At 44.8% G+C, this 144,179-nt stretch overlaps 3 protein-coding genes across 5 annotated transcripts; 2 read left to right on the forward strand and 1 right to left on the reverse strand.

Moving 5' to 3' along the window:
• The first annotated feature begins 39,297 nt into the window (after positions 1-39,297).
• On the forward strand, positions 39,298-66,789 carry TAC3 (tachykinin precursor 3). Of its 2 annotated transcripts, none has more exons than XM_081845443.1 (7): positions 39,298-39,462; positions 48,904-49,041; positions 57,769-57,877; positions 59,428-59,457; positions 61,161-61,214; positions 62,114-62,188; positions 66,379-66,789. In XM_081845443.1, exons 1-6 carry the CDS (start codon positions 39,313-39,315, stop codon positions 62,185-62,187), a joined length of 555 nt encoding a protein of 184 aa, XP_081701569.1. In that variant the 5' UTR covers positions 39,298-39,312; the 3' UTR covers position 62,188; positions 66,379-66,789. The 2 variants fall into 2 exon arrangements, with proteins under 2 accessions (XP_081701569.1, XP_081701570.1); XM_081845444.1 differs by lacking the exon at positions 39,298-39,462 and adding an exon at positions 39,782-39,873.
• Positions 66,790-75,558: 8,769 nt separating this feature from the next.
• Positions 75,559-83,604, forward strand: ZBTB39 (zinc finger and BTB domain containing 39). 2 transcript variants are annotated; one of them, XM_081844482.1, is made up of 3 exons: positions 75,559-75,694; positions 77,230-79,478; positions 81,857-83,604. In XM_081844482.1, exon 2 carries the CDS (start codon positions 77,344-77,346, stop codon positions 79,441-79,443), a length of 2,100 nt encoding a protein of 699 aa, XP_081700608.1. In that variant the 5' UTR covers positions 75,559-75,694; positions 77,230-77,343; the 3' UTR covers positions 79,444-79,478; positions 81,857-83,604. The 2 variants fall into 2 exon arrangements, with proteins under 2 accessions (XP_081700608.1, XP_081700607.1); XM_081844481.1 differs by having other exon boundaries at positions 77,230-83,604.
• A 2,186-nt stretch (positions 83,605-85,790) lies between these two features.
• ACKR5 (atypical chemokine receptor 5) lies at positions 85,791-93,861 on the reverse strand. Its single transcript, XM_081844974.1, has 2 exons — positions 93,714-93,861; positions 85,791-87,153 (listed from the first exon to the last, which is right to left on the reverse strand). The coding sequence occupies exon 2, from the start codon at positions 87,133-87,135 to the stop codon at positions 86,053-86,055; it is 1,083 nt and encodes a 360-aa protein (XP_081701100.1). The 5' UTR covers positions 87,136-87,153; positions 93,714-93,861; the 3' UTR covers positions 85,791-86,052.
• Between the last annotated feature and the right edge of the window lie 50,318 nt (positions 93,862-144,179).

Consider the following 144,179-nt stretch of genomic DNA (forward strand, 5'->3'; position numbering starts at 1 on the left):
CTAAAGATGGTTTTTTAAAGAAGCGGTTTAATAACCGCCTCTTTCAGCGGGTCTGGGAAGGCTCCCTCACGGAGGGAAGCATTCACCACCCCACAAAGCCCATCGCCCAGCCCTTCCCGGCTAGCTTTTATAAGCCAGGATGGGCAAGGATCCAGGAGACAGGTGGTTGGCTTCACTCGTCCAAGCAGCCTGTCCACATCCTTGGAGGTAACAGATTGGAATGAGAGAGTGACTGTGCCGTGACTTTTTATGAGAACTGCCCTGAGACCTCCGGGTATAGGGCGGTATATAAATTCAATTGATGATGATGATGATGATGATGATGATGATGATGATAATGATAATAATAATAATGCATTGTCTTTAAAAGCTTTGTGGGAGGGGCAGGAAAACTTGTTGGAACATCTTCAGCACTTCCAACTAATTTTGAACTTGTCCTGTTCCCGAATTCCTGGCTCATGACTTATGAGCACTCTGTCTGTTGCTGTGCCTATAACATTACTTGTGTGAATAAGGTCTGCTCCCTTTCTTATAAGTAAGAGCCTCTGTGTGTCTGTGTGTGTTGGGTGGGAGCCAGGACGCCATCTTATAATCAAACTTGGTTGACCAGGGTAGGGGTGCCGAAAAGGTTCTCCACCCCAGACCTATTGGAAGCACCTTTAACTTCCCAAACTATACAAAAATATCTATGCAGATGTTCACTTTGCCAAACAGAGTTAGCACTCCCATAACACTATGCCTGTTTGGAAGTCTGTAGTTAAGAAAATGCCCCTTCTTTTCACCTTCGCCTGTTACCTTTTTCTCTCCACCTCCACCCTCTCCAGTTCTATATATCTTGGGACCACCTATTTAAAGACTTGAAGATCAAAGCTGCTTACCTGGTTTGGATGAATCATTTTCTGTAATACTGAATGCTGAATGCTTGTTTTAGAATGCTTTAAATAGAAGCCATCCATCAACGTCCTTGCTTGCGACAGAAAGCTACTTCCACTGCAAATTTTCCTGTATGGTTGTCCTTCTGTGTATCTCCTTGAGGTTTAACTCATGACCTTTGGTGCATACTTTGAAAGTTAATATTTTTGGGGTTCCCTCTGCTCATCTTTTCAGAGGCTCTCAACAAATGGTCACAATCTCCAGTAGTGCTCTGTTTTATTGCCTCTCCAGCTACCTGACTAGCCTCACAGCCAAATGAGGTTGTGTAGAGACATCCATCTTTGAGGAACTGTGAGGGCAATGTGCGGGTTATAGGGGCTCTAGCTCAGGGGTCACCAATGTGATGCAGATGAATGACAGCATGCTTTCCAGTACTTCCTATGGTGCTCACGAAAGCTCTCGGTAAATATCCCCTCAAGCATACTCAGCTCCTGTTTGCACTGGCTCAGCTTCTCCTACACTGAACACATCACCTTAAGCTTGTCTACAATTCATTGCATGCCAAGATTGGACACCCTCCCTGCCTTTTGTCCTGAACAGAGGGGAGACACAAGTGCTGCTTTCTGTGAGTGAGCGTAGCGATGGCAGTGTAAAGATGCCTTTTTCTTGCCTGAACCGTTTTGTGACCTGCCTCTTTCTGCTCTTTAAGAAACGGCAGTCATTTTGTGTTGCTTCAATATGTCAAATAGCCATTAAAAAGCAATGAAGAAGAGGGGCAGCCTTCCTTTGTCTGAGGAGCGGTCATCTCAAAGTGAAAGGAAGGAAACATCTTTGACCCATTAAACATGTTTATTAAAGCTAAGAGATGTTGTTGCTACCATGTGAGAAAGAGAGAAAGGAGAGGAGAGAATCGGTAGTAGCTGGGAAGACTTTGGTCTTTCAAATTTCAGCTGCACACTGTGCGAGGCCAGAATTCGGCATCCCCCCCCCCCCCGCTTGTCTTCCATTCTTCTCAATTTACTACGTCACACTTGCAACGCCCTGCAGCACCCCCTAGGCTCGGCGCCCAGGGTGACAGAATTTTGAATTTTATTTATTTACGGCTATTAGCCCATAAAATATGTACAAACATAAAAACACAGAAGCATAAAAACCAATACATCTAACAACAGAAGGGGAACACCACGATGCAAGGGTGGGTCATTGAGCAGTGACAAATAACAGCTTGGGGCCCGGAAAGATCCAAGGGACGGTTCACAGAAAAGGGAGAACTGGAGACGAGATCCGTCATGCACTCTCATCATAACTGTCCGATTAGTTTTTTGTTGTTGTTGTTTTTTGGTGGTTTTTGTGTGTGAGATAACCGCATTCAGGAATCTCGCCACCTGCAGAGTTACAGAAGGATCTGTATCCTGCAAAAGCAGTGCAGCATGTGACTCAACAGGCCTGCCAACCAAGCGCAGTAAAGCAGGACCCAGGAATTTAGTCCTGGCTATGCTATGTAAGGGACAGTTGAACATTATATGTGGAAGAGGGTGACAGAACTGTTCACACTCAGGAAAGAGTTGTGGTGGCCCTGAGGCATAGTGGAAATCAAGAAGAAGTTGGTAAACTGTACAAAAGTCAAGACATGTCATGTAACACACTGCTTTGTCTCCAAGCGATCAGAGAGATCAGGGGTCAGTGGAGGGGTCAGTGAAATGTGCTTCCTAACGGGCAGGGTCTCGTGGAGAGTGGAGCAGAAAATTCAGTTTGTCCTCTCCAGAAACCCTTCTGCTCCAGCCAGTATCCAAACGCTGGGATGAAATGCAGCCTGCTGATCAGATTCCAGGCACATTCCTGCTATTTCTGGTTCTCACCAGTTGGCTTCCAGTTTCTATCTTTATTGGGGCTTCTAGCCTACACTGTCCCCAGAGGCTTGGGATAGGTAGTAGCATTTAGTAGCAAAGAAACAGAACATTTTAATTAAGTAAAATTAAGTGTAATTATGGTTTGTGCGTGACAGGAAATGCAACAAGTGCTGCCGTTAGTAAACCTGTTTGTATGAACCGACGAAAAGGAAAGCTTTTCGGGGATCTGATTGTAGACCAATCTGGATGTTACCTCTTTTCAAAAACAGCAACAAGGTACAGGCACCTCTGTTTTAAAAAAATAACTACAATTTTAAGTCAGTCAATGTAAACAATACAAAACTAGAGGGACCAAGAGTCTGACTCAGTAAAAGGTTGTTTTCTATGTTTCGAGGGACACGGGTGGCACTGTGGGTTAAACCACAGAGCCTAGGGCTTGCCAATCCGAAGGTCAGTGGTTCGAATCCCCGCGACAGGGTGAGCTCCCGTTGCTCGGTCCCTGCTCCTGCCAACCTAGCAGTCTGAAAGCACGTCAAAGTGCAAGTAGATAAATAGATACCGCTCCAGCGGGAAGGTAAACAGCATTTCTGTGCGCTGCTCTGGTTTGCCAAAAGTGGCTTAGTCATGCTGGCCACATGACCTGGAAGCTTTACGCCGGCTCCCTCAGCCAGTAAAGCGAGATGAGCGCTGCAACTCCAGAGTCAGCCACGCCTGGACCGAATGGTCAGGGGTCCCTTTACTTTTTAATGTGCAACAAACAGGTCATCTAGACAAGGGAGGGTCCTAGTGTTAAAGATGTGATTTGGATATGTATAAAATTATTTGGTTTGCATGCACTGTTTTTAAAATGCTATGCAGAGAGATTTGCATTAGCCAGGTCAGAATTGTCTCTAGTACAGGGTTTTTCAAACTTGGGTCTCCAGCTGTTTTTGGACTATAATTCTCATCATCCCTGACCACTGGTCCCAGTGGCGTAGCGTGGGTTGTCAGCACCCGGGGCAAGGCAAGTAATTTGCACCCCCTAACCCTGGATTTGCGCCCCCTAACCCTATCCCTAACCCTAACCCCCAGATGTTGCGCCCGGTGCGGCCGGCCCCCCTGCACCCCCCACGCTACGCCACTGACTGGTCCTGCTAGCTATGGATGATGGGAGCTGTAGTCCAAAAGCCGCTGAAGTCTCAATTTTGTGAACTGCCCAGAGACCTTTGGGTATAGGGTCGTATATAAATTAAATAAGTAAGAAATAAGAAGAGACTGGAGTTTTTCTGTTGGCGTGTTCAGGTTAATTGATGACGCATCAAGAGAAACCCGAGATGATATCTCTCTTCAGAAAGGTGATTATTAACAAGCAAGTTGCTTAGGATCTCCTTCTCTGGGACAAGAGAGAGGAATGTTTATTGAATTGCATTAAGGACTTAAAAAAAGAGAGACTAGGCCACATTGCTTGCTTGTTTAAGAGCAATGTGTTGTTTTGTATTTTGTCAAGTTTATTTGTAACTGTTTTAAGATTGTTTTCAGTAAAGCTTTGAAACTCTTGTGGTGGAGAGCAAATTCATTTCTACTGTGCACAAGGTCCAGACCAGGCATTCCGCTTGCAGCAACTCTTAACACCTAGGTGTAAGGCTAAGAAACTCCCAAATTAGCTGGACAGACTAGGTTGTGGCCAAAGATTCACCCTACCTAGTTTTTGCAGATCACTGTTTTTTAAATTGTTGTTGCTGTTAGAAAAAGTTTTATACAAAGAAGAAGTTGGTCAATAGGGAACCATCCACCAGTTCTGTCACACGAGGTCTTCCAGATTGACCTAGGCAGTTTAGGAAACATTCAGATTCCTTTTAAGCATCTGATAAAGTTGGACAGCTTTCTGAAGTCCATGAATGATTTAAAGACTCACTAAACTCAATTCTGAAGCCAGTGCAGATCCTAATCAATTTCACATCGAATAAGCTTGGAGTGTATATAGTCTTTCCTTCTTCACTTATGTAATGTGTGACAAAGCTTTCTAATCCAATCCAGATCTGACACATGTTCAGTGCTTTCCCATTTCCTACCAATTTCAAGCCCGCCAGGATTTGTCACAAGCTCACGGGCTCCTCTTTTCCCCAGTCCCTTAGTTGGACTTAATGACAATTCATAATCCGGAAATGTGACTGAACTTTTTCTTTAGGCAAAGCAAGGCCAAATGAAACATGACAGCAGCAAACCCTTCTCCTTAAACAATGAGTTTGCTTCAGGAGAAATGGAGGCTGGGGTTGGGTTAATCAGTCCGATTTTAAGATCAAAAGGAATGCATAGATGAGTGGCGCTGAACCCTCTCCCTGCCTGCAGCTTACTTCCCTCCAACCTCTTTCCCCAAATACTTTCCTCACCTCCCTACTGTAGCCCATTACTAGAAATGAACTCTAGTTGGAGCAAAGCGCTTGGAGAGGAGAGACTGCAGGGAGGTAAGTTACAGGAAAGAGGAGGGGTCAGCATCTCTTGACCCTTCAGCGTGATCCACACAACGGTCACCTCCAGACTGGATTATTGTAACTCGCTCTACGTGGGGCTGCCCTTGAGACTGACCCAGAAACTCCAGCGGGTGCAGAATGCCGCGGCGAGACTCCTTACGGGGTCTTCGCTACGAGATCACATTCACCCGGTGCTATACCAGCTGCACTGGCTCCCGGTGGAGTACAGGATCAGGTTTAAGATGCTGGTTTTAACCTTTAAAGCCCTTTACGGCTTAGGACCCTCGTACCTACTGGACCGCCTCTCCTGGTATGTCCCAAAGAGGAACTTATGGTCTTCAAATAAAAACATCTTGAAGGTCCCAGGCCACAGAGAGGTTAGGCTGGCCTCAACTAGAGCCAGGGCTTTTTTGGCTGTGGCTCCAATCTGGTGGAACGCTCTGTCACAAGAGACTAGGGCCCTGCGGGATTTGACATCTTTCCGCAGGGCCTGCAAGACAGAGCTGTTCCGCCAGGCCTTTGGTCAGGGCGCAGCCTGACTCCCTCCTTTGGCAATCTTTACAGAACTTAAGCTTAATGGTTACCATCAATTGGATTTTAATTAATTTTTATAATGAAATGTTTTTAGAATGTTGCACTATTTTATTGTTGTTAGCTGCCCTGAGCCCGGCTTCGGCTGGGGAGGGCAGGATATAAATAAAATTTATTATTATTATTATTATTATTATTATTATTATTAAAACACAATCTGGGAGAAGACCCACATTTAAAGAGATGGGTCTCTGCTGCTGTGATGCCTTGAACAATAGTTGCCCAGCAAGCTGAGCTCATTTCCCCATGAGCCAGTTCACCTATTGCTGTCCCCCTTTGAGATGGGGTGATATGTAGTTTATTTCCAGTTCATGCGCTGCTGTTTTGACAAGTAGGAGAAGAGTCTGTTTAAAAATAAGCTTATTTTCATTGCAGGTGATGATCAGGAAAGTGAACTCTATAAATAAAACTGTGTATTTGCTCCCTGTTGCCTGCTTATTTGGCTGCCTGGCAAATCAGTGACGCCTATCTTAACCCCTTTGACATCAGTACAGCAGCAGCAAATCCAGAGCCCTCATTTCTCAGACTCCATGCTCTTTTGTAGGTGGAAATTTACAAGCAAAGAAGCAAACACTGTTGAGATGGATGATCTTATGTTCTGTAGTAAACAAAAATTGCCTTTTTCCCTTATGGGGAATCCAAGAGCCCATATAGAGTCCTTACATAGGTTCCCTATCGGTAGGAGAAGATAACAGAGGCCAACCAGAGACTATTGAGAAGCAAAGCAGCTAGTAAGCCTGATCTTTATTGATCTGTTGCAACAGGGTGCTCCCCTCACCCGCAGGAGAGGAGGAGGACCCAGAAAAATGGCGTGCAAGGCCTTATAAAGATTTTTGAAATTGCCACCCTGTAGATCAAGACCTCCCCCAGAAACATCATACATACATCACAGAAGGGGTGTAACCTAAGACCACCCCTTAGATACATCATACCTACATCACAGAAAAGGTGGTCTAAAACAGAAATTTTAATGTTGTTTTTCTCCTGCCACTGTTTATCTCCCGTCTGGCAGGTTACTTGACTGGATTGCCTGGGGAACCTGGCTAGTCTTTTGTTATGATAAATACTTAGTTCCTGGGCCAGGTTGCAGGCTCACACCCTATTCATATCTTAAATGTGCCCTTAAGACAGGATTTGTGAGGAAAGAGACAATGGGAGGTTTCCCACTTTGACCTTGCAGAGAAAACATTTGCTCAGTTTAGGAATCAAAATGGTTCCAGGTTGATCTATGTACGTGCTTGGTTGGTACACTTATGAACATTACCATATATCTAAGACCTATCACAGTACCATATAAAAAGATTAGGGGTACAGTGGTACCTCGGGTTACAAACGCTTCAGGTTACAGACTCCGCTAACCTAGAAATAGTACCTCCGATTAAGAACTTTGCTTCAGGATGAGAACAGAAATTGCGCGGCGGCAGTGGGAGGCCCCATTAGCTAAAGTGCTACCTCGGGTTAAGAACAGTTTCAGGTTAAGAACAGACCTCCAGAATGAATTACGTTCTTAACCCGAGGTACCACTGTACTCTCTAGGTCCCTACCAAGGCCTGGGCAGTTGGTCTGGAAGGAGCCCTACCTACTGTACATAAGGAATCCAGATTCATTTGCTTCAGAGAAAATTCATACATGAGTGGCTTCCCTACCAAAGTGGAGTCTCTTGGGATTCCCACATATTCCCCACAGAACATTAAGCAGGCAGCCCAGCCAAGGACTGGTATTCCACCTGCACAAAAAGAGAGTCTGGTGGCCTCCTCAAGAAACAGGATTAAGAGCAGCCAGCAGATTTGGGAAATGGATATTTAAGGCATCTTATTGGCCTTCTGCTGTCATGTGATTCCTTGGGGCAGGAGAAGTGTAGGCTGTTGGTTAAATGTCTTAGCTACAACTGCCTGCAGTTCTTTCCTTCAACCAATAGCCCCAGGGAGCACAGAGCTGCTGCCAATTTCTCAGTCTGAACTTTGTGTTGCCTGACAAAAAAAATCCTGACATTTACCACATCAGCTTGGCACTTACTTGTATTTGAGATTTTACTGGTGGATGCCAACATTTTCTGTCATTGCCCACCAGTTTTCTATAAACCTTAAGAATGACTGGTAAAAATCAGCATTTACTGAATTTGTGGCATCTTCCATATTAAAAGGACAAAACTGGCCTACTCCTTAGATAAAAGAGAAACTCTTTCTCTGTCAGTTTTGAGCACTGTTGAAGTGGTGTGCTTGCGAGTTGAATGTATCTGTGTGCTTTTTGTGCCCTGTGTGCTGATGAACAAGATTATAATTGGAACAAAAGCAACTGAGGGGAAGCATCTCATCTGCCTGAATATTTGTAATGTTTTTATGTTTCATATTTCTTCTCTCTTTTGTCTGTTCTAAGGAACACCCTTGAGAGGGGAGTAATCTTTACTAAGTAGGCTTTTGTTAATAGATTCTCAGACATGCACACTTGGAACAAAAAGAATAAATAGAAGTGAAGAAGTGTTGGAATGAATGCACAGAGAGATAGAAAAAGAAAGAAAGAAAGAAAAGAAGGAAGGAAGGAAGGAAGGAAGGAAGGAAGGAAGGAAGGAAGGAAAGAAGGAAAAGAAAGAAAGGGTTTGCATGTAACCATAATACTAAATTATAGTTTATTAAAATATGGTTTATTAAACCATGACTTAGCATGATGTATGAACCCAATCCAGGAGCTCAACTATAGTTTGGTTACTGCCAGCAAGCCACAATCTGTATCCATGATTTGCTGCTGTTTTACTAACCTTGGTTTGATAATAGGAAGCTACTGCATCAGACCATAAAGAAGAACCATAAAGAAGAAGAATTGATGCTTTTGAATTATAGTGCTGGAGGAGACTCTTGAGAGTCCCATGGGCTGCAAGAAGATCAAACCTATCCATTCTGAAGGAAATCAGCCCTGAGTGCTCATTGGAAGGACAGATCCTGAAGCTGAGGCTCAAGACTTTGGCCACCTCATGAGAAGAGAAGACTCCCTGGAAAAGACCCTGATGTTGGGAAAGATGGAGGGCACAAGGAGAAGGGGACAACAGAGGACGAGATGGCTGGATGGTGTTCTCGAAGCTACCTGCATGAGTTTGACCAAACTGCGGGAGGCAGTGGAGGACAGAAGAGCCTGGCATGCTCTGGTCCAGGGGGTCACGAAGAGTCGGACACGTCTAAACGACTAAACAACAACAACAACAACAACTGCATCAGACCACTGGTCCATCCAGCTCAGTATTATCTAGAATGGTGTGAATGTGATAAGGAGACGCCGGAGTCGCTCCAGCACATCATGTTCACTTGCCCCCTGTTCAATGTGCCACGGGCAAATTTGTTGGGATCAATCATACAGAAACTAGAGGGTACCCCACCAAAATTCCACCTTGCTCAAATCTTGCAGGATAAGGATACTCATACGATCCTGAATGTGGCTAGGTTCCTGGTCGCTGTCCTTACCCAAAAGCGATGCCAAGGAGCACTACAAGCTAACTAAGGCGTAGTATGCCATTCTATTTTATAGTATTTTATTGTTATAGTGGTGATTTAGCGGCTGTTTTTTTCCCACGTGCACAAGCTGTTATTTATGTGTTGTTTTTACCTGTATGGGCCTATGGCCGTAATAAATATTGTTATTGTTATTGTTATTATCTAGAATGACTGGCAGCAGTTCTCCAGGAGTTCAGACAGAGGCCAATCTCAGGCTTACCTGGAGATGCTGAGAAATTAACCTGGGACCTTCTGCATGCAAAGCAGATGCTGTGCTACTGAGCTGTGGCCCTTCCCCAACTGTTTAAACTATGACTTGACTTTACATGTGAGTCCAGCACTCTTCCTTCACTATAGTTTGTTTGACCACCCCACTCCAGTGACACTCACCCAACTACAAAGGGACAAGGCAAAAGCAGCTGGAAAACAAACGAGGCTTTGGTGAATCAAGCCATGGTTTGTTTGATCACCTGTGGTACAACTTGTAGTTAACCCGCGGATTGTTAAACAAGCCATGGCTTTGCTTTATGTGCAAACCAGGCCAATGAGAGACAAAATCCGCATGGCATCAAGTGTTGTGTTCCTTAAACATTTAGTAAAAAGATGGACAAAAATACTTTGGTAAATAAAGCCCCAGGAGAAACAGTATCTTTCCCTAAAAGACAATGATTCAAAGACACCCTTTTATTTTATTTTATTTTATTTTATTTTAACCCTCACTCTTCTTCAAACAAGAACCAGAGTGGTTTACAGTGGTACCTTGGGTTAAATACGCTTCAGGTTACATACGCTTCAGGTTACAGACACCGCTAACCCAGAAATAGTACCTCAGGTTAAGAACTTTGCTTCAGGATCAGAACAGAAATTGTGCTCCAGTGGTGCAGTGGCAGCAGGAGGCCCCATTAGCTAAAGTGGTGCTTCAGGTTAAGAACAGTTTCAGGTTAAGAACAGACCTCCAGAACGAATTAAGTACTTAACCTGAGGTACCACTGTACAGCAATAGCATTGAATATGCAACAATACCAACAGTAAATTTAAAATAACAACAAAAGAACAGCAACCCAGTAAAACAATGCAATGGTTTTGTGATTCAACATGTGGTGTTGGCCACAGACGAAAGATAACTTTGAAAGGAGATTATATTCCTTCACAGAGGCTGTAGAACTAGCCATGGCTCACTGATGCGTATTTAGAAGTTCCAGCTTCAGAGAGGCAGAATGCCTCTCTCAATACCAGATGTGGGCAGAATTACAGCAGGAGAAGCCTATTGCCTTCAAGCTCTGCTTCCCAGAAGCATCTGATTGGTCACTTTGGAAAACAAGTTGCTGGACTAGATGGGAATTTGGTCTGTCCCTGCAGGGCTGTTCTTATGTCCTTATGCTGGAATCCAGGACTGGATGGGAAAGGTCTTGTTTGAGTCTTACAGAATCCTGCAAACGGCCTTTCTGTTCATTAGCCTTTCTGTTTGTGGGTCATGCAGTCTCTTTCTCCCCCTATTACTGTACTATGAGCTTGTTATGGCGCTTCACAGCCACCAGATTCAATTCCCTATAATGACAGAGGGGGAACACAATGGCTGGCTGGATTCGAAATATATCAGTAATGTTTCTCTCCCTTCTGCTCATCACCTCCTTCTTGTGTCTTGATCTCCTTTTCATTCTCTTGCTTCCAATATTGTTAGTGTCAGGGGTTCAGGAGCAGAGACACAGGAGAAGGAGCAAACGGAGAGTGAGGAGGAGGAATCCGAGGGGGGTGTAGGCAGTGACAGTGGTCAGAGAGATTCCACGAGTCTCTCCAGCGAATCGGAAGATTCACAGAGAGGAGCCCCGATGGCCAGGGCAAGGGGGGTGCCAAGGGGGAAACCCCAGAAGGAAGGGGCCAGCGGGGACTCCCTGAGCAGCAGTTGGAAATCAGGACCAGCGTCCCCACCAGAGCGTAGTGGGGGGGAGGAGTCCCAGGCATCGGGACCAGTCTTCTCACCACCAGAGGGAGGAGATGAGTCAGGATTGGCCACGCCTCCATCGGAGAGCGGGGAAACGGTCAAGAGGAAAGTCACCGGCTGGGCGCGCGCACCAAGTTCAAATGTACAGGCGAGAGGCACAGCAGGTAGCCCGGATAGGGAGCCAGGTCCTAAAGCCCACCGGAAGGAAAGGCAAGACTCAGGGGGGTCAGCGTCAGAAGAGTCCAGGAGGGAGGAAACCCCAGGGGGCAGAAGGACCCAGAGGAGGAAGGAACAGCGCAGGAGGTGGAGCCGGGCTAGGATCTTAAACTTGTGCGGAAGGGGTAGTGACTCAGAGGGGACTTCGCCGGTCTAGGGACAAGACGTAGGGCTGCACGCTCTGGGGTTTGAAATGGAAACTAAACTTCAATAAAGACTCTTGTACATTACATCAACCGGGCGTTGGGACCTAGCTGGGACCTAGAGGCAGCTCTGACAGTTAGCTTCCACTGGCCTTTTGACACTAGGGTCTGGAGAGCAGGCTGCCGTCTTCTGACAACCCAGATGTGGGGTTTACTGTTATACTTTGGGAAGGAAGATGGCATCAAATTTAGATCACTGCTTTCTCTCTCCATTCTGTCCCTTTGCAATCACTCAGTGGGGATTGTTTAGCCTGGCAAGCTGAAGAGCTTGCACTGATGAAACAATTGTCATACTGCTATGTGGAATTCCTCTCTGCCTTTCTCTGTCAAACCACATTCCTTCGTCTATTCTTCTGATCCACCCCCCCCCCCCGTAACAACTTCTTCCCTGTTTTTATTTTTTTCACAATACATTTTGGATTTCTTTTTTTCCTTTTTGCAGTTGCTTATTGCCCAACAGCCGTGCTGTCTCACCTATGCAGACCTGAGGATTTAAAGTGGTGCAGCATGGCCCAGGGAACCCTGAGAACTATAAAACTGTGAATGGGTGCTAGGGATTTCTAACAGAATAGCCAGCAGTGTCCTCAAACTACAATTCCCAAGACTCTTTTGGAGGAAGATGTGACACTTAAACTGGTATAAAACAGATATCACTGGGTGGTACAGACCTTCCTTTCAGACTCTTTTGAAAGAAGATAATAAGCCTTATTTAGGCCTTCGTCTGCCATGCAGTTTTTATCATGTGGGAGAGTGGGGCTGTGGCCTGTTGGCCCTGCCTCCACATCGACTCTTTGCCATCCACATGTTGAAGGCAGCAGCATCTCTAGAAGGGAGGCCGCTGTATGCATTCAGTCTCCATCTGTGCAATCGTGGTTCCTAGTCATAGAAGGAGCATGCACCTATAACAAATGTCTTCCCACCCAAAAAATCCACATGTTGACAGCAGGTGTGTGTGTGGGGGGGGGGTACTGTCATGGGCTGATTGGCTGCCGATGGGTGGTGGGGGAACCCACAAGGCTCAGAGCCTGGGGATTAGTGGTGGAACGGCGATGAGTGGTCCAAGCGAGAAGAGGGAGCAGACTGGGAGGAGGAGGTGTTGGGTGTTGATGAGGCAACAGGGTTTAGTGAGCAGGAAGACGCTGGGCAGAGAGCAGTCTAGGATCAGCGGCAGACGTGGAGGCTGGAGAGGAGGCGGCGCGAGAGGCAGAGATGAATCAGGCTGGTCTCCCCCTCCAGCTGAATAATCTGATACCCTCCATCCTGGTCTCCCAGAACCAGAAGAGATATGAAGAGGGAGCAGCAGAGGCAGGCATGGTGACACAATCTCAGATCACATGGGAAGGACCCAGGGCAGGGAACTTAGACAACAGTGGGAAGGTGGGGACCTTCAGTCCTCAAAGCTGCTTCATTTGGGTGAGTTGCTATGCTCAGTAGGCCTGGTCTCCTGAGTTGACCTTGTTTCCTTTAAGAGTGAGTTAACTTCACTGAAGCCATGTGATTTATTACCATCCTGCTCCTGACCCACTCCTGGCAGGTAGGAGCACACCCCCTTTCCCCCTATACATGATTACAATAGGAATCCTTTTGTGACATTTTTCTCTTCCACCCTTCCTCATATTTAAGTTCAATGCCTCATCGCCTGTTTTCAATTCTGTTTCTTCTTAGCAGTCCTCGTGTGTCACCTTTTTTAAAAAAAATCTGTCAAAGCTTGAGGGCTGTGGATGTCTAATTCTTTATTGTGATGCCTTCTTACTTGAAAACAAGCCCTGTTATCACTCCACAACTGTGCAGTGATAGCAGAGCTGCACCCTTTCCTTGATGATCAGCACCTTGCCTCTGTCATCTATGCTTTCATAATTTCTAGACTGGGCTACTATAATGCCTTCCAGGGGCGCTGACTATGTGGGGTCCTGGGTGCCCAAGCACCCACAAATTTTAAATGAATGGGCGGTTGCCCTTAGATTCCACTCATGCACATCACTGTGATGTCAGCACTCGACAGGCACCTGCCGTTGTGAGGTCAAGTCAGCACTCCTGGTACCTTCTAAAGACAGCTCCACAATTTCAACAGTACAAAATACAGATGTGAAAAAGTTTAACACATCACTCTGCAACCATTTCCTGCTTCTGGTTTTCACCTGTAAAGCTTGAACTGCATAGGTCTTGCCTAGGATTAGTGCAGTGTACATTTCACATAGCGACCTACAATCTCGGTCTCATGCAATTTGTGGCTCGGTAGCAGCAGGAATCCAATAATGGGTACGACTTTCAGACACCCTCATATCTTAGGAACCTGTCTGTACCAACCTATCGGCGCTTATTTACCAAAGCCAGACTAAATGTGTTTCCATCGGAAGTGCTAAATGGTAGACTGAGAGGCATCCCTTATCAGAACAGACTTTGTTTATGTTCTCAGGACGTCGATTGCACGAAGCATATTTTAATGCAATGTGGGCAGTACGAGAAAGCAAGGGACCAACTGATCAAACCCCTGCCGGAAAAATCTAAAGCCTCCCATATTAAATATCTTTTGGATGACAGGCCTAATGATATTACACTGGCCGTGGCAAAGTTTCTCTTGGAAGTTAAAAGAAACAAGGATCATCATGCTTGAGACAAAACAAAATGACCGCCTCGGTCCCTCTCTCTTTTGTGGTTGGCTGTCTTAACTGTATTTTGTTCTGAAATTGTTCGATGGGTCTTTGGAAAAGATTTTATTATAATATATGTTGGGCTGCTTTTGAAAATGGCATGGAAACATCAGCTGGCCTATAACCAAATAGCAAAGCTATTGCGTGTCGAGGTCCCCAAGACACCCCACAAAGAAAAACACAATTGACACTTAATTTCTGTTTAAGGTTTTTGGCATAATTTTGGCCACAACTTTATTCAAATTACAGCAATGTGAGTGGTTGCTTAGGCATTGGTAGCACTAACTGACCCCGCACGGGGACAGCTCTGACATTCGCACCCCCCGCGAAGTCAGAAAGGGTAGGTCACCTGGGGAGAGAGACGGGACTGGGAACCATGCCTCATCTCTCCCCAGAATGCTCCCAGGGGCTTGTGTGGCCCTAGCTCTTTGCCAGGGGGTTTCAGACAAAAGCATGGGGAGCCCCTGGGTTCCTTTAATGGAAAACCCTTGCAGCAGCAGCATTTTGGAGGGGCAGGCACAGCCAAATCCATACCCCTCCACCAACCAATTCCCAGACCAATGCCTAACCTTACAAGTTGTGATGATTTGCTACGCAGTAGGCAAAAACCAAATGGCACACACTAATCAGCCAAATGGACAAAATTCCTACTGGGCCCCTGCCCCAAAGCAGACGGCCCCATGACAGGCATAGCAAGGTCAAGCAAACAGCCTAAAATTAGGGAAGGGAGGGCGGGTGATCCGAAGCACGCAGCAAAAAGAGGAAGTTCGTTGCTGCGTGCATTGTATTTAACAAATAGGGCTGTCAATCAATAAATGGCAGCATATTAATCTCCCCAGTAACAGCTCACCCCTGCTTAAAGATGGCCAAACTCTTTTGCCCAGCAACAGTGAGGTGTCTTGTTATCCCCAACCACAACCCGTGTTCTCCATGAGGGAGAACACGCTTTATGGCCAAATTACACCCACTTGCCTCCATCTGCACTGCCTGCCTGTCCATTTCCAGGCCCTTTTCAGAGTGTTGGTATCCACCTTTAAAGCTCAAAATGGCTTGGGGCCAGGTTACCTGAAAGGTTGCCTCCCTGCATATAAATGGACCCTCAAATCATCTTCAGGACTCTTCTCCCAATAGTTCTAAAGCATGGGTGGGGTAAATGTGACCTTCCTGATGTCATTGGGCTCCAACTCCCACCAGCCCCAGTTGCATGATCAACAGTCAGGGATGATGGGAGTTGTAGTTCAGCACCATATGGTGGGGTACAGCTTCTCCATCCCTGCTGTAGGCCATCCTGATACTGTTATTCCTCTGCTACCATCACGGGGGCTTTGCAACAAATACGTTGATATTGGATGAGTGCCCAAGTACTACTGCAATGAGAAGCCTGATTTGTCTGTTGTTTACAGGTCTTTGATTGGAGTGATTTTCCAGAGTGCCATGAAATCAGTTGAAAATTGCATCTTCCTGGTGCATTTGCCCCATTCAGTTCCAACTCTGTAACTGATTAAAATCAATAGATTAAGCCTGAAGCTTTCAAGTCTCTCTCCATATATAATATTTCACGAAGGATTGTAGGAGCAACCAGAGTCGTAAATGTTGAGGCCGTTGCAGGGAAATCACTGTCACTAAAGCTTTTCAGCTCCCTATTTCTATGCAGTTCTCTCCCCCCCCCCGCCCCAGTTTACTACATCTTTCAGTTAACAACTCAAGCTCTCTGAGATTAACTCAAATGTATTCATTATCTAGTGATAGATGGATAATACCAGAGATTGGTAGGTACCATAGATGATAAGGTACATGCTAAAGCTGGGGATGTGGGAGGCGCTGTGATCTAAACAACTGAGCCTAGGGCTTGCCGATCGGAAGGTTGGTGGTCTGAATCCCTGCGACAGGGTGAGCTCCCATTGTTCGGTCCCAGTTCCTGCCCACCTAGCAGTTCAAAAGCACGTCAAAGTGCAAATAGATAAATAGGGACCGCTCCGGTGGGAAGGTAAACGGTGTTTCCGTGCGCTGCTCTGGTTCACCTGAAGCAGCTTAGTCATGCTGGCCACATGACCTGGAAGCTGTCTGCGGACAAACGCCGGCTTCCTCGGCCTATAGAGCGAGATGAACGCTGCAACCCCAGAGTCGTCCGCGGCTGGACCTTTACCTTTTAAAAAGTGGGGATGTTCCAATCCATTGGCATTCCCTTTTCCAAATACCATGTCCAGCTGCTAGCCAATGTCAAGTTTTAGCTTCTGGTGCTAAACTCTTCAAGTAAGATTATGATTATGATTTATTAATTCTCTATACCACCGTTCATCCAGGGATCACAAGGTGGTTTACAATATTGTTTGCATCCATCTGTCTCAAGAATGGCATGTGTCTCTGGGAGCGAAGTCAAACCATTGTGTCAGCAGCACTGAAGTGATCTCCCTGGGGCACAAGCCTGGGCAGTGTGTATAATAATAATAATAATAATAATAATAATAATAATTGTTGTTGTTGTTGTTGTTGTTGTTGTTACACTCCACCCATCTGGCTGGGTTTTCCCAGCCGCTCTGGGTGGCTAGTTTCTCCTATTAATACAGATCTGCAAGCTGTTTCCCCATACACAATGCATCTTATATGTTATTTTCACCAATAAATGCAATTTTATGGACACTGTCTCATAATACTCACATTATTTGAATGGCTGGAGAACTGCATCAGAACATTTGGGGGAGCAGGAATTTCAAAGGATAGCTGTATAGGAAAACCCAGCCAGATGGGCAGAGTATGAATAATAAATTAACAACAACAACAACAACAACAACAACAACAACATTTTCAGTTTACATATTGTTTCAGAAAGTGTGAACTAGAAACTGAATTTATACCCCCATCCTTGTGTGAGTTATAACATGTGTTTTCTTCATACCTGGGGTAGATTGCCATGTTTTTTCCATTCACGAGTGAAAGATTTGAAACGTTAGACAAAAGCTACAGCGCATTTGCATCTGACTCACAAGGGAGAAGTGTGCTGTTGCACTTGGGTGCTGCCTGTCAGCTTCCTATAGGCACCTGTTTGGTCACTGTGAGAATAGTATGTGGGACTAGATGGGGCATTGGCCTGTTCCAGCAGAACTGCTCTTCTTACATAGCTCAGCTGGTTGCAGCGTGGTGCTGATAACACCAAGTTTGCAGGTTTCGGACAGTTGCATATTCCTGCATTGCAGGGGGTTGGACTAGATGACCCTACTGGGTCCCTTCCAACTCTACAATTCTATAATTCTTATGGTCTTAATAGTCATTTTCCTTAGGGGGAGGGTACAGGGTCCAGTTCACTGTCAAAACGCTTTTCAGCTTTTCTGATAACTCAGCCAATCCTGACATTGTCTTTTGGCTGAACGTTCAGTTGCGGCTTCAGCATCACAGAAATGTGCATTCCTTCATTAATGAGGATTCTCCTTTCCAGCGTTACTTCCTCCCTGCCCCAGTAATGCGCACACATTATACTTTAAGAGGCCCAATTAATCTCCTCTTGGGCGGGAACAGCAGGCCGCTTGGCATGGTCATCTAATCAGCTCTCTTTACCCCGCAGCTGTGCCTGCTTCCCTGGGGAGTATGAAACGTTAAATGGCTCTGAGCTGGTGAGTTACAGCAAAGAGCTAAGATCCAGCTGGAGAATGGCATTACACAGGAGGAGCAAAAAGACTGCAAGATCAGAAGGTTAATTAAAAGATCTGAAGGCTCACGAGGCAACAGGTAGCTCTGCTTCTCTCCACAATGCATGCCTTCTCCTGTCCTGGGCCTTCTACCTGCTTCCACCTGGAGAACCTTCATTAGGACTTTGGACATCTGCCTACCTGCCTCAGGATGCAGAAACCAACAGAGGCATTTTTGCTGACTCGTGTGCACTTTCCCGTGATGGCAGGGTGTGATGTAGAGGTGAAGGAAAGTGAGCTTGACCCAGCTGCAGGTCACAAATGGGGAGAACTTGGAGGAAATCTGGTTTTTGCCTGGAGGATAGCTGGTTTTACGCTAGAATGTTATGCAAATACGTACTATTGGTTATTGCCAAGGGCTGAGAGGAATTTGTGTTGCTTAAAGGAATCTTCTATAAAGGCACTGAAAGGCAGAGGAAGCTACAGGTAGAGATGAAAGCTAGAAAAATGCATGTAAATATGTAACAAAGAAGGCTGATCGCCGAAGAATTAATGCTTTTGAATTATGGTGCTGGAGGAGACTCTTGAGAGTCCCATGGACTGCAGGAAGATCAAACCTCTCCATTCTGAAGGAAATCAACCCCGAGTGCTCACTGGAAGGACAGATCCTGAAGCTGAGGCTCCAATACTTTGGCCACCTCATGAGAAGAGAAGACTCCCTGGAAAAGACCCTGATGTTGGGAAAGATGGAGGGCACAAGGAGAAGGGGATGACAGAGGATGAGATGGTTGGACAGTGTTCTGGAAGCTACCAACATGAGTTTGACCAAACTGCGGAGGCAGTGGAAGACAGGAGTGCCTGGCGTGCTCTGGTCCATGGGGTCATGAAGAGTCGGACATGACTAAACAATTAAACAACAACATGGAACAATAGTGACGTAAAGGCAGGGCTGGCCCACCCATGAGGCAAGGTGAGGCCACCACCTCGGGTGGCAGGATTCACAGGGGCAACAGATCTGACCTCTGAGGAATGCATTGCCCACTCCTGCTACTGTGGTCCCAGCAACAGCTGCAAAGAGCTCCTTAGATACCAGATCTGCCCCTGCCCAATGCTGCCTCTACAGCCATTTTGGGGTTTGCCTCAGGTGCCAAAATGTCTTGGGCCGGCCCTGTGTAAAGGACATTTAATATAACCACCCTGTACTGAAATAAGATTATCACCTGCAATTGTGAACTTGGCATTTTAAAATTCTTCCCACTTGTGGGTTTGGAACTGCCACCACAGGCTTGCTCCTTCCTTCTCCCCCTCCCCATTCAATACACTCAGTTGCTTGCATCAACAGGACTGCTGTCTGGTTCAGGGATGGGGCATCTGTGCGCCCCAGATGTTGCTGGACTGCAACTCCCATTATCCCTGAGGCTGATGGAGAAATGGGAGTCCAGCAACATCTGGAGGTCCGCAGCTGCCTCATCACTGGTCTACCTCAGCCATTTCCAAATTGTTTGCCCTGACACACCTACCTACCAGAGTTTGCAACATGAATCTAGCAAGAGAAGGAGACACAGACTTGAGGGTTATTCCTACATGAGGCTGAAAGGCTTTTTTGCTTCAGGTGGCTGTGAAATGATAACATAAAGCCTTCATTGACTAAAGTGCTCAGTCACATTACATAAGCACCTCTCTTCCACAGTATGAATCATTATATATATTACACACACTCACCTATCAGAAGCATTTATGCCTCATTTATGGAAACACTCAGCTGGGAGAGACGCAAGGATGTGTTGTCGGTTTTGCAAAATGGATGAGCTCATGTCTTGCTTGTGGGCTTCCTAAAAGTATCAAGCTGGCCACTGAAAGAGAAGGTTGCTGCACCAGAGAGGCCTTTGGTTTCATTTTTTATGTTTATTTTATCTAACAAAATTTATATACTGCTCAACTGCAAAACAGAAACGGAAACCTCTGAGTGGTTTACAAAAACATAAAATAAAATGATGAATAAAGATCACTTAAAAACAGGTAGTTAAAAACATTTGAAAGGTGATTGAAATCAACAGTATTGGAAAACAAGGTAAAACATATGTCATTTTTACATCTGGATTGTTGTTGTTGTTTAGTCGTTTAGACGTGTCCGCCTCTTCGTGACCCCATGGACCAAAGCATGCCAGGCACTCCTGTCTTCCACTGCCTCCCGCAGTTTGTTCAGACTCATGTTTGTAGCTTCAAGAACACTGTCCCACCATCTCGTCCTCTGTCGTCCCCTTCTCCTTGTGCCCTCCATCTTCCCCAACATCAGGGTCTTTTCCAGGGAGTCTTCTCTTCTCATGAAGCGGCCAAAGTACTGGAGCCTAGCTTCAGGATCTGTCCTTCCAGTGAGCACTCAGGAAGGATTTCCTTCAGAATGGAGAGGTTTGATCTTCTTGCAGTCCACGGGACTCTCAAGAGTCTCCTCCAGCACCAGAATTCAAAAGCATCAATTCTTCAGCGATCAGCCTTCTTTATGGTCCAGCTCTCACTTCCATACATCACTATTGGGAAAACCATAGCTTCTACTATACGGACCTTTGTTGGCAAGGTGATGTCTCTGCTTTTGAAGATGCTGTCTACATCTGGATAGGCTTGCCTAAACAAAAATGTTTTAAGCAGGTGACAACAAGAGCACAGCAAAGGTGCCTGCTTGGTGTCAGTAAGAGGGAGTTCCAAAGTGTAAGTGCTGCCACACTAAAATATCAAGTTCATGAAAGTACGGAACAAGTCACCAATGCCTGAGTCACTGTGGTCAAGCTATTATGTTCTTATGCTGTTGGGGGTGGGAGCTGATGATACAAGACTCGCACTGTCTGTCTACTCACACCTCCACAATTTTGGGCCCAATTAGAATTGATGTGGGGGATCTTGATCATGCAGACTCCAATATGTTATGGCTTATTTGACCTGAAGCTGAACAGGGAAGAGCAAAGAGATAGTTTTCTGAAGGAGCATCACTTCTCCTGAAGCAACAAAATCTTGCCACTGTGCCTCGCCTGTCCCCAGCCATCTTTCCAAGTAAATAACCTTCAGTAGAATTTTGCCTCTGTGATGACTAATGATCAATCACGCCTTAATTGAACATGCAATGTTGGCTTAACAACAAGAGTGTAAGATGTCTCTGGGATGTGCTAATGGAACAGAAGTGCCTGTCCACTGGGATTGCTTTAAGCCTTAACATCCAGTAGCTCTCCACTCTCCACTTGCAAAAGCAATACTTGACCGCAAGGCATCCTTTGAACTAGTTAGCATAGGAGTAAATTGCTTTGCATAGGCAGGCATAGGGTGGGTGTTCTTGATGAGGGAGGGAGCAGGGATTACAATGAGGCAATGCTCACCATTACTTATACACATGCATTCACACAAGTGCGTATGTTCCTGCGTTTAAAAAAGAAAAACCCTCCACGTGGGTGACTTTAACATTGAGGGGAGGGCTGTTCTCCCACTATTATGGAGCAGGATTTGGATTCAAGCCAGTCCACTGAACAATAGATTGAAACATTAACATGATACTTACTTAGATCGTTCAATACCAAGCAACTGATAGAGAGGGTGTTCTTGATTCTAATCTTCTTAGCTGCTGCCAGATATAAAAATGCTTTTGTAAATAACATACCGGTATTTAATCTACATTGGCCAGAAAATAAATAATATTGTCAGGACCCATAATTCCAGAGACATTTCTAAATGGTACCATAAGGGAATTGTCTCTGGGATCCTTGCATAACGAGCAACAAAAAGGTTCAAGCTATTTTCTGTGGAATATGTAGGCACGCCAGAGGAACTGTTTGGAAACATGGAAGTCCTCCCTAGAGGGTTAAAGGAAAATAGCCAATCATCAGGGATGATGGAAGTTATTCAGCAATCTCTGGTGGCGTACAGCACCTGTTGAAATGCAAGGCTTTTTCTACTTCCTGTGTTATCCTTGTTTTGTGCTAAGACAACCTCAGCTGGTCAGGTTTTCAGTCACTGAAGCCACTTGGTTCCATTCTGTTTCCCATTTCATTGGAAAATACATGGCCCAATGTCCAGTGTATCTAGTATCTCTGAAGCAGAGGTAGCCAACATAGAATCATAGAATCATAGAGTTGGAAGAGACCACAAGGGCCATCGAGTCCAACCCCCTGCCAAGCAGGAAACACCATCAGAGCACTCCTGACATATGGTTGTCAAGCCTCTGCTTAAAGACCTCCAAAGAAGGAGACTCCACCACACTCCTTGGCAGCAAATTCCACTGTCGAACAGCTCTTACTGTCAGGAAGTTCTTCCTAATGTTTAGGTGGAATCTTCTTTCTTGTAGTTTGGAACCATTGCTCCGTGTCCGCTTCTCTGGAGCAGCAGAAAACAACCTTTCTCCCTCCTCTATGTGACATCCTTTTATATATTTGAACATGGCTATCATATCACCCTTTAACCTCCTCTTCTCCAGGCTAAACATGCCCAGGTGCGCTCCACATGATCTTTGACTTTGGCTGATGGGACTTGCAGCCCAGCAACATCTGGGGCACACCACATCGACTACCCAAGAATTTGTCTCTACTCACACTTGTCTTGGTGTATGCAGTAGTGAACAGACTTTGAGCAGGGAAAGCTGGGTTGAAACCCCCACTCAGCCATGAAGTCCACCGTGTAACCTTGGGCTAACCAGTCTCACACTTAGCCTAATCTCTTGTGGGGTAGTTGTGAGATTAAAGTGGGTCAACTTCATGTATGCTCAATGAAGGAAGGGTGGAATAAGCATGCATTTCTCCAAAACGACACTTGCAGAGGTACGAATTATGTCAGACTATAGCAGGCTTCCTCAACCTCGGCCCTCCAGATGTTTTGAGACTACAGTTCCCATCATCCCTGACCACTGGTACTGCTAGTTAGGGATCATGGGAATTGTAGGTCAAAAACATCTGGAGGGCCGAGGTTGAGGAAGCCTGGACTATAGTGTTACAAGCACAGAACTTCCTAATTAAAAAATAAATAAGAATATCTGAGGCAGAGGTATTATGCTCACGTTATTACATTGTTTTGGCCTACGTCACTGGCTGTTGCGAGATGTCAAATCCCTGACAAATCCCTGAAATTGCCTTATAAATTACAATAATGAATAAAGCGTCCAACTCACAGACAGCAAATCAGATCACACCTGAAGTTTTACTTAGTCAATTCTGAAGCTAGAAGGGATTCTCTGTTCAAGCAAGTCTGGAAAAAGCCCGTCTTTCCTTTTTTGTTCTTGCTGGTGTCTTGACTCCCATCAATCGGAACTAAACTCTTAAGTATTTTGCTCAGCTGGAGCCGAGTTCTCGTCTTCTTCAGCCTCCATTAGCACCAGTCTCTCTGAATCCATTTTAAGCTGTTGCATTTACCACCACACGGCTCAAAGAACACATTGCCTCCTACACACACTGTCTCTCCCTTCCTCTAACAAAGGAGAAGACAATGGGGGTCTTGTGATTCAGTAGAAGTGCTGTCAAAGCTTGGAGAATTAGTAATCCATCTTCAGGAGAGTTGGATATCCATGGAAGGAAGTGGATTCACCAGATGAATAGCTTGCAAACTAAGTTACCAGGTTATGTTTTTTAAAATTTAAACATTCTAAATTATTCTGTCCATTTCCTTTCAGAATGCCAGAGCTCCACAGAACATAATGGACTCAATATATTTTGGAACATGATGGTTCCATGATATCCTATATATTGGATATTTGGATAAGGCGACCTTCTCTCTGTGTCAAGTGGAACCGAACAAATCTTGAGATTAGTAGATAGACTGAGAGCTCTATTTTTAATCCCCACCCCCAAACTTGGAAAAAAAAGCATTTTGCTGATGAGCAAGGATCTGAAAATTTCTAGGGAAGAAAGTAAACAGAATAAGTTTGCAACTGTATGGCATTGCTTTATTGGGTATATAGGCCATGTAAGGCCATCCCCTGCCTGAAAGATATTCTTGTTTGTAGTTGCAGTAATAATTTTTGGCCTGGGAGGAAGTAAAGAGTAACCTTGAACCTGCAAGGAAGATTATTATTAACCTGAAATTGTCAGCAAGCTAGATTGTATTTGTCTGTAATTTGTTTTGTACTGGTTGAAATTGCTTTCCCTTATAAATTAATAAAAATTATTGAAACAGAAAGAAAAGAACAAGGTCCCCAAGTAAGGTGCAGTCAAATCGGGTCCTCAGCGAGGAAATCTTGCAGTTAATCCTATACACTGTCTACTCCCAAACAAGCCCCATTAAGCTCAATGGCACTTCCAAGCAATTGTATTTAGGCCTGCAGATTTACTTGTTTAATTGTATGATAAATTCTACAACTGATAAATCTTCATACATTTGTATGTGGAAAACATGACTGTTTTAAAGAAGGATTGGCTAACCTGTTTGGCTGAGGGTTGCATTTGTTGTTGGTCAACCCTCTGGGGTCCCCAATGGGGGCTCTTATGCCAGAAGTAAGGTAAAGGTAAAGGGAGCCCTGACCATTAGGTCCAGTCGTGACCGACTCTGCGGTTGCGGCGCTCATCTTGCTTTACTGGCCGAGGGAGCCGGCGTACAGCTTCCGGGTCATGTGGCCAGCATGATGAAGCCGCTTCTGGCGAACCAAAGCAGCGCACGGAAACGCCGTTTACCTTCCCGCCAGAGCAGTACCTATTTATCTACTTGCACTTTGACGTGCTTTCGAACTGCTAGGTTGGCAGGAGCAGGGACCGAGCAACGGGAGCTCACCCCGTTGCGGGGATTTGAACCGCCGACGTTCTGATCGGCAAGCCCTAGGCTCTGTGGTTTAACCCACAGCACCACCCGTGTCCCCCTATGCCAGAAGTAGCTGTGGCCAAAAGTGGATATGTCCATATCTCTGCTCTCACATATACAAACATTAAAACCCTGCTGGATCAGATCAAAGGCCTATCTAGAACAGCATCCTGCTTCCCACAAAGCAAGTGTACAGTGATGCATGTTGGTACGAATTCCCTAACTTAATTTCATATATACACTTGTCGGGTCTGAACTGGTGTTGACTGACCGGAGAAGAGATATAAGGGTCATGCTGAATAGCTTGATGAAAATGTGAAGCTAGGAATCGATGAAAGGGATTTTAAATAAATCTTCCTTTATCATAATGCCACTATACAAATCTACAGTGCAGCTACACTTGGACCGGTACAATTACCCTGTACGGTTCTGGTTGCCACACCTCCCAAAGGATATTGTAGGGCTGGAAAAGGTTCAGAAAAGGGCAACCAAATTCATCATCGGGCTGGGACAACTCCCCTAAGATGAAAGCTTAGAAAATTTAGGGGCATTTTAGTTCAGAAAAAGAATGTGAGTAGTGGGACACCAGCAGGTCTAAAATTTATGCACAGCTTGGAGAAAATGGATAGATATATTTTTTTCTCTCACCCCCCCCCCAACCGTATTTCTTGCTGCTGCTTCTCTTTGTTAAATTTGTTATTCAAGTTTGATTAGAAAGAAAGGGAATTAGACAAATTCATGAAAAAAGGACTGTTAAAATCACAAGTTTGATACGCATAAGATGTAATGCATTGAAGTTAAAACTTATGTAAAGATTTGTATTTGCAAAGCCGAGAAGTTTACATTGAGCAAGAGGTTCCACTCTGGGTGAAAGCAGAAGGCTTGTGTTTTTCCATTTCACAGGGTTAGGCTACCTGATGACTCACTCCAAGCTGCAGATTGCTCGCAGCAGAAGAGGAAGCTTGAGAAGTCAGAGATGGCTAGTAGCAGCAGTAGAAGAGATGTTCGGCCGTGATGAACAAGTTTACTGAGCTGCATAGAATTCTATGATTCTACTATTTCAAAGGTTACTAGTCATGATGGCTAGTATACAATTATATATGACCTTTGAATACCAGTTGCAGGGGTGCACAAGTGGGGAGATTGCTCTGGTTGGGCACAGTGATAGCAGGATGCTGGACTAGGTGGCCATTGGCCTCATCCAGCAGTGGTCTTTTTATGCAATGCTAAAGAAGAAACAAGAACTTACAAAAAGTATACCCTCTCGGGCAAATTATGCCATTTAAAATTCATTCATAATAAAAACGAATATCCTGGAGATGACTGGCCTGACATTTTGGTCACATACCTTTGGGTTTGTGGCCTTCCCAGCCTTTCTTATAGCAAATACTGCATCAGCATAAAGCATGTACTGGGTTGTTAACTGGAGTAATTTCTATTACGCCCTGTCCCTTCCCTGTGCATTTTTTATTCAAAACTCCCAAGAGGCATGACCAGCAAATCAATACAGAAAGATTAATCTCTCCGTTTTTTAACTGCCGAAACTACAACAGCAGTGCAATTAACTGCTTTTATAACTCCTGCTTCTATTTAGGATCTCCTAGAACTGAAATAACCTTATCAATGCAGTCCAGTGCATGGTTATGCAGAAGCAAATCCTTCTGAGTTTCAGAGAACTGATTTCCCTGGTGCATAGGATTATGATCTTAGTCAGGGGTAGGCAACCTAAGGCCTGTGGGCCGGATGCGGCCCAATTCCCTTCTCAATCTGGCCCGTGGACAGTTTGGGAATCAGTGTGTTTTTACATGAGTAGAATGTGTCCTTTTATTTAAATGCATCTCTGGGTTATTTGTGGGGCATAGGAATTCGTTCATCGCCCCTCCCAAATATAGTCTGGCCCACCACATGGTCTGAGGGACGGTGGACTGGCCCACGGCTGAAAAAGGTTGCTGACCCCTGGTCATGGTATATAATGCATTCAAAACAAAACAAAACAAAAAGCTCACAATCCTTGGGTGTAATAAATGCAGGGGGCAGGGATACCAAAAGGTTACCACCTCTGCATCTTAACTGCAGTGCCAACACAATGTCACTGTTGTACTCTTATGTACAATATGGTTTGTTTAAAATTTACCTGTATTATGTCTGTCTCCCCACCCTCACCCACTGCTGCTATTAAGTGAGTGTTAAGTGGGTGAAATAGTGCAGGAGGAAGTGCTAAATCCCCCTCCCCAGCACTGTGACCCTGTTTCATACTGGGTGCCCTAAACCTGCTTTTAACATTGTGTGATCTCATCACAGTGCAACCCCTATGTCATATTTAGTTTAGTCCCTAATAAGGCTACTTCCAGGTGTCAGTCTTTCTAGGTCAAAAGCGTGGGATGTGAAAAACAGAGCAGTCAAATGCAACATTCCTAGAGTGGACATGTTTGGACCAGCCAGTCGGAACTTCCTGTTTCCTCCTAGGCTGGGACAAACTTCCTCTACATGTGACCAGAGGTGGGCATGACCTTACCTGTGCAGGTAACATAAGCACAGGGCTGGCTACCATCTCTCTCTCTTCTCTATCTTGCTTTCGTCGTAGAAGCATCAGCTGCTTAGCCTGAGATGCTCGAGAGGATAAAGGAACTATCTCTTAATGGGATAGATTCCAAGTGTATATATTTTGTAACCTAAGTCTGCCTTCTGGGATCCATCTGTGAACAGAATGTGTGAGTAAACTATTTTATACCTTTTATACAAGACTGTGTCGTGTCTATTCTTTTTAGGAGGGAATAAAGGGGAATTAAGCAAGCCTGGCAACAAGTTATCCGCTGTGTGAGTTTAAAAAGGGAATATTACCATACAAAATTATAGAACTTGCTAACGCAAGTTGCAAAGGATATTATTAAACAATATATCCTCTCCTGTCACCCTGAACATTCCCACAAAAAGAAGGGCGCAGAGTAGTAGTCAGAGTGGCCGTTGCTCCCTGCTGACAGCTGTTGCATGAAATACATCCCCAATATAAGATGCATCAAACACCAGGATGTGAGTATGTTCTTTTGTTACCTGTGACTGCATTTCCTCTGCACCTGTATGCAGGCTGGAGAGTCTGCAGAGAATTCCCTCCCCCCTTCACCCTAAACTTGCACATGCCTTGATGTCTGTTTTCCTTTATTCCTATTGCTTGTGTCAAAATTGTTAAGAAATTTTCTGTCCTCACATGTCACACACTCACACCGACAGCTTATCATCTTGTAGGGGTTGTAGGGGTTTGGAGGTGTGATCAGCTTTTTGCGGTGTGTATCTGTGCACATATATGCACATGTGTGTAAATGCACATCTACAGTGCACCTTGTTCACTCCTTCCCTCTGCTTCTAATATGCACTAGCTTAGACAGTGTGAGATAAATTGGTGGAAGGGAGAGAATAATGAACATGTGAGCGATCCTGTCTTGGGGCAAAGGCAGTAGGACATTAAAAAGGTAAAGGGACCCCTGACCATTAGGTCCAGTCGTGACTGATTCTGGGGTTGCGGCGCTCATCTCGCTTTATTGGCCGAGGGAGCTGGCGCACAGTTTCCGGGTCATGTGGCCAGCATGACTAAGCCGCTTCTGGCGAACCAGAGCAGCGCACGGAAATGCCGTTTACCTTCCCGCCAGAGCGGTACCTATTTATCTACTTGCACTTTGATGTGCTTTTGAACTGCTAGGTTGGCAGGAGCAGGGACCGAGCAATGGGAACTCACCCCGTCGCGGGGATTCGAACCGCCAACCTTCTGATCCGCAAGTCCTAGGCTCTGTGGTTTAACCCACAGCGCCACCCTTGTCATTAGAACTTTATAAATTCTAGTTCTTTCCGACCTTGTGCTTTTATGTATGAGCACAGCCAAGGCAGAGAGAATGTGCTGGGTGACTGCATGCATGTGTTGCACAGATGGATGGATGTGCTGATAATGTTTTGTGATGGGTGCATACCTGTGTCCATGTGACACCACAGGTATATGCATATGTGCTCCTGACACAATGCATATAAATTTGTTTAACATGTGTGGCATACACAGAAGTGAATACTGTACATGCAGTGCTTTTCTACTAAAAAAAGGTGCCAGTACGTACTATTACTCACGTTATAGTAAGTGCCATGATCCTAATAACATTTACAGATGTTGAGGTATTCCAAAGGCATTTGTGTTTCTCTCTTAGTAACACTGTGCTGTATCCATAGAGCTGCATATTTTGTGTGATTATGACTAGGGATGCCAGAGAATTCTGGAAGAAACAGAAGTGGGAATGGAACTTGCCAGGTTTGCTTATTTGTCCTGTATCCAGAATGCAAATCAATCCAGTGAATATTCAATGTGAATATTTGCACATTTGCAAATTATCTCATTTGCACCGAAATGAATGATGTGGAACAACATGATAATATAAATAATTGCATAATTAATTACATAAAACCCTACCACAGCGAACAGCAAGACGAAATAGCACTGCATCTTACCATGACAGATCAGAATGGAAATCAAAGTCTTCTCACAGCCCTAATCATAACATGCAGTGCCTGTATATATCCATAAATGAATATATATCCATATGAAAGGTGTGGCATATAGTGCATTTATCTATCTATGAAGTGTGGGGCTTGTGCAAGCATGTTACAGGCAGTGAATTTTTATATGCATGGTATTTTGGTTAGGAATGACCTCATAGGTGCTACATGGGGTTCTACAGGTTGAAGATGGTAAGCATGAATAGCTGCTTTTAATGTGTCATTTTATTTGTCACATTTATTTGTCTCACCCTTCCAAAGGCTTAAAGTGGCATGAAGCTACCTCATTTTCATCCTTGGTTAGCCCGAGAGAGAGTGACTTGCCCAAACCCATTCACTTTTTATTCTCTTGTCCCCTCTGTTTCATACACAAACTCTCTCCCTCCTAGAAACAGTGTCTGCAGTTTCTTTTGGCCCAGTCCCAGGTTGCTCCTGCATAAGCCTATCCCTTTAATTCCACTTTGTGGGAGAGTTCTTTCAATTCCCTTATACTCAGCACATCAAGGATTCCCACTGTCTTGGCAAATCAGCTTCATCAAGGTCCATAATTCATAACTGTCTCATGTGGTGAGATTTGCAACTGGCTCCCCTTACTGGTACCAGTGAGGGGCTAAGCTGTCAACCGGTGGGAGCAATATTCTTCTGAGTATCCTTGCAGGGAGGTAGAGGAGAGTAATGATTTTGACATCATAGGCACTGGAAATAAATATCTGCATCTAAACTGTTATCTCTCCACTGTGCATAAACAAGTCCATACAAGTAACTTGCTCACTTCTGACGTGGCTCCATTTATTCATGTCTATCTATCTAGTTGGGGGACGCGGGTGGCGCTGTAGGTTAAACCACAGAGCCTAGGACTTGCCGATCAGAAGGTCGGCGGTTCGAATCCCCGCGACAAGGTGAGCTCCCGTTGCTTGGTCCCTGCTCCTGCCAACCTAGCAGTTCGAAAGCACATCAAAGTGCAAGTAGATAAATAGGTACCGCTCCGGCGGGAAGGTAAACGGCATTTCCATGCGCTGCTTTCGTTCGCCAGAAGCAGCTTAGTCATGCTGGCCACATGACCTGGAAGCTGTATGCCGACTCCCTCGGCCAATAAAGCGAGATGAGCGCCGCAACCCCAGAGTCGGCCATGACTGGACTTGATGATCAGGGGTCCCTTTACCTTTTATCTATCTAGTTATCTAGTGGTTTCCTAGAATTCAGGAATCATCGCACCAGCTACCAACCCCACCTATGAAATCTTATTCCTTCCCTAGTCAGGGACAGAACACAGAAGTTCTGGAATGTAAAGCAAAGAAGCCATTAACACACAAGTCAGCCAACCCATACCTTGACAAAGTCACTTGCCCCATAGGTGTACGGTTCGCGGTAGGACCTATAGCAGCAAGAACAACAAAGAACTCATTTTATCACGTTGTTGTTAGGATGAGACCCTAATCTAATGTTCCAAAACTATTTCAGTATTTTTAGATCAGCCTTTCTCCCTGTCTCTTTTAAGTATAGCTCTGTTAGTGACTGCACTGTGTTTGAGGATTAATAGGAAAGTGTCTAAGATGCTCCACTTTAGAAAGATGGCTTTTAAAAAAATAAATGGGGGAAAGATTGGGGATAGAGAAACCAGCAGAAGTGTGGAAATGGGTTTGGGCCAATGTAACAAAAATATTAGTTTAAATTATGCTAAAGCTGTATGTTCACAAAATATGTGGTGGTTTCTTACTCTGCATCTTAAACTAATCTATAATGCAATGAAAGGCTCCCACACTTTTAGCATTGTGAGGAGCTGCATACTGATTTCTTACATAAGTTTTGGAAATATTTTATTAGCCCTTCCTTTTCTGTTTCCCCTGTGTCCATATTAGACTGATAGCCCCTTTGGGCAGGGGCTTGTCAAACCTCAGGCCTTTTGTGTTATTTCTCATGATTCAATGTGGCTCAGTATTTGATATTAACTTCTTAACTTTAGTACCTTATTTCTGATTATATTATTTACTGTACAGAGTGTATTTGAATGACTCAGTTTATTTAATTATGATACACTTATTCTTGCATGTGTGTGTATCATTTTTTAAAATAAGATTCCAATTATGTATGTTTCTTTAAACTGCAGATCTAAACTCCACAGGGCTGGTCTAATCACTGAACTGTACTATCTTCTGATGCAGTAAGTGGCTAAGTATTCTGGAAGAAAGAGCCAATTGTTCCAGAAAGATTTACAGTGAAGTTGATGTGTTATTGATTAGCTAATCAAAGTTGGAGCTTGTTTCTCAAGTGGTTTCCACCTCAAGTTAGATTCACAAGTTAGATTCTCAAGTTAGATTCCACCTAAACATTAGGAAGAACTTCCTGACAGTGAGAGCTGTTCGACAGTGGAATTTGCTGCCAAGGAGTGTGATGGAGTCTCCTTCTTTGGAGGTCTTTAAGCAGAGGCTTGACAACCATATGTCAGGAGTGCTCTGATGGTGTTTCCTGCTTGGCAGGGGGTTGGACTCGATGGCCCTTGTGGTCTCTTCCAACTCTATGATTCTATGATTCTATTCTATGATTCTATGGTATTCTGGAATGTTCAAAACCACACTAGAATTTCAATACCTAAGCATAAGCTAAAACAAATAAAAGAATGGAATCTTGTCAAATTAGAAACATGAGGAAGTAGAGATGCAAAATGTAGAACTTTCTGGCATGGTTGTCAAGAATTAATTAACTGTGGGTGCACATGTGTGTAGTACACAGATTGGATCTGGGACTTGTTAATGTTCTGATGCAGTCTTGTGGGGATTAACAAACCTGTGGTGGGGTTACACTATAGCAGTGGCGTAGCGTGGGGGTTGCAGGGGCGGCCAGCCGCACCGGGCGCAACATTTGGGGGGGGGGCGCTCGCACTCGCAGCTCTCTGCCCCTACCTGGCTCAGTCACTCTCTCTCACTGCAGTGCTGGCTGTGCGAATCCGATCCGAGCTGCCGGGTGGCCGCCCACTGTGGAGGGGGAGGGTGCCAGGCGTGCGTTGCGGTGCGGAGCGGAGAGAGAGCAAGGGAGGGACTATCTGGGGGAGGGACAGTGCAGCGGCCGCCCAGCGCAGCGCTGACCGCGGGAGAGAACCACACCCGACCAGCCCAGGCAGCAGCAAGAAGAAGCTGGCAGCGGCGGCAGGTTAGGGGTTAGAGGCGCAAATTACTTGCCTTGCCCCGGGTGCTGACAACCCACGCTACGCCGCTGCACTATAGCATGAATTTTGGATAACTATGGATTATTTGCTATCTTTTTATAATCAAACAGTTAGTTTTTGTACATTTTAAAGGACTTATGTAACGTTTATTCCTTGAAATGAATTGAAATGAGTATCCATGTAATTAATTGACCAGCAATCTCTTTTAAGGTTGGGGCAATTTCAGAAATCAAGGCATATTTCCTTTCATCCTCTGTGGCTTTTATATTGAAGTGGGTCTGAATCAGCCGGCCCAATTAATGCAATGAGATCAGGTTGTGTCTGGCAGCACCAGCCGGCATGGTAGGGTCCTTGTGCCATGAAAAATGAATGTCACATAACTGCAGCCATTGGATTGGCAAGAGCAACACCCGAGGTGGCTGTTACCCTCGCAGGAAGTTTTCAGGGGGAGAGCCATTGCAGAGCTATTACGACTTTGCAATTAGGTGGGGCAATGCGTTTATTAATTAGGCCTTCTCTTCCCAAGACTCATTTAATTATCATCCCAGCCTTCACAGATGCTCCCCTTTGCTTGGGGCTGAGAGATGGATTGGTACATGACTCACAATGTCCCAGTTGTTGCCACATGTGTGTTCAAGTGACACTTTAGACTGAAGTGGCCATTGTAATGGAGATGATGACAAAGCGGGGGGAGCAGATGTGTGAATCCTGAAGTGGCAAAAAGAAGGGGGAGGCGAAAGAGAGTGGTAAACAGAAGGCTAGGAAGTTGAAAGGGGACTGTGGCCATCCTTGCACCTTGTTGTTTCATATTTATGTGGTATGCATTTTCACTATAGCAGTACAACGGCTTTGGGTAAATTATAAACCTTAAAAGAGCAAGTCACTGTCAGGGACTGGGCAGAGGTGGAATGGTGGAGACCCCCTCCCCATCCTGACCCTTCCAGGGAGGAGGAAGAGGAAGACAGTATAGATTTACAACAGGGAGTTGAGGGAGGTAGCAGCTCAGAGGCAGATGAGGGGGAAAGATGGGAAATCATGGGAGAGGCAGAACAACAAGTGGCTGACACACTCTCATTAGAAAGCATTCCAGACCCTCCATCTCCCAGAACCCGGTGAGCCTTAAAAGTAGGAGAGCAAAGAGCTCAAAGACAGAGGGAACGTAGCAGCACCTGTAGAAGAGGTGATGGGAATGACGAATGAGGAAGTGGGAGAGATGGGGGGTGCGGGGTGTGTGTGCAGATTCACTCAGGACAACGCCATTATCCAAGAGGCTGGGGTCTATAGCCTCTCTCTGTAAAGATTGAAATAAAAAAGGTCTGTAAGAAACTTTTCCTTGTCTTTATAATTTCCTGGGCAACCAGCCGGGAGCAGCTGACAGCATCCTGACTGTCACATAGTTTTCAAGCCCACTTTTTGATTGGAACTTTCTTGACAGGTGATTTTTTAAAAAGTGTTTGCTTGGGGTTCCAAATGCTCCAGCATGCTAATAAATATGAAGGGTAATGGACTCAACAGCTCAGTCCTATGCATGTACATTCACAAGTTCTGCTGGGTTCAATGAGACTTACAGTATTACCAGGTAAGAATTATAGGGATGTAGCTTGAAGTTTATTTTTTTATCAATGGGAGGGGATCTTCAGTCTGTTCTCTGTCATTTCTCAAATTAATTTTCAAAGCACAAAACCACCATCTAGATGAACATGCACTACTGGTTCAGCTGGAGTATTTTAGCAGTGATTTCCATGACAGTGATATGTTAGCTTCTTTACAATATGGTGGCTGTTGCAGAGACTGGCAGGGTCAATGTTATCCTATGCATGTGTTATCTTACACATGCTTACTCAGAAATAAATCCCACTGTATTCAGTGACAGCATAAAGGTAAAGGTAAAGGACCCCTGACCATTAGGTCCAGCCGTGGCCGACTCTGGGTTTGCGGCGCTCATCTCACTTTATTGGCCGAGAGAGCTGGCGTACAGCTTCTGGGTCATGTGGCCAGCATGACTAAGCCGCTTTTGGCGAACCAGAGCAGCATACAGAAACGCTGTTTACCTTCCCGCTGGAGCGGTACCTATTTATCTACTTGCACTTTGACGAACTTTTCGAACTGCACTTTTCAAACTGCTAGGTTGGCAGGAGCAGGGACCGAGTAACAGGAGCTCACCCCGTCGTGGGGATTTGAACTGCCGACCTTCTGATCGGCAAGCCCTTGGCTCTGTGGTTTAACCCACAGCGCCACCCGCGTCACTAATGACAGCATAGTGTGCAACAAAGCAGTATAATTCCAGTCTCATACCATAGCTGTCTTCTGCTGGTCACTTCTACTATATTCTTCAGTTGCATTAGAACATTGATGCCTCATAGATGCTGAGAATCCTTCAAGTATATTGACAATTGCTGAGCCAAGGAGAATGTAGCCTGCATATACAAAACCAGCCTTCGCCAACCTGCTGCCATCCAGACGCTTTGGACTCCAACTCCCATCAGACATCAAAACTTCATCAAAAGTCAGAGATGATGGGAGTTTTAGTCAAAAACATCTGGACAGCACCAGGTTGGGGAAATGCTGGACAAGATAAATAGATGCTTCAAACAGTCATTTTTGTAAAATGGCTTGAAAAATTGTCTCCCTGCAGTAATATAATGTCCCGGGAAGGACATGGTAATATGATGTAACCACATGAGATTGCACTCTGTTTGCATAAACAATTTGATTCCTAGAAAGTGGTCTTGTGAATCAGCTCAGAAAAGAAAATGTGGGTGTGGATGGGGAAACAGAGAGGCTAGTTCATGCACAAACCACTCCTTAATTAGAGACATGAGACTGCATGAGATAGCATGTGGTTCCAGGAACAAAGCTAGTGTTCTGGATCAATTCTCTTTGTTATTCTAGACCTCTCAGCAGCTTTCAACATAATTTGAACACTAAACATTACTGGGTCATCAAATATTGACTCAAAATGTTCTACCCATTTGTCATGCTGGCTGCTTTTCCCTCTGCCCTTTCCATCAGTTGCTTGGGAGATGCCATATATCAGTGGTGGCCAAACTTTTTTTTTCTGTTGAGGGTTGCACTCAGTTGAGGGTGGTCTCTTGAGGGCTGTATACTGGCAGCACAAGAGGTAAGAATCAAATGTGGGCAGGGGCTCAGTTTTTCTGCCACTTATCTCTCTTTCTCTCTGTTTCTGCCACCCTCTTCTCTTCCTTGCTCTTCTTGGCAAGAGGATGGAAGGAAAGCTATAGCCAGATCAACATTTTGTGTCTTGACATGTGTGTTTTAATAAATTACCGGTAAATAAAAATGACATTCATAGAATTGCAGAGCTGGAAGGGACCACAAGGACAATCTAGTCCAACTCCCTGCAATGCAGGAATATTTTGCCCAATGTGGGGCTCAAACCCACAACCCTGAGATTAAGAGTCTTATGTTCTATTGGCTGAGCTGTGCACTAGAGTTAAAATGGATCCCCATTCATTCAGATATTCAACTTTTTAAGACTCAGGGAAGGGACCTGAAACAGAAAGCCCTCCAGTGGACATATGTGCATGCTAACGTTCTTTTAAAAGTTAGACAACAAAACAGGGGAAATGTACCTGAACACAGAAACATTTGGAGCATGAATGATGAGTGAAAGAGTCATTAGGAAGGATTCTATTGTTTACAAGTGTGACAGCCTTATCTCTGTGTGACTGAGTGACATGTGCATGAAAGTGAAAGTGTGAGTGGGTAGCACTGAGTTACAGAATTTTTTATTTTACATAAAAGAGGGGAAGGTATATGAGCAATACACAGTGAGAAACAGCGAGGAGCAATATGTTTGGTTTTGAGATCAGGAATACATGTGTCTGTTGAGGCTGAAATTACAAATGCATTTTCACACACTTTAATCATCATAATACAACAATCTTCCCCTACGTCTGTTAATGTGTGTTACCACCACTATTCACAATGTATGCTTTCCCAGCTTCAAATGTTAGCACACCACCCTCCAGTTAGCAGGTGCAGAAGACTCCCCAGCTTGCCTTCTCCAGATTTGTGGAACATCAGACTCTGATCATGATGTGGCTGGTGACAGTCCTGACAGTGTTGCCATCCCATTTTTTGCATTACCTGCTTGCTGCTCTAGTCTCTCAAATCCCAGAGCTAATGAAATAGTAAGCTGGGAGGATAGTTCTTGTCCATTTCAGTGACGCTGTCTCGGTGTTTCTAACAGTTAAAGTATTGCTATGCTTTAATGAAACTGAAAATGCTTTCTACTGACATTTGCAGTGACTGGATAGCAGAGGGTAGGATGTGCTTCCAGGTGACCCATTTATTGAGCATTCACCCTGATTTGTTTGCAGGGAGGTCTGATGCTGCTGCATCAAACCAAGTGTTATCACACACTTTCCAGTACATTTTGCTATCCCTTTCCTTGTTGCAAAAAGTCTTATATTTGAGGGAAGTGGGCTGGTTGCACATAACCTCCCAATTTGCCAGTACAGTGGTACCTCGGGTTACAGATGCTTCAGGTTACAGACTCCTCTAACTCAGAAATAGTACCTTGGGTTAAGAACTTTGCTTCAGGATGAGAACAGAAATCGTGCTCCGGCAGTGGCACGGCAGCAGCGGGAGGCCCCATTAGCTAAAGTGGTGCTTCAGTTTAAGAACAGTTTCAGGTTAAGAACTGACCTTCGGAATGAATTAAGTTCTTAACCCGAGGTACCACTGTATGTGATTGAATCCCAACCAAAACTAGCAACAGTCCAGAAGTGCCCTAATATAGGGTCATGCTACAGTTGAAGGCCATGGCAGACTTTGGGCTTTCAAATTTCAATGGTGCCCTGTGTGACTCCAAAATTCACCTCCCCTCCCCTCTCACCTTCCGTTCTACATCATTGTTTCAGTGTGCAGTGCAGGTAAACCGGTTTCGCCCCCTTAAATCCACCTCTAATGGAAAATTGAGGGAGCTGGTCTGCTCCTGTGAGTGATCACTGTCAAAGCAGCACTTTTGTAATGTGTGAAATTGTGAGCAGGTGCGGGGGGGGGGGGAGTCACTTCCACATGTATATAAGAACATTATAGCCATGCTGGGTCACATGAGCACAATAACCTTCTCCTGTTTATGTTCCCCAGAAACTGGTATTCCGAAGCATGGGAATTAATATACCCACCATGACTAAGAGCCACCGACAACTTGAAATGGTGTAAAAAACCCCTTTAAAGCAGTCCAGATGGATGGCCATCACTACGTTGAGTGGTGTTGCATCCCACAGAAAGCGATTGTAGCGTGGTCAGAGCATTGGACCAGGGATCAAATGCTCACTCATCCACCAGGTTCACTGAGTGACCTTGGGCCAGTCACAGACTCTCAGCCTAACCTACCTCACAGGGTTGTTGTGAAGACAGAAATGGAGAGGAAAAGCCACCTTGAGCTTTACTTTGGAGGAAAAGTGGGATAGAAATGTCACAAATAAGCAAATAATAGTTCAACCATGTGCTGTGTGAAGAACTGCTTTTTGTTTTCGTGTGCCTTCCAACAGTAATAAAGGTAAAGGGACCCCTGACCATTAGGTCCAGTTGTGACCGACTCTGGGGTTGTGGCGCTCATCTCGCTTTACTGGCTGAGGGAGCCAGCGTACAGCTTCTGGGTCATGTGGCCAGCATGACTAAGCCGCTTCTGGCGAACCAGAGCAGCGCATGGAAACACCATTTACTTTCCCACCGGAGCGGTACCTATTTATCTACTTGCACTTTGACGTGCTTTCGAACTGCTAGGTTGGCAGGAGCAGGGACTGGGCAACGGGAGCTCACCCCGTCACCAGGATTCGAACCGCCGACCTTCTTATCGGCAAGTCCTAGGCTCTGTGGTTTAACTCACAGCGCCACTCGCGTCCCGACATTAGGCTTCCTTTAATGGCCATGGGTCCTGCTAGCTAGTGTTATGGCAGAGGGAGAAATGTTTATCTCTTGCCACTTGGGATTGCTCACTAGGTAGACATGAGACCCTTCATCTCGGGATCCTGGGTTTGAGCCCCATGTTGGGCAAAACGATTCCTGCTTTGCAGGGGGTCGGACCAATTGATCTTTGTGGTCCTTTCCACCTCTACATAGCTGTCAACCTTTCCCTTTTTTAAAAAGGGAAATTCCCTTATTCCGAATAGGATTCCTCGCAAGAAAAGGGAAAAGTTGACAGCTATGCACCTCTACAATTCCTCTGTATGTCATGCGTTATCTTACACACCTCTTGCCAGATCTTCTCCTACGACGAGCCTTCTTCACAGGCGAGTTGTTCCCGGCCCTTGGTCACCTGCCCTTTTCTCCACTTCTACAAGATTGTATGGAAGTGAGAGCTGGACTATAAAGAAAGCTGATCGCGGAAGAATTGATGCTTTTGAATTCTGGTGCTGGAGGAGGCTCTTGAGAGTCCCATGGACTGCAAGAAGATCCAACCTCTCCATTCTGAAGGAAATCAGCCCTGCGTGCTCACTGGAAGGACAAATCCTGAAGCTGAGGCTCCAATACTTTGGCCACCTCATGAGAAGAGAAGACTCTTTGGAAAAGACCCTGATGTTGGGAAAGATGGAGGGCACAAGGAGAAGGGGACGACAGAGGACGTGATGGTTGGATAGTGTTCTCGAAGCTACCAGCATGAGTTTGACCAAACTGGGGGAGGCAGTGGAAGAGAGGAGTGCCTGGTGTGCTCTGGTCCAGGGGGTCACGAAGAGTCGGACACGACTAAACAACAACAATAATAATGGAGCTAGGGAACAGTTTGAGGTGACATCATACTGTAACATCATACTGTAACTGCAAGAAGATCAAACCTCTCCATTCTGAAGGAAATCAGCCCTGAGTGCTCACTGGAAGGACAGATCCTGAAGCTGAGGCTCCAAGAGTTTGGCCACCTCATGAGAAGAGAAGACTCCCTGGAAAAGACCCTGATGTTGGGAAAGATGGAGGGCACAAGGAGAAGGGGACGACAGAGGACGAGATGGTGGGACAGTGTTCTCAAAGCTACCAGCATGAGTTTGACCAAACTGCGGGAGGCAGTGGGAGACAGGAGGGCCTGGCGTGCTCTGGTCCAGGGGGTCACGAAGAGGCGGACACGACTAAACAACGACAACACAAGATCGTTTCAGAGGTGAGTTAACTGCGCAAAGTAGCCCCCCCCCCCCGGGCGCGCGCCTGCCTCCTTTCCGCGCCTGCGGTTTCGTGGGGCGCGCGCGCGGGCGGGGAGGGGGCGCCGCTCCCAGCCCCCTCCCCCGCCCTCCCCGAGAGGCGCTCTCCAATCCCCGCCAGCCAGCCTCTTCTTAAAGTGGCGCTGCTGTCGGGCGGCGAGGCACTCTTCGCCGCGGCTCCTCCGACTTTCCAGCACGCTTGCTTCTCCTCCTCCTCCTCCTCCTCGTCAAGCGAGCCGAGGCGGGGGCCGACAAGGCGCTCGGAGAGCAGCCGCGCCGTCCTTCGCTGCCGCTGCCCTCAGCCGAGGCAGCGCTTGCCGCCCGCACGAGAGCGCGCGCCGCGGACTTCCCGCCAAATCGCCCTCCTCCGCCAGGTGGGTGATTCTCACGGCCCCGTGGCTGGGAGAGAGGGGGGCGGGGAGGGGGCGGGAGACCCCAAAGTGCGGGAAATGGGTGAGGTATATCTATAAAGTGCGGGGCAGGAAGTTTCAGAGCTCACCGAACTTCATGGATGACGATGCCCCATCATTTCAGGGGGGCAGGCAGGATCTTCTAAGACGGGTGGCCAACTCCCAAGAGACTGCGATCTACTCACAGAGTTAAGAACTGGCAGTGATCTACCCCCTTTTGGGGGGTTCAAAGTTGTTGAGCTTTTCTTTAGGGAGGAGGAAAGCCCGTTTTTAGGGGTGCAGGGCAAAGCTTTTTTTTAGGGGAGCCAAAGTTATTGAGCTTTTTTTGGGGGGGGGGAGCCAGTGATCTACCACAAATGTCCAGTGATCTACCGGTAGGTCGCGAACTACCTGTTGGACATTCCTGTTCTAAGAGAACTGCCACTTTTCTCCTCCTGACAAAGTTTTTGGAGCTTTGCAACCAATAATAATAATAATAATAATAATAATAATAATAATAATGATAATAATAATAATATACTGTGTAGAGCAAAGGGCAAAAATTGGACAGATGTTTCCCCATCACTGAGTTTCTGTCATGAGGAAAGCTCCACCTGTTGAATTTCCGCTTTCAAAGAATTTGCTCAAGTCTGGGGGACGTGTGTGTGTGTGTCTTTGTGGCCGGGTTTGTGACAATGCGACTCTTTGATCTCCCTGTCATATTCTCTGGTTCAGCATGCATTTGAGATTGCTGGGTGATGCTTAATAAAGAGAGAAACACAAATTGGTCGCTTCCTAAAATCTGCTAGCCATCCTGTCGTATTCTCCATTAGCTGAGGTTTATGCTTGCTCCAAAGTGTGGGGAAATGGGGGTTCTAATCTGCGTCAGCGGCTCTGACTACACACATTGAGGGCACATTTTCCCTCAAAGAATTCTGGGCACTGTAGTTTGCCCCTCACAGAGTTGCAATTCCCAGGAACCCTTCCCAAACTACAGTGCCCAGAATTCTTTGAGGGAAATAACATGCTTCAAATGTGCCTTAGAGGTATAGTATGGAACCAGTGGGTGGGAATCGGTTGTTTTGAATCAATTGCCACAGAGCACGAAGATGCCATATGCATATGTAACAGAAGGAATGGCATGCCCAGGCAGAGATGTCCTCCTCATACACCTGGAGAAGAGAAGCTTTTTATTATTATTATTATTATTTCCATGCTTATTTCCATGCTTATTACATACCAAAACAACAACAACACCGGAGAAAAGAAGCTTAAGGGGAGACATGATAACAGTCTTCTTCAAATACCTGAAGAACTGCCACACAGAAGACCAAGCAGAATTTCTCTCTCTCTTGGTTTGGGCTAGAATTCATTGGTGGAAATTGTAGGGAAACAGATTTCAGCTAAACTGTAGAAAAAATGACCGTTTGGCTGGGGAGTGGACTGCCTTGGGAGGTGGTAGCCTGTCATTCACTGGAGGTATTTACATAGAGGTAAAAGATGCTGTAGCATCCAGGGTATATGAGGACCCCTTTGCTTTGCCCAAGAGACCCTCAGAACAGGCAATAACCCTGAGTCTTGAAGGAGATCTATGCACAGATATGGAAGATATACACGGCAAAGGTAAACATAGATTTGCTAAAGGGTATATGGTCTAAACCACTGAGCCTAGGGCTTGCCGATCGGAAGGTCGGCGGTTCGAATCCCCGCGATGGGGTGAGCTCCCATTGCTCGGTCCCAGCTCTTGCCCACCTAGCAGTTCAAAAACACGTCAAAGTGCAAGTAGATAAATAGGTATCACTCTGGCGGGAAGGTAAATGTCGTTTCTGTGCGCTGCTCTGGTTTCACCAGAAGCGGCTTTGTCATGCTGGCCACATGACCTGGAAAAACTGTCTGCGGACAAATGTCAGCTCCCTCATCCAGTAAAGTGAGATGAGTGCCGAAACCCCAGAGTTGTTTGCAACTGGACTTACCGTAACCGTCAGGGGTCCTTTACCTTTTTACCTTTATATACTCAGCAGGGAGGTGCAGCTTGTCCTGGCTCCCTGGCAAGTGAATCTGCATGATACGTATGCTTGCCAAACACCTCTTTGTCACATTATTATGTACACATTTCAAACTTTTTAAGTTAGCAGGCAAAACATGTGATGTAATAAAGAAGAGTAGCCAATTCAGTGCAGTGAATTGCTGTACAAAGTACTGAAGAAGATTGATCTCTATTTTGGAGAGATTGCCAAGCTTTTCAGAGCAACCACGAGACAGGGTATAGTTGATAGCATAGGGCCCCTGAAGCAGTTGCCCCTCTTTCTGTGCCAGCCTGGCCATGCTGCCTACGAATGTTTTCTTATCAGGATGAATTGTTTGGTAGGCAGGATCAAGTGTTGCTGAGTGCCCAGTTTACTAACTTGCATCTCTGGCAGGACAGCTGCTGAAACTTTGTGCAAGTTAACTGTTTGCTAACAGACTGGCTGCATTTTAGAGGAGTAGTTTGTCTTTTGGTAGGAACTGCTTTTCAGTGTAAATGGGTGGGGCTGCTATTTTCAGGGTTATAGCAATTTTGCTCTAAGTGTGGGGAGGTGAACTGTTAGTTTACCAAATGATTTTCCTTTACTGGAGAAAACACTTGGCATGAGACCAAGCAAGCAAGTTTTGAATACCGCCTTTAATCTGGTATATTTTGGGGTATTTCTCTATGGATTACAGTATCTCATTTCAGACATAACACACTTCTGCTTCAGGTATTGTCTAAGCAAATGTGTGAGTGGCACTGGATGGCTGACCAAGGCTGAGTTAGCATGAGGGTGAACATCAATATGCTGGAGTATCACTAGGAGCAAGCAGGAATATGGATGCAGGAAGGAGTGTGTCTGAGAGAGAAAACTTTTTATAGCAGTGTGTTTGTTTAGTGTGACATACACAATGGTTACAATAAGCAATCATATGTATGCATCCATGTAATGTGAATATATTGATAAGCATGGATTAAAATGTGTAAGAGCATCTATGTAATTGCACACTGCAGTTATGTAAAGACTGCAATCCTCAAAGTTAGGCTCCTTATGTTCAGAATAACAGGATGGCAGCCAAAGTCATCAGCCCTTGCATGCTCTCTCCTCTCCAAGGTTCTCATGACTATCAACTATTTAGAATTAGGGTTGCATTTTTTAGGGACTGGTAAGAAGCAATTAGGGACGCGGGTGGTGCTGTGGGTTAAACCACAGAGCCTAGGACTTGCCGATCAGAAGGTTGGCGGTTCGAATCCCCCCAAAATGCAGAAAGAGGCAAAGCTACAAGGTAACATTTGAGATAGTGTGAATAAACCCTGTTAAGTGTTCATGTTTGTTTGTTTTTAATGCACACATTTCCTCCCATAATTCAACCACTCCTGTGCAAATGCAATTGTTGTTGTTGTTGTTAGGGATGCAGGTTGCGCTGTGGGTTAAACCACAGAGCCTAGGACTTGCCGATCAGAAGGTCGGCGGTTCGAATCCCCACGACGGGGTGAGCTCCTGTTGTTCGGTCCCTGCTCCTGCCAACCTAGCAGTTCGAAAGCACGTCCAAGTGCAAGTAGATAAATAGATACCACTCCGGCGGGAAGGTAAACGGCGTTTCCGTGCACTCCTCTGGTTCGCCGGAAGCGGCTTAGTCATGCTATACGCCGGCTCCCTCAGCCAATAAAGCGAGATGAGCGCTGCAACCCCAGAGTCGGCCACGACTGGACCTAATGGTCAGGGGTCCCTTTACCTTTAAGAAGCAATTGCTATGCATTATATGTGACACATTCATAACAGCTTTCCTATGATCAAAGACACGTGCACAAGCTCAACACCAGCGAGCAGCCCAGTTGGGCACAGGCTAAGGACTCCAGAGGATCAGAAGGCCTACTACCAGCCTGCCCTGCCACCCACCACCCACCTTACTAGGGCTCTAGAACTGCTTTTGAATGGGAGCAACCTTGGCTGCCCTCTGCAGTCACCACCCACTACGTTTAATAACCAAAAATGCCCTGCCCTGGCCTATAGAGCAACAAAAAAAATCATTCCCAAACACCCTGGGGGCAGGAGGTGGGACTGACAGGGAGGATGGTGAGTGGCAGCCCAGAATAAGGGGAAGTGGTGGTGCTGCTGTCCCTATGTGTGGTGGTTAGGGGCAGGGGCAATGTTGGGAGAATGAGGTGACCTAGTGAGAGAGGGGCATTGCTATCGCTGCATGCAGAAATGGGAAAGAGTCCTGTCCTAGTCTGGAGCGGTGAGGGACTTGTCAGCAGCACTGGGCTGAGAGCCCCCTTTAAGTCTGGCCCTGGCCCTGCTTTTGCATAGAAATGTGGGGGAGGTAAGTTGTTTGCATGCATACGCTTGATTTAAATATATTTTTTCAAGCCTTTTAATAAAAGAATACATATATTTTTTTCCAAAATAATTTAATATTTGGACAAAATAATTTAAGAACATTAGTAAAAGCTGTCATTCCATCTCTCCTGTTATCCTGCTTAAGAAAATGGCCTGGAATTGTAAATGTATGAAATTGTCTTGTGTAAAGTCATAACATTCTGGCTGACATTAGCTCAAAGACTAAGACAGAGGCTTTTTCAGGTTTTGCCAGAGATCCTTTAAATGGAAGCACTAGAGGCTGAACCCCAGACTACAAACTACAATCCTTGTCTTAGCATCATGTCTGAAATAGGGATTGTTTGTGGGTTTTTGGCAAAGTTATCCTTATGTACATTTTGTCCCTTTAATGATGATGACATTTACACATTTCTATGTGCATCTATATCCATTACGTGGTGCTTAAATTAAAACACCAAAGGTGTAAGTAAAGTTGATTGTGTGCAAGGGTGAGTATGTGTGCATGCATATATATTGTAGTTATTGCCTGAAATTTGGTGAATGACAGTAACCCCATGTGAATATTAATAATCTGGCATCATTGTGCATTTAATTTATAATTATTTTATAAATAAATAGCTTATTTTATGCTGACAGTTTATGTGGTTGTTTATAACATCTCTTGATTTTCCATTCTGTATTGCAGAATGTTTTGCAAAAGGGCAGTATATAAATACTTCTATAAATACTTCTATAAATAAATGAATAATTTCCAGTGTGTAATGTTGCATATTCACACTGGTTAGATGTACACAAGAGCAGGAGTCAGCCCACCTGGTACCGTCCAGATGGTATTGGACTACAACACCCATCAACCCTGAAAATTGGCCATCCTGCTGGGGCTGATGGAAGTTGTTGTCCAACATCAGCTGGAGGCCACCACATTGTCTAACCCTGCACTACAGAATGCTGATAATCTGATTTGGGTTACTATGAACCATTGCTACTGTACCTCCAATTTTTTGTAATCCACCTAGAGGTTCTTTTTACAATAAAGCTGTATATACTTATGGTTAAATAGCTAGCTAAAATAAAGATATGGTACCTCACTAGTTTTAACCCTGCATTCTGATTTTCAAAGCATTATTTGTGTGTAAACTCACAGAAAAGTCTGTAATCCTGGTTGAGATGAGTTTAGAAAAGCTTTGAAACTGAAAATGGGACTGGGAAAGTAAGAGTGATGAAAAGGAAACCATGCAGGAGGAAATGTAAAAATGATTAATTTTGTTTACAACTATTTAATTCATATAAAACATTTTTAGCTGTATTCTCTGTCTGCTGCCTCCAAAGTTGCAAACTGTTACAAATAATAAAATACTGAAATAATGTGTAACCATATAAAACCTGGCAGGAAAACAGTAATAGTAGCCAGCAGATTTAAAAGATACTATTTGCAGCTGTTTAAAACAATAGCTTCCAGATTAGTTTTCTTTACAAACCATGTTTTTCCTTTTTTCTGGAAGGCTGGCAGTGGTAGAGCTGAGTAGACTTAAAGTGGGCAACGTATCATGTGGGTGCCATGGAGGAGACCAATGCCCTTGCTGGACATTCTTGTCTAAAAAGATTGGTCCCAGATTGCAAAGGGCTTTAAGGGTTAAATATCAGCACTTTGTAATTAGCCCCAGAAGGAAACAGGCAGCCACAGTGGTTAAACCAAACAGTGTTAGAAACTGAGATATGAAAGCCAGGAGCTAAATGGCACCTTAAACCTAGGTTATGGGGACAACAACGGAATGTCTAGGCATGCTTTTCTATAACAAGAATACAAAGCTGAAAATGAATGAACTGCAGCTAAAATATTATGCTCATTTTTCACATGCTCTAGTCCTTCCCCTGCCCACCTCCCTAATATTCTTAAGAGGGTCTCTTCTCCAGTGTACATAGAGTAGCTAGAAGTGGGGAGCCACTCTGCAGTTTTAATCTGAAATCTTAGGCGCAGCCAGAGCTCAGAAGCTACTTGCACTAATGAAATTCCCTGTCGCAAAATGCGCCTAGAGCAATCGGAGTTTCGAACACTGGAACCAAAATGAGAACACTGTCCTTAAAAAAGGACAGAACTTTGTTTTTGTATGCCACAACAGCAGCAAGGATCCTTATTGCAAAGTATTGGAAGACATCAGATCTACCCACTCTGGAAGAATGGCAGATGAAGATGACAGACTACATGGGACTCGCAGAGATGACGGGCAGAATCCGAGACCAGGAGAAAGAGACAGTGGAAGAAGATTGGAAGAAATTTAAGGACTATTTTAATAAATATTACAAGATTAAAGAATGTTAGATTGACATGGATTTAAAAATATTGGTTTTCAGAGATATTAGAGTAAGAAAAGAAATGGAATTAGTAAAAAATTTTTGGGAAATAAGGGAATGGACTTGCTGATGGAATAATGAAATTAGAATACAAAATGGTGAGGTATGAGGAAGTCGGGGAAATAAGGTTGAGAAAATAAGTTTTGAAATTATACTTGTTATTTTTTGTTTGTGTTTGTTTTCATTGTAGTTGTTTTGTATTTGTATGTTTTTACTGGAAAATCTAATAAATATTATTTAAAAAAACAAAACAAAATGAGAATAATGCATGTGCCCTGGGACATGCCTTTCTCAGGCTGCTGCACTTTGCACCAGTGGCAACTTCAAAAAGGCAGAGCACTTTGCAGTCACCCAAGTGCATTTTAGGCACCCATCTATGTCTTAGAAAAGGGCAAAATGACCCATTTCCCTTCTTGAATTTTTAATTTTTAAATTATTTGTTTATTACTTTCCCCTTGCCATGCACAGGGGTTCCCCCTCCCCCCAATTGTCGTTTGTTCAGGAGCACAATCAGTAAGGCAAAAAGCTTACCATAGCGCATCCAAACTGAAATCATAAACTTCTCTCCTTGCTGGTGCTACAGTCCAGCTTGGGTGTTGTATAGTGGCCTCCAGCCAGTGATACCCTCTCAGCTAGGAACAATGGCGTAAATTTCACCAGCTCATCAGCAAACCTGTATTTGCAAGCTACCGCTAGCTTATCAAGGACTTTATTTTGAAACTTAATTAGGAACACAATATTTTAAATCCACCAGAGAAGAAAACCTACTTCGTATATTTTACATGAGGAACATGCAAGTCACCAGATGAGATTCTTGCAATGCCCCCTGTGTTGGCATACTCATGAGGTGCAGAATCTTGTTGCTTAGCTAGTAACAAATATGAGCCTGTGCTTAAACAACTGAGTTGGTTACTAGTTTGCTTCCAATCCTTCTGTGGGCTGTCCATCCATTTGCCTCTTTAATGCAGTTCCCTAAACAAGTGAAATGAATCTTGTTTCGCTGTCCTGTTGGAAGTTACTCCCTTTCCAATTTTCTGCTGTTGATGTTTTTGTATTGAATCTTGTTTTGCTTTAGTTTAGTTTATTATTTATATTCTAATTGCTTTTATATTATTGCTTGCATGTCACTTCAGAGCATAAGCTGAAAAGAAGCATATGCATCTTTTAAATAATTCCCAAACAATTGTGGCCAGTGTACCAAATGTTTCCTGCTACTGAGGAGACCTTTTTTATCTTACTGTTACAGCTGAGACTGTACTTCTTCATTAAATATCAGGGCAGACAGTGTTCTTGATCCATGGTGGTTTTATAGATTGTGCCCACAATTAACCTAGGCTTGTTAATCCAGTGATGGGTTCCAAATTCTGACACATGGGCTGATTGGCTGGGGAAGTAATGCCCTTGTCTTCAGTAGAGAGGATATGTCTGACTGATAAAGGTTAATGCAAATATTATATTGGGTTGTATCAAAGGCCGTAATCTGTGAGTCCAGATTGCATGCCGCTAGGTAGGTAATTTCAGTTTGATTCATTCTGTTCCTGAGTAGGAGACAGAAAGCAACATTTTGATTGTGTGCAAAGAGAGCAGCAGAGATGGAATTTAAGCCTAAGAATTCAAAGAAGGGAGGTAGCTAAGAAAGCATTGCTTTATTGTCTTCTAAGGCTGTGCAGAGAAATTATTTCTGTGGCGCAACAAGAGTAACTTCACATCACCACGGTCACACTAGCCAGATTCTATTTCGATAGATGATAGATAGATAGATAGATGATAGATAGATAGTTAGATAGATAGATGAAAGAGAATGGGAGCCTTTTTGTAGGTGGGGTTGCCTGATGCATGACATGTTCATTTAAAAGAAATTTAAACACTCACAAACGTCGTCCCCAGTTCATGTGTCTTGCTATAGGAAATAACCAGGTTTGCATATGAAATAAACATGTTTGACAGGTAATGTATGGTGGTGTTCTGTTTCTAGCTTTAGAGAGGATTCAGTATAATCTTTTTAAAAAACAAAGTGCTAGCTTTCCCAGAAATTAATTGGCCAGTCATTAAGTAGTACTTATAAGGGAATAATAGGCAGTGACCTCTTGTTCCTCTTACAAATCTGAAGCGTGAAAATGGCAGTGTGCTAATTAAAGTTCCACATAAAATAGCTTGCTGTTATTTATCTGCTTTCTTTTTCTTCCCATGATGAAGGATATGTATGTTGGTACTCCTGTGCTCCCTCCACACTTTGCAGTTTCCATTTTTCACACTGATATTCTCCCGCTTTCTCTCTCTTTCTGAACCCTCTCCCACTGCTCCCCTTCCCAAGCTGTTGCTCCCTCGGGAAAAGAGAATGAAGAGTCCTCTTGTGCTGACAGTGCTGCTGTCCTTAATAGCTGCAAAACTGTGCCAGGCTTACTGTATTGAGTCCCAGGAGCAGCAGCTGCCCAGCGGAATGCAAACAAAGGTGAGAGTGGCTAGAATTTTGTTGGAAGAGGGGATAGGAGGTTGCTGGTGAGTGGAACGGCTTCTGTGCTGGGTAAGGATCTGCTCCAAATAAGTTCCTGCCATGGTACCAGTGTGGTTTTTAGAGCCTTGCATTTCAGGAGTTGAGACTGAACCCATCATCCACTTCGGAAAACCTGAGGACTCAAAATACTAAAGTTAATGCATAATTTTGTTTTACCCAGATAAGGTAAAGGTAATGGGGGGGAGATCCCTGACCATTAGGTCCAGTCATGGCCGACTCTGGGGTTGCGGCACTCATCTCGCTTTATTGGCCGAAGGAGCCAGCGTAAAGCTTCCGGGTCATGTGGCCAGCATGACTAAGCCGCTTCTGGCAAACCAGAGCAGCGCACAGAAACGCCGTTTACCTTCCCGCCGGAGCGGTACCCATTTATCTACTTGCACTGTGTGCTTTTGAACTGCAAGGTTGGCAGGAGCAGGGACCAAGCAACTGGAGCTCACCCCATCGTGGGGATTCGAGCCGCCGACCTTCTGATCAGCAAGCCCAAGGCTCTGTGGTTTAACTCACAGCGCCACCTGTGTCCCTTGATACCCAGATAGAAGCTAATTAAACAAAGATAATAATCCCCAAACACTCCCCTGTTGTGACTTCTGCAACAGTAAATTGTCCAAGGCTTGGAAAAGTTATTCTGATGTTTCTCTATATTTCATGGGTTTCTTTCCAACATAGTTTTTCTTCTAACGTTTTGCAAACAGGATATATTTCAAGTTTTGACATACAACACAAAATTGGATTCTGCCCCCTGCCCCCTGCCCCCAAATTCATTATTTTTACCTGATTTCCTACAGTGTAAAATGGAAATGAACAAACAAATAATGGAAAATATATTACCAATGTACACTGTTTTAGAGAATCAGGAAATGTGACCATGCCTAGTCACTTTCTCAAGGCTAGAAACCTGAATCAATTAAAAAGAAAGGTGGTACTGTGTAATTTATCTGTTAACTTTCATCTGCAGTTGCTACAGTTTGAAGGAGTATTGAGGTTTATAATACAGAGGAAGATCCTATTTCTTCCCTATAAAAATGTTAATTTGGTCCCCCCATAAACACACCCCATGGCAAGACAGTCATACATCTTTCATCTAAGGCAGTGGTTCTTATCCTTTTTGAGGGTCATAAACGTCTTTGAGAATCTGATAAATGTTGGACCCTGCCCCCCAAAAAGTGCACATACACAAACATAAGTTTGCATATAATTTGGCTTGGTTCAGAAACCCCTGGAAGCCAGAGCAATGTACCTCAGATGACTTCTCCTTTTATCCACACAACAACCCTGTGGAGTAGGTTAGGCTGTGATACAGCAATTGGCCAATGGGACTCGTGGCTCAGTGTTGATTGAATCCATGTATTCTCAGTCTTGAGTCCAAACTTCTAAAATGATAAACTGCCTTCCTGAACTTGTGAATTTCTCAAGAGAGAAAGTTCTGTAATGTTCAGACCACAGCAGAGAACCCAAGCAGCTGCTGAATTAATCTTGTTTGATGATAACATGTTGAGCAGGACCTCCATTACAAACCTGAAAATGAAAACAAATACTGATTCCCCTACTACTCAGTGTTTTCATTGTGACTCCTTTGGAACAGGGATTAACTCTCCTGAGCTTCCTTAGAGAGCCCAGAAGCATCTGCCTGGCCATGGCTGGCTACAGAATACTGTGCTAGATGGACTTTCATTCTGCTCCTGCAGGGCTCTTCATACGTTTCTGGCACAACTAGAACTTTGGGATTGCTTTGGCTCACAAATCTTACCAATCTATTTATTACACAAGAACAACAGGACTTAAAGCAGCAGGAGAGGTTTCCAAATTCCTTGTTAATGAGCCCTGCTTTACATACAGTGATTTTGTACACAGATGTAACTTCTGTGTAGGAAAACCATAAGCATTTTCTGTGCATGCCATCATGTGAAGTGCATGTGAATCATACACACACACTTTCTGCATTGGTGGGACTTGAGTGTACAGGGGTCTTCCTGGTGGTTTCCCATCTAGACACTGAGCAGATCCAGACCAGCTTAGCTTCATGTTACTTAATAACAGGGGTGCCAACTTGAATAAAATATTTGGGTGGGGCAGGTAAGCCCTACCCCACATAACTGATCACAAGACGTGGCACATGCACACCATTTGAATGGCAACGCACATCAACTTGGGGGCGGCCCTCTCAAATATTTTATGGGGGGTGAAGGGACCTCAGCCCCTAGGAATTGGCTCCTATGATCACAGTTATGTAGAAAAAACCTAGCAAATTAGACTAAAATGATTCAAACTATAAAATCAGAGTTCAATTTAAAAAGCCCTGCTGAGACACAAGAAAGAATAAGTCTTCAGTAAGGACTAGGGTGTGGGACTAGGGCTTGCCCATCAGAAGGTCGGCGGTTTGAATCCCTGCAACGGGGTGAGCTCCTGTTGTTCGGTCCCAGCTCCTGCCCACGTAGCAGTTTGAAAGCACATCAAAGTGCAAGTAGATATATAGGTACCACTGCGGTGGGAAGGTAAACAGCATTTCCGTGTGCTGCTTTGGTTCGCCAGAAGCAGCTTAGTCATGCTGGCCACATGACCCGGAAGCTGTCTGTGGACAAATGCTGGCACCCTCGGCCTATAGAGTGAGATGAATGCCATAACCCCAGAGTCGTCTGCGACTGGACCTAATGGTCAGGGGTACCTTTACCTTAGGACTAGAAGTTCAACTGGAAGGGATTTCCAAAAAATTGGGCCCACACTACTGAATGTACGGGTTCCTTGTGGGTACGAGCTGTGCGTCCAAGTCATGGGGGGCCACTAACAGCGACCCCCCAAGACCTCAAGGGTTAAAAGGAGAGATATAAGGGGTCAGGCTCTTGGTCTGTATCCTGCTCTACTTTTGATTCCTTTGAGTTAGTTGTGTATCTCTCAGTGTTAGGCTGTTGGTCCCTCATTGTTTTTTGTGATGGGGCCTTGTACATAATGAAACAACAAGTGGTTCAAAGAAGGCTCTTTGGTGCAATTACAAAAAGTTGCTCTTTCTTTCTTTTCTTTTCTTTTTTCCTCAAAGCTGTTTCAATAACCTAAAAGCCTATACATCCCGTGGAGAATAAAATGTTGGTCTGCGATAATGACCACACAGTAGGGAACATCTCTCCCACTGCAGTCTGAAATGAGAGCTTCTATGAGCCAGTGGTCTCTTGGTAGCCAAGCGATGGCTTGAGAGCCAAGCACTTCAGTGCATCTGCATGTGCGAAGAGGTTGATTTCTAGAGAAATTATTTAAAATAGCTTCACCGTGAAATGAAGCAAGTATAAAACTATCCAAGATCCTGGCTTCAAAGGCTCATACTTTTGGCTTTGTTCGCTTTTTTTTTGCAACTAATTTATATTGTTGAAATGTTTACCCCGCAATTTCCCCTCATTTATAAAGATATCAAAGGATTAAATCATTTGCCCAAGGTCATGAAGACAGCCTTTGGTGGAACTCAAATCTCTCAGTCCTTAAAATACCGTAACCAAACAGCTCCAATCTAGTATAAAATTAGATGTCTGGCTAATGAGAGGTTGAGGGCGATCTGTGAACTTGATCGTTAGCTGTCTTGTTTTCAAAGCTAAAACAGAAAGTTTGGAGAGAACAATTTCTATCGCTGTCTTTCACATGCAGAGATAATGGCAGCTTCAGTATTGTATATCATCTAGGACAAGGCTGGGGAACCTGTGGTTTCCAGATGTTATTAGACTACAGCTTCCACGATCCCTATTAGCCATGTTGGTTGGGGCTGATGGGAGTTGTAGTCCAAAAACATCTGGACAGGTCGGTGAAGGCTGATCTACTTGTGGTGCTCAATGCATGGAGCAGGGCCACACAGTCTCCTGGCATTTGGAAGCAACATTCATGGTGGAACACCTTCTTGGTAGCCAAAACTATAATCATCTTTCCATATTCTAAGTCTGCTGAAGAGGCTTTTGGTGTGTAGATGGTCTCTAATCTGATGTAAAAGGGGCATTCTTTCATAGGTATGAAAAGGGGAAGTTAAAAAGAAGATGAGGTCCCCCCCATCTCTCTTAAAAAGAGCTTTCTGCTCTGCAAATTACTTTTGTAGACAAGACCCAGCTGGAGTCTTAAGTGGCTGTTTTTGTCAAATCCCATCTGAATCAGATCTGCTGAGGATAAAAAAGCTTTGAGAAATCCAATTCAACCCTCTCCCATCACCTTCTCTTCCTGTCACATCCTTACTGTCCAAAAAGAGAAAAGAAAAAGCCTCAAATTACTGTAGCTTTAAGGCTCTCACGAAGCAATTCCACATTTTTGGATGCAGCTGACCTTTGGACCAATTTCACATTTCTCTCTCCTGGAATTACTTCACTCTTAGCATAGGCAGCAGTTTTAACCAGATTAAATTAGAGGACACCCCCGCCCTGCTCCCGCTTTATTCTTCGAGATAGATTTAAATTCTGTAACTAACGGTAGATGTAATTGACAAAGTTTTTCACTTGAAAATTATGCTTTGATTACGGGAAATAAGGATGGAACTTCATATCCATCAAAATCTGCAGGCATTCTAGTGCTACCTGTCCAGGACAGCCTATTGGCTATCAAAGGAGATGTACAAGTGAGAGCCTTGTGCCTAAAGGCTGTGTTTTCTTTACATCAGAACCTTTAAGTTTGATGGCCAATATTTACTCCAAGAACTTGGTTCTCACATGATTTGGATTTTTGTGTGTGGAGGGGGGAAGTCTGGGATGACAGAAGCCATTGCTTAGGAGAAGGGCAAAGAAATCATTTCCCACTGAGAGCAATGCAAGACATTCTTCTTTGGCAATCACTCATAGCCAAGTAAGATTGTCTTCCATAAACACAGTTTTAACAGTGAGTCTGTAAGTGACTGTGGAGGTCAATTCTGGATCCACACGTCCTTCCACAGTGGAGACAGGTTTCCGGACGGGAGTTGATCAGGGTGAGTTGATCAGGCCAAGCGTGCCTTCCTCTTAGGACATTTCTCCTTTTCGTCCTGAGTTCTAGCATCTTCAATGCCCATGGCATCTTTGGTAAAGGCTGTTCTCCAATTGGAGCACTCACAGACCAGTGTTTCCCAGTTGTCAGTATTTATGTCACATTTTTTTTAGATTTGCCTTGAGAGAATCTTTAAACCTCTTTTGTTGACCACCAGCATTACGCTTTCCATTTTTAAGTCTCGAATAGAGTGGTTGCTTTGGAAGACGATAACCAGGCATCCGTACAACATGACCAGTTCAATGAAGCTGATGTTGAAGAATCATTGCTTCAACACTGGTGATCTTTGCTTCTTCCAGTACACTGGCATTAGTTTGCCTGTCTTCCCAAGTGATGTGTAAAATTTTTCGGATACATTGTTGATGGAATCTTTCAGGGAGTTTGAGATGGTGTTTATAGGTGGTTCATGTTTCACGAGTGTACAGTAAGGTTGGTAGTGCAGTAGTTTTGTAAACAAGCATTTTGGTTCCCCTACGAATGTCCCGGTCCTCAAACACTCTGCACTTCAATCAGGAGAAAGCTGCACTCACAGAGCTCAGGCATTATACTCCTGCCTTCTGAACAGTGGATGCCCTGTAGGCCCACTCTACTTTCTGACTCTTCACCTTCAAGTTTCTACATGCTATGAAGGCTGTAGTAAATATGCTGTTGAAATTCTTACACTGCCAAGTTCTGCACTTAGGCTGTCAGTACCACAGACACATCCTTTTTTTGTACAAATATTAATCACAATGTCAAAAGATGCAATGTCTGTCAGATCACAATGTCAGAAATAATAGCGCCTGTGAACAGAAACTAGAAAACAAATTTTAATTAAAAAATACTACTGGGGATGTGCAATATGTGCAAAAACAATGGAAATCAAGGGCAGTTGTTTTAGACAAAGTCTAGATACTATTGCACACAAAACCTGTCTGCTGATTTTTACATTTCAGAAACAAATGTAAGCCTTGCAACACCGACTTTTGCATCCCAAAATGATTCGTGAAGCACCATTCGGTTCCATATTGATAGAGTATTATTTTTATAAGATTGTATTTGGAAATGATGAATTCAAAGGTTGAAGATTTCGCTATGTTTTGAATCTGCTCAAAACTTTTAAAGACTTGTATCTGACCCCACAATAAGCAAAATGTGGAAGTTTGTAAGATGTTTATTCACAGTGGGGGGGGGGGGAGGCAGAGCCCACTTTTACCCTCTATAACAAAATGGGTAGATCTGGCACTGGGGGAGCCTCCCTATCAATCACAGAAACACATAGGGAGCACCTCCCCACCCCCCGGAAGGCTTATATCCCATTGTATCATATTCCCTGTGTCACTATGTACGTACTACATAGCGTTCATATGAGGTTCTTCTCGTTCATATGAAGTTCATAAGCTTTCCTGCTTGGGAGGGGGACACACTTGAATGGTAGCTACACAGGTGCCCTCCTCCTCAGTTGCTCAGTGATGAGGTCAGCAATATAGAAATCGTTTTGAAGAGATCCATTGCGGAATCATATCTCCCCCACTTCGTAGCCCTTGTTTCCTTGTGACATGTGTTGCCTTGCCAGTCTTGCTGCTGGGATCTCAACGCTTCTCTTCCTACTGCGACTCACTCTCTGAAGCAGGAAATGTCTCTTTGCAGTGAAAGCAGCTCAGCGCATGGACTTTCTCAGATTGAGGCAGGTCATCAGGGTCCTGCCTACTGTACAAGTAATGTACAAGTAATGGCAGCAGTGTATCAGAAAGGGGATTCTGTAGCAATCTGGCTTTAACGGGAGCACACGTTCTTTCCCAGGAGTTGATTTCACGGATCGACAGGAATCTGACAAAAATTATTTCTTTTGTCCATTGCTCCACACTGAATGCTGAAGAATAAAATACTGGTTGTAATTTCTGTTATGCTTCTTCAGATAGAGGTTTTCTCTGAATTGCTGTAGGACAGAAGGCGTATGGGCCTCTTTAAATCACTTAGCCTTTTATATGCCCATACTCAACAGCTCAACTGAGGAAGGAAGGAAGGAAGGAAGGAAGGAAGGAAGGAAGGAAGGAAGGAAAGAAAGAAAGAAAGAAAGAAAGAAAGAAAGAAAGAAAGAAAGAAAGAAAGAAAGAAAGACATTGGTATAAAACTCAAAACTTTAGAGTAGGTGTCAGCAACTGGAAGTTCATGGGACAAGTCCAATTTGCCTAGAAGCAGAAACAGGGTGGGGAGCTGAATGGAGACAGTCGTATCTGTGCCAGCAAAGCTTTCTGACTATCCATTTTAGAGGGTGAAAGTTCTGGTACAATACCTCCTTCCTCACCCCCACCCTATTCTTGAATCTGAAAAAATGAGACTCAAAAGTCTTCATATTGATTTGCATACAGTAGTATTCAACAATCTCCAGTGAGAATTTAGAGAATTCCATGCAAAGCAACTGCAAAATCCCAGATAGCTACATTAATAATTTGAGAAGTGATTGGGAGGTGTGCATGTCAAACTTTGCAACATATCTATTTAAAATTTATGTTCTGAATCCCTACCCCCTTTCCCAAGGAATGGGGAGGAATTGCTCTTCCAGCACTAAACATCCTGTTGTTTCACACATGTCTTGCTACATACGGGTACTGATTAGCACGCTGTTCCCACTGGTTTGGGGAAGATCGCCCTGTTCCCTTACCCATCTCTAAGAGAGCCTTCCACCACTGCCTTATGTCTTAGGCATTCTCATATTTTGTACTGGATAGAGTCTGTGAGTTCCCCATTTCCCCTTGTGCAACTAGCCTGGAGGTTGCACGTTTACCTAGCATTAAGCTCCAATGAACAAATTGCTAATTTCTTCCAGGTTAATAATGTGCATAGGAACCAGGCTGCAAGAAAGATTGACAGATGAGGTTTTTATAGCAAGCACTGCTAGGCAGATTCACTGCTGCCCAGCAGGCTGGATAAAGTTTGGCCCTGTCTTCTCTTCTGGGCGTCTGGGGACTCTGCAATAAGGGAGCACCCTCTGGACTATGATGGTTGTGACCAGAGGGAACAGCAGGAATGAGCATGTTGAAGCACAGAGGCAGCACTTGATGTGCCAGGGAGGAAAGGAGAAGGAAGCTTGCTCTTCAAACCTGCCATTTTTTCCTCTCCAGGGAAACCTAGCCACAGGGATAAAATGGGATTGGTGGATACATATCCCAGCACATTATGTGGAATAGCTTTGAACACACAGATTGTGAGGGAAAGTTCCGAAATAACAATGAGCACGCAGTATAGAGGAAGATGGAGAAAAGATTGGGGTTTGAGAGCATTCTGAGGGAACGACTAGAAAAGAAGGCTAACAGAGGACTAAAAACATTTTTATACTGTGTGTGAGCTCAGCTACTAGATTTTGCATTAATGCTTTTCTCCATAAACTATTGTACAGTTAAAGCCATGGAGCAGTTTAGTTCCCCTTAATCGTGAGCTGAATTCTACAGTTATTTCTTTAGCTCTTCCCACAAAAAGCTGGTAGTGGCCATTGCTGAACCAACTCTTTTGCTACATACCTGGTACAGATTGGGGAAAGCAATATTTTTAAAACTGCCTTCTCATTGAAATTTGATATGCCCATGTTAGGGTTATTGAAGGGGACAGTGGGAATTATTTGGGGAAGATTTTAGCCGATTCTGCTATACATTGCCACATGAGCTTTGGTACTTCTTTCTCAGTTGTCTTCTCCTTTCTTTCCAACAGAAGAGCTCAGACTTCTATAAGACTCCTCCATCTTTGCTCCGGCGATTGTATGATGGCCAAGGGATTTCCTATGAGGCACTGCTCAGACTGTCAGGCAAAGAAGAAGTCAGTAAGTCCTGTTCCCCTCACCTTCCGAATAGTTACGGCAGTTTCCCATGAAACAGAAGAATAAATTTGGCATTTAGGCAACTCAAGTCACCTTGGTTACTTGAAAAGCCTTTTTTTTGTAAGCTGCTTTGAGGCTTTTTCTTACAATCAAGAGGTATATAAATTTTATGAAATAAAAATAAAGTATGAAATAAAAAAAACTGAAAATGGGACATTTTTATGTTTCTCGTTTGAAGTACGTTCTATGAAGTCTACTTTACAATAGCAGCAAGCATTCCAGCAGAGAGCCATACAAGCTATGCATGGAATAGAATAGAATAGATTTGGGAGTTGTCTTCACATATACGAACCATCCTCAGATTTCTGTTGTAATTATTAAATTTATATCCTACCTTTCCTCCAAAGAGCTCAAGATTTTTCACCTTCCCACCACTTCAAAATGCTAATGATTTTTTTTAATCTTCACAAGGACTCTGTGTAGTAGGAGAAGAGGAGGTTAAGGAGTGATATGATAGCCATGTTCAAATATATAAAAGGATGTCACATAGAGGAGGGAGAAAGGTTGTTTTCTGCTGCTCCAGAGAAGCGGACACGGAGTTGGTTCCAAACTACAAGAAAGAAGATTCCACCTAAACATTAGGAAGAACTTCCTGACAGTAAGAGCTGTTCGACAGTGGAATTTGCTGCCAAGGAGTGTGGTGGAGTCTCCTTCTTTGGAGGTCTTTAAGCAGAGGCTTGACAACCATATGTCAGGAGTGCTCTGATGGTGTTTCCTGCTTGGCAGGGGGTTGGACTCGATGGCCCTTGTGGTCTCTTCCAACTCTATGATTCTATGATTCTAGTAGGTTAGTCTGAGAGACAGTGACTGCCCCAAGGTGCTTAACAGCTGAGTGAGGAACTGAGCTCTGCTCTCCCTCCCAGGTCCTAATCCAACATTTGGACGAAGGGGAGATTTGCAGGACGAGCCACACCTACAACAAAATGGACATTGTGTGTGAGAGTTTAATCACTCTTGGATTTGGGATAGGGAAATTTCTAGAGAGAGTTGGGAATATTTCTATTAACGCAAAATGCAACCTTAAGATATCAAAAGATGTAGTCAACACCTGAAAGTGTCATTCAGTTACAAAAGTTTTCAGCCCAATTATTTCAGAATATTCTTGATGACACCATTGGTCATCAGCAGTTAAATAGGCTATGCACTGGAATCCTAATGAAAACATGAACACACAAAGGAAAAAAACACGAAATAAAGACTTAAAAGAGGTGTAGAACACCATTGCTTGTGCATTAGCATGATCTCTAAAAGCATCCAGTACATCAACGACCTTGATAAGTAAGCCCCCTGCTGACTATTAGAAAGCACACTGCTCCCTGGAAAGTAAGTTAAGTCCATAGATCTTCATCCAAAGTATTTAAGAGCTTAATCTTAAATTAAAAACTCACTACTTAAGTCCCAGCAGGCATCTGTTCCACCTTACAAACCAGTCATGGCCTGGAGATGTGTATTGTGCTTTGGTAGCCCAGAACCCCTGTTCTTTCTTTTTTCAGATCCTCAGGCACTTGCCTCTTCCCAGAAACGTAAGTCAGCTCTTCTTTTGCTTGCTTTGCACACCAGAAGGTCTCTGGGCTATGGCTTGATCCCTAACGATAGCTTGAAGCAGCTGTTGAAGGGTGAGGCTAAGGGCTCAACCAGATTTGCACTTGCCCTGCCACTTCCCCCGGGAAAACCCAATCTTTACCGCTGAATTGGAGCAAACATCAGGTGTTCTCCAAATTGACGTTTGCTCCAATTTAGCACTAAAGAGTGGATTTTCTGGGGGGAAACAGCGGGGCAAAGGCTTGGACCCATGGCTAGAAAGCACAGGATGAGATGAAAAACGCTCATACTCCTGCTTTCTAGGCACAGAACAAGTGGAAGTTTGGACAAGCCCTAAGGTTGCTTACAGCCACCTAGTGAATTTATGGTGGAGGAAACATTTTCATGAGAGAGTCACAGTCTAATAAGGTTTTTAAACCATGCATAAAAAGCAGAAGAAGCTGAAATGGGGCTCTTTGCCTCATCTCCAGCCACCCATATCTTTCACTCTGGGGGGTTTCTGTCCTCTCTCTTCCCCTATGGTACTTGGCATTTATAGCATGACCAGTCCAGGCCAATGGCTTCACTGAGGCCAGGATTCCCAATAGCACTGCAGTAAGAGTGATGGAAGTAGTTCCTAGGATGACTGGCATAAGAATTAGGTAGAAGTGTGTGCAGGTGAGACTGGGGACAGCATGTAAGAATGATAGAATGAGACAGGAAGAAGAAAAGAGAGCAGTTTTCTGCTCATGATAACAAGTGATGAGAGAGTGAAAAGAAGGCTTCTGACTGTTGATTAAGACTGCAATCCTATACACACTTACCCAGGAGTAAGTCCCATTTTACCCGAATAGATAGGTAAAGGATTGTTCTGTAATGCTGCAGTCCTAAACCTGGTTAGTGAGGAGTAACCTCCAATTAACTCTTTGGGCTTACCCCTGAGTAAACATGCAAAGGATTACAATTGAAAGCAATGCCCCACGGGGGGAAAGAACCTGTTATCTTTGCTGCTGTCAGTTCCAGATGATGATGATGTTGTTGTTGTTGTTGTTGTTGTTGTTGTTGTTGTTGTTGTTGTTATTCCCTACCCATTTGAGGGTGCTGCCACAGAATAGGCGATAGCAGGAGGTATGACAAAGAAAAGATGGCTGGAATCTCTTAAGATGAATGAATGCAGATGGTTATAGGACACAAGTGAGAGATGAATGTCAGGGAACAGATTTTTGTCTCATATATATACATTTACTTGGCTTTCCTGCTTCACCTGCTCGCTGTGCCCACTGCTATCATGATGCAGTTGGCATGGCCATCTATTGTCAGTTACACAAACTGCTCCATGACACTTTTTTTAAACAGAAACATTATATAGTAAGAAATGAATGAAGTGTTCAGCATGATACTGATATTCCATAAGTTCCTCAACTTACAATCAGCAATATCTCCCTTTCTGAGAAGCTGGTTTAAAATGGTGGCGGCAGTGTGTTATTTACAGAAACTTCTTTGTGACCATTGTACTTGTGACCATTGGAGTCATCCCTGATGATCAGAATGCAAGTATCTAATCAGAGTCTACAAGAAAGGTACCCAACCACCACCATAGCAGATTTAGAAGCCATTCATTACAATAGTCCTGTTGTTTCTTTTCTAAAATCTGAAATCCAGCTGATACTTTGACCTGTTGTAACCCTCTTGTTTTTCTCTGTAGGAGACATGCATGATTTCTTTGTTGGACTCATGGGGAAAAGGACCACAGAGCCTGGTAGGTGTGTAAGCCAAGAGATTTCACACTCAAACACACTCCTTGAAAATCTTGATAGGTTTCAACAGATTTCTTAGTTGGAAAGTACAGTAAGGGTTCTTTCTTTCAACTTTCTAATTCTTAGGCAGGGCTCTGGGTGTGATGCAGTTCTGTGGAAACGAAGGAGGAAAAACTCAAAACACGGCATTAGTTTTAGAATGCAGTTTCATGGGAATCTGAGTTTTCATTTTAAAAAGCAATTACCTGGTGGGTTTGGTGGTTAAGGGCCAATATCCAGGGCTTCATCTTTTCAGATTGCATTAAACTACAGCAGTGGAGAAGGTGGAACATGGTAAAGCAGCTACAGTTAAAAGGAAAGCAAAGAACAAGGGTAAGGGAGGAGGAAGGAGAAACTGTCATATTTGTAGTGGGTGATTTCTATTTCTTGTTTGGTCTGCTCTATCCCTGGACAAATGGAACTGCAGAAATAGAATCTGGCTGTAGCTTGTTTCTTCCCTCCCCACCTTCCATAGTTGGTCCTCAGGATAAGCACACTCTTTCCTTCAGCTTTCCTCATAGAACCTTCCATCTTAATGACCACCATTTGAGGTGTAACAACAGGAGTGAGATGTGTCCCATCGTTAATGCATGTCTGAATCAGTATACTCTCAGAAGAAACTCCATGTGCCCATAGTGGTTATTTATGACTGTCTGAAATGAAAATATTATTCACTCATAACTCAAGAGTTGAATGAAGAAATAAATTCTACCGTGTTAACTGATTGTAAAGGTTGGGAAACCGGGCAAGGAATCCTTTGATGCCATTACCTTTGAGTTAGAGGGAAGATGTGGTACCCACCAAAGGGACTGAACAGAAATGCCTCTGGGAAAAACTAACTTGCTTCATTCTCTAATTTCAGATAATCCCACAGATGTCAATAAGGGAACACTCACTGGTTTTGGCGACCTAAAGTATTCATTGAATGCAGAATGAGGTAAGGAAGAAGGGACCCAGAACTTGACTATAAAGGAGAGGGATTCTTTGAAATACTGCTCCCCCCCCCCCACACATTCACCAACACATGCACAAATGCAAACACAAGTGGACTCACACCAGCTCATACATTTTTCTTTTGTGATTAAGTTGAAGTGTAGATTCCTGCCCCTCATCACAGAAGAACAATATGTTGATCTCCAGGCATTCCCAGTGCAAGTCAGAGGCACATTGCAGATGCCACAAACTTGGCACTAATGCCATCTATTCAGTACAATAGATGTACTGTATAGCATCTAGATCAAGGGAAGTAATAGTGCCACTGTATTCTGCTCTGGTCAGACCTCACCTGGAGTACTGTGTCCAGTTCTGGGCACCACAGTTCAAGAAGGACACTGACAAACTGGAACGTGTCCAGAGGAGGGCAACCAAAATGGTCAAAGGCCTGGAAACGATGCCTTATGAGGAACGGCTAAGGGAGCTGGGCATGTTTAGCCTGGAGAAGAGGAGGTTAAGGGGTGATATGATAGCCATGTTCAAATATATAAAAGGATGTCACATAGAGGAGGGAGAAAGGTTGTTTTCTGCTGCTCCAGAGAAGCGGACACGGAGCAATGGTTCCAAACTACAAGAAAGAAGATTCCACCTAGACATTAGGAAGAACTTCCTGACAGTAAGAGCTGTTCGACAGTGGAATTTGCTGCCAAGGAGTGTGGTGGAGTCTCCTTCTTTGGAGGTCTTTAAGCAGAGGCTTGACAACCATATGTCAGGAGTGCTCTGATGGTGTTTCCTGCTTGGCAGGGGCTTGGACTCGATGGCCCTTGTGGTCTCTTCCAACTCTGTGATTCTATGATTCTGTGACAACAGGAGCAGGGGAAAAGGATATTTAAAGAGAAATGCTCATACAAGGAACAAAGCTACTTTGATAGGTTGCTGTATGTAGATATAGAGACCATGACAAGTCCAACTTTGATGGGTTCACAAGATTGCAATTTACAAGTGGGAAAGTTACACCAGAATTGGTTAGCCCAGTCACTTTTCTGGAAGAAAGCACTGGACAAGAAGTGGTCATGAAATTATTTTCAGAAATCTTATGACATGGTATGGCTAGTAAGAGAGAGTAAACTCATAGCTTCCCCCCCCCCCCTTGTGTCTTTAAAATGAGTTTACCCTCTTCTCTTAACTGTATCATTCCATTCATAAAATGGGTGGAATTGATCAAGGGGTGGCTTTCAGGAGGCAATCTTTCCAACTTGGTTAAGAAAATAAAAGAGAAAGTTTCATGTCCTTAAGGTAAAGGTAAAGGGACCCCTGGCCGTTCAGTCCTTATTGCAGCATAAAACTATCCTCCTCCTTCTGTTACATGAGGACTATGTTATATGCCAAAGCTGCTTTTTCAGCCATCTGGGAAAACATTAACCATCTACCGTATTTTTCGCTCTATAAGACGCACCAGACCATAAGACGCACCTAGTTTTTGGAGGAGGAAAACAAGAAAAAAAATATTCTGAATCTCAGAAGCCAGAACAACAAGAGGGATCGCTGAGCAGTGAAAGCAGCAATCCCTCTTGCTGTTCTGGCTTCTGGGATAGCTGCACAGCCTGCATTCACTCCATAAGACGCACACACATTTCCCCTTACTTTTTAGGAGGGAAAAAGTGAGTCTTATAGAGCAAAAAATACGGTACATCAGGCTGTTAACAGCCAACTGCTACTCCTTTTGATGCCATTTCTCCAATGAACATAGTGAATGGGTATGTGACCTCCTTTTTTGTTAACTCTTCAGTTCCAATAATTTGGTGAATGACAGTAGTTATTCCATGATTATGAATTTGTGATGTAATTTCAATGCTGTTGCTGATAAGCCAATGACACTTAGACTGTAGAACAATGCTTTCCCTCAGAGCCACTAACTTCCAAATGTAATTGCTATGCATTTTCAGGATACAGAAAAATCAAGCATTTTGGGAACCTCACACAGATGAATCAATACTATGCCCACTACTTTCTACTAGTTGGCTCCTGTGCTTCTGTGTGTGTCTACAAGAATTCATACTATATGAACACTGTTAGCATGTGGGTGTATGTTGTTGGTATGATGTTTGTGTATACAATACCTAAGTGATGCTGCATGTGTGAAATGGCTATATCATTGGCTTCATACTTCGGACCTTGTTCCCACGTCACTTCAAACACAATTGAAACAGAGTTAACAATGCAGTGGAGTCAGTTCACAAATTCAAATTCAGTTGTGAGTCACTTGGTAATAAGACAGTGACTCAGCGGCACATAATTTGTCAAAACACTTTCTAGTCTGAAATGCAGCTAATTTTTTTTAAATTGTATTTTAATAACCTGTGTCTTGCTTTTCTCTGTCTAAGGCTGAACCCAACGTAGGTAAAAGCCAAAATAATCAAATAAGACAATAAACCACAGCATTCAGTAACTAATAAAATCCATAAAATATGCAAATTTCAATGCCATTCAGAACTAGAAACAAGCATTGATGTATCTAATGATGTAACAGGTGGTGGCCTTTTTCTATGTTCCATCCTGCCAACATTGCAGATGGCAGTGGCAGTGGAAGTAACAAAGGTCAATTCCAGATTGTTGCTCTTTTGTGGGTGGGATTCAATACCATACACACACAAATTCATGTTCTACAAAGTGGATTTCTTGTGTCAGAAACCTGATTCTGAGGAAATTAGGCCTTTTGAAGTAAGGAAGGGCATGTGAAAATGCACTGGGAAGTGTGGGATAACAATTGCTTGATGTCACATTGTATTCAAATAATAATAATCAGTAATGAGATTACCTGGAAGTGACTGTGTACTGTGCAATCCATGAAGCAACAGGAATCTCTCTATAAATATGTAAAAAATGGTTGCTATATTTTAAAGGATTTTAAAAATAATATAGAATAGGCAATAACCAAGTTTTTTTTAATATTTCAGATCCAAGATTAATAAAGAATATAGTTTGTTTTCCCCCTTCCCCCCGTCTCTCTCTGCCTTTAATATTACATAATTAGTACTGAACTCAGATGCAATTGTCTTTTATGCATTTTTTTTTTTACAGAAACCTGTACAAAATAATTAAATGCCCCTCTAGCTCAGATTGAAATCCGAATTTTTAAATTACCCACCTAAAATTCTTGGCTACTATTTTGGACACAATCGTTGAACCAATGCTTTGATAGTTCTCAGCAATAATAACGTTTCCACACTGGGTGTGCAAATTTGGCTTGCCAAGCTGATCTCACAGTTGCACATACTTAAGGGATAAACAAAAGCTGAACAAGGCGGTAGCATGGGCCTGTAGGATACAGATCAGGTGTGCACATTATGTTCCAAAAGCAGCTATCCCCACTGGAACACTGATACAAAACTGCTTAATCTTGAGCAAGTGCCATTGAAATTCTTGCTCCAGAAGAGAAACTGAAGTAATAGTTTTGGTTTAACAAACAAAACATTGGAAATGTGTTGTTCTGAGTGAAACACAAAAGCTCGCTGTGGGTTAAACCACAGAGCCTAGGACTTGCCAATCAGAAGGTCGGCGGTTTGAATCCCCGCAATGGGGTGAGCTCCCGTTGCTCGGTCCCTGCTCCTGCCAACCTAGCAGTTCGAAAGCACATGGAAGTGCAAGTAGATAAATAGGTACTGCTCTGGCGGAAAGGTAAACGGCGTTTTATGCCCTGCTCTGGTTCACCAGAAGCAGCTTAGTCATGCTGGCCACATGACCCGGAAGCTGTACGCCAGCTCCCTCGGCCAATAAAGCAAGATGAGTGCTGCAACCCCAGAGTCGGCCACGACTGGACCTAACTGTCAGGGGTTCCTTTATCTTTTACTTCCTTGTACTCTAAACATTTCTTGCCTGGGCCCAAAGAACCACAAAGCCTTTCCATGAAACTGAGAGAGCTTTAACACCAGCCACTCCCACCCATGTTACATGACGGCTACTTTTGAAACTGATGGACATTTCCCAAGCAGTTGGTAGTATGGGATGGGGATCAGCTGTTGAAGTGGGGGAGTAAAAAAATCACCTGTGCGACTCCCTAATTTAAGCAGCTAAGTGGATTCCAGCCTGCCATTTTCTTCCATGCCCAGACCTGATTCCAAGACAGGGAACTGTGCTGAATGTTGGAACCAATTTAACTTCAGCCTTCTCTACCCCCCTTGATCTCTCATACAGGTATCCATGTAGGCGTGTGGACAATCACAATGTCTGCAGGACCTCGAGAAACCAACACAAAGCTGATTTCATCCACCAAAGCCCAGCACACTCTCAACCAAACCAGAACCCTTCGATGTACCATGGAGACCTCATATTGTCCTGTGCTTCCTTGTTGCCATGTTCTTTTCCTTGATTCTGCCCTTTATTCCAGCCTTTTCCTCACTGTAACTCTCTAGTGTTCACTGTTTGGAAATTTTGAAAGTAACCCTTCCTCATGGTGCTTTGTCCCTCTGTGTACATATTTACCTGATCTGTAGAAAACTCCTATGCCACAAGCAAAATCACCCTCACTGCCCACCCTTTTGTGGCACAGATTAAGAACACCTCAAAATCTTCTATAATTACAGGGTTTTTACTTATGACCTGCCACTGTGTGTCTCTCGTTCTTTGTTTGATATTTAATAAAATTGTGGAGGGGATTCTGCTGTCACAAAACGAACCAACACAGTTTAAAATGGTGCAACTTACTGGCCTACAGTGCAAGTTGTTGATGAGAGTCTGGGCATAGTTCAATCATAAAAAGCTATGATCTGTGCACATAAAGTCCCAGGCTCAATCCCCAGTATTTCTGATTGAAAACTATCTTGGGTGCGGATGGCAGGGAAACGCTTCTGCTTGAAGCACTGAAACACTCAGAGAATATTATAGCATCCTGATTAGCAGGATAGAACCTTCCTTGGTCTCACAGTGTCAGCTAGAAATTTGCCTCTTGAGCTGCTTCTTCATGTGTTTACATTCCCCAACTGTAAGTTCCCCAGCTTCTTCAGCGCCACAGTCTACCCCTTTCTGCCAATAACACAGCACCTCTCCAATTAATTATTTTTTTTTCAAATGAGATGGACCTGGCCTCAGACCTGCTTGGAAGTTGAGCCAGATAGGTGGAATTGCTAAAATGCAGCCTCACTGAAAGTTAATTCACTGGAACTGGGCTCTGAAGTTCGAGTTAACCTCATTCTGTTCCTGGGCCTGGATAGAGGTTTTTTCTTTTCCAAGGACTGAGAACCTGTGGCTCTTCAGATGTTGTCAGACTCCAGCTCCACCTGCCCCAGCCAGTTTAGTCAGGGATGATGGGTGTTGTGATCCAGCAGAGGAGTGGTGCAGGTTCCTCATGCCTTCTTCAGCCATGCATAATATCAGAATCCAACAGCCTTGATGGAGCAAACTAATATTCTATTCTAGTCCTGCATTCGGTTTCCAGCAGTGGCCAGACACATCAGCCTTCAACATTTATCACGGAATTCATTTTAAATTACTCTACACATTTCTTCTCTGCTGTCTGTGGAGGAAATTGTCCTGTGCTAAACACCCGTGGTCAGAATTGTTACCGTACTGAGCTAGATGAACTCAGCATAAGGTGGCTTCATTCATTTGCATTGTAACAGCACAAAAGAGTGATTGAAAGCAACCGTTGCAGATTTACCATAATTGCAAAACAGCCCTTATGTTCAACATTCTACCACTGTTCATTTTACATAAAATTAACGCACACGACAAAATATGCATATTTAGTAGTCCCCAGTATCTTATTTTGCTGAGTGATTCTATCACAATTAATAGTGTGTTCTTTTTGTTCCTCCCATTTATTTTGTTTGGCATTTTATGTAAGGTAATTCAATTAAGTATGATTCACTAATTACAATTTTATTACTGTTATTTCTTTAATGCATATCAGTATATCTCATAATATGCTGTTTTTGATTTGCCTGCCTGGGCTGTGAGGTACATCATGCTATTAGATGTATCTTTTAACTTAATTATTTCTGGAGGAGCCATGTAGGGCAGTCTGTATTTAGTCTGCTCCCACCACTGCTTTGGGAAGCAGTGTACATATGACATTAGCTACAATCCATATCTATTCTGTATTTATCCTGTCACTTCTTATGAAAGTGATGCATTTTGATGCAATTTCCTCCAACCTAGCATCAATCCAAACTGAGAAAAACCTTGCTATGTGCATTCACTAATCTTGTCTGCTTTGGTGTGTCTTGTTCACTTGGCACAAGAAAACAGATCTGTAGTAAGGATTAAAGAGTAAGCTGAGGTGAGCAAGTTATCAAAACATGGAATCTGTGGAAAGGGTTCCTCATACTATATTTGATTCCACAGTACAGAAACCTCTAAAATGTATCCATCAAATTGGGCAGGCAGCAAGCTGGCACCTGCCTCTCTATACAACAAATTCAGCAAGCACAGGACATTAAAATCTTAATTTTTTCACTTGGCTCTAGAGTCCACCCATTAGAGGTCTACATTCTCAGTGATAAGCTTACAGATGGTTTGAGAACCTTGTGTTTGTGAAGTAGTAGTACTGAATGTACTATAGTCCGCTCTTGGATATATTTCCATGGAACTGTTTCTTCTCACTTCAATTTTCCATTTCCATCCCCCTTTAAAAAACATTTAAATTAAACACTTGTAAGTGAAATTGGTTCCAAGTTTCTTCCCCCCCCCCCAACTTTCTGCATTCCCAGTGCAACTCTTCACATCAGTATTTATGCTGAAATCAACTGGCAAGGAAAATATAAAAAGCTTGTGGCTTTGAAATAAGTCCAGACAAATGATAAAATAATCATGGATATCAAAGAACACACTGCTTATTTACAGAGTTGGTTCTTTCGTGCATCAGAAGCATCGGTTCCCATAGAAAATTCTGCATTTGTCTGCCCTGCTGTAGCACAAAAGCCATTCACTTCAGAAAAATTTACTTCAGAAAGAATAAATAATCCTATTTTGGATTAGCAACAAGGGTAATTTAACAGGGGGGAAATGCCCTTAGGCTCTGCCTATCTGCTGTCTCCGCTATCTGAAAAGGTACATTACATCTTAAAATCCAAGAGACCTCCCTGGGAGTGATGGGGGGAAAAAAGGGGGGGGACACCAAAAAACAGTATTTACACAAAACTTTGCAGGAGAAAGAATTTACACAGGCTGCTGCTCCCACACTAGGAAAATAAGGTTCTCTGGATACTGATGGGAGACTGCCATCTTGTGTGTTTAACTTTATATTGCAGCTTTGTAATAACCAGAGCAAATTGTTCGGTTACATAAGAGGGCCCCAGTCAAATTAAGCGACTAGCTGCTTCAGTACAGTATAATGATCAAAGCACCTTCGGGAAGCACTTATCATGCTACCTAAAATGAGGACTTTTACTCATCCGAGCATTTCTGAAGGAGACAAGAGTGCTCATTATGCTAAGAATTTTTAAAGTTCCCCGTTGTCAGGATTGGATGGTGGGTTGAGAGGGCTTTTTACTGCATTTACCGTATTTTTCGCTCTATAAGACGCACCAGACCACAAGACACACCTAGTTTTTGGAAGAGGAAAACAAGAAAAAAAAAAATTCTGAATCTCAGAAGCCAGAACAGCAAGAGGGATCGCTGCGCAGTGAAAGCAGCAATCCCTCTTGCTGTTCTGGCTTCTGTGATAGCTGCACAGCCTGCATTCACTCCATAAGATGCACACACATTTCCCCTTACTTTTTAGGAGGGAAAAAGTGAGTCTTATAGAGCAAAATACGGTATATCCCATCCTTTTCTCCAAAGAACTCAAGGTATCATATATGGTTCTCCCCCTCATTTAATCCCTCCAACAACCCTGTGAGGTAGATTAGTCCTTCATAGCTGAGTTGAGATTTGAACTCTGGTCTCCCAGGTCTAGTCCAACACTAACCACTACACCACACTGGATTTTCCAAGGCAAGTTTCTCATGCACTGGCTACTTCCCTACCTTATCCGAATCAGGGGAAATGTTTCTTTTGAATCTATAGGACTATCCTACTGAGACTGCAAACTATGCCTATTTATGTAGAAGAAATATATTTGATCTAAATGGGACTTGTTTCAGGATAGACAGACATGCATTAGGTTGAGGGGGAAAAGAGGGGGGAAAGCAGCAGTCTTCAGTTTTAAAAGACTTGTCTTGAAGTCCAGTCCAAGTTTGGAATACACTGTTTCTTTCCAAGTTTGCATAGCTTTGTTTGGATTGCATGCGTGGTACGTTTGAAGTACTTTAAAAATAAATCCGCAGCAGCAGCAACAATAAATGCACATTTCAGCAACATTCTTTGTTGCTGATGCTAACAACAGCAAACATACATTCTAGCCAATGTGAGTTTTGAATCTGAATCATATCTACGGAAGCCAAAACCATCTCACAAAAGAGCATGTGCCACTGCTGGAAACAGAAGTTCTAGTTTCATAAGTCACACTGTGTGCTGCAGTCTTTCCTTTCTATGCGGAAACACCTCTGCCCTCAATTCACACGATTGCAGGTTCACTCTGAATTTCTCCTTAACAGTGAAGCATACCTGGCAGCTATGCTTATCCAGTTTGCAGAATAGTGCTTGCTGCATATGGAAAATGTATCTTGTAGCTCAGGGTTGGCCAACTCCCAAGAGACTGCGATCTACTCACAGAGTTAAGGACTGGCAGTGATCTACCCCCTTTTGAGGGGTTCAAAGTTGTTGAGCTTTTCTTAGGAAGGAAAACCCTGTTTTTTTGGGGGGGGGGGTTCAGGTTGTTAACGGAAAAATCTGAGGGCTCCCTTGGACAAAAAAAACAAGGACACCAGCCAGGAATACCAGAGCAAAATAGCAGCCAGTAGGCTTCGTCTTTATTGAAGACTGTCGCGACAGGACTCCCACCTGCCACAAGGTGGAACAAGATGGAAGCCCCAAACAAAAACACCCCCAAACTTTTATTAGCTGCCAATCCCCATGTTACACCCCCCAAATGACATCACTCATACATCATGAAAGGGGAGGTCTGGTGGAAGTAATTTGAGCACCCTGCACCCTGCCCCATGGTTCCCCTTGCCCTCCACCAAACACCCATCAAATGTAACAAAAAGGATATTTACATTTCCCTGTTTCCCAGCCAAGTTAATCGCACCCTTTTGTCTTCATCTGGGTTTGTTATTTCTGGAATGGCTACCTGTCTGGCACTCAGGTACAGTGGTGCCCCGCAAGACGAACGCATCGCTAGACGGAAAACCCGCTAGACGAAAGGGTTTTCTGTTTTGGAGGCGCTTCACAAAACAAATTTCCCTATGGGCTTGCTTCGCAAGACGAAAATGTCTTGCGAGTTCCTGCGGGGTTTTTCCCTTTTTTCCCCCTTTTCCTAAGCCCTAATCCGCTTATCAGCTGATCCGCTGATAAGCCGCTTATCAGCTGATCCGCTAAAAGCCGCTAAACCGCTAATAGCACTAATCCACTAAGCTGTCAATGGGCTTGCTTCGCAAGACGAAAAAACCGCTATACGAAGAGCCTCACGGAACGGATTAATTTCGGCTTGCGAGGCACCACTGTATCAGGATGCCAGGGATTATCACTCAGGCAGAGAGGCTGCTGAGCAGCTGAGCTCCCATGTCTATATGAATTTCTGACGTTTTCCCAGTGAGCCAGTACATAGATACATTTATCAGTGAATTGTTACATTTGGTATCGTGCAGCAAAGGTCCTTTGAATAGATAGGAAGAAACCGTGATGAAGTGTTTTGTGGGGACAAATCAAAAAAGTCACAAAAGCGATTGTGCTGGTTTTGGTAGTAAGCTGCATGTGTATGATATCTGCTGGAGGGGCACCCCCCCCCAACCTATACATAAATTCCTGGAACAAGGTCAAAGTTTTTGAGCTTTTTTTAGGTAGGTGAAAAGCCCCATTTTTTAGGGCTGCAAGGGAAAATGTTGAGCTTTCTTTAGGGGAGCCAAACTTGTTGAGCTTCTTTGGTGGGAGCCAGTCATCTATCAGTCATCTACCACAAATGCGCACTGATCTACCAGTACATCACCGTCTACCTGATGGACGAGCCTGTTATAGCTTTACAAGTGTTATTCAGTACTGTAGGGCACTTCCACTGGCAAGCACATTTTCCACCGTGCAGACACATGGCAGAGGTGAGTTGCGGTCAGTCCCGCTCCTTTGGTGCAGTTCTCACCTCCCTGAGGCCACCCACAATGTGTGCATGCTGATCTCCAACACCTTGCTTGTGCCTCTCACCTTCATATAACAAGCCAGGCCTCTGCACCTGGAACCTTTATACCCCTGTTATGCATGCACTTGTGTCATGGCCACTTTTAATTCATTTTCTGCCTCCAGGCAGTGCAGCTAGGGTCCCCAGGCCATCTGTTATCCAGGCACTGACAATGCCTGGACCTGGTTAGCTGCATCACATTCCTTTAGATCAGGCAAGAGAAATTGTGGCCCTCCACATATTGGACTCAATCTCCCACCAGCCCCACCCCACCAGTGTGGACAGTGTCAGGGATGGTGTGAGTTGGTAGCCCAACAACATCTGGGGAGCTACAAATTCCCCAGTCCTGCTTAGACCAAAGTCCTGGGCATTAGGTAGGGTGCTGGGATCTGCCTTAGGCAGTAGTTAGTTAACTACTGTTTTACATTTTTGCCACCATAGAAACTGGTGGCACCACATGGACCACACACACACGATTTGGACCATCCCCGATTTGTCATGTGCATGCACACACACAAACATGTTCTGCATGGCCTAGGTAAAGGGACCCCTGACCATTTGGTCCAGTCGTGACCAACTCTGGGGTTGCGACGCTCATCTCGCTTTATTGGCCGAGGGAGCCGGCGTATAGCTTCTGGGTCATGTGGCCAGCATGACTAAGCTGCTTCTGGCGAACCAGAGCAGCACATGAAAACGTCACTTACCTTCCTGCTGGAGCGGTACCTATTTATCTACTTGCACTTTGACGTGCTTTCGAACTGCTAGGTTGGCAGGAGCTGGGACCAAACAACGGGAGCTCACCCCGTCGCGGGGATTCGAACCACCAACCTTCTGATCGGCAAGTCCTAGGCTCTGTGGTTTAACCCACAGCACCACCCACATCCCTTTCTGCATGGCCTACACCTACATAAATGTAAGATGAGAAGCAGCACATAACATCCAGGGAATGAGCTGCTTTGCGTGCTTCATCCAAAATGCGCAAGTTTATGAAGTACATCACTTTTTTCCAGGTGGGCAGAATGGGACAGAATTTGCAGGTGTGCATTTTAGCAAAGAGGTTTTCAAACCCCCCTTTCCTGTTGGGCTGGACACCAGACCTTCTCCATTTCTTCACCACCAATGGAGAGCAATGGACAGCTAACTACTCCCTTGTTCCCCAGGCTTAATCTGACAACCAAACAAACACCTTTCAGTCTTCAACAACCACATTACGCCATCTTGAGCTCCAGGAAAGCGGCAACTTGCAAGGCGGGATATACATGTAAAAAGAAAAGAGGAAGAAGAAAAGTTTTTAAACATCCAGCAACTGGGGTTCAATCTGTACTAGGGCTTCGGCAGCACAGCTCCCATTCCCATACCAGGGCTCAAGCTGGAACCCATTTTTTTATTTATATTTATTAAATTTCCATACTTCTCCTCATCTGAAGATACTAGGGCGATTCACAACAGAAAAACACAAAATGAGAATACATTAACTAATTACAGGTTGGCATCCATCAGTCTTGGGAGACAATGGGCCTTTGGGTGGGGGTGAAGTCAAACTGTTGGAAGGTTGCAGTGACTTCTGTGGCTGTAGGGTTCGATACGGAAGAGACATGTTTTGTTGCGGCTGGGGCAGATGAAGGTGTGTGGTTGCGCTGCTGCAGTTGCGCCATGACGTTTCTTCTCTGTGTGTTCCCCCTCCCAGAGGCCGTTCCTCCAATGGTCACTGCTAGGGATGCACAACCTGACTGTCTCCAGGCACTGTGGTCATCTGCAAGGGATTCTCACACAGCTGGGCTGATCTTGCCAGCCTCACATTTGCAGACATCTTTGCAACGCAGAGACGGGCCTGTAGAGCATATCCTTGGGGAGCCTGCCATCTCCCATCCTGTGGACACAACGGAGCCAGTGTAGACACAAGTGTGAACATGCTTGCGTGGGGACGCCAATATAGCTCCTTGCCAAAGGCACAAGGAAGCCTAGCTACTCCTCTGAACAGCCAACTCCTTGGGGCTCCTTCACCCCCCCACTCCCAAATAAAATATCCCTCCCCCCCCCCAGTTGATAGGCATTTCCATTCCAATGGTGTGTGTGTGTACTTGTGACAGGTCTTGTGATCGATTGTGCAGGGTGGGGCTTATCTGGGCTCCCCAAAAATTTCATTCACGCTGGAATTCCAGCTCTGAATAAAACAAAACCAAAGCGAATGAATAACCCTCTCCAGGGCTGGATTTAGGTTTGATGAGGCCCTAAGCTACTGAAGGGAATGGGGCCCTTTATATGTCCAGCTGTCCTTTGCCAACAACAAATTGTCGCTGTTTTTTGTGTTGAATATATACTATATGGTAATTTATGGGCCTAATAGGTCTCTAGAGCCATTTGCACATAACAAAATATGTATTTTATCAAAGTAATTGTTGAACTGAAATACAATTAAGAAGTATATTAATAGCGAAATTTTTTTGGGGGGCCTAAGCTATAGCTTAGGGATGCGAGTGGTGCTGTGGGTTAAACCACAGCGCCTTGGGCTTGCCGATCAGAAGGTCGGTGGTTCAAATCCCTGCAATGGGGTGAACTCCCGTTGCTCGTTCCCAGCTCCTGCCAACCTAGCAGTTTGAAAGCACGCCAGTGCAAGTAGATAAATGGGTACCGCTCCGGCGGGAAGGTAAACGGCGTTTCCGTGCGCTGCTCTGGTTCGCCGGAAGCGGCTTAGTCCTGCTGGCCGCATGACCCAGAAGCTGTATGCCGGCTCCCTCGGCCAGTAAAGCGAGATGAGCGTCGCAACCCCAGAGTCGTCCGCGACTGGACCTAATGGTCAGGGGTCCCTTTACCTTTTTAAGCTATAGCTAGTTTAGCTTATACGTAAATCCGGCGCTGACTCTCTCACACAAACACGTTAAAAAAACCCATATAATGTTAAGCAACCCAAGAAAAGGAGATGCAGGCAAAGGTGCCCCTGAGCGGGCGCAAAGTGCGTCCGTCCCCACATGAGGGAGGGGAAGGCCGGCCTCCCAGAGGGTAGGGTCACGGGCCTGCTTTTGGTTTTACCTTTCGCCCTTCCCGCCTCAGCCCCCCGCGACCCCTCGGCTCGCTCCTCAGCCGGGCGGATCCCCTCTCCCCGCCGCTGCTGCAGTGCCCCCTCCGGGGCTGGGGGCGGCGCTGGGCCCGGCCGTCTCGGGGCCGGATGGCGCCTCTTGGCCGGGTCCGGAGCAGCGCCTCCTCGGCGAGGCCGGGCGGGCAGGGAGGCCGGGCCGGGGGAGCCGGAGCCCTTTGTGTAGGTGCGAGAGAGTCGCGGGGATGGTGCCCGCCGCCGCCTCCCGGGTAAGGGGCCGCCTCCCCGGAGCAGAGCAGCTGCTTCCCCTCAGGCGGCCGGCCCTCGCTCGCCCCTTTCTCCGCTCCCCCCTTGGTTCGCCCCCCTTCCGGGGCGAGAGGAGCCCCTTCTCCTCCTTCGCCTTGCCCCTCGCTCGGCTTCCCTCGCCCCCCACGGGGCTTGCTCTGCCTCGCCTCCCTCCTGCGCCTCGCCTCGCCCTCCATCCCACACTCGCCCGCACTCCCCCCCCGCCCTTTCCAGTCCAAACTTCTTTTTCCTCCCCCTTTGGGCCGCTCTCCTCTCCCCCCCCCCTCTCCTCTGGGTCTCACCTGCCCCCCAGGCCCGTTTCTCCTCCCCCCTTGCCAAATGAGAGATCCCCTCCCCTCCCCATCACTCCAGTTTGAACGTTACTTCCACATCTCCTGGACTTACCAAAAAGAGAAAGAAATGGTGTTCACGACCCTGACAGAACCTGGCGCCTCAAACCTATTTGCACTTGCATCTCTCTTTTTTTTGCAGTGATGATGTCCATCGTCGTCATCATTCACTTTGGTTCTGAAGCGATCCCCGTCACCTCATGTTGTTGCATGAAGAAGGGGGCATAGAGCCTTCTTCTGCCTTAGGGAAGGGCTATTCAGTATTCTTCCATCCTGCTGTGATGCAGAGTTGAGTTTCCTTTCGTTTTCATGGTGGGCATAAGGGGCCCAGAGTGCTTGAAATTGCGCTAAGATAGCATCCCTGCCTGCTTGCTTAATGCACAGAACCTTAGGAAAGAACACAAGGGAGTTTTAACATGAGTTTTGCACTGCACATATTTATTTTATTGTGTTGGTCAGCTGGGTTAAAAGTTAAAACCCACCTGGAGGCTCATAAACAAAGAGACAACAGGTTGTGTCTGGAAGGAAATGTGCAGAGGGGAGTTTAAATTTCTAGTCTTTTGGCCTTCTGCCAACCAAGTTTTAAAACTTTCAGTCCAGTTGTTAAAAGGGGTTAGTAGAACTTATTTTCACAGAAAATGTGTGTCTTTAAAAAGGAGGTTTTCTGAAAGTGTAACAAAGACTAAAAGGAAAAAAATAAACATAGTCAGGAATAGCAGTTTTGAACAACCTGAAAGGGAATGGTGTGAACTGGCAATCACACTCCCCCTGCCCCCAATTTGGAGAATTACTGTTATATCTCTGATGGAAAGATAGCTGGTGAACTGGTTCCAGAACTGTGAATAAGTAGACGTAGAAAATAGTATGGGAGTGTGTAATGTTATGTTACGCAGAGTGATGCTATATCCTGACTCTCTAATTTGTAGTATATGCACCATGTTCTTTCCCACCTCACACCCACAGAGCATTTTGTCAAAAGCAGCTATGTTTCCTTGTAATATAAATAATAAATGTGTGGCGTTTTCTTTTTTTATTAAAATCATCTTTACTCCACCTTTCCCTTTACAGAATGTCCAAGGTGGCATACTAATATTTTAGGTTTATTATATTTTGGGCTTCATTCAAAACCAGTAAGAACAGAAACTAACTTTTCGTTTTCTCCTCTTTAGAAGACCTTGCCAGGTGAGCTTCAGAGCCTGGAAGCCGCCTTCTGGTGCAGCTGAGGAACGGACAGGAGTAAACAAGAAGTGAGCAGGAGAAGGAGGTTTTCAGCAGCTGTCAAGATGGGCATGAGGATCAAGCTGCACAGCACTGACCACCCCAACAACCTGTTGAGGGAGCTTAACAAATGCCGGTTGTCAGAGACTATGTGTGATGTTACCATTGTGGTGGGTAGTCGTACCTTCCCTGCGCACAAAGCAGTGCTGGCGTGTGCAGCAGGCTACTTCCAGAACCTTTTCCTCAGTGCAGGTCTGGATGTGACCCGCACCTACGTGGTGGATTTCATTACTCCAGCCAACTTTGAAAAGATTCTGAACTTTGTCTATACCTCAGAGCTCTTTACAGACCTGATCAATGTGGGTGTCATTTACGAGGTCGCTGAAAAACTGGGCATGGATGATTTGCTGAAGGCTTGCCATTCCACGTTCCCAGACTTGGAAAACTCAGCCAACACGAAACAACCTTCTGTCTCAGGTGAAAGCCGGCCAACTGGCATGTCGACTGAGCCGAACCATGCCCTGGGTGAAATCCGAAACAGTGGGGAGCACCCGGGACCAGAGCGGAGTTGCAGTATGCAGAGTGAAGCACCAGGTGGCTACAAAGAAGATTCTGCAAATGAAGGCAGCCATAACTTAATGCACCAGCAGACTCCCAAAACCGAAGAACAGGAATCACCAGCACAGTTTACTGGTGCCATGAGCATTATGACACAGGCTGGTCTCAGCAATGTCAGCATGGCTGTTCAAACCACTGTCAACTCATGTCATCCATATAAACTCCAGAACAACGGGGATTACAACAAAGGCAATTTTTTTGCTTCAGATGCATCACTGGATATATCAACAGGCAGCAACTCCTGCCCTAGCAATAGTGATCACTCCAAAGACCAGGGCTTTGGGCAGATGGATGAGCTGCAGCTAGAAGATCTAGGGGAAGATGAACTACATTTTGAAGATCCCAGCGAGGAGCTAGGTGCTGCAGAGGAAGTTATTGAGCTGAGCGATGACAGTGAAGAGGAGCTATCCTTTGAGAATGACAACCGTGATAACAAGGCCATGCCCTGTCAAGTGTGCAAAAAGGTTTTGGAGCCCAACATACAGCTGATCCGCCAACATGCCAGAGACCATGTGGACCTCCTGACTGGCAACTGCAAAGTCTGCGAGACCCATTTCCAAGACAGGAACTCCAGAGTCACCCACGTCCTGTCTCACATTGGGATATTCCTCTTCTCCTGTGATATGTGTGAGACTAAGTTTTTCACCCAATGGCAGCTCAGTCTTCACCGCCGCGAAGGGGTGTTTGACAACAACATTATCATCCATCCTAGTGACCCACTTATAGGGAAGGTCAACTTGTTCAGTGGGGATTTGGCATGTGCCACCTGTGGGAAACCCCTTGCCAAGGATTTTCATATGGTTCGGGGCCACATCTTGGACCATGTTAACTTGAAAAGCCAAACATGTGGCGTGTGTGACCAGCGGCACCTCAATCTCTGCAGCTTGATGTGGCACACCCTTTCCCACTTGGGCATTTCTGTCTTTTCTTGCTCCGTTTGTGCCAACAGTTTTGTGGACAGGCACCTCCTGGAGAAGCACATGGCAGTCCACCAAAGCATGGAGGAAGCCCTCTTTCGGTGTCACTACTGTGGCCAAGCTTTTAAGCTGGAAGCTGCTTACCGCTACCATGTGAGCCAGCACAAGTGCAGCTCTGGCTTGGACCTTGTCCGGCCCAGTTTTGGCGACCGACTCCACCAGCAAGCTCTGCAGAAGAGGAAGCTGACAGAGGAGTTCCTAAGTGAGGATGTGGCTCTTCAGAGCCAATCTGGAAACAGTAAGTACAGCTGCAAGGTGTGCGGGAAGAGATTTGCCCACACAAGCGAATTCAATTACCACCGGCGGATCCACACAGGGGAGAAACCATATCAGTGCAAAGTGTGCCACAAGTTCTTCCGTGGGCGTTCCACCATCAAGTGCCACCTGAAGACACACTCTGGGGCTCTCATGTACCGGTGCACCGTTTGTGGGCACTACAGCTCTACCCTTAACCTTATGAGCAAGCATATAGGTGTGCACAAAGGCAGCCTTCCACCCGACTTCACCATTGAACAAACTTTCATGTACATCATCCATTCCAAAGATACGGAGAAAAATACAGACAGCTAATGTAGCAGTATTTGCGGAGTAAGCACTACTTGCAGGTAGCAAAGAAGCTTGTTTCTGTTTTTAAAAAACAAGGTTACATTTTAATGGTCAGGCATCATCAGCATTGTACTTTATTTCCCTTTGCCTTGTTAGAGGGTTTCTTAAATCGTCGTTCTGTGAAAACAGCAGCACGTTACATGTGTTACTGTTCTTGAGAAACCTGTCTGTTTACCTCCTGCTGAGTCCAGGGCTCATTATTTCAAGTCTTAGAAACAGGCTGTGCTCCCCTCCTTCAACGGATAGGTTTCACACCTCATATCTCTCCTCCCTCCATTTCTAATTTGAGATCTTGAAAAGATTTATGCTGCTAAGATATATTAATGCTACACATCAGTAGGGATAGCAGGAGAGAAAGGGGGGGGGTAAAAGGAATTGTTTATGTGCTGCTATTGGGAGGGTAGAAGTTCTATAAAAACTTAGAATGCAGTTCCCAGCACGCTTACTCAGAGGTAAGTCCACCTTTGTTTAATGGTGACTTGCTCTCTGCCTTGTGCTTTGCATTCTTAGCCTTAGCTTCGTGTCAATAAGTTTGTATTTCCCTCCCACCAGGATTGCCATATATATGACCAGTTCTTCCTCCTGTGCAACCATGTGATCTGCAGACATTTGTGGTTGTTAGGGCTGATTTCCATGTCACTTGCTGATTTCTGTAGGTAAAAACTGTCAGAAAAAGCCACAGTAGCAGATTAGGCCAGTTGTTTTGGGGGTTTTTCAGTTCGCACCCAGCCTCTGCCTTTTGCTCTTTTCCATGAAACTGTGAGTTGGTTTTACAAAGTTCCACTTTAACAAAATCAAAAGAGGGCATAAAAATGGTGTGGTGGAATGGAGGAGAGTTTTGCCAAATGTGAACATTCTGGATTTTTTTTTTTTTAAGGGGTGCCCTAGAAAGGACTCTTAGCTTTGAGTATAAGCATACAGAGGCTTTAGCAATAGTGTTGCATCTCCAACATCCACTTTCAAAAAAGAAGTGTTCTTAGGGCATCATAAAACAGCTTTGGGGCTCCTTCCTTCCCTCCAGCAATATTAACACAGTGCTGGTGTCTAGAACATTGAGATGAATGTCTCAGGGGTCACATTCTTGAAAGTCTTTGACATAGCTCTGTGGACAGTGCCAGGGTTTTAGGTTGCAGTTCTATACACAGCTGGGAATAAGTCTCATTGATCTCAGCGGGGCTTACTTCAGCCTCGTTATGTGTATTATTGCACTGTTAGTTCTGTTTGAAAATATATTGTTGCCTTAAGGAAATGTCTCTGGAAGGAGGAATGACAGCTTTAGGGCAGATTATTATCTCTCTTTTTTGAAGGGGGGGGGGTTTGCATATTAAATATTCAGCTCTTAATCATTTTTTTGGGAGGGATTCTTACATCTTCTCAAAGTAGCACTTTTGTTGCAGGGGTATCCTATTATTTAGCATTTTGTTCAAGGGGAAAAAGCAATCACTCCCTCTCCTCTCCTCGCCCCACACCACCTTCTACCACATCCACTCTGACTGTGCCATGTACAGTGTGGTTGTGTTGTTGTCACAGGTGCTATTGGAATGAAGAGATGTAATTTTTGTACAGCAGTGAGGCCAGTTTGAATGTGCCTTTACCACTCAGTACAAATAGACCTTTTCTCCAGGATTATGCTCTGACCAAAAAACAAACCCAAACAAATTTATCCAAAACACCCAGTTCTGCAAGTTTGCAGCAAAAGCCGGCTGTGGATGGCATCAATTTCCTAATACCCATTATATCACCAAGAAGGACAAGTCTAGTGGTCAATCCAGCATTTGACTTGATAGGATGTGTGTTTGTCATACAGATTATTTAAACTGGGAGGATAAAGAATTTGCAACGAAGGGTCATTCTTAAATTATATGTCTCTTCATCCTTGGGCAGCATGACATCACAAACATGGGGCAACATTAATTCCCCCTATCTCCATCGCAGAGCAATTATATTAACTTTTAAAAGGTTTTATTCTCATTAATATTTGTAAAGTCGTCTTTAGAGTTTGAGTGCTCTCATGCTGGAATGCTTATTTAGCCCATCATCAAGAAGTAGTGGAAAACACCATCAATTGTTGTTGTTTTTTTTTAAAGTTCTTTAAGGGCTGTGCACTTTCCCCCTACAGCCAGGAACACACTTCTCCTCTTCTTTTTAATTTTTACACTATAGCAAGGTATTCCCCCCCCCCTTTATTACAGTGGTACTGGATTTGTGCTAGCATATGGGGTTTTTTGTCATCTGAAATGCCTCTGGGTGTTTGTCCCTTGTGGCAATGAAAAACCAGCGTGTGCTTGTGTAATTGACAATAACAATTATGCTGTCTTTTGAAGTGAGGTTGTAACCTACCTTCCTTTTCCTTTTCCTTTTCCTGCAACCCTGACAGGTGCTTTCTGGAGGGATGCAACAGAACAGATTGATCACAGGGCACAGATCCTGACTCAGTTTGAACTACACTTGTGGCTTTATCCTATAGGTTGTACGTTATGCTTTCTAAGTGCAGTACTATGTGAAATCCAGGCGGGGGGGTGGATGAGAGAAGCGAATGTTAACAAATGTAGCAGCTGGCTTGAGATCTGCCCCTAAGTTTAATGCAAACTACCTCATAAGGAGGAAGTCCTGGAGTCTTAAAAACCAGTGGTATGTACAAATAGGCTTCCAGGCTTCTGTATATGAAAACACTGTTGTTAAAGAAAAACAGAAATCCACATAATGCTGCTCTAGCCCTGACCTATTTTTTTTTGGGGGGGGGGGGATGAAAAACTGTACAGCCCCAGGAATCTCAGCTCTGACAGTAATTCCAGTAGGAATTGCTTTGCTCTCTGCTTACAGTACCTACCTCTAAGGGTGTTGTGAAGATTGACTGCTTTGATTTTTGTCAAGGAGAAAAAGCACTTAGGCATGTCTTCTTGTTTTCTTATAAGAAAGTTGCCGTCTTCAAATAGCCCCCAGCATGCAGCAAGTGTTCTGACATATCTCTCAATTCCTTTCCTTCTTGTGGCCTCTGAATAGCAAACACCAAACAGGACACACTAAGGAATTAACTCAACAATATAGCGGACAAGACTATTCCTAAGTTTAAGTAATGCTGGAAGCATTCAGTGTAAGGATGTAAGAGTTGTCATATGAATTTACTACTTCTAGTAGTACCACTGATATTTAGTTAATGTCAGGGCCACATGGCTAGACCCACAGGGCTTGAGAAAGGAACTGAAGCCTAAGAAAGCCCAAGGTCCAGCTGTGGACTAATGGCAGACGGACAGTATTTTATTATTTATACGAGCCTTGGCCAGTCAAAAAGCTTCATACTGTCTATGAACTGGAGGGGCTGATGTTATACACTTTTATTGCTCTTCTATGCCTGAAGAGGGCTGAGCCCATAAAGTAGCACATCAGGCTAAGCCCCAGTCTTGGTCTCTGAAGCTCTTGGTTCAAGTTCTGGAGTCCAAAACAATAATGCATGTACTCCCCTGGTGTTGAACAGAACCATGTTTTTGTAGTTAAGATGCCTTCATTGGAAGTGATGGAGAAGGAGCTATATTGGATCTCACCCAGTAAGGACTGTTCCTTATTCTCGACTTCTAGAGCTGTTTTAGTCTATTTCTCCAATGCCAAACTGCATCTAATGCAAACTTGGCCAGCTTTAGAAATTCCATTAAAAAAAAAAAAAAGCATTCTGCCATGACAAAGATATGAATCATTGTGCTTGGTAGTGTAGCTTGGCCCAAGTAACTTCACCTGTCTGCCTCAAAACACCCACACATCAACTCACCCCAAATTGTGAGTGAGGAATATTTAAAAATACCTACCTCACAAATGGAAAAGTTGTGAGGTGTAGTAAATGTCTGTAAAGTGCTTTGGAATCCTTAGGCGTGTAGAAAGACAAAGTATTGTAATTAAATAGCTTTGCTCTGTTTGCTATGCTACCATTTGTGAAGAATCCCTACCATTACCACCACAGTAGGGGAGGGTTCAGGCATGGAACAGGTGTTCCAGTCTAACACAGAAAGCTTTGAAAATAATAAACAACAATGTGTTTGGAGACTAACGCTTTATTATTGCTCTTATTTTTGTGAACTCAAAACCATGCCCTCTCCCTTTTCCTCCAAAGATCCAGATGTCTTGAAATAAAAACAACAACAAAGCAGAGCATTGTGATTGCTGTCTAACCTTTTGGTTAAGTTAATTGTAGGTACTGACCTGGTTATTTAAGTGTTTAATATCTATTTGCTGTAAAGTTTGTACATTTTGTAAAACTTTTCTTCCTCAAAGAAAAAAAAGTAGATGTCTAAAATCGTTGTACATCGGATTCTTTTATACTCCATCATTTGGCACAAAAGTGTGGTTTTTATTTAGAATAATAAAATGAAAAACTCGAGAGTTTGGTGCATTGCTCATAGTTTGTGGTTGACACGCTATGGAAGTATTTTCAGATCAAATGATAACAGAGGCTGCTCACCTGAGTCTTCTGCCTATGCCAAAGGACTTTGCTCTGGGATACTGGTACTCCTGACTTCTGTAAATTCCTTGCACAAGGAGAGGCTGTTTTGCATGCGGAAGGTTCCAAGTTGAGTCCTGAGCATCCCCAAGTAGGCCTGCAAGAGACTGCTGCCTGCAACCCTGAAGAGCTGCTTCCAGTCAGTTTAGGCAGTATTGAGCTAGGTGGACAAATAGTCTGCCTCTGTATAGGGCAGCTTCCTTTGGTTTCTATATTCACACATACAGACTTGTAACTGTTATATTTTTGCCAGTATTGGAGAAAATGTTTGGGTCTTTCTATCCCCTGCAAAGGAACCAATCTGTTGGGTCATTTCTGATCAAATTGGGTTGGAATTAATTTTTCCTGCCTTGGCCTGAAAAACCTTTGTCAGGGCTGTTCATTCCCTTTTAGATAACATTCGAATGCAAAAGTCAACTCAATGTGTTATAAACATCCTGCTTCCTTGTCTTCCTTCCCTAAACTTTATCCAAGTATTTTTTTTTTAATCCAGATGTTCACTTATGTCCTTCAGCCCTTGAGTGCTATTTTTAAGTGATTTTTTAATCTTCTAGCAGTTGTAGTAACCTCCTCTTTTACCTTCTGTTCATATTGTTCTGAGATTATACTTGGTCTGGATCTGTGCCCCCATCACAATTCTTGTAATAAAGGCCAAAATGGCATTCCATAGGAAATGCTGAGAACATTTTGCTCAGCATTTCCTCACATGTCTGACCTTGACCTCTAGGAACATGTGCCTTCCTATAACCACTTAACTCTCACTTTAGAATGAGGGATCTCCAGATCACATACCCATTTACCCCATGTTTATGTGGCAGATTCCATGATAATGTTGGCTAAAAATTAGGCAAGGCTAAGTCACCAGCAAACTAAAAAGCTCAATTTGATAGAGTCTATACCAGGGGTGGGGAACCTTTGGGCTTCCAGATGTTGGTCTCCCATCAGCTCCCATCAGCTCCAGCCAACGTCATCAGTGGGCTGATGGGAGCTATAGTTAGGAAATCTGGAGGGCCAAGGCCTATTCACATTATTATTTGAACATTTTGGCAGCCAGGCATCCCAACTCCACTAAATGCCACCTCCATATGTTGGCACTCACTCCATGGTTGTGTAATCTCATCACATGCAAGGATCCAGTTTTTTTCATGCCTTTGCAAATACGTTTTTTGAGCTAATGATACCATGCTAAAATCTGAGTCCTTGGTTTTGTGAACAGGCCCTCAGACCCTCAACTTCCATTTTCTAAAGCTTTATTAGGCACCACTGGGCTGGAACCCTGTGAATAGGGTTAGCAGAAGCTTCTTGATTCAGTGACCAGAACTGCAATGCTCCTGGTTAACTCAGGAACTGAATCGTGACGTTTTCTGACTCTACCAGAAAGGACAACGGAGTTTACCCCAAGCCAAAACTTCAAGGTGGGAGTGCATTCCCTTGGGAGATAAATCCCAGGCACCAGCATTCCCTCAGGAGAGGTCCGTAGCCCCAGCATTGCCTTCCCTTCTCCAACCTCAGGCTGGCATCCCTGGGTGTAAATGTCTCTGTGGTGACATAAATAAAAGGCTGCCTGCGCGCAAACTGCTAGAAGGGAGTTGTTGGTATCCTGGTTCCTCAGCCACAAGAAATAACTAGTTGGATGCACATAAAAGGACCTTGGCAGTCCCTGTCTCACCCTTGCAAGGGCAGAATTACAGTCTTTGTGCCATCTATTTAATGATCAAGACACCCTCATGTTTTTAGAATGTAATTTTCACTCAAAACTCTCCACAAATAAAAGGAAATTGACAGAAATCTCTATCTTCCAAATAATCATAAAATTACAGGGTAGCAGAAATCAGAACATTTATTTCCATAGTTATTTTTTTGAGGTGGGGGATTGGATGAGAGTTACTAGAAAACACAGGGCACGGCAGCATATAATCACCACATTTCACCCTGTATGGCCCTGCTTTCCCAAGATTTCAAGAAGCCCTGATGTGTATGCAGAGAGGTGCTTACTGAAAACTGCCCTTTGCTAGCGAGAGAATGTCTGAATACACAGGATTTTTGTTGAGGAACCACTGCAATAAACCAAATCAAGCGCACTTTTAATTTGGCAAGGTATTCTCTTTTGCTATGACAATGGAATGTTGGGTGTTAGAAGAGGAACCTTCGCCCCCCTTTCGATCCATTTGGTCTTTGGGGATGTACCTGACCACAGCAGAGATGAGCTTCCCTTTGAAGTTCTTGCTCAGGAAGTTGTACAGGATGGGGTTGACCACGCAATGGAGAAGGGTGAAGCAGTCTATGATATCATAGAAGAAGTAGAGGAAGTCCAAAAAGTGGCAGTGGAGGAAGATGCTGGTACCTTCGAGCGTCAGCAAAAGCAAAACCAGGTGGAACGGCAGCCAGCTCACTAGGAAGACGGCAATGTAGGCGTAGATGACACGGCAGTGCTTCCTGCTCTCAGGCTTGTTGCTGCGCTTGATGTGCCTCGCTGTCAGTATGTTGAAGACTGCCATGATGGAGAAGGGAATGAAGAACCCAATGAAGGCAGTGAGCAGGGTGAGAGTAAGGGCCCAGATGTCGTAGGTCTCCAGGGGGGCCATGAAGAAACATACAGGCTCAGTGCTGTCAATTAACTCCATGTGGGACACCTCTGGCAAAGGAACGATGGCAGCCAAGGCCCATATGCAGCAGCAAGCAATGCGTCGCACCAGGTGCTGGTGTCGGTGCCAGAAGTGGGAGGAGGTTGTCAAGGACACATAGCGGTCAACGCTCAGGCAGGTGAGAAAGAAGATGCTGCTGAACATGTTGGCAAAGTAAAAGTAGTGGGTGAAGTGGCAGAGGAAGCTCCCCCAAAGCCAGGTATAGTCAAGCATGGCTTGCAGCATCCAGACCGGTAACGAGAGGATCACCCCCAAGTCTGCAACGGCCATGTTGAAGATGTAGAGGTTGACCAGGTTATTGTGGCTTCGGGTCTGCCAATTTACCCAGATCACCAGAAGGTTCTCCACCAGCCCCACCACAAAGATGATGAGGTAGAGGACAAAGAGGAACACCCGCTTCACGCTCTCATCCAGCCCCAATCTGCAGTAGCTGAAGGTGTAGTTGAGCAGGTGGGCAAGCTCTGTCAAGTTGTGGTACTCTCCGTATTCATTAAAAGGCAAGAGGTGGTCGGGCTCTCCCATTTTGGGTCAAAAAGTTAACTGTAAGAAGAAATGGTGGAGAGACTTCAGTACTAGTAGATCTGGGCTGATTTTTCCACTGAACCAAATTAAGGAGGAGTAATCAATACCGGAAAGTGTGATATGCATTGCTCATTAGCACAGTTGTAACCCTTTGCTATGAATCCACATCAATTATAAGCGGTTTTGTGTGTGTATGTGTATAGGCTCTGAATTATTAAAAGAACGGGTTGCTGATTTTTTCTATCCATGTGAGTCACTAGGACTCCTAACTGATTTGGGATTTTAAAGGTTTACTTATTTAGATAAGAAGAATGTCTAGTCCAATATTCCTTTTTCTATCATGTAAAGGGACGTGGGTGGCGCTGTGGGTTAAACCACAGAGCCTAGGACTTGCTGATCAGAAGGTTGGCGGTTTGAATCCCTGCAACGGGGTGAGCTCCCGTTGCTCGGTCCCTGCTCCTGCCAACCTAGCAGTTTGAAAGCACGTCAAAGTGCAAATAGATAAATAGGTACCACTCCGGTGGGAAGGTAAACGGTGTTTCCGTGTGCTGCTCTGGTTCGCCAGAAGCGGCTTAGTCATACTGGCCACATGACCTGGAAGCTGTATGCCGGCTCCCTCGGCCAATAAAGCGAGATGGGTGCTGCAACCCCAGAGTCGGCCACGACTAGACCTAATGGTCAGGGGTCCCTTTACCTTTACCTATCATGGGTAACCCATGGGAATCCTGCAAGCTTGGCATGAATGCAATAGTCCTATCAATTTTGCCAACTATTGCCCAGTCTCAAATTTACCATTCTTGGGCAAGGTGATTGAGCGGGTGGTTGCCAAACAACTCCAAGCACGCCTGGAGGATGTGGACCATTTGGATCCCTTCCAATCGGGATTCAGGCCTCACCATGGGACTGAAACTGCCTTGGTCGCGCTGGTTGATGATCTCCGGCGGGCTAGGGACAAAGGTGAGAGCTGTTTCCTAGTTCTGCTGGATCTCTCAGCGGCCTTTGACACCATTGACCATAACATCCTTCTGGACCGTCTAGAGGGGCTGGGAGCTGGGGGCACTGTTATACGGTGGTTTCGCTCCTTTCTCCTGGGCCATGTCCAGAAAGTGGTGGTGGGGGATGAGTGTTCAGACCCCTGGGCTCTCACTTGTGGGGTGCCTCAAGGTTCTGTCCTCTCCCCCATGCTTTTTAATATCTATATGAAGTCGCTGGGAGAGATCATCAGGGGGTTTGGGCTGGGTGGTCATCAGTATGCGGATGACACCCAGCTCTACCTCTCCTTTAAATCAGAACCAGTGAAGGCGGTGAAGGTCCTGTGTGAGTGCCTGGAGGCTGTTGGAGGATGGATGGCGGCTAACAGATTGAGATTGAATCCTGACAAGACAGAAGTACTGTTTTTGGGGGACAGGGGGCGTGTGGGTGTGGGGGATTCCCTGGTCCTGAATGGGGTAACTGTGCCCCTGAAGGACCAGGTGCGCAGCCTGGGAGTCATTTTGGACTCACAGCTGTCCATGGAGGCACAGGTTAATTCTGTGTCTAGGGCAGCTGTCTACCAGCTCCACCTGGTATGCAGGCTAAGACCCTACCTGCCCGCGGACTGTCTTGCCAGAGTGGTGCATGCTCTAGTTATCTCCCGCTTGGACTACTGCAACGCACTCTACGTGGGGCTACCTTTGAAGGTGACCCGGAAACTGCAGTTAATCCAGAATGCGGCAGCTAGACTGGTGACTGGGAGTGGCCGCCGGGACCACATATCACCGGTTCTGAGAGATCTGCATTGGCTCCAAGTACGTTTCTGAGCACAATTCAAAGTGTTGGTGCTGACCTTTAAAGCCCTAAACAGCCTCGGTCCTGTATACCTGAAGGAGCGTCTCCACCCCCATCGTTCAGCCCGGACACTGAGATCCAACGCCGAGGGCCTTCTGGCGGTTCCCTTATTGCGAGAAGTAAGGTTACAGGGAACCAGGCAGAGGGCCTTCTCGGTAGTGGCGCCTGCCCTGTGGAACACCCTCCCAGCAGATGTCAAAGCAATAAACAACTATTTTACTTTTAAAAGACAACTGAAAGCAGCCCTCTTTAGGGAAGTTTTTAATGTCTGATGCTGTACTGTTTTTAATATTCAGTTGGAAGCCGCCCAGAGTGGCTGGGGAAACCCAGCCAGTTGGGCGGGGTATAAATAATAAATTATTATTATATTATTATTATATCACACTCATGTACCCCATTCACTGCCTTTGATACCTGACATGAGAGGCCTTCAGTGAGATGGGTAGATAATGACAGCCTTATCCTCCATGAATTCATCTTAACCACCTTAAAAAACCATCCAAGTTGATGGCCATTAACTTGGATTCCATAGTTTTAACACGTCTGTGTGTGTGTGATATTTTAATGTAGTTCTATGTATTTTAATCAAAGGCAACTGTATTTTCATAATTGGTTTTATTCTTGTTATTTTGCCGCTGTTTTTAAGTTGCTTGTGACTCACGTTGGTATCTCTTCTTGAAATGAAAGGTGGTATATAAATTCTTTTATTAACTATGATGACTACAACTCTGCACTGTGTGACAAACTCTTTTTCCCTGTCCTGAATCTACAACCCTTCAGCTTCATTAGTTCTAATATGTGAGAGGGAGAAAAACGTCTCTTGATTCACTTTCTCTACACTATGCATAATTTTACATGCCCCTCGCATGTCTTTCTTTAGCTGCCTTCCCCTGTAAGTTAAAGATGCCCAAACATTGTAAGCTTTGCTCGCATGGGACTTGCTCGAGCCCTTTCATTATTTTGGTTGACCCCTTTCTGCAAATTACTGTATTTTTTGCTCTATAAGACTCACTTTTTCCCTCCTAAAAAGTAAGGGGAAATGTGTGTGCGTCTTATAGAGTGAATGCAGGCTGCGCAGCTATCCCAGAAGCCAGAACAGCAAGAGGGATTGCTGCTTTCGCTGCGCAGTGATCCCTCTTGCTGTTCTGGCTTCTGAGATTCAGAATATTTTTTTTCTTGTTTTCCTCCTCCCAAAACTAGGTGCGTCTTAGGGTCTGGTGCATCTTATAGAGCGAAAAATACGGTGTATTATACTACAACAGCAGCTTCCATTTAGGCAAGTGTGGTCGGTCAAAGTGCACTGGGCAGACAGCCCTCTGCCCTTCCATCCCAGAGTTATCCTTTCCCCAGTGGACCTGTGACTCAGTGGCAACTGAGAATGCTGTGTAGCGACATATGAGTGTGTGCCTGAGGAGCATCACTATCACAAAGAAACGGGGCTTCGGAGTGAAGCGCTGGCTGCTATTGAGAGAAACAGAGGAAAATGTGAGGCAATGGCAAGCAAGCAAGAAGAGGCAGAGGACTGGCAGGCCAATCTGGGAGGTTCAGTGGGAGAGCCTATGCCCTGCGTAAGGTACCAGGCTCAATTTTGGGCATCTCTAAGGAAAGGATCTGAGGAGAGAGCAGTGTACCTGGGCTTACAGCACTTAGCACATTTATATATAAGCAGTGAATTAGCTGTTAATTCATCTCTCTCTCCATCTCCCCTGACTACTTACCACACATTGCTACAGTTAAGCTACAAACCACTCTAGAATTACGATTCATTTGATTTAATGCTCAAAGCTAAATCAAAAGGCTTACAGAGATTATAATGCTGCCTCTTCAACAGGGTATGTAGATAACTCAGTAAAGAGCAGCTGTTAGTGAATAGGTTTAGGTACTTACTCCCAAAGGCCTTGCCTAAGGTGAACTATAGTTCCCAATATAGCACCCCTATTGCCCTTGCAACCTTGCACCTCCTGCCCTAACTGTTCCCCTATGAAAAATTTCACCGCATACCACTGGCCACTGGGTTGTGTCCACCTGGGTTCTATTCAGAGCAGACCCATTGAAATTAATGGAGGTAAGTTAGTTGTGCCCATTAAGGTCAATGGGTTCACTTGGAGTAGGCCTAACATTCACTACAGCTCATATTTCCCAACCGTGGAATTCTGCAAAGTGCAGCTTAGTGAAAAAGCTCAGGGATCTCTACCAAAAGATTCTCAGAATCAAGATTCTCAGAATCAATTAATTAGGATTCTCAGAATCAAGATTTCACAGAACAATAGCTGGGATAGCTCAGTCAGTAGATCTGAGTTCAGGTCGTGGGTTCAAGCCCCACATTGGGCAAAAGTTTCCTGCATTGCAGGGGGTTGGACTAGATGACGATGCTCGTAGTCGGTCCCTTCCAACTCTACAATTCTATGTTTCTAGGAACTCCTGAAATTAATAAGGAAAGCCACAACAGTTCAGCCATATGCACACAAAGGAACAGTGCTGTAAATATGCCCTCAGTATAGCTTTTTAAAAATCTCCCCTTGTCTCTTTAAATGCAGATAAAACTGAATACTTGAAAAAGTGGTATTAGGAAACTGTGGATAATATAATCAACAATATCACAGAATTGCAGTTGGAAGGAACCCTAAGGATCATCTAGTCCAATACCCTACAGTGCAGGAATATGCAGCTGTCCTATACAGGGATTGAACCTGAAATCATGGCATTATCAGCACGAAGCTCTAGTCTAACCAATATAATCCATAATCAAAAGTTGTTGTCTTACCCATCTCTTAAGAGACTTAGGAATACCTCATTGAGCTTGTATGTTAAAATGCCCCAGGTTTAAATAAGGCTTATTTTTAGCGCCCATTCTGAAAATATTTTCAGCAATCTTTCCCAGCCCTGCTTCACACGAGAGCCTTTAATCGAAGATGGTGCCAGAATATACAAGCCTGGGACCTTATACGTGCAACCTGCATGCTGTGCTACTGAGCTGTGATCCTCAAGTTTTCCCACACTGAAAGTGATTTGGGAAGAGGCTGGTTCTCAGACACTGACAAGAGAGCACTGATTGGTTTGTTCCTAGCAACAGAAAAACCTTTTATTAAAGGGGTCCAGATGACAGCTTTTTATAAGATTGGATGTGTGGTCGGTGAATGGTTGGCTTTTTGAGTGCCAGACGACTCTTCCTTCATGCAGGAATAGGAACAATTACACACCATAAACTTAAAGCAAATCCAACACACACTTAAAGCACTTGACTTCCATCGAGAAGACAGATATGATAGCCCTCTTCAAATACCTCAAGGACTGTCACATGGAAGTGGGAACAAGCTTGTTTTCTCCTGCTCTGGAGGGTAGGGCATAAGCCAATGGCTTCAAGTTGCAAGGAAGGAGATTCCAACTAAACATCAGGAAGAACTTTCTGACAGCAAGAGCAGTTCGACAGTGGAATGGTCTCCCTTGAGAGGTGGTGGACTCTCCTTCGTGGAGGCTCGTAAGCAGAGGTTGAATGGCCATCTGTCATGGATGCTTTAGCTGAGATTCCAGATGGCTCCTTGAGTCCCTTCCAACTCTACAATTCTATAATTCCACGATCAAAGAATCCTGAGAACTATAGTTTCCCTTCACAGGCAGTGCCGGATTTACGTATAAGCTAAACAAGCTGTAGCTTAGGGCCCACTCTCTTGTGGCCTCCAAAAAAATTTGAAGGAAAAGAAACTGGATGTACATATCCAAAATAAAAGATAAAAAACAAATAAAACCTACATACAGCAACAGTGTTTTGTGCTGTGTAGGCTCCTATTTGTTCTGTGCAAATGGCTTTAGATACCTAGTAGGTCCATAAATTACCATATAGCATATATTCAACACAAAAAACAGTGACAATTTGTTGTTGACAAAGGACAGCTGGACATATAAAGGGCCCCATTACCTTCAGGAGCTTAGGGCCTCATCAAACCTAAATCTGGCCCTGCAGATGACCGCAGTGCCTGGAGACAGACAGACAGGTCTGGACTGCTCTCTGCCACTAACTCTTCCTGCTCACTAAGTCCTGTTACCTCTTCAGCTTCTGACACCTCCTCCTCCCAGTCTGTCACAGAGCTATAATTCCCAGCATCCCTAACAAATTGCAGTTCCCAGGATTCCTTGGGGGAAGTCATGCACTTTACTTGTGCAGTGGATGCGCTTTCAGTGTATGGTGTGGAATTGCCATAATTCTGAAGGAGGTTCTGGCTTGGTGAAAGGAGAATTCGGTGCATCTCAAAGGCTCACTTTTATCAAATAAAAGGTATCATGCTGCAGACGGACAAATGTTGTCAAGAGAGTTCGAAAGAGGCTTAACTTCCCTTTTCAGGCACACATTATTTTGACTCAGTCACTTCTGGTCAAACAGATTTTTGTGGGTTGTTTAAAATGATGCAAATTCCTGCCACACCTGCTTAACAGTGGACACGCAGCGATGCCTCTCTCAAAATTCCTTCTTTCACTCTCCCCAAAAGGACAACAATCACTGCCTGCCTCCAGCCTTAGAAAAAGATTCATAACTTGGCAGCCACTGCAAACAAATAAATAAAGCAACTCTTACTTTCTCCAGGGCATTTGGAGGAAGGAAGGGAAAGTTGCTGCTTCTTTAAGCCGACGGAAATCTGGCATCTGTAACAGAGGTTTCTCTGGGAGGGTCTCTATACAAGCTTAGATGCTGGTGAAAAGTTTTGTTTCTGGAGAAGAGATGGAAAACCTGAAGTTTATTTCTATGCATTGCTTACCTTATTGGAAGCCAAAGACGATCCTTTGCTGCGCTGAGATGATGGACCTCTGGTCTGAAGTCTCTCAACTTGGTAGCTCAGACTGTCTATTGGTGCAGTCTTTCCAGGAATGTGTGTTTGCTGCTGGCTGCCTTGCTGCTGCTTTTCCTCCCTCTACACAGGAAATGAGCATCATAGCCTGCTATCCTGAGAGCACAAGCTTTGGTGTAAAACAAACTGTTAAACACGGTCCCATCCCTTGGACTTCCCTTTTCTTGAATGCAAGCAGATTTGGCTCAGATGGCCTGGCAGGCACCAAGGACAGATATCAGTCGATTCAGAGAGGCCCGTGACAACTTTCGAAGAACATCCGAGGATGCAGATTTTTCCTGAGGTCGATTTCCTTTGAACTGCTGTTTCAAAGCTTGCCTCCCTGGTCAAAACCACAGCCTGCAAAGACAGGGTGAGCTGGAGCATCCATAACAATGCAACCAGAGTGCACTGGGTGTTGCTATAGAGTCAACAAGAATGTCCCCTGTGATTCCAGCTGCAAGTTGTTTTCCTTCTCTTTGGCCTCTGTTTCCCTGTCTGCAAAATGGGAGGCCAATAATGATTCCTTGTGCGCTTTATGCCAGGGGTGGGGAAGCTTTGGCCCTCCAGATGTTGCTGAACAACATCTCCCACCAACACCAACCAGTATGCCAATTGTCAGGGCTGATAGGAATTGTAGTCCAACGACATCTGGAGGATCAAGCTGTCACAGACTGGCTGGATGGAAAGGAGTGGTGGGAGGCACCAGCTGGGGAATCCCCAAGGGAACCTTCAAGGTAAGAAGGATCAGAGCCAGAGGACTGGTGGAGGGACGATGATGAGTGGTCAGAGGGAGAGGAGACAGCAGACTGGGAGGAGGAGGAGGTGTCAGAAGCTGAAGAGGTAATAGGACTTAGTGAGCAGGGAGAGTCAGTGGCAGAGAGCAGTCCAGACCTGTCTGCCTGTCTCCAGGCACTGCGGTCATCTACAGGGCCAGATTTAGGTTTGATGAGGCCCTTAGCTACTGAAGGTAATGGGGCCCTTTATATGTCCAGCTGTCCTTTGTCAACAACAAATTGTCGCTGTTTTTTTGATGTTGTTGAATATATGCTATATGGTAATTTATGAACCTAATAGTTATCTAAAGCCATAATGGGATCAAAATAAATAAATTATGTATTACATGAAATCAATCAGTAGGCATAAGACTCATACCCTTAGTCTATGCTGCCTGGTCATCTACAAGCACTCTTTAATATTAGGTAACAGGTACAACAGCTTGACCTACATTCAACTGGGCTGCACCGCAGTCGGCAGCTGCATGCTACATGTTTCCATGCAACCCGTCCATGCAGAATGTAGGCACCCTATATATAGAAATGAGCAAACCAGTGATATTCTAGGGAGCAGGCTAGCAGGCATGGCCCATGACTTACATCATAGGAGCCTACACAACACAAAACACTGTTGCTGTATGTAGGTTTTATTTTATTTGTTTTTTATCTTATATTTTGGAAATGTACATCCAGTTTTTTCCCTTTAATTTTTTGGGGACCCCCAAGAGTGTGGGGCCCTAAGCTATAGATTGTTTAGCTTATTTGTAAAATCGGCACTGGCGTCTGCAACGGATCCTTCACATGGGGGGGGGGGGGTTGACGTTGCCAGCCTTCATGTCACATTTGCAGACATCTTTGTAACAGGAGTTGGCCAGGAGCGCTCCCTGAAGCCAGCTCCTCACAGAGACAGCTGATTTTCCAACCAGCCTGTGGACCACACGATACCTGACCTGATGTTCCTAAGTTTAAAATGCCACTAGATCTTGTAGAGGGGTCATCGGGGCCCAAGGGTAGGGTACATACATGGTATATTTAAGGTCCCAGATTCAGATCTTCTTTCATTCCAGATAGTAGATCTGGGAAAGACCTCGGGTGGGGGAGGGGAGAGGAACATCTGTATAATTGGAACTGCATTTCACCAGAAAAGGTTAGCTTTTCAAAACTGTGATGAGGTAAGAAAGACTTGTTGATTGGAAGAGCAGCAACATGCGGAGATGCAACGGTCCATCTCATTTGAGCTTGATTAATTCAGACGACTCTCTGCTCCGGGTTGTTCCAGTCACACCTGATCTGGAGGTGTGGCAGAATTAACTGTCCCACAGTGGAAGCTGATTGGAAGGAGCTAAGGCTCATCAGCCTCCACAGTGGGCAGGAACCATTGATTATGTACTTCACAGTTGTCTCTTGGCTTGCAGAGTCTGGTAATCACTCACGTTGGTCTCCTGGAGAAAAGGTGTAGTGGAATAAGAGGGAAACCTTGCTTGATCAGGCCAAGGATCAATCTAGTCCAGCATTCTCGCCAACCAGATGTCTCTGCAAAACCCACAAGGAGCATATAAAGCAGGCATGTCCAAAGTCCACTTTGGGGCCTAATCCGGCCCTTGTGGCTGAGGTAAAATCCTAAAAAAAACCCTCAACATGTTCAGTCCTAAAAAAAGCTCAACAACTTAGGGCTAAAATCATAAAATAAGCTCAACAATTTCAATCCTTTTTTTTTTTTTTAGAGACACATACAATAAAAACCATAATAATAATAACACAATTTGACAATTCAGATTTAAATACACTGATATACCTACGACTACACCTTTTTAAACAATATTTTCCCACCTCTCTCTCCTCCCCCTACTTCCCACCACTATCCGCCTTATCGCTTAAATATTCATTCCAGATTTCTTCATATTTTACCATTCTTATTTTGCATTGACATGCAATTCGTTCATATGTAGCTAATCTGTCCATATTATCAATCCATGTGCTCAATGGAATCTTTTTGCGGCTCTTCCAATTCATCAAAACAAGTTTTTTTGCTTCTAATATAGCATGGTACATCCATTATTTTTGACCCCCTGAAATCTCCCACGTTTCCGGAATATAATTTAGAATTAAATTCAGTTCCCCTAAATAACATTTTCTTTTTATTACCTTTGCTTCAATCCTAAAAAAAGTTTGGCCCTTTGGTCGGCCCTCATGGCCCTTCATGTCATCAAATCTAGCACTCTTTGAAAAAAGTTTGGAGACCACTGGAAAATGGCCTTTTTCTGGCGATTGTTCTCCAGCAACTGGTATTCAGGAGTCTCAGAACACTGGAGGGTCCATATAGCCATATAATCCATATAGTCTGTATATCAGGGATGGGGAATCTGAGAACCAGGGGACAATGCCAGCTCCCCCAGGCCTTTCCATTTGGACCTTGAAACTCTCCCCAGGCGACAGACCTCTGCGAATTTTCCTCACTCCCTTGCAAGTGCCATGTTATAGGGGTAAACTGAGGAAACCCGGGAGAGTTGGCGGTATGATGTTGTGTTGCATGTCCTAGAAAGCAAACTTTAAGTTATTAGGTGGGGACAGACTCCGAGCTAAGCCCAGGGCCGCTAGGATTGTGACACAACTAATCGGCAAAAGATGATGGCTCTGCACTTTCTGGCAGGGAAGGGGAGGTGAGGAGGGGACTTTGGCTTGGCTCCAGCAAGGGGCCAAAAGGCCTTTATGTTAGAAACAATTGCTGGAAATCTCCATTTCAGGCGAGGTCAACAATCAGATCGGAAGGAAGGCTCGGCTGGAACAGGGAAGTGCACTTGCACAGATAAGTCAGGCCTTTTAAACAATAAACCAAGCCTGGAAAACAGGTATCCTGGGTTTGCGACAGAACAACTGCCCCAGGAGCTGGCACTGACTTATTTAACCTATACCTTTGACTGTGTCCCCTCTTCCCAACCCCTCACAGTAATTGTCCACAATTGGGACTGGTTTGGAGAACACTTGAACTGCTATGTTGGGCCTCGTACGGTTCCTGCAGGCTGAGGGATCACTTTATTTCTCATGACTTGGTTCCGTGCAGCTACACAGGGAGCGGGGCAGAATTCTGCAAGGGCAAAGTGGACTGCATCATTTTAGACAACTTTGTAGCTCCTTGCTTGAGGCTCCTCTGGATCCAGAGATCAGTTTCCTCTCTGTTTGGAGTAGAGATAAAATGAGAAGCCTTTTCCGTTACAAAAAAGCTGCTTGAGAAGGGTCCTTTCTCCAAGGCCCTGACAGATAGCAGGTTATATAAACTGCCTTCAGGAAGAGAGAAAGGAAAGGGCGATAAGAGAGGCTGATGAAGGCGACTTCATGTCCCCGCCTTATCATTCACCCCACTCCCATCCAAACTGAACCTTGTCAGCACTTTGTTTCCATGTGAAATCTTGCAAAGGAATAAGGTCTCTGGCATCCTATTCTAAGTGCATTTTCACATGTGCTACCTGGTGGGGCAGCCCCCTCCCCAATTGACCACTGAGAGGGGCAGATGGTGGTGGCAAAGGCAAACTGGCCAAACACCTAGGCTGGCATGAGTGTTGCACTGCCAATGGGGCAGTCAGCTGGGGTCTCAGCATGGTCACATATGCTCTTCGGAAAAAAACACATTGTACTTTTGCGCAACAAAATAGTGCCTATGTTTAGCATCAGGATAGCAGAAGCAAAAATCCAGATTATTCCAGTAGTCATGATGGTGCTGCGATTTAAGCAGATTTCAAATGAGCAACTACACATGCTCAGAGTTTTCCTTTTCCTGGAAAGCTCTTTTGTATGTTTCATAACACGATTAGTACTCCAGCGAATCAGGAATGCTGAAGCAGTTGTAAAGCATGGAATGGCAATATGTATATTATTCTTATTTATTAATTAACTTTGTTAGTCACTTTATCTTGCCCAGGACAACCCAAAGTGACTTACAACCAAACGAACAACCAAACAAAAAACTCCACATGGATACATGAAAACCAAAAACCATCAATTTTTATTTTAATTAATTTTTATAATGTTTTTATAATGTTGCACTGTTTTAGTGTTGTTAGCCGCCCTGAGCCCGGCTTCGGCCGGGGAGGGCGGGATATAAATAAAATTATTATTATTATTATTATTATTATTATTATTATTATTATTATTGGGGTGGGGTGGGGAGAAATACATTAAAAACATTCCACCTACTTCTGAAAGTCCACAGATAATCCAAAGGCCTGGTTACAGAATAAAGTTTTTGCCTGGCACCTTAAGATATCTAATGAGAACATTCTGCATATGGGGGGAGAACATTCTGCATATGGGGGGCCACCACAGAAAGGGCCTGTTCTCGGGGTTCCACCCTCTGGACCTCTCATGGAGGAGGGCCTCAGATGATGACTGTAGGTTCACCATCAGTTAAGATGTGCCCTAGCTTTTCCATTCAGTCAGCCATTATATTATAGGTCTGATCAGGAAAAATGTATTTTTTCATATAATTAGTATCTGGTACGCAAAGCCAGTACAGTGGTACCTCTGGTTACGTACTTAATTCGTTCCGGAGGTCCGTTCTTAACCTGAAACTATTCTTAACCTGAAGTACCACTTTAGCTAATGGGGCCTCCTGCTGCTGCTGTGTCACAGCCGCACAATTTCTGTTCTCATCCTGAAGCAAAGTTCTTAACCCGAGGTACTATTTCTGGGTTAGCGGAGTCTGTAACCTGAAGCGTATGTAACCCGAAGCACCACTGTAGTTGTTACTAGTTTGTCCATACTCTGATCAGATTCTGTCTGGCTCCATCCATACATTCAGCTGCCATATTCTGCCTTGCTCTGCTACAGTCCATTTGCCTCTTTGTGCCCATCCCCACATCTGCTAGTCTCCTCCAGGCTCCACCTTATATCTGCCTTGGCTCTGCCCCGTGTCCCAATCTAGAGGACCATCATCATCATCATCATCATCATCATCATCATTTTAAAAATGGAGGTTGACGGCATTGCCTGGTCCCTTGGAGCTCAGGCAGTAAAGAAGAGCAGAACCTAGAAGCTACAGGATGGCGAATGGTAGATTGGGAGAAGATTCTGGCTAAGACTGATGTCTCAGTGGCAGGGATGGACAAATGTCTCTGTTTTGTTTTCTTTCAGTTTCTCATTTTCCCATTCTCCAGTTCTCCACATTGCTGCATTAGTTTGCATTTTTTAAGTCCTCGTGAATATTCACCAGCATTTTATTTCAGATTTCTCCTAATGGGCACAGTTTTAAATGCAATTTTGTCTAATACACACCTTTTCTGGGCAAACAATTTCCCCTAAGATAAAGTATTTCATATGCTATCTTCACAAATACATACCCATTTTTATGTGTAATTCCCCTAATTTACATATACTTGTAAACATTATTTCGTCAGAGAACTGAATCACAAAATTCAGAGAAATGCAAATTTTGGAGAATAGCTGTGTTTGCATGTTGTTTTGGAAAGTGGAAATTATGTAGATTCACACTGAAACCCCAAGCAAAGCCAATTTCTCTCCTCTCTCCTCAGAGCCAGTGTGGTGTAGTGGTTAAGAGCGGTAGTCTCGTAATCTGGGGAACCCGGTTCGCGTCTCCGCTCCTCCACATGCAGTTGCTGGGTGACCTTGGGCTAGTCACACTTCTCTGAAGTCTCTCAGCTTCACTCACCTCACAGAGTGTCTATTGTGGGGGAGGAAGGGAAAGGAGAATGTTAGCTGCTTTGAGACTCCTTAAAGGGAGTGAAAGGTGGGATATCAAATCCAAACTCTTCTTCTTCCTCCTCTCCTGACTCAGCAGTGAATCTTGATCAGGGTGAGGGACATGCCAACCCCTAGATGTTGGGCTATGACTCCCATCATCCAAGACCATTGGCCATGCCGGTGGAGCTGATGGGAGCTGGAGTCCAATGGCAGCTGGTGGGTCACAGATATTAATAGCCACCCCTGATATTAATTTTTCCGGGGGGACACAAAGAGCAAAAGCTCTTGGAGAAAAGTAGAGGATGCCCACCCTGTTTGCTTCTGCCTCCTCATCCTGAGATTTGAGTCTTTCTCCTGGGAAACCCTAAGAAGAAGGCAGGCTGAAACTGTTTGGCATTTCATTGGGGTGGAGTGAAAATGCCACTAAAGATTATGTCAATCAATCAACCCATTTCTAAGACCTTTCGTAGATTTTCTTTTCTTCTTTTAATTTGGTGGGGAGCCAGTGGCCACCTTATCTTTAAAAAACCCAAAATGTCTTAAAATATTACCCCCGTCTCAAGTTTCCGAGTATCCCGCACATCAATTTCATGATGGATGCATGGTCTCAAGAAAGCTTTCAGCCCAGTTGTAGCTTAAACCCTAAAACTTCAAGTCAAACTCTCTTTAAACCTGCCAACCCTGTACAATCCCAGTCCCAGTTTTGTGAAGATAGCACAAATTGTTGTTACATCTGTCATAAAGGTAAAGGGACCCCTGACCATAAGGTCCGGTCGTGACTGACTCTGGGGTTGTGGCGCTCATCTCGCTTTATTGGCCGAGGGAGCCGGCGTACAGCTTCCAGGTCATGTGGCCAGCATGACTAAGCCGCTTCTGGAGAACCAGAGCAGTGCACGGAAATGCCATTTATCTTCCCGCCGGAGCGGTACCTATTTATCTACTTGCACTTTGGCGTGCTTTCGAACTGCTAGGTTGGCAGGAGCTGGGACAGAGCACTGGGAGCTCACCCCGTCGCGGGGATTCGAACCGCCAACCTTCTGATTGGCAAGCTCTAGGCTTTGTGGTTTAACCCACAGCGCCACCCACGTCCCATACATCTGTCATAAGGGTGTGCAAATATGACAAGTTTTGGTTTCCCATATTTTCAGTCTTTAAGTTTAGTTTCCCTCATTTTCGGATGAGCCTGTGTGGGTTTTTCTTTAAAAAGTCCACGTGAAAATTCTCCAGCATTTTAGATCTTCTTCCATTGCACATACTTTTGCATGCAATTCTGCATAATAGAATGTATGTTGCTAATATATGGGCATACTTTACTCCAGCATATGCATTGTTGTACAGAATGTGTGGCTGGGGAACCGCGTTGCAAAATCTGGAGAAATAAAAAATTTGAATGATATCTGTTGTTCGCATATTGTTTCAGAAAGAGCGATTTCCTTAACTTTGCCTTTAAATGTGAATTGAATCAAATTGCAACCCCTGTCCCTAGTCCCTCAGTCACAGTTTCCCCTGCTTGGGCAAAGCAAACTCATCTGAACTGACATACTCTGGACCCAAAGAGGCAATTGTGTGTTGCGGCTTCCCAGTCTGCATTTGATCCTGCTCCCCCCCTCCAGGCAGCCCTGCTTCGGAAGGGAAAGAGCCGGCTCCCGGTCATCACATCAGGTTTTATGATTCCTGTCGGTAGTCGCTGGTGCCCCTAAGGTGCTTTCGTCTCCTGCTGTTCTGTTTCCTCTGCACTTCTGTGGGCTTCCTGCCCCTTCCGCCAGTCCATGCGGCCTCTGCCCGCCGTGCCCCGATGATCTTCCTCCCATTGTCTTTGTGGCATGCCAAGATTCCCGCACTTCAGCCAGGGGTTCCTGGAAAAAGGCCAGATGGGCGAACTTCCCAGCGACAGCAGCAGGATGCGGAATCCCAAAGCCACATTATGTGACTCAGGAGGGCAGAACGCACAGCACAGATAATGAATGGCACCAGTTCCCAACATTTGCTGCAGCAGCATCCGGATACGGAGAAGGCCTGTGTATTGGCTCCTACACTGTGATAATAAGAAAAGGCAGAAACCCTGCTGAAGTATAAGATGCCTGTTGCATGCATGTTTACACAGATGTAAGTCTTGCTACGTTCCTTTCCAGTAAGCACAATTTGGATTGCAGCCTAAGTATTACCGTATTTTTTCGTCTCTTTTTTGGGACTCCAAATTGAGAAAATGGAGGAGATTGCCCACAGTTGCTGAGCTTTTTATGAGGGGCGATTGTCCATGGTTGCTGTGTCCCCCCGTTTGTTTGTTTTTGCAAAAAATTGCTTACCCGCAGGATTGCCACAGCCAATCCCATGCACATCAGTGAAGCCACCAATCATATGCACACTCGCCAAAAGCAAATGCCAATTGCATGCCCAATTGCTGCAGCAGCCAATAGCCAGCGGACCTTGCCGCACACACCAATCACCTGCAAAAACAACGCTGACAATCTCCAGCTCACGGCAGCCACCAATCGCCCATCCCACCTCTCCACTAAGTGTATAAGACAACCCCATTTTTTGGGCATAATTTTTAAATAAAATAACATCGTCTTATACACAGAAAAATATGGTACATGCCAGTTTTGTATCGGCTACATGCACACAATCCTGGAGAGGCTTCCATTCTTCTGATGCTCTGCCAAGCTAGGTGTGCTTAAACTTAACTAAGGCTGCCTTGCTCAGCAGAGTATTGGGCAGGCTGTCGGGATCCCTAATGAGCATAGCTGTCAACTTTTTCCCTTTTCCTGGGAAACCACAGAGCCTAGGACTTGCCGATCAGAAGGTCGGCAGTTTGAATCCCCGTGACGGGGTGAGCTCCCATTGCTCGGTCCCTCCTCCTGCCCTCCTAGCAGTTCGAAAGCATGTCAAAGTGCAAGTAGATAAATAGGTACCGCTCTGGCGGGAAGGTAAACGGCGTTTCCGTGCGCTGCTCTGGTTCGCCAGAAGTGGCTTAGTCATGCTGGCCACATGACCCGGAAGCTGTATGCTGGCTCCCTCGGCCAATAAAGTAAGTTGAGTGCTGCAACCCCAGAGTCGGCCACGACTGGACCTAATGGTCAGGGGTCCCTTTACCTTTACCTTTATGGGGAATCCTATTCAGAATAAGGGAATTTCCCTTAAAAAAAGGGGAAACATTGACAGCTATGCTAATGAGGCTGTGGTCGCCCCCAAACTGTCAGGATTTTGTGAGTTGGATCTGAGTGCGCACCAAAAAATTAGGTTTATGCCATTGATTCCATTGCTCTGTTGCCCTGGTGGAACAAATCCACTTAAAAACAAACAAACTGACTTTTTGTGGTTAGGAAAGTGATGGGGAAATTCACATGGGATGAGTGAGTGATTAATGGGAAGATGCACAACCACACCACAAGCAAATCAGGATGAATTCCGGATGAATGCTGATTGCCATATGACCTCTCAACAAACAAATCAGAACAGATGCTTGATAAAGACTGGACATAATCACTTCGAACCAAGTGCTATCATGCACTTTCCTGTGCAATTTTCTATCACTTTCCTTATCACAACAAAATTGGTTTGGGGAGGGAAAGTGGGTTTGTTATGCAAGACCTCCCAATACATTATAGTTGTGAGATCTGAATTTGACCGTATGTGATGAATCCCACCCATGAAACTGTGATAGTCTGGAAACACCATATGTAAAAAGCACTTAGCTTTGGCTGGGCTGCGGCAACCCTACACATAATCAGTGACTTGGAAGTTTGCCTCCCTGAAATTCATGCGGTACTGAATTGCACTGTAAAAAATCAAAACAACTGGCGGATAAAAGAGCCTAAAGTAATTACAGACAAATTTAAACAATAACAGCACCTCCTCTTGCAAATAGTCCTCCAAGAGGCAGGAGCTTCAAAGGGCAAATCACTTTTGCCTTCCGCTTGTAAATTAGAACATTTGGACACACCTGACCTGATCACTTTCCAAGTGTTCAAAAAAGGAGAAGCGATTATGCAAGGAAAAAGGGCATCTTGGCAACAGGCGCTAGGCCCCTAACCATTGGTGGTTGCTGCTCATTTGGGCTGGTAGGGCAGAAGGCAAGGTAAGCCAACAGCAGTGGACCCCAGAACCAATGACAAGCAGAGCAGACTAATTCTAGCTTTGTCCCCATGAGTTCTACAAGAGACACCTTGAGACTACGGAGGAGGAAGTGGACAGATTGTGCCACCTGCTGGATTGGTTGCAGGTACTGGCTGGCTGGAGATAGATGGAAGTTGGCATGGCAGTGCCCCATTCACTCTAACGGACAATCCTCCCTGCACTCCTTAGAACACCTGTAGAAAGCTGCTGTGATTCCCAGCAGTCCATGCAGAGCTGTTTTACAGATGCTCTCTGCAATGAACATGCATAGATTGGGATGCAGCCAGCTAATTCACACACACAGCACATCTCGAATGCCAGAATTTTTTTGAACCTTCAGTTCAGGCAACCCCAAACTCGGCCATCCAGATGTTTTCAGACTACAACTCCCTCCCTCCCTAGCTAACAGGACCAGTGGTCAGGGGTGATGGGAATTGTAGTCCCAAAACATCTGGAGGGCTGAGTTTGGGGATGCCTACTCCAGTTGTTGAAGGGACACGGGTGGTGCTGTGGGTTAAACCACAGTGCCTAGGACTTGCCGATCAGAAGGTTGGCGATTTGAATCCCCGTGACGGGGTGAGCTCCCATTGCCCGGTCCCTGCTCCTGCCAACCTAACAGTTCGAAAGCACGTCAAAGTGCAAGTAGATAAATAGGTACCGCTCCGGCAGGAAGGTAAACAGTGTTTCCGTGTGCTGCTCTGGTTCTCCAGAAGTGGCTTAGTCATGCTGGCCACATGACCCGGAAGCTGTACGCCGGCTCCCTCGGCCAATAAAGCGAGATGAGCGCCGCAACCCCAGAGTCGGTCACGACTGGACCTAATGGTCAGGGGTCCCTTTACCTTACTCCAGTTGTTGCTGCAAACCTCAAAATGGTCAAGAAGAATCTGCTCTGAAATGTGACTATATATATATAGCCAGAACAATAATGACATTAAGCAGATAAACTCTTTTCAGTGTTCAGGCTTTGAGTGCCATTGCTTATGTAGCCAAAACAGCACCCCCCCACAAACACATAAGAGGGAGGTATCGGCAGGTCCAGGGGAACAGCAAAGTTTCCAGAAGTACAAACAATATTTGGAGGGGGGAATATCAGGGAAGGGACCCCTCTAAATGACCCAGTGAAGCAGTGGTGTAGCGTGGGGGGTGCAGGGGGGGCCGGCCGCACCGGGCGCAACATCTGGGGGTTAGGGGGCGCAAATCCACGGGTTAGGGGGCGCAAATCCACGGGTTAGGGGGCGCAAATTACTTGCCTTGCCCCGGGTGCTGATAACCCACGCTACGCCACTGCAGTGAAGACATTCCATGCTCAGGGAGCGTGGAAAGCTGACTGCTGAGGTGGGTGAGGACAGAAAACCAGGATGATAGGTGGAACAGGGCACAATGTAACATTTTGCTGCAGGGGGCACTTCCGTTAGATAGAGTAAGTGCACTGCCCTTGCAACTACATTTGCCCCGATGCAGCTAAGGCAGGCTTCCTCAGCCTCAGCCCTCCAGGTGTTTTGGGCCTTCTTCTTCTTTGGCAATCCCTCGTAGCCAAGTAAGATTGTCTTCCATAGACACGGTTTTAACAATGAGTCCGTAGGTGACTGTGGAGGCCAATTCTGGACCCACACGTCCTTCCACAGTGGGGACATTGGTTTCCGGGCAGAAGTTAATCACAGTGTGGATTTGCCAGGCATGCCTTCCTCTTAGCATCTGAAGAAGTGTGCATGCACACGAAAGCTCATACCAAGAACTGACTTAGTTGGTCTTTAAGGTGCTACTGGAAGGAATTTGTTTTGTTTTGACTATGGCAGACCAACACGGCTACCTATCTGTAACTTCCTCTTAGCACGTTTCTCCCTTGCGTCCTGAGTTTGAGCGTCTTCAAAGCCCATGGCACCTTGGGTAAAGGCTGTTCTCCAATTGGAGCGCTTGCAGGCCAGTGTTTCCCAGTTGTCAGTGTTTATACTATATTTTTTAAGATTTGCCTTGAGACAGTCTTTAAACCTCTTTTGTTGACCACCAGCTTTACACTTTCCATTTTTAAGTTCGGAATAGAGTAGTTGCTTTGGAAGACGATAATTGGGCATCCAAACAACGTGACCAGTCCAACACAGTTGATGTTGAAGAACCATTGCTTCGACACTGGTGATCTTTGCTTCTTCCAGTACCCTGATATTAGTTCGCCTGTCTTCCCAGGCGAATGTGTAAAATTTTTCGGAGATACCGTTGATGGAATCTTTCGAGGAGTTGGAGATGGCGTTTATAAGTGGTCCATGTTTCACAATAATAATAATAATAATAATAATAAAAAATTTTATTTATATCCCGCCCTCCCCAGCCAAAGCCGGGATCAGGGCGGCTAACAATAATCAAGCATATAGTAAGGTTGGTAGTACAATAGCTTTGTAAACAAGCATTTTGGTTTTGGGCCTACAACTTCCACGATCCCTAGCTAGCAGGACCGGTGGTCAGGGACACTGGGAATTGTAGTCTCAAAACATCTGGAGGGTCAAGGTTGAGGAAGCCTCAGCTAAGGGCTACAACAGGCATGAAAGCTGGGCTCTTCTTGCTTGTTCCTCGCTGGGTGAGGAACTGCATGTAGAAATAGGTCCACCACATGCAGATCTGCTTCCCAGCCCAGCAGCTGATGCTGGTTGTTGCATTTAGCCATTTGGGGAAAGCTTCTCTGCTACGCAGTTTGGGAAGGGGAGCAAGGTGCTTATCCCTCACCGACACAACCCTGCCAAACAGCAGATTGGTGAGATTTCTTAGCTTTTCCATATTTAAAAAAATCAGCGCCACGAGCACAGCGTTGGCTTCTCTTTACATACTCTGTTGCAGCGGAGCCATTGTCACTGATGAATAACTGAAGGATGGATAGATTGCATTGCTAAGAGGAATTAGTGATTCCATTATAATGAGCATGCTTCTTTTAATGCCACCAGGAACTTTAGGAACGAAACTTTCTGAAGCTGTTTTGGATGTTGTTTCACTTCTTCTTCTTTTTTTTAATTAAAGATTTTCTTGATTTACAGAAGTGTGTGTAATGTCTCTCATATTTTTTCTATGTAACATTTTTACAAATCAGTTTCATTTGTTGTGACATTAGGAAGAAAAGGGGTGGGGGGTGGGGAAAAGAGGGGTGGGGGTGGGGTCGGGTGGCGATGTTTCTATTTTACTTACTATATGTGGGGTTTAGTGTCAGCGTTGCTTGTGCAGGTTTTCTGCTGTTCACTTGTGTTCCTTTGGTGGTGAGAGAGGTTGGGGTTGGCCTAGGGTGTGGTTGTTTGTTTGTGGTTGGCTGTGGTGATCTTTGTTTTCGTGTGTGAGTGGGGTGGGTGGGTGTTTTGGATCAGGTTAGCCATATTGATTTGTATGTTGTTGGTGGATTTTTGTCATTGTCTTGTTGGGCTGTGTATGTGATAAAGGGGAGCCATACCGGGGTGAAGGCGTCTTCTTCTGTTTGTCCCTGTGTCAGTTTCAGTTTATTGGTTAATTTTTCTAGTAGGGCTGTTTCCCATACTATTTGGTACCATTGGTCCATGCTTATTCCTGACAGGTCTCTCCAGTGTCTGGTTATGGTGTTTCTGGCTGCTGAAAGTAGGTGAGTTATGAGTTCTTTGTGGTGTAAGTGGGCATTGTTGTCTTGGAAGATGTTTAGTAGGGCCAGTTCTAGGGTGATGTCTAATACTTGCTTAGTTATTTTACATATTTCTCGTATGGCTGTTGTCCAGAATAGTTGGATTTTGGGCACTAAATGTGCCACTTCTAACTTCCAGCAGGTGGTGCTAGTGCATCACAGAAAGCCCTAGTCCAGAGAACGTTGACTTTTCCTTGAGGAATGCATAGCATCTTGCAACTCTGGTTCTTTTAATTAAATGATCGGTCAAGTGAAGCAAATATTTTTCTCCAGAACCAGAGTAGGCTGGGGTGGCTCTGTGTCCTTCTAACTCCGTATCAGATCCAGTTCCTTGCTTCCTCCAAACAAAGGGTGTTTATTTGCCTAGATTGGGGCTTGTCTGAATCAGGCGACTGTCCTCCCCCCCTTTCTGAAGAAGGTGACCCTGACCCTTTTGCTTAGATCCAGGATGGACATCCTGCAGCGCTCCAGATGTTGCTGGACTAGGGCTCCCATCACCCCTGACCCACCTCTGGCCTGGCTATTCTAGGAACCCAGCTGCTCTCTCTAGAAGCTGCTAACTGAAAGCAAAAGAATCAGCTGAATTGATGTCTTTAAAACAGGGGGCGGCAAGGTTTACCTCGCCTGGGCCGGATCACTCCATCAGAGATCCTTCTGTGGGCTGGATTGCAGGTGCGCATGAGCGTGTGCGCCTGCAATTTCTGGCATCTGCACAGACACGGTTTCTGGCGTCTGCACATGCGCAGACGCGATTTCTGGCACCGTGGAAGCGAGTCCCCACGCCGCACTGGTTTAGCATAGCGTGCAGGGACTTGTTTAGTGGGTGGCTCGGTTTGGGGGTGGCTTGTGGGCCGGTTAAATGACCCCCATGGGCTGCTTGTGGCCCACGGGCCTTAGGTTGCCTACCCCTGCTTTAAAACACGGTCCAAACATTTGGTATGGCTTCTTATGCTATTAGTCACCTTCTCAAGAACTTTCTGAAACTACAGGTTGGCCTGGCTCTTGTTTCTGTGACGCTGATGATGCGGATGACTGCTCTCTGTTATAAAGTACCCAGTCAAGGGATAAACTTAATTTCACTTCACTCCTCATTGCAAGCCAACTTCACATGTTCAGTGAATGTGTGTGCGTGTGTATGTGTGCGTGTGTATGTGTGCGTGTGTTTGTTGAAACTGTACCCCACCATGCTTGCTCCCAGACACCAGGGGTCTGGATGGTGCCTACCTCAAAGTGCAAGCTTTGCAGGTACAAGCTCATTTAATACAATTTGGAAACTAGGTCAGAGCAGGAGTAGTAGTAGTAAGGTAAAGGGACCCCTGACCATTAGGTCCAGTCGTGTCCGACTCTGGGGTGGTGGCTCTCATCTCGCTTTACTGGCCAAGGCAGCCAGCGTACAGCTTCTGGGTCATGTGGCCAGCATGACTAAGCCGCTTCTGGCGAACCAGAGCAGCGCACGGAAACGCCGTTCACCCTCCTGCCAGAGGGTATCTATTTACGGTATCTACTTGCACTTTGACGTGCTTTCGAACTGCTAGGTTGGCAGGAGCAGGGACCGAGCAACAGGAGCTCACCCCGTCGCGGGGATTCGAACCACCAACCTTCCGATCGGCAAGTCCTAGGGTCTGTGGTTTAACCCACAGCACCACCTGCGTCAATAATAATAATAATAATAATAATAATAATAATAATAGCATTTGCACAGGAGTGGTTGAATTACGGGAGGAAATGTGTGCATTAAAAACAAACAAACACAAACAAACAAACAAACAAACAAACACAAACACTTAGGGTTTATTCACACTATGTCAAATTTTACCTTGTAGCTTTGCCTCTTTCTGCATTTTTTTTTGGGGGGGGGGGTATGAGGGTGACATCTCAGTTTTCCTGGAGGTAAAACCCACTTTTCAGCTAACTGATAGTAGCACAGAAAGGTTTTCTAAAACCATTACATGCCGCTGTCCCATATAATGTGTGTTTGCCGTATAATAGATTCTGAGTTACCTCCTCTGTGCCCCTGCCCATGTCTCACTCACCAATTATCAACCTTCCTTGCCTCATGTCTTTTTCGTTGTTGCTGAAGTTCATTTCCAGCTTCCCCTTTCTCTCCTTTCTGGGTGGATTTACCTAGGAGTAAGTCCCTTTGCACACCATGGGGCTTACTTCCGAGTAGGAGTGCCTTTGACTGGGTTATGGTAGTAAGGGATGCAGTCTGAATTTCCCTTTATTCACTTGTGGGAGGGGGGCTATTGGGAGACCCTGAAAACACACACACATAATGTGTGTCTATGAATGTGTCCCCTGTCTCTGAATACATTCAGAGCAGAACACTTGCATGGCAGCTATCGCTGATAGCAGTGCTGACCGCTGAAAACACATTGTTAGGCGGTTGTGGATATTGAATATAGTTTAAGCACGGCAGCAATCTAATGGTGCCCTGAAAATGTGAGAGAGAGAAAGAGAAGCAAGTGCATGTGTTTTTTTTGTTTCTGCCAGAGACAATGACAGAAGGGATGTGGCCCTGGTACAACAGAATGAAGGGATTGTGAATTAAGTTTGCATGACACACACTTAACCCTAGAGGGCAGCAGAGGAAAAGGAATTCAACTAGCTGTACTTTGATTTACAGATGGCATTTCCTGCAGCAGAAAACAGCAGAGGCTTTTATTGCACATGAAATACTAATATCATTTATTAAGCTTTTGTGGACTAGACTTCACATCATCAGGAAACTGCAATTGGGAATATTTCCTTGTGCCAAAGGCAAGAGAGTGCTCTCTCCCAGGACTGATCAGTAGTCAAATCAAAGCAGCCGTCTCCACAAAACCTGGTATGACAAATAAGCTGGCAGGATTAGGACCTTCTGAAGCATCCCAGTACATTTGAAAAATGGGGACCTTAAATCTTAGAGAGAACTTCAGCCGGGGAATCCACAAGGTGTTGGTCTGTGGTCCGCTGCTGCCACCTAATGGCAATGTAATGCAATGGCAGATTTTATTTTATTTTATTTTGTACAAAGTGATAAAAGTTAAACAGAACTATTAGCTTATGTGAGTGCTTAGGGCGGGCATGTCCAAACTTGGCCCTCCAGATGTTTTGGGACTACAACTCCCATCATCCCTAGCTAACAGGACCAGTGGTCAGGGATGATGGGAATTGTAGTCCCAAAAACACCTGGAGGGCCGAGTTTGGCCATGCCTGGCTTAGGGCTTATCCACACTTACAGGACTGTGCTTAAAAACTCTGTATCAAAGCAGCTTTTATTTTGCTCCAGAACTTTCCTGGTGAAAATCCCCTCTTTATTGCTCAATTGGAGCAAAAATCCATTTGGGTTTTCCATGGACTGCAGTTTGCTCCGATTGAGTTTTAAAGAGCATATTTTCACAGAGACAGCTCTTCAGCAAAAGAAGGATGCTCAGATGTGGAGCTTTAAATTGCAGAAAGAGCAGAGGAAAAATAAATGTGGACAAGCGCTTCGTGTTCTTGGTTTAAGGCTCCACCAAACTGACCTTAAGGTTCAGGTTAGCCAACATGCAATAGCTGGTGGGCTATGCCAGACTTGGTGACTCACTGTCAGTAATGCATGGTAAATGTTAGTCTTACTCACAGTAGACACATTCAAGTTGATGAACATGATGAACTCGGGTTCATTCAGTTCAATGAGTCTACTCTGAGTAGACAACCTTAATTGGAGACAACCCTAACTGTAGTGGGATCTCTACTCGCTGGCCTAAAAAAAGGTAAAGGTCCCCTGACAGTTAAATCCAGTCACGAATGACTCTGGGGTTACGGTGCTCATCTCGCTTTACTGGCCAAGGGAGCAGGCATTTGTCCACAGTTTATCCGGGTTGTGTGGCCAGCATGACTAAGCCGCTTCTGGCGAAACCAGAGCAGCGCACAGAAACGCCGTTTACCTTCCTGCCGGAGCGGTACCTATTTATCTACTTGCACTTTGCCGTGATTTTAAACTGCTCAGTTGGAAGGAGCAGGGACTGAGCAACGGGAGCTCACCCCGTCATGGGGATTCAAACCGCCAACCTTCCGATCGGCAAGCCCTAGGCTCTGTGGTTTAGACCACAGTGCCACCCGCGTCCCTTACTCTCTGGCTTACTTCCTGGTAATACAACCTTGTTCTCTTTTCTTTTAGGGCTGGGCACCTCTTCTCTGGCAAGGCCAGGGGTACACAACCTTTTTGCAGGGGGCTTGGAGTCTGCATTCGCGTCCGCCAACACTTCAGGGGCTGCATGCTACTGGGGAGCATGGCCTCCCCCCCATATGCCCTTTCTTTCACACACATGCAGAACACAACAACATGGCCCTCCTCACCACCGCCATAGCTGATCTGTGCAGACAAAGAGGAGAGGGATGTTACTGTCCCATCCCTAGGCACCAAATGATGCATCTGAGGTCCAGGAAGGAGGTGGTTTGAATCCCCATCGGGGTGCTGGGATGGGCAAAGAGGCTTAAACTGAATTTACTTATTCCTTATTTTTTACTTTTGCCAAAATCAGTGAGCTGATACAATGTTCCATGTTTAATTTTTCAGTCCCTTCTTCCAAACATGCAATTTGTCTTTTTCACAGCTGGGTTGACATTTTCATTGAGCTGTCCACCCCAAAATCTCTTTTCCACCAGTTCAGACTCTTTAAGTGCTTATGTGAAGCTTGGGTTGCCCCCCCCTCAATATCTACTACTTTATTCTTTCTTACACTGAACCTCATTTGCCATTTTCATGCCCATTTAGCATTTTGGGAACATTATTTTGGAGCCCTTCACAATCTCCCTTTCCCCCCATCACCCCAAACAATTTGGTGCCATCTGGTACCACCAAGTCCCCATCTTATCGAATTCAGGATTCCCCAATAATAGACTGAAGGGATATTATCTGTTTGGATCAGTGCTTCTGCCAAACACTTGCCACTGCCTGCCAAAGCACGTTAGCTACATTTCACCTATCCTTGCCATGCCGGGGCTGAATCCACCACAGACTTTGACTTCCAGGCATAAGCTGAACACATGGGAAGCTATCAGCGTGGTTCTTCAGACCACAGATGAGAGGAATGCTGTTTCTGAATGTAAAAATAAAAATCCCCACAAGTAGAAAACAAGCATATCAGGGTGAAAAGCTCTATTCCAACTTTCACTACTGTTCTACTTGCAGGGATGAGGATGTATGGAGAGGGTCATTCTAAAATGCAATCACCTCCCTGCAGCCTGCCATGTGGTACAATCCACTCTATGCTTTCATTTTGCTACTGGTCCCTGTCTTTGCTTTATCTGTACAACTCACTGAGCAGTATTACTGTTATTATTTTGCAGATGGGCAAACTGAGGCAGACAGCCCGAGTAGCTTGTATGTAGCGGGGGAAACTCTGCAATCTCGAAAAGCTTTCTCATTAAACTAATATCAAGGAGTGAGTATGTGCATGGAAGCCTCCAATTCAAATCCTGCTGCCACCACCATGAATTTACTAGCTGGCTTTGAGGCAAGCCATTATTCCATTAGACTCAGTCCTTGCCCTTGCCCCTTTCTGCAATAGGGAGATAATAATCCTTGGCTACATTGGAGGGCTGCTAAGATGATAGTTGTGCAAGATGTAAGAATATATGGCATATTTACATACTGTTGTAGGGCCCAAGAGCCAGGCTGCTCAACATTTTCCTTGAAAACGTGAGCATGGAATTCAGCTTTTGCACATTTCCATTTTTATCTTTGTCTAAAGGGGGCGAGGCGCGTAGTTTTAAAGCACCCAGGTTTTTAAAGCACCCCAAACTGGGGCACCCTGCCTACTTTCCTGCTTTCTCTCTCTCTTTCCTATCAGGAAACCGGGCAGCTGCTTTCCTGTTCTCACAGGCCGGCAAATGCGGAGCTGAATGTTCTGTACCTGCCTCTAGGACCTAAAAGACGCGCGGCTTTGCCAGAGCTTGTAATTTCACTTAATTAAAGGAGTGATAAAGGATTCCGGCAGCCTCCAATTAAATGGCACGGCAGGGCGGAGGCAGAGCTTAAGGTATGTGTGTGTCCATGGGATTGTCACGGAGGTCAGGCTGCCATTTCCCTAAGCTGGGCCAGAATGTGCTCTGCCCATTTTCTCACACTGGCATCACAGCTGACACACCCTCAGGGCAAATGGGACACTTATCCTGGTGCCAGATCCAGGCCCTTGCAGCTCCTGGGCATCCCCATTCCCCCAATGTCCTGGCCAGTGCTGGATTTACGTATAAGGTAAACAAGCTATAGTTTAGTGCCCTACTCTCTTGCCCTCCCATTTCACTATTAATATACTTCTTCTTAATTGTATTTCAGTTCAACAACTATTTTGATAAAATGCATATTTTGTTATGTGCAAATGGCTTTGGATACCTATTGTTGTTGTTTAGTCGTTTAGTCGTGTCTGACTCTTCGTGACCCCATGGTCCAGAGCACGCCAGGCACTGAAACTCATGCTGGTAGCTTCGAGAACACTGTCCAACCATCTCGTCCTCTGTCGTCCCCTTCTCCTTGTGCTCTCCACCTTTCCCAACATCAGGGTCTTTTCCAGGGAGTCTTCTCTTCTCATGAGGTGGCCAAAGTCTTGGAGCCTCAGCTTCAGGATCTGTCCTTCCAGTGAGCACTCAGGGCTGATTTCCTTCAGAATGGAGAGGTTTGATCCTCTTGCAGTCCATGGGACTCTCAAGAGTCTCCTCCAGCACCATAATTCAAAAGCATCAATTCTCCGGTGATCAGCCTTCTTTATGGTCCAGCTCTCACTTCCATACATCACTACTGGGAAAACTATAGCTTTAACTATACGGACCTTTGTTGGCAAGGTGATGTCTCTGCTTTTTAAGATGCTGGGATTTGCACTGCCGACCTTTCAATCGGCAAGTCCTAGGCGCTGAGGCTTTTACCCACAGTGCCACCCACGTCCCACATGGATACCTATTAGGTCCATAAATTACCATATAGCATATATTCAACACAAAAAACAGTGACAATTTGTTGTTGACAAAGGACAGCTGGACACATAAAGGGCCCCATTGCCTTCAGTAGCTTAGGGCCTCACCAAGCCTAAATCCGGCCCTGGTCCTAACCCACTGGGGAACAAGCAGGGCTGATGCACCCAATTACACACACCCACACCCACAATCTTAATTGATTGGTCTCATAAATCTACCTGTTATTTCCATCCGAATTAAGAGAAATGTATGCTCCTACTTCTTTGTTTTTAAATCACAGATAACTTGCAGCAGCAGATACACACCTGATATTTAAAGCACATCCCCTGCGCATCTAAAGCACATGGCTTTCCCCAAAGTGTCCTGGTAACTGCAGTTTCTCTCCCACAGAACTATAATTGTCAGCACCTTTAACAAACCGCAGTTCCCAAGCTTCTTTGGGCGAAATCCTGTGCATTGAATGAGCTCTTAATGTTCTCTGTGTGTGAAGGCAAGAGGCATTTCCTTTTCTTTGCATCTGCCACCAAAAAATTTCTATTAGTTCTTGTGCACAATATATATTGATATTTAAGTCTGCTCTCAGATTAGTCTTGGCCAGGAGCAGCTAGCTTGTGGCCCTGTAGAGGTGGCTGAACTTTGGCTCCTATCACCCCAGGCCATTGGCCATGTTTGCTTGGGCTGATGGGAATTGGAGTCCGGCAACATCTGGAGGCAGGTGGACTCTCTCGCTACCTCCGTTCTAGAGTATCATTTTATAGCCAATCAAAAGAAGCTTGATCTAACACTAATTTGCTTAATAATGCAGCTCTCAAAAAAGGCGGGGTAATCTCTTGGTTATCAGTCAACCATACGATCCAGTCCCTCCTTCCAATAGCATTTATTTACTGTACCCTCAGTTTCTGTTTTAATTATTATTAAAAAGTCCTCCTTCCAATTTGGTAGATGGCTAGCTGGGGAATAAGAACTGGGTGGGTGGTGATGTGGAAACTAAGCCAGACTTGGCATGGAGCAGGGGGGAAATATGAGTGACTTCTTAAAGACATTTATATCCCACTTAATTATTCGCTTTTCTAAGCAGTGTAGATAAGAAACAATCCACGGAAAAATTGGACAATAAAATATTTTTTTTAAATCATGAAACCAAACACTCCTTTAAAAATACCTGCAGGAACAAAGAAGTCTTAGTCATGTGCCTGATCTTCAGCAAGAAGGGTGCCCATGTAATCTCACAATTGGAAGGGAGTTCCACAGGCTCCGGCCCACTACACTGAATGAGCAGAACAAAACAGGAATTGGTGTCCGGATGGTGCAGTAAGACTTCTAAGAGTTGACCCCAAAGTCAAAGGGTTGGAGCAAAGAATTGCCCTATTTGGGTTCTGCATCAAACAGCCATCTTTGTGGAAGCTATGCTAAGTGTGGGACCTCTATGCCAGCTCAGGGGAGCCTTACGCCAGCCTCCAAGAGCTGAGTGGCAACACGGGCAAGTCCTTTGGAGAAGAAGGTCCCTAGGCCATGCAGACTATCTCCCCGTGGAGCTGAGGGAAACAAAACCAAGCCTTGCTCTGTGTTGCTCTGCGATAGCCTGACCTTCACACCAGTTTCTGAAGCATGGTGTGAAAGATGCTTTAATATATCGATTGTCAAGGTCTCCTTTTGTAAAACACTACCAGAATGTTCAGCCTTGGAATGGAGCTGCTTCTCCTGCCCTTAGCTTACAACAGATGCAAGTCCAACACTTCCACCAGTAAGTGGACCTCTTTGGTCCACTGACTTGCAACATAGGATCTGCAACTTGAGCCTATCCACATTTGCTCACGGAGTGAGCAGTGTCCTCACACCCTTGGGGAGCCTGACAGTATTTCCCTGGGTATTCTCGTTTCCTGGGAACTATAGCTCTGTGAGGGATCTTCTAACAACCCTAAGCACCCATAATAAACCACCATTCCCAGGATTCGTTATGGGAAAGCCATGACTTCGTTATGGGAAAGCCATGACCAGCCATTGCCTGGTGTGGATGTGAGCACTAAGCTTCTAGGAAGAACCTGGTGGATGGCTAGAAAAACAGACAACAAGGGGGTTAAATGTTAGCTATGGACAGGTAGAGAGAGATGAACGAAAGTCACCTGCTATCTCACTGAGAGGTATCACTGGGCATGTTCTGAACGGAAAGGTGTCGGAATGGAAAGGCAGACTTTGGACTCCCTTGTGCTCCACCCAGTTGGGCTGAGGAAAGCCTTGAGAGTCGGGCCTTTATTGCTGAGCTTTCGAAAACACAGGCTGCCTTCACAGCACAATTCAGCATTTTTGGCTGGCTTCCAGGCACCTGAGCCAGGTGGGGCGAGGCAACTTTGCCTGAGCAGGCCTGAACAGAGAGAGGAGGCAACCCAACAGGCGATTATTAGTTCTCAAAATAAGAATAGGGCTTTGTTGTTAGAACTGGGTGGCGGCTGTTCGAGCAGCAAGGGAAGCTGGGGAGGGCAGGCGGTGGCTGGCTGGCTGGCTGGCTGGCTTGCAAGCATTTGGGGGGTTCTTGTTGCTGTTTAGTCGTTTAGTCATGTCCGACTCTTTGTGACCCCATGGACCAGAGCACGCCAGGCACTCCTGTCTTCCACTGCCTCCCGCAGTTTGGTCAGACTCATGTTTGTAGCTTCAAGAACACTGTCCAACCATCTCGTCCTCTGTCATCCCCTTCTCCTTGTGCCCTCCATCTTTCCCAACATCAGGGTCTTTTCCAGGGAGTCTTCTCTTCTCATGAGGTGGCCAAAGTCTTGGAGCCTCAGCTTCAGGATCTGTCCTTCCAGTGAGCACTCAGGGCTGATTTCCTTCAGAATGGAGAGGTCTGATCTTCTTGCAGTCCATGGGACTCTCAAGAGTCTCCTCCAACACCAGAATTCAAAAGCATCAATTCTTTGGCGATCAGCCTTCTTTATGGTCCAGCTCTCACTTCCATACATCTCTACTGGTAAAACCAGAGCTTTTACTATACGGATTGGGGGGTTCTGCCTAGGCCTAAATACAGTGGTGCCCAGAAAATAAACAAATGGAGCCCCAGAGAGGAAGGAGTAAAGACAAGACAAGGAGTTGTCTTAGCAATAAAGAGGGGGTAGGAACAAAGTGTATAAGCACAGAGGCTGTGAAAGCAGAGCCAAGTTATGGACATTGTAAAGTCCTCTTGGAGATGTTTGCCTTAGGGTTGGAGAATCCTTGGTTCCAACAGACTCCCTGTGGACCCAGGCCAGAGAAGACTACCAGCCTCCCTTGGGTCCTCTCTTCTCCCAACTCTTCCTCATGGTCCAGTGATCTGCTCTGTTTGCAGCAAATCCTCTGGCTATGGGGCTTTCAGTATGCCAGAAAGTTCCAGAAATATTGCCACATCGGAAGATTTCTCTTTAGTAGCCGAGTGGTGGGCTACCATAATTCAAAAGCATCAATTCTTCGGCAATCAGCCTTCTTTATGGTCCATATGGCAGACATATAGGAGTAGACAAACCAGTGGGGAAAGGAGTCCCCGAAGGAAGGAAATGTGAACCCCCAGTTCGTCTGTGCCACCTGCGACAGGGACAGAATTCTGAGCAACTTCTAAGATGGAGCTTGCAATGGGTAACTCCTTTGGTATGCACACAAGCTCAGAGTTGAGAGCAGCTGGGGGGGGGGAATACCAGTTTCTGTGAGGACAAGGCAAACATGTTTGGCCCAGGGAGCCTGAAAACAACAACAGCAACAGCCCCAAATACCCAGAAGCGAATGACTAGATTTGGCCAGCTGTTTAGCCCTCTTCGCTGTGCTTTTGGGGTTCATTTTCTGCTTCCCCCACCTGGCCTACGGCAAGACTTTGTTGCTTGTCTTTCCTATCTTGCTGACCATGGGCAACAGAGCTGGTTCATTCTAGCTGTGCAAGCAGGGCGGGGGCCCCCTGAGTCACAGCAAAGCTCCTGACTCAGCTTGTCCTTCTTACAGAGAATGCTTGGGTGGGCAGGGAAAGGGGAGGGCGATGGCCGGCTGCCAGGCTTTCTGAGTCACAGCAAGATTCTCCACCCCGTGCCCTGCGGGGCAGGGCGGGTGGTTACTTCAGAACCCTGTAAACGACCAAGCAAAGCTCTGTGCTAATCCCAGAGGGAGGGGCCCGGATCCTTCATTTGCCAGGCTGTAGCTTGATTGACCAATCAGTGGGTGCCAGGTGTCCCCAGGTTTGGAGAGGCTTCTCAGGCTGCTCCTGTGCCACGTACCTGCCATGAGCCGCCGTTGCATCAGGGTGCACATTTTAGGCCACCGCACGGTCCCACAACCAAGCCTTCCCTTGACATTTTAAGCCCACTCATAAATCACGACCTGCAATGTTTGCTGACTCCAAGGATTTCAGCTTCACATGTTGCCTTCCCTTGCAAAGGTCATGCCTGTTCTGCTGCTTTTCATCCTGAGAAAGATGGGGGGGGGGGGGGAGAGAGACTTGGTTCTGAGCCATAGATGCTCTTCTCATGTATTGTGTTTTCCCTTCTTCAAAATGGTGCTGGTAGAGGAAAGAGGGCCTTGCGCTCCTGTCGCAGTGGGGCTGTAGGTAGGCACAACTCAAGTGTTGCCGTCCATGACACTAGGTCTAAAACTCAACTACCTGAGTGGCTTGCAGTTGCATGGAGCAGGGTACCTGCATCTCCCCACCTGCATGGCAGCCCGAGTGCAGGTGAAATGCACTCTTCTCAGGGGCTGTGAGTGGGGAGACACACCTGAACCCTCCCAAAACACCTTGGTAAGGGCTGCACATTCAGTGTGGCAAAGCAATGGCATCTGGAATGTCCAGCCCTGCTTATCTATGTTTGCTGCGATGATTTGGAAAGTTGAACTATTTCCCACTGGGCCATGTTGAAAGAGGCTTTTGCACCATGAGTACTGTTTGTTCCCAAGCTTATAGGGCAGGGAATGCCCTCTTTACAAGGTATTCTGCTTATGCAGAAATGGCCTGTTGATACTCCAGCCTCAACAGCTGAAGCAGCTTCCCTCTACATCACACCCAAATAAGGAAGGCGGCCTGGGAACCCTTGATGATTGGCGGGGACAAGGGCCAAGCTGCTTGGCCTGCTTTGAGAGTGATGGCAGCGTCTGGGTGTGGTGTGAACCCAGCTTTCTCGTTCCCACTCACCTGATGTGAGGAGATGCTCACTTGGCAGCTGTCTGTTCCACACCCAGTAGTAAATCTCTGCAAAAGAAAACACCAGGAATTCACGTCCCACCCCTGAGTTGCCTTGCCTGCAGAAATGCTCGTAGCAGACTAAGCTCGCCTGCTCGTGATCTTCTTTTCACCTTGCCCATGCACCAAATAGCCATGGTACTGATGTTGTTACTTAGCCCTCCACCAATAGCAATAGCCAGAGAGAAAAGCACAACTCCCTGGAAATGGGAGAAACGCCCCCCCCCCGACACATACACTGTGCTTCATCTGCTGCTGCTTGGAGTCGGGGAGGAAGGACAGTAATCCCCACCCTTGATGTCCACCTGTCTCCCTGCAAGTTACCTCTGTTATTAGGGCCTAACTCCCAAGAAAATATGCACAGAATCATGTTGTGTGGGAAATGAGCCCACTAATAGCTGGTTGCCATTTAACTATTTGTTGATATCTGAGATCAGTAGACATTGCTGTTAGCAAGCAGCTAGTATCTTACTCATCTGACCAGTACAACCATGATTTGTCCGGTCACCAATACTGGGGTCTGAAAAAGCTAGCGAATTCCAGTTTCTTCACAGCTCTGCCCACTGGACCTCCAGAAATTGGTCAGGTTCACTTTGCTCTGACTTCACCCCATAGCCTTGGCCAGAGAGAAGCAGGATTCTTGCATTAGAAAAAAAAAGGGTAACGGTTGGGGGGGGGTGTAGAGCAGGCTTCCTCCAACATGCAACTCCCATCATTCCTGACCAAAGGCCATACTGGCTGAGAGAGAGGGATGGGAGTTGGGCACCAGGTTGGGGAGGCCTGTTGTAGAGACTTCAGTCAGTCAGGAAGGTCAAAACTAGTAGTCAACAGTTCTCATGAGGGGAAGCATTTTTCCAGAGAGGTCTGGAACCAAAGAAAAGAGACCATCTCCTCCAACAAAATCTACAATATGAGGCCAGTTCAGCCCTTGGCCTGCCATTTGTGTAGCCATTTTTTCAACCACTGCAACTGTTCTACAGCAACTTGATGTTCAGCTGGGAAATGCTGTGCAGGATGTGAAAATTTCCACTTGCTGATTCCTGCAATTAGGCTGGCGTGAAGCATGAGCAAGCCAAGTGTGGTCCTTTCCCCCATATGTATTGGCAACCCCATGTGGAGCAGTGTAAGTGACCATGGAGTTGTGGCCTTTGCTTCTTTCCTAGAGCCTTACATGGACTCGATGGCCCTTGTGGTCTCTTCCAACTCTATGATTCTATGCCAGGAAATGTTTTCTCCCCTTAGGGGAATGTGGCTCCTTAGATCGCTTCTGCCTGCCGCCCACCATGCAAAAGGTTCCAGGTTCCTTGCCATTTCTAGCTAGGACTGGGGAAAATCATGGTCTGAAACCCTGGAGAGCTGGGACTGATCCTTATAGACAACACTGAGTTCTGGGCCAATGGTCTGACAAGGTATAATGCAGTTTCCTGCCTAAGTCTTTTGCACCACTCTCCAGAAACCTTCCACTGAACCCCAAATCCCCTGCTTTCCCACGGCCAGTCTTCTCGCCTCTATCCCACTTCCCCCTGTCTAATTGCTTTATCTTTCATGCTTAGCAATTTGATCGGGGTATCCCCACCACCGCCACTCTTGCATTTAAGCCCCCTCCTGTTCAGTTTGGCTGCTGTTGAGACAGCTAAGGGGTGTGTCTGGGGCATCATTTCAAAGGCAAGAACTGGCTTGCCCTGCTTTGCAATTGAAGATCATTCCTGACACACCTCAAACTTGTCTCTTCATATTTTCACACACACACCCCTTGCAGCCTTCCTGCCTTCTTAAGTCCATTTGCTGGCACTGTAACAAGAGGCTTTTTTTTGTATTGTGATTCATGCTGCAATCCTATACTTACCTGGGAGTAAGCCCCATTGAATTCTGCGAGTCTTAGTTCTGAGGAAACCTGCATAGGACTTGCACTGTAAAGTTAATTTTTTAATCGCATCTTTATTTCCATCTTTAAATCACGTAAATTTTCCCCATAACATCTTTATTATCTGCTGTCATCTCTTATGCTTTACAAAATGTACTGATTTTTTTATTTATTAAAAAAAACCCTATAATGCATGTTTAAGAACCTTAATTATAATTTAGCCTATTTTGGAGCAGAGACTGTACGGGAGTGAGAAATCACACCCTACACGGTTTAGGATGCCAACTTTTTGAATTAGCCCCTGCTCAGGTGCTTATAATGGCAGCTTGATCTGCACACATAAGCAGAGAAAAGATTTTGATTGTTGGAGTTTATGCACCAAATGAGGGGAAGGCTGAATTCTTCAAGAAGTTGCATGAGACTTTAATGGACTTTTTGGATTTTAAAATTATAATGATGGGTGATATGAATGGAGTCGTCTCCACAAACATGGACAAGGCCCAAAGACAAACAATATCTAATGATGGAAGACTACCAAAGACATTCTTCGAACTGACTGACACTATGGACCTGATTGACATTTGGAGAACTAGGAACCCTCTGGAAAGGGAGGGGACCTTCTTCTCTGAAGCAAAAATGACATGGACTAGAATTGATCAAATATGGACTTCTAGTAATCTGGCATCAAAAGTTAAAAAAATAGAAATCTGCCCAAAGACCTGTTCTGACCACAATGCTGTCAAGATGGAAATGAAACTGACAACAGCTGGAACCTTTAGATGGAGAATGAATGACACTCTTTTTGGAGATGAAGAAATTTGTAAAAAGGCCCAAAAGACACTTAAAGACTACTTCGAGATTAACCTGAGATCAGACACTGAAAAAAGAGTTATTTGGGATGCAAGTAAAGCCGTGATGCGTGGCTTCCTAATACAACAGAATTCAATAAAGAGGAAAAAACAGAATGAGAAGAAAGAGAAAATTTGGAATCTAATAAAAGAAGGGGAGAAGAAATTGAGATCTAAGCCTAAATCTCAAGAGATATTAAGAGAAATAAAATTCTATCAAACACAATATATGGAATTGATGAATCAGGAAATAGAATGGAAAATTAAACAAATGAGACAAAAGACTTTTGAATCCGCAGATAAATGTGGGAAGCTACTGTCTTGGCAATTGAAAAAGAGGCAAAAATTGAATACAGTGACATCACTCGAAGTAGATGGGAAGTCTATTAATAAACCAAATGAGATAAGTAATTGTTTTCAAAGTTTCTTCAAGAAATTATACAAACAAGGGCCAAAAAACGAACAGGAGATAGAAGAATTTATTGGAAAATACGGCTTACCAAAAATCTCTGAAAATAATAGAAGGAGTTTGAATGAGAAAATTACAGATCAAGAAATAGAGAGCGCCATTCAGGATATGCAGCTGGGAAAATCACCAGGACCAGATGGACTAACTGCGAGATACTATAAAGCACTGAAGGATTGGTTAATACAACCATTGAAAGAAGTTTGCAATCAAATTTTGGAAGGGAAAAAGGCTCCCGAATCGTGGAAGGAAGCATTCATCTCACTTATACCGAAGACAGAAACTGAGAAACATCAAGTTAAGAATTACCGCCCTATATCACTCTTGAATGTGGATTATAAAATTTTTGCAGACATTTTAGCAAAAAGATTCAAAAAAGTTTTGTTAGAGGAGATTCACAGGGACCAAACTGGCTTTCTACCAGGCAGGCAATTGTCAGACAATGTGAGGAATATTATAGACATTTTAGAACTTCTGGAATCTGACATAAATAGAAAAGCTGTTTTGATTTTTGTGGATGCAGAGAAAGCCTTTGACAACATTTGTTGGAGCTTTATGAAGAGGAATCTCCAAGGGATGGGGGTAGGCAAAAACTTTGAAAATGGTATAAGTGCAATTTACTCTGAGCAAAAGGCCAAACTAATTGTAAATGGTATGGTTATGGACGAAATTCCAATAGAGAAAGGGACACGACAGGGATGCCCAATTTCCCCTCTATTGTTTATATCGGTACTGGAGGTTTTCCTAAATATGATTAGAAGAGACCAGCTGGTTAAAGGTATACAGGTCGGAACTAAACATTATAAGTTAAGAGCATTCGCAGATGATCTAGTCTTGACATTACAACAGCCAGAAACCAGTACAAAAAGAGTTTTGGAACTTATTGAAATATTTGGTCAGGTAGCAGGTTTTAAATTAAATAAACATAAGACAAAGGTGTTGGAAAAAAATCTTACGGTGGGGGAAAAAGATAGTTTTCAAAGAGAAACTGGTTTGGAAATTACTAAAAAGGTAAAATATCTGGGGGTGAATTTAACATCTAAGAATGTGAACCTATTTAAAGACAATTATGAGAAATGCTGGGCCGAAGTGAGGAAAGATTTCGATATATGGTCAAGATTGAGACTTTCCTTGTTAGGCCGAATTGCTGTTATCAAGATGAATGTATTGCCGAGATTGTTGTTTCTGTTCCAGACATTGCAAATTCTAGATAAGATGGACTGTTTCAAGAAGTGGCAGAAAGATATATCTAAATTTGTCTGGCAGGGCAAAAAACCCAGAATAAAATTTAAGATTCTGACTGATGCAAAGGATAGAGGGGGCTTTGCCCTGCCGGACTTAAAACTTTATTATGAAGCAGCAGCTTTTTGCTGGCTGAAACCATGGCTACTTCTTGAGAATACAGACATTCTGGATCTGGAAGGTTATGATAATAGTTTTGGTTGGCATGCATATTTATGGTATGACAAGGTAAAGGTACATAGAAATTTTAAAAACCATATTGTTAGGAAAGCATTGTATAATGTATGGAATCGATATAAAGATTTGCTTGAAAGTAAAACCCCCAGGTGGTTGTCACCAATGGAAGCCAAGGCGGTAAAAAGACTGAACATGGATACAGAGTGGCCAAAATATTGTGAAATTATAGAATATGATGGTGAAAAGTTGAAACTACAGAGTTTTGAGAAATTGAAACCTAAAGTCCGAGATTGGTTACATTATTTCCAGATCAATGAAACTTTTAAGCAGGACAGAAAACTAGGATTTCAGAAGGAGAGGTCAAAGTTAGAAACAGAATTGCTAGAACCCAATACCAAGAATTTGTCTAGAATGTATAATCTGCTGCTAAAATGGAATACACAGGATGAAACGGTTAAATCAGCTATGATTAAGTGGGCACAGGATATTGGTCATGATATTATGTTTGCTGACTGGGAGCAGTTATGGACCACAGGTATTAAATTTACGGCATGTAGTGCCCTGAAAGAGAACATAATGAAAATGATCTATAGGTGGTACATGACTCCAGTCAAGCTTGCAAAGATATATCATTTGCCCAATAACAATTGTTGGAAGTGCAATGAATGTGAAGGAACTTTTTATCACCTTTGGTGGACCTGCCCAAAGATTAAGGCCTACTGGGAAATGATCTATAATGAAATTAAGAAAATCCTTAAGTGGACATTTGTAAAGAAACCGGAGGCTTTTCTCCTGGGCATGGTCGGCCAATTGGTACCAAAGAAAGATAGGACCTTTTTTATGTATGCAACAACAGCAGCAAGAATCCTTTTGGCGAAGTATTGGAAGACTAAAGAATTACCTACTCTGGAAGAATGGCAGACCAAGGTGACTGAATTTATGGGATTGGCAGAGATGACCGGCAGAATTCGTGACCAGAGGAAAGAGACAGTGGAGGAGGACTGGAAAAAATTTAAAATCTATCTTAAAAATTGTTGTAAAATTTCGGAATGTTAAGATGTCAAGGGATTGGATACAAAGAATTACAGCTATAAATTGAAATTTATAAAATAGAATTTTTTTTTAAAGAGAATTAAATATAAAAATGGGATGAAGAATTGCTAAAAATTTTTAAAATATGGATGCAGGGAAGGGGAGGTTTGGGGAAGTCGTGTTATGTTTATTTGTTTTTTGTTTATGTTGTAAAATCAATAAAAATTATTTAAAAAAAAAAAACATAAGCAGTTAATAATGCTTTTGCCCATCTCTAGGGGTGTGGGAAGCTTTTCTGCTGATTTCTGAAGCTGTTGCCAGGGGTCCAAAAGCAATGCAATATTATTATTTTTCTGGTCAGTTGGCAACATTACACATTATAATCCAGGCAGAAAACAGTTCTGAGTTACAACAACTGAAGAAACAAATCAAAACACCCTTATATTTAACATCTAAACCAAAATTTGTTACGGTGTACCCTGCACTAAAATGTTCTAGAGTGCACCTAATAAGTTAAAACACGAGTAAAGTTAAGAAAATGCGTAGAACCCATTGGTGACATGATGGGAGTTCTGTGGGGACCTGATGTTGGCTCCTGCAAGTGTAGAAAGAAAACATCAGGAAGAACTTTCTGACGGGAAGAGCTGTTTGACAGTGGAACAGTCTCCCACAAGAGGTAGTGGGCCAGGGGTAGGCAAGCTAAGGCCCGAGGGCCAGATCCAGCCCAATCGCCTTCTAAATCCAACCTGAGGACGGTCCAGGAATCAGCGTGTTTTTACATGAGTAGAATGTTCCCTTTTATTTAAAATGCACCTCTGGGTTATTTGTGGGGCATAGGAATTCGTTCTTTTTTCTTTCTTTTCAAAACATAGTCTGGCCCCCCACAAGGTCTGAGGGACAGTGGACCGGCCCCCTGCTGAAAAAGTTTGCTGACCCCTGTGGTGGACTCCAGAGAAGCAGACACGGAGCAATGGTTCCAAACTACAAGAAAGAAGATTCCACCTAAACATTAGGAAGAACTTCCTGACAGTAAGAGCTGTTCGACAGTGGAATTTGCTGCCAGGGAGTGTGGTGGAGTCTCCTTCTTTGGAGGTCTTTAAGCAGAGGCTTGACAACCATATGTCAGGAGCGCTCTGATGGTGTTTCCTGCTTGGCAGGGGGTTGGACTCGATGGCCCTTGTGGTCTCTTCCAACTCTTCTATGATTCTATGATTCTATGACTCTCCTCCCCTGGAGGTTTTTAAGCAGAGACTGGATGGTCACCTATCATGGATGCTTTAGCTGAGCTTCCTACATAGCAGGTGATTGGACTAGATGATTCTCAGATGCACTTCCAATTCTATGATTCTACGGTCCAAATGAGAACTATAAAAACTCGGAAGCAGAACTGTATTCAAAATGTGAAATGCACTGCCAGACCTTAATATGCAATTATGTTTACAGCCTTTAGAGGGAGCTCTAGGCCATGCAACACTCCCTCAGAAGGTTCTCCCATGGCAAGATACCTTTAAAACTGGGAGCACCAATGAACCACCACGAAATAAACTACATTGTGTGGGAAGACCTATTAGGTTGTCTTTGGTTCATAGTAATTAGACTGTCAGTTTGGTGGGGTTTTTTTTTAAGCACAAGACTGCAGAGGACATCCATTTCTTATAATTGCTCCAGATCAAGATTCCTTTCTGCTCTAGCTTTAAATAATGTTTTATGAGTGCTCGACAATGCATTGCAGAATGATCAATTTTTCAAAATGTGGAACTACAGAAGTATAGCTCTGTGTGTGTGTGTGTGTGTGTGTGTGTGTGAGAGAGAGAGAGAGAGAGAGAGAGAGAGAGAGAGAGTTTGTGAAATTGCTAAAGATGTTAGTCTCCTTCCACAAACCTCTATACTCCAGCATTCATACAGCTATTGCTAAGAGCAGGGGTCAGCAAGGTTTACCTTGCCTGGGCCTGTTCACTCCAGCGGAGATCCCTCTGGGGGCCTGATCCTGCACACACCTGCAATTCGGCATTGCGCAGACGCGATTTCTGGTGTCGCGAAAGCAAGTCCCTGTGCTGCACTGTGCCGGTTTAGCGCAGTGGGCAGGGACTCGCCGAGCAGGTGGCTCGGTTCGGGGGCGGCTCGTGGTCCAGTTAAACGATCCCCGTGGGCCGCTTGTGGCCCATGGGCCTTAGGTTGCCGACCCCTGGTTAAGAGTACAGTGGTACCTCAGGTTAAGTACTTAATTCGTTCCCGAGGTCCGTACTTAACCTGAAACTGTTCTTAACCTGAAGACCACTTTAGCTAATGGGGCCTCCTGCTGCTGCCGCCGCGCCGCCGGAGCACGATTTCTGTTCTCATCCTGAAGCAAAGTTCTTAACCTGAAGCACTATTTCTGGGTTAGCGGAGTCTGTAACCTGAAGCGTATGTAACCTGAAGCGTATGTAACCTGAAGCGTATGTAACCCGAGGTACCTCTGTAATCTATAGCATTTCCCCCAGTGCACAAAGGGCTTTAAAATTATCCTCATGACAACCCTGTGAGGTAGGCTAGAATGATAGCTGGTTCTGACAATCCACTTGGTGGAAATATTTTTTTTTTTTAAAATAATTTTTATTAATTTTCATAAAACAAGAAAAAAAACACACAAATAAACAAACAATACATGACTTCCCCATGCCTCCCCTTCACTGCACCCCTGCCTCCCCTTCACTGCACCCCTCCACTTGGTGGAAATAAAGCTGCTTGTGCGAGCAGTTAGGGTGAGTACTGGCACAATAAAATCATTGTATTTCTCTCTTGGATGTGTGGGCAGGCTGCTCATAATAGTGCTTCCAACAGAATCTCAAGGTCAAGGTCACCTGGTGGCTCAGGATCCCCCCCCCATCTCAAGGCGATGTGCTCTGACTGATAGCAACACTCTGGGGTCCCAGGGAGACCTCTCTCTATCACCTGCTGCCCGATTCTTCATCTTTTTAACACTGGAGCTACCAGGGGCTGAATCTGAGACTGTCTTCAAGCAATACATGTGTTGTGCCCGTGAACTACTGCTCCTCCTGCTACAAACCTTCACTGTTTTGTACCAATGGGGAGGACCCACAGTTTGGTAGCAGAACGCAATCTGCATGCAAGAGGTTCTGGGTCTAATCACTAACATCTCCAGCCGCTAAACAATCAACGAGCGTTGGGAAGAACCAGCTGCCACCAGGGATGGGCTTTGGTAATATGGTGCCCCGAGCGAAGAAAATATCCTCCCCCCGTCCCCGATACATCTTATTTCCACAGTAATTTCTTTTGGTACAGTTGCTTTTTAAATGGATCTTCTCAACAGGCTCACTGAAACTTCATGTTATTTGCAAACCAGAAATTATTATATTGTTTTGGGCCCCTTGGCTCAGTGTCCTGTGCAGAGTAACTGTTTTACTGCCCTAAATCTGCAAAAAAAAATTTTTTTAAACAAGTTTTCGTGAAAATTCATCAGTATTTTAGTGTGGTGTTCTGCTAATAAGCAACTTTCTGGAGAAGAGGAGGTTAAGGGGTGATATGATAGCCATGTTCAAATATATAAAAGGATGTCACATAGAGGAGGGAGAAAGGTTGTTTTCTGCTGCTCCAGAGAAGCGGACATGGAGCAATGGTTCCAAACTACAAGAAAGAAGATTCCACCTAAACATTAGGAAGAACTTCCTGACAGTAAGAGCTGTTTGACAGTGGAATTTGCTGCCAAGGAGTGTGGTGGAGTCTCCTTCTTTGGAGGTCTTTAAGCAGAGGCTTGACAACCATATGTCAGGAGTGCTCTGATGGTGTTTCCTGCTTGGCAGGGGGTTGGACTCGATGGCCCTTGTGGTCTCTTCCAACTCTATGATTCTATGATTCTATGATTCTATGTATGTTGTTTTGATACATTTTTGCAAGAAACATTCTCTATTGAAATGCACTTTGTTATTTTCACCAATATGTTCATTTTAATGCATGTTTTCCTACATTTTAAAATTGTCAGTTGGTTGGAGAACTGCATCGCAAAATTCAGAGAAGTGCAAATTTTGAAGGATGCCCCTGTTTCAGTTCTGTTGTTTTGTTAGGTGCGATTTTGCTACATTTGCCTTTAAATATGAGTTGAATTTAATCTATCCCTCACCCCTATCTAGAAGGGACTGTTTCCACTTACAATACCTTCCAGCTATACCTATTTTCTTATTTTGTGCTGTATCCTGAATTTGTATCCTGAATTGGGGCAGACACATCCTCCTAAGAGTAAAAGGTTTGTTTTTGTTTTATTATGTATTTTGTGTTCTCATTTTGTATTTTTATGTTGTGAACCACCCTGTCATTTTCAGACGAAGAGTAGTATACAAATGTAATAATTGATAATGATAACCATCTGGCTAGAATATATAGCGCCCACCCCCCTTGAAACCTGATTGATAGCACGGGGCAAACTTCTAAATCTATTTCTTTGACTTTATTTCTACTTTACATCAGGGAAGTTGCTTTGTCTCCATTTCACCACCCATCATAATTTTAACCTGTCTTGTAGGGAGGCTGCACAAATTAATTAATGTGTATAAAGCACTCAACACTTCTCATACAAAAGGAGCACGGTGTAATTAAGAATGGCTTCTGGAGAATGTGAGTAAGCGAAAGTCCCCAGGGAGGAGCAAGCCTGCTATGTTCTACATCTTGCCCCCTCCGTGTGCATAAAAGGCCATGCATTCCAGTGGGATTACTCCTGTCTGTTTAACAATCACCCTCCGCATGGTGTCCACTGGTTTGCCCATTTGGGGGTGCTCTTTTTGGGCCAAACTTCATTGCTCCAAGGCCTTCCTGGAGTGCAGTACTGCAGAGTACAGTAGGGATGGATGAATCTTTATTTCTCTCTTCCCCCATTCTAAATTCAGTTATCCACATTTCTGTGCGCTAGTATGTGTTTTTATGCAAACTTTCCCCTAATATACGCTTTTTTTTGTACACACTGTTTGGCTGGCAAATTGCATAGCCAAATCCGGAGAAGGGCAAAGTTCGGAGGATAATTGTATTTCAGTTCTTGTATTGGTTCAAAAAAATGTGGATTAAGCACTTTCTCATTTCAATGCTCATGAAACCAAATTTCTCCCGCATCCCAAGGTTTTCAGGGGAGGGAGATCAAATTTTCAAATATGAATTATTTTTTGAATATTAAAAAGAACTTCATATACGTAGAAAATTAGTACCTTATGAAAAAGTTGTAGCATAGCTTAAGCTTTATAAAGGAAGAGCGATAATAACTCAGTATCTACCAAGATCTCTCTTTAGCCTTGTTTCATGGACTGATGAAGTCCTGTGTGACAAAACATAGAACTGATCACACACCATGACTTGTATTGGAACAATTTACTGTAGTACCACCACCCTGTTGGGAAATTCCACATGTTTCGATTTTTGAGGCAGTGAGTGGCATAATAATGTTAATACAATAATAGCCTGCAAGATGAGCTATGATTTGTAGTACTTCATTTTTACTGAGACAGCTCAGTGATTTACAGCCTGACCTCCCCTTTCTTTGTGACACAAGTGCCCCAAGCCAGGGAGAATTATAGGTCTTGAATGGGCTCCCTCCAGGGGCAATGCGAAAACATTAAATAGGCAATACACACACACATGCTCTTGGCATAAGTTTCAGCCATTTTGATGGGCCTGGAGAAACATTTCTTACGGCTGCCTAGCAACCATCACTTGCATTGCTGTACTCCAGACAAAATGGCACCACCAAAGAAGGCAACAGCTATTAAATAAATTTCTAGTCTGTCCCGTCATTGACCTCTCCCTGTTACGTGCATGAAGAAACTCACTGAAGTGATGCAACCCTGGACACTCTAGGCTGACAGTTCACTGTAGGTCTTTGAGTACCTATTCATTCATCATGTTCTTCCATGGCCATCATCTATTTTTCTTCACAGTGGGCTCCTGCTTTGCAGCTGGTTCCCTTATCTTCCAATGGGCCATGAAACTACAGAACAACATTTATAATATTTGAACTACTGACTGACGGTTTTGATTCTTTCAGGGATAACACCCCTCCATGTTGATAATTTTGAAGAGGACATTGCTTCAAACTGTGAAGATTTTAAAAATGTCATGCATCTCTATATTCTTTTGTGTGGAAAACATTCTCAATGAGAATATTCTTGAACAACCGTTAACAAACACCAACTAACAGTTTCCAGACACTTCTTCTCTAAGACTTGTATTTACTGAAGCATAAGGTTGATCCCCCGAGGGGTGGTGAACTTCACTCTGGTTAAAATTTGTTGAAGAACCTCAACATCTACCAAATTTTGAAATTATACTGTCGTAGGCAGATATAGAGAAAAGCGATGGCAAACCTAGACATCGTCTTAAAAAGCAGAGACATCACCTTACCAACAAAGGTCCGTATAGTTAAAGCCATGGTTTTCCCAGTAGTGATGTATGGAAGTGAGAGCTGGACCATAAAGAAGGCTGATCGCCGAAGAATTGATGCTTTTGAATTATGGTGCTGGAGGAGACTCTTGAGAGTCCCATGGACTGCAAGAAGATCAAAGCTATCCATTCTTAAGGAAATCAGCCCTGAGTGCTCACTGGAAGGACAGATCCTGAAGCTGCAGCTCCAATACTTTGGCCACCTTATGAGAAGAGAAGACTCCCTGGAAAAGACCCTAATGTTGGGAAAGACGGAGGGCACAAGGAGAAGGGGATGCCAGAGGATGAGATGGTTGGACAGTGTTCTCGAAGCTACCAGCGTGAGTTTGACCAAACTGCGGGAGGCAGTGGAAGACAGGAGTGCCTGGTGTGCTCTGGTCTATGGGGTCACGAAGAGTTGGACATGACTAAACGACTAAACAACAAAGGCAGATATAAACACACAGCTATTGAAATTATACTGTGATAGGCAGATATAAACACACAGATTTAAACACACAGCTATTGGCCCGGAAACCTTAGTTCAAGTTAGTTCAAATACAAGACATCTTTACCAGCGTGACAAGTTGCTTTAGCATATGAATGTCCCTAAAGCCAAATATTATAAACAGAAGGTGTGCTTAAACAGTGTTTGAAAGGCTATAAATCACAGTCGAGTGTCTTTCACTAACTCTCCAACTCAACAATGCAATCTGCCTCTTCTGCTTTATCTGTTCACCCACACTACAAGCAACAGTAGTCAGAAAGAATGCTATTTGCATTAATTTTCATGCGGATTTTATAAAGTCACATCTAGCCTCACACATTTTGGAACCTTGAAGCAGAAATGAAATAGTCCTCCCGGTAACTGGCGTTCTGATTTCTCTGTCCCAGCTAAAACGTCAAATTTGGTGATAGTAGGGCAAAATGACAGTGTGTTTATCAGCACTGTTGCTGGAGTGCTAGCTCTAGGGCAGGAGAAATGGACCCATATCTTCGTAAGTACCATCCTGGGTTCAATCAGTAACTGCCTCCTCTTCCTTTTGCCCCAAGGTCTAGTAACTTAGGTTTAGGGCAGGAGAAAGTAGTAGCAGAGGTGGTTACTTCTAAGCCACCTGCTGGAAATTGGGGCCAACATTCCTGACCAGAAACAGGTTAAAAATGCTTGCTGCCATCAGGGCCAAGAATATGCCAGCATGGATAATGGGCACAGTCAAGGAAGCTGTCATGGGCAAGAAGGCTTCCTTCAGAAAATGGAAGTCTTGTCGAAACGGGAACAAAGAAGGCTGCAGACTTTGCCAAAAGAAATGCTAACAGACAATAAGGGAGGCAAAGAAAAGAAGGGGAAAAGAATTTGAGAAGCACATTGCTAAAAACATTAAGACCACCACCACCAAATCTTTACATACATTCGTAATAGGAGACAAGCTAGGGAGGCAGTTGGACCTTTGGGTGACAAGGGTATCCAAGGTGTGTTATGGGTTGGTTTTTTTTGGGGGGGGGAAATTGCAGGGAAGCTAAATGAAGACGAAGGGTAGGGCAGATCGATGTACCTGAACTAACTTTCACAGGAAGGGATATATAGTATATAGTGATATATTCATATCACTATATGTGCTGGAAGCTGCTCAGAGTGGCTGGGGAAACCCAAATGATGGGTGGGGAATAAATAATAAAATGTTGATGATGATGCGCACCCATGATTAACAGAGCTATGCAGAAGGAATTCTTTTGAGCATGGAGACTTGAAAAGGCCCAGTTGCAATTCTGTCAATTGCTACCAAGCTACAGTCACTGTGTTTGCAGATGGGCCAATTTGCAGCCCCACACAACTGAGCAATGCTGAAGAAGTGTGTAGGAGATGTTGGGAGCTGTTCCAGACTGCGAAAGCATCAAAAAGCAAGAGGAGCTTACCCAATGTAGCAAACAGAGCATGAAAGATTGATGGCAACATGAATAAATAGGCAAGCAAGATTGCCCATTAGTCCTTTAACGAAAGGAGAGAGAAGTGTTTAATTGAACGGAGAACTGACACTTCACTTGGGTGGAACCCTTGGGGATCACACCCACTCTCTTATTTTAGGAAGGTGTTGACACCCAAAGATTGCCTTCACAGCATTCCTGCATTGGAAGTGACCCAATGGTGAGATGAATGTGCGTGTTGCAGATCACAAGGAAGCTACAGAAGGTGTCTAGAGAGGGAATTCCCTAGAGAAAAAGAAGTAGCAGCGATAAATCAGTACCAGCTTCCAGAGAGACCCAAGATCAAGTGATCTCCAGGAAAAGGGATAGCTGGACGACACCACACAAACAAAACGACACATCTTCTGGCTTCAGCTTTCAACCCAAACAGCTTAAATTTTAAAACATACCCTCCAACAACTTGAGTTCCAAAACAGAGACACGCATCTCCTTACCTGTGCTCTTGCATGAGTCACATGACTAGGGTGAGATCATGGAACCCAAAAGATGCATTTTGGGGGAGCCATGCTTGCACGTACCCAAAACGACACATTTTAGGGCATGGCGTGATATTGCAGCCTTGGAAAAGCACTTTTTTCGGGGGGAAGGAAGAGTGCTTTTTCTGGGTGAGATCTCAGTGCAAAATCACATGAGATCACCGCACCCAAAGTGGTCACCGTGCTCTTTTGTGAGATAACGGGATTCCCCATTTTTCCCCGGGACACTTGCAGGGGATGTTAAAATGCTATTTTATACATAGTCCAGTGTACATCTTATTGCTTTATATATTTTTACTCCCTATGACTGACTTTATCATGTTTGTTTTAGCCATGTGCACAGTATTTTATGAAACAGAAAACCAACCTTCTTCCAGGAAACGGTTCAAATCCAAATATAGCATGCTGCTTTAGACATTATCGTCATTGTTACCATCACCACCACAATTTTCACCCTGCCTTTACACCCAGTGTGCCCCTTGCACTCCCCCCATGTCTGGCATCAGTTCCCACCAATCCGTGATCAAATAAGAACGAGCTCTGCTTTTACCATCACTGGATCTCTGCATGTGCTCTTGCTGTTAGTGTTCAGGCTCTTTGGGGATGCCTTAAATGTTGACTCCCTGCTGTGCTTTCCTCATTCCTTTTCCTGGATCTTGACTTGCTTTGTGCCCTGGGCCTTGGCTCATCCTAATTTCTCATGGTGCACTACCCATTTTACCCTGACTTAACCCCAAAGCTGCCTTGTTTTTAAGCAACCCTGCAAAGACTTCTGTTGAGTGACAATGAGGCTGCACTGGAAGAGATGGCAGGGTATTTTATAGCTGTAGCCTCAAGCCCAAGGAATACAGCATTTTTTGCTCTACAAGACTCACTTTTTCCCTCCTAAAAAGTAAGGGGAAATGTGTGTGCGTCTTATGGAGCAAATGCAGGCTGCGCAGCTATCCCAGAAGCCAGAACAGCAAGAGGGATTGCTGCTTTCACTGCACAGCGATCTCTCTTGCTGTTCTGGCTTCTGAGATTCAGAATATTTTTTTTCTTGTTTTCCTCCTCCAAAAACTAGGTGCGTTGTGAAAAAGACGGTATTTCCTTAACAGTGAAATGAGAGAGAGAGAGAGAGGGAAACACACACACACACACAGATGGTGATTGCTTGACAGAGAACCCATATCTCACTATTTAAAGGCTGTGAGGGTTAGAATAATCTGTTAAAGAACAAATAAATTCTAAAATTATATGTTGCCTGGAATTGCTCAGTAATTATGTCATTAATCGTGAATTAACTGCAAAATATAATCCGACAGTGACTGGTGTTCAGAGGTTTACTAGATCTGCTGCTCAGGTTTGCTGCTCCAAAGTCTCAAATAGAGGTAAATATAACGTCATGAAGACTGGCTGTGGAGCAAAGGAGGAAGCAATATAGCACTGTATCAGTGGCTGGCCAGGCCGGGAAAATCTTTGGATCAAGAAGACAATGCAGGGTCCAGCAAGCCTGCCCTTTTGCTTTGGGGTTCGGACAGCGGCGGTTGGTGCCCTTAGAACCAGGGGGCAGAAAGCAGAGATTGTATTACTAGTGCTAGTTTGGTCCTTATCTTCCTCTACAATGGCAGTGCTGAGACAAAGGAGGAGGATGCTGATAGCAGGGACTGCCCCCTGAAGCGGATTTAAGAAAGAAGGCAGGCAAGTAGAAGGCAGCTGGGGCTGACTGAGGTTGGTGGAGCAGTGCCCCATTTGTCTGAATGGACCAGCCACTACTGGCTTTCAGGAAGTGCAAGTCTCTATTGCGAAGCGCTGCTAACATGAATTGCTGGTGTCTGTAACTATAACTTTGTTGATTTGCATGTCCTATTCTCTCATCCCTCATTGGTTCAGAGAGATGGGGGCAAAGTACCTCCCAAATACTGACCCTGGCCTTTCCCAAGGTGCACAGGAAATCTACAGAGTATGTTCCCCAATCCAGCCCAAATTGCACATTGTCAAGAGTATTGGCACACCAGTGTTACGCCAAAGCAGTGGGAGGTTGAAACCAGTTCCGAATATGTCTACATCTGATATAACTTTGTTTTATCTGTTCTTGACTGTCTAGTTTTTATTATTATTAAAACCCCAAAAAATCCTACAGAGGGAGAATGGTCCTCCTAAGCTTCCTTGCTTGTCATCCCATAGCATCAATACATTTTCAAGCTCGTTTTGCAACCGTGGGTGCTAGAAACTTGGGTGGGTTTCTCAAAGTTTTGAGAAGTAGCAAGACATGGAATGTTCCTTTGAGATGCTATCAAGTACCTCTTCAGCTAGGGTGGCCAGATTCTATATTATTTAGGGCTGCTCTGTCCTCCAGGAACAGTAAGCCAGGACCTGGAAGTGGCAACCTAAGTGGTTAGATCTTCGCCCCATTTAATCTGTGATAAATGTAGTGCCACCTACTATTAAGAGTTTCACAGTTGTGAAAGACATACGCTTGGGTGATGTAAGGTCACCAGTAAGGAAGGAACAAATGTGCTTCCTCACAGATCCACGCAGGTGGCAAGTTGGCTGTGGCTTTTCCACCACGGGGTGTGACTGTCAAACATCTGAAAATTTGGAAGTTCATGGGAGGAACCCTGTTATGCTTTATTTTAATTTTAAAGTGATGGATGAACCTCCAAACCACATGAAAAAGCCAGCTGATGGGCCAAAGGGAGCAGCGTAAGAGAGCCAGCGTGGTGTAGTGCTTAAGAGCAGTGGACTCATAATCTGGTGAACTGGGTTCGCTTCCCCGCTCCTCCACGTGCAGCTGCTGGGTGACCTTGGGCTGGTCACACTTGTCTGAAGTCTCTCAGCCTCACTCACCTCACAGAGTGTTTGTTGTGGGGGAGGAAGAGAAAGGAGATTGTTAGCTGCTTTGAGACTCCTTAAGGGGAGTGAAAGGCGGGATATCAAGTCCAAACTCTTCTTCTTCTTCTCTCAGCTGGCAGAGATGGAGATACACCAGTGTAGCAAAAACTGTTTTTTGCTCTCCACTGGTGTTGTCAATGGAATGAAAAGGCCATCTCTACTTCCCACCTTGCCTATGGTGAAATGGCAGAGCAATGGATGTGGGGATTGCTCCACCAGCAGATCTCACCGCCATCACCATAGGATTGTCCCACCCATTGAGTAAATTGATATGCATAACACATTAAAACATTAAGGAGGTGGACCGCCAGTTTGAAGTTTGGCAGAGGGGGTGTTTATGTCTGCCTTTTGCATAGTAAATGCAAGAGAAAGCAATTGCTGATTCAGTGCTATATTTGCACCAACCCTCAATCGGACTTGGGGAGGGAGAAGAGGGTATCATTTGGTTCATGGGGATCAGTTCTATGAATATATAACATAGCTAAATGAGTACAGTGGTACCTCAGGTTACATATGCTTCAGGTTACATACGCTTCAGGTTACGGACTCCATTTACCTCAGGTTACATATGCTTCAGGTTACATACGCTTCAGGTTACAGACTCCATTAACCCAGAAATAGTGCTTCAGGTTAAGAACTTTGCTTCAGGATAAGAACAGAAATCGTGCTCCGGCGGTGCGGCAGCAGCAGGGGGCCCCGTTAGCTAAAGTGGTGCTTCAGGTTAAGAACAGTTTCAGGTTAAGAATGGACCTCCGGAACGAATTAAGTACTTAACCCGAGGTACCACCGTATCTGCAAATTTCCATATGGCAAACAAACAAAATCCAGATTTACCCTAGAAATGAATAAGGGGATGGGACAAGTTCTCCATGAGGAAAGGTTGCAGCATTTGGGACTTACTGGCTTACAGAAAAGGTAAGAGGTGACTTGGAAGAATTATATAAAATCATGCATGGCATAGAGAAAGTGGATAGAGAAGAGTTTTTCTCCCTCTCCCTCTTTTGCTTCAACCTGTGGAGACCCCATGAAGCCGAAGGCTGGAAGATTCAGGACAGATAAAGGAACAAACTTCTTCACACAGTGTATAGCTAAAGCAGGAGGCAGTGGTGGCCACTGACTTAGATGGCTCTAAAAGAGGATCAGACAAATTCATGGAGGAGAAGGCTGTTGGATCAATCCATCAACCTCTGATGGGTGATTTAGAAGGATTGGGTGGGAAAAAGGTGTGGCAAAGGCATCAATGCCTGGGAATCGCAGGTGGGCAGATTGCCGTTGTGCTCATGCCCTGCTTACAGGCCTCCTGCAGGCATTTTGTGACAACTCTTCTTACGTTCTTTATGTTTTGATGGTAAAATGTCAACACTGACGTTTGAATTCAGATTCTGAATCCATACACAGTTTTTGAAGCCAGTGCTCTCTTCCTTATGAGAACATGACTGTGGGCAACATTCCTAATAAAATAAAGAAACCAGTGTATATATAGCACTTTTGTATCACAGTAAACATTACAACAGTCTTGTAGGCCAGTATTATTAATGCCCACCTTACATTTCAGGGATTTGTTTTCCCTAACTTTGCGGCTGAGGTGAGACTTCTCAATTCATATTTTTACCACACCTTGGTTAATGTTTGGCAGGCCCACAGGGGGCAGGTGTGTGTGTGTGTGTGTGTGTGTGTGTGTGTGTGCCATGAAACTGCTTCTCATCCTGGATCTGAATGCTTCCAGAGAAGATATATTACTGAAGTAAACTGAAAAGGTATTTGAGCTGTTTACTCAGGGACATAATGCAATCTGAAGACAGCATCAGGCAGGCAGCTGCAGTCTTTGGCTTCTTGGCTTCTGCAACAGGAAAACAACATCAGCCTGCAGGTGGCATTGCTGGAAAATGAAGAATTCTCTTCATGCTGGTGCATGTCAGACATTGTATCACTTGGCTAATGAACACGTTTCCTTCCCTCCCTCCCTCTCTTTCTCTCTCATACATGTGGTCACCAATTAGAGGCCACAGTGCATTCTTGTTACACGTATCACAGCAACTCCACCAAATCTCATACATATTTATTCACTGACTGACTTAATTTATGCCTCGGCCTTTGATGTAGAAGGTGTCTTGTGCAAAATAATAAAATGCAATTAAGCTGTCCCGTCCATTAAAACCAATTAAGCTGTCCCGTCCAATTAAAGCGTGCCATTTCTTTCTATTTATTCATTTTGATATTTATATCCCCTTTGATTGGGCAATTAGAACCACATGCATATTTTCATCCTCTTTTCAAAAAGGTTCTCCCTTTCCCTATAATTTGAAACACTTCCCTCCCTAATGAATATCACTCTTTAGATCCTTTCCCTCTTCCTCCCCATCCTTTCGGGAACAGCCCCATTGCACTAGCGGATGCCTCTGTGTGGGTTTCCGCTAGTGGGACTAGTTGCGTGGCAAGTCCCCTCCCCCATTTGAAATGACGACACTGGACACAGAAATTATGGTTAATGGGCATAAAAAGGCCACAACTTTATTGATTACAGAATTGGAAGGTATTGGCCTTAGGCATTGGCTCCTATCGACTACCCGGCATGGAGACTGGGAAGGGTTATCCACAAGCCGTGGGAGTCCTGTTGAAGTACGCCAACTAGGATCCCACGGGTGTCACCGCTCGGGGGCGTGCCGGAGGCCCTTACCTCCCTAGGTTTCGGACAAGGCAACGCCCCCCCGGAGTCCTCTACCGGACTACCCTTTCCATTGGGGGAAGGTGATGGTGCTTCCTTCCCCCCGTCATTTGCATAACAATTGACCCCTGCCAATGCCTAACCGCCAATACCGCAGAAGTTGTGACATTTGCTACGAGGTAGGCGAAAAAACCAAAAGGCTCGAAGTGCGCCAAATTGGAAAAATTCCTACCAGGCCCCTTGCGGCGACCAACCGAAGTCCATAGCAAGGTCAAAGCTAGCTAAACCTAATGGGTGGGTGGGAAGGGAAAACTGCTCGGCTGGAAAGGGGAAAAGAGGGCGGTCCCCGGGCGTGCCTGGCTTTAAATAGGCTAGGCCACGCCTCCCTGGCCTGCCGATTGGCGGGCAGGGTCGACGACACGCCCGGGGATTCCCTGTTCACGCGGGGGGCAAAGGGCCAGTCCCCGCGTGCATGTGGGAGGGATTCTGCCCGCAACCCCGTCTCCTCCCAGGTCGGAAATGGCTTTAGCTGAACTCTTCATCCCTTGCAATATTCCCATCCCATGCGTCCTGATAATGGGGAAAAACCCTATGCTTAACACATACCTCTAAGCCTTCCTAGGGCATGGTGTTTGCTGCCAAACTTTCAGGCACTGTTGTGGGGCAGCCACCCCGTCCACAAACTCCTAATTTCCATTAAGGTGATTTGCCTGTTCCCTTTCCCTTTTACCCCCTCAAACTCCTCTGACATATGGTGCAATGTAATGACACTTAAAACCACAACGACAACACCTGGGCTGTAGGCATGCTGAATTTGCCCACAACTGTGACAGTTGCCTTCCAACTATACATCCAAAACAGATAAGCTGTCTCAGTGTAGTGGTTATGGGAATGAGCTATGAACTTGGCCATTTGCTTCCTGGGTGGCCTTAGGTGAACAATCTTTCAGCGTCAGCCCCCACCCATATTAACATAAAACACTTGTAGCCACCATACTAAATGTCCCTTGGGGTCCCTTCCAACTCAACTATTCAGTGATTCTGTATTCCAATACAGTGGTACCTCAGGTTACATACGCTTCAGGTTACATACGCTTCAGGTTATACACTCCGCTAACCCAGAAATAGTGCTTCAGGTTAAGAACTTTGCTTCAGGATAAGAACAGAAATTGGGCTCTGGCGGCGCGGCGGCAGCAGGAGGCCCCATTAGCTAAAGTGGTGCTTCAGGTTAAGAACAGTTTCAGGTTAAGAAAAGACCTCTGGAACAAATTAAGTACGTAACCCGAGGTACCATTGTACTTAGGATGCAACCTGGCCTATGGGCATAGGACTTCCAGAGTTCTTTTAGGGCCTAAAAGAACTAGATGTAATGTTTAATTTCAGGTAAGCATTTCATGTTCCTGATTTTGGTTCTTTAAATAGCAGCTGTGAGTGACGTTGGGGAAGACTAAGACCAGGACTGAGGAATGTGGGAGGAGAGAGCTTAAAGTCTTAAGCCTCGTGTTATGGTGCCAATGAAAATCCTCCCCACCTCTGCCTCTGAAAAGCTGTTCTTGTAATCCGTTCCTATGGAAACTTCCCTGCTAGGACAAATAGCAGCTTGGTCTCTGGTGAGGGGCTGGGTAGTTGCAAGTGGTGGTTGTGTCATGGAGAAAGGGGTTAAAGCCCTCTCCCAATACAGCATGGTCCTGATTCTGATCACCCATTTCCTGACATACACACATAGCACTATTTAAAGAATAAAACAAGGCATGTTAAATGCTCACATTAAATGCCACATCTACTTTACCCCTGAGATGATGTATGCAACACCCTTTGAATACTAGGAAAAATAGTATAGTGGTACCTCGGGTGGTACGCTTCAGGTTACATACACTTCAGGCTACACACTCTGCTAACCCAGAAATAGTGCTTCAGGTTAAGAACTTTGCTTCAGGATAAGAACAGAAATCGGGCTCAAGCGGCGTGGCGGCAGCAGGAGGCCCCATTAACTAAAGTGGTGCTTCAGGTTAAGAATAGTTTCAGGTTAAGAATGGACCTCCAGAACGAATTAAGTACTGAGGCACCACTGTACTGCCCAACAGACCACTGAAAATGTGCTCTAGGGCTTGTTCACTACCTCACTAAGAAAACCAGCTGCTCTCTTACTCCTCCCCCCCTAAAAGAACATGCCTCCCCCCAAAGAACCCTGGGAACTGTAGTTTATTAATGGAATGGGAACCATAGCTCTGTGAGGGGTAAACTATGATTCCCAGAATTATCTGGGGTGCATGTGTGTGCTGTAAATGTCTGGTGTGAACGTGACATTGCTGCTAATTTTAAAACATCTATTTATTTACTATATAAGAAGACTTCTAGTCTGTTCTTCATCGTATGAAGGTCATGAGTTGCAATACCACAAAACAGGGTGAGCTGCAATGCCCTAAAATTATAAAAAGCAGATTTGAATACAATGGTAAGGGCAGACGAAATGCAATGTCTCCTTAAAATACACCCAAGCGAGCCATGACATGGGCTTTTCATGTTGCAGCACCACCAATAGTACCAAATAATTCAGTGGCATAGTGTGGGTTGCCCACACCCGGGACTGTGTGAAGAGGGGGTAGGAGTGAGGGAAATGGATGGAGTACACATGATTGTATTCAATTGCCTAACAGCGTCCACATCACCCAGGAGATCACAACCACAGAGATAAGAAAATAAGTTGTTTCGTTGTCTGGAGAGGTCACTTCCTGGTTTGCATGGATAAACCATTTTCAACAGAGCCCAGCGATGGAAGGTGGAGCTGTATTGAGACAGCGCCGGGTGCACCCCTAATAATTTTGCACCTGGGGCAGCTGCCCCTGGAGCCCCCCCCCCGCCACTACACTGTTGAAATATCTCATGAAAGCCCAGGGCCAATGGTTGAATTTTTCACTTGGCACTGGAATAACAAAAGCTTCCATTTCAGTTTCATTTCCCAGGAAGTGGGGGGCATTCCATAGCAGGGACCCACCAGGGAGAAAGTCGTGATGTTTGCATCCCCCCCCCAATATAAAAATATTGCCTAACTTGGGATGAATGTGTTTGTGTGAGACTATTCTGCACATGTCTAATTGTTGTATGTATACATGCTAATTTGAAGGAGGCTGATCTATATCATCAAAGGCTGGTTTCACCTTGCATTGAGGCACACACCACGCCTGGCTAATCTGGCAATCTTTTAGGCCTCAGCGTATGACAAAGTTCTGCCAGAACTCTGTGCAATTTCTCCCCTGCATTTTTTTGATATAGGGCGCATTGGATTTATCTAGCAGGGAACTGGGACAACTGGAGGTGGCCGCAACTTCTGAAAGAGAGGAGTGGGCGGGCTTGTTTTTGGAGAAGCTTGGGGAATCTTAGATAAGGGGTTTTAGATTACATATCATTCCTAATTAACTGCCATTGGTTAAGTACAAATAGATTTTTTTAAAAAAGGTAAAGGACCCCTGACAGTTACGGTAAGTCCAGTCCTGAATGACTGTGGGGTTGCTGCGCTCATCTCGCTCTATAGGCCAAGGGAGCCGCCGTTTGTCTGCAGACAGCTTCCAGGTCATGTGGCCAGCATGACTAAGCCGCTTCTGGCAAAACCAGAGCAGTGCATGGAAATGCCGTTTACCTTCCCGCCAGAGTGGTACCTATTTATCTACTTGCACTTTGTTGTGCTTTCGAACTCCTAAGTTGGCAGGAGTGGGAACCGAGCAATGGGAGCTCACCCCGTCGCAGGGATTCGAACCACCAACCTTCTGATCAGCATGCCCTAGGCTCAGTGGTTTAAACCACAGCAGCACCTGCATCCCTACAAACAGATTTATAATGATGCAAATCCCCAGAAAGAGAACTAACTTGAAACCTCATGTTTGATCTCAGTGTTCCAAATGTTCAGAACTGAACATGTTTTGACCACATGGAATATCCCTCCCTCCTGACAGGGGAGAACAAGGAAACCCCTGGGCATGCAGAGCTCTCAATATCTTGGAACTGATGGACCATGCTTTCTGAACCTCTGCATACCGTTTAAAATGTGT

This window comes from Podarcis erhardii (genome assembly GCF_964252035.2).
Source record: "Podarcis erhardii genome assembly, chromosome: 2".
In the NCBI taxonomy this organism is placed as follows: domain Eukaryota; kingdom Metazoa; phylum Chordata; class Lepidosauria; order Squamata; family Lacertidae; genus Podarcis; species Podarcis erhardii.

Coding starts and splice junctions, on each gene's coding strand:
- TAC3 (XM_081845443.1), top strand. CDS start 39,313: ATGGTGGGACAGTGTTCTCAAAGCTACCAGCATGAGTTTGACCAAACT. Junction 49,042..57,768: donor CCAGCGGAATGCAAACAAAG/GTGAGAGTGGCT, acceptor TCTTTCCAACAG/AAGAGCTCAGACTTCTATAA. Junction 61,215..62,113: donor GAAAAGGACCACAGAGCCTG/GTAGGTGTGTAA, acceptor CTCTAATTTCAG/ATAATCCCACAGATGTCAAT.
- ZBTB39 (XM_081844481.1), top strand. CDS start 77,344: ATGGGCATGAGGATCAAGCTGCACAGCACTGACCACCCCAACAACCTG.
- ACKR5 (XM_081844974.1), bottom strand. CDS start 87,135: ATGGGAGAGCCCGACCACCTCTTGCCTTTTAATGAATACGGAGAGTAC.